Source organism: Dipodomys spectabilis, unplaced genomic scaffold (assembly GCF_019054845.1).
Source record: "Dipodomys spectabilis isolate Male_0828 unplaced genomic scaffold, ASM1905484v1 ptg000108l, whole genome shotgun sequence".
Classification (NCBI taxonomy): domain Eukaryota; kingdom Metazoa; phylum Chordata; class Mammalia; order Rodentia; family Heteromyidae; genus Dipodomys; species Dipodomys spectabilis.
In genome coordinates, this window is record NW_024870785.1 from 19,000,442 (window position 1) to 19,140,159 (window position 139,718).

The window sequence follows — 139,718 nt, forward strand, 5'->3', positions numbered from 1 at the left end:
ACCAAAAGGTTGGAAGTGGATCTGTGGCTCAAGTGATAGAGTACCAGCCTTGAGCAAATAAAGCTAAGTGACAATGCCCAAGCGTTGAGTTCAAGCCTCAGGATTGGCATAAAAAATAACCAAGCCCTATTAAAAGAAATAAAGTTGGGGGTGGGGGGCATGGGGAAGGTGGCTCAGTGGTAGAGTGCTTACCTGGCATGCATGAAGCCCTGGATCCGATTCCTCAGTACCAAATACGCAGAAAAAGGCCAGAAGTGGTGCTGTGGCTCAAGTGGTAGAGTGGTAGCCTTGAGCAAAAGAAACTCAGGGACAGTGCCCAGGCCCTGAGTTCAAGCCCCAGGACTGGCAAAAAAGAAAGAAAGAAAGAATGAAGGAAAGAAAGAAGGAAAGAAAGAAAGAAAGAAAGAAAGAAAGAAGCAAGTGAAGCATTGCAGTATACTTAGCATAAAGTTGTAGTAGAAAAAAGGAGATTCTGAGATTGCTGCCTTCCATTTTTTTTTTGTTTTCAAGTGGTTCTTCCTGGGCTGGGTGCAATGCCTCACTCATATAATACCAGCTACTAGAAGATAGAGATCTGGAGAATCACAGTTCAAGGCCAACCTGGGGAAAAAGTTAAGGAGATGACCTCAATAAATTAGCCAGGTGTGGTATTGTGCATTTACTCAGGAGGCAGAAGTAGGAGGTTCTGTTTCAGGCCAGCCTTGGGCAAAGACACAAGTTTCTTTCTTTCTTTTTTTTTTTTTTTTTGGGGGGGGGGGGTGTCTGTCCAGTCATGGGGCCTGAACTCTGGGCCTGGGCGCTGTCCTTCAGCTCTTCTGCTCTGCTCAAGGCTAGCACTCTACCACTTGAGCCACAGCGCCACCTCCGGCTTTTTTCTTTTTGCTTATGTGGTGCTGAGGAGTCGAACCCAGGGCCTCAGGCATGCAAGGCAAGTGCTCTACCACTGAGCCACCTTCCCAGCCCCAAAGACACAAGTTTCTATCCCCAAAATAAAGCATCCAGGTGCTCACGCCTGTAATCCTAGCTACTCAGGAGACTGATACCTGAACATCACGGTTGCCCAGGCAGGAATGTCCATGGGACTTCTATCTCCAGTTAACCAGCAAAAAGCCAGAAGTAGAGTTGTGGCCCAAGTGGTAGAGCACTAACCTTGAATGGAAGAAGCTAAGGGACAGAGCTCCAGGCCCTGAATTCAAGCCCCAGGACCAACACACACCCACACAAACATGTTTACAGTAGTAAGCCAGCCTCTGTTTCGGATCTTTACATTTCTTAATCTTGGGAACACCTGGGTTGAGTGGCACAAAGGGTGCCCTATGGTGGACGCCGTCCAGAGGCTCAGCCCCGCCCACTCACACCCTCCCCCTCCCTGTCCTCTGTCCCAGTTCGGGATGAACGCTCTTCTCCTGTCCGCCTGGTTTGGCCACCTGCCGGTCCTGCAGGTCCTCGTCAACGCTGGGGCCAAGATCCACTGTGAGAACAAGGTAACCAGGGGCTGGGCCCCCCTCCCCTGCCCCCTCCCCTGCCCCAGCCTCTCCAGAACCTTCTGAAAAGCCCTGATGAGCTAAGCTGAGTTCAGGGAAGCTTCTATCTGGCTGCCTTCCTGCCTCTGGGAAAGGGAGGGTGTGTGTGTGAGGGAAATGGGGGTTGGGGTGGGGATGGGTGGGTACCCCCAGTTCATCATACACAGCACAGCCCCTCTGAGAACACTCTTGAGCCCTCCCGCCAGTGGCCTTCTTACAGAGAGAACCCCAGCAGGCGCCCCAAAGGGCAGTTAGGAAGACTGGAAAGGTCTGTATGGTTAGGCCAGCTTCCGTTTACCCACCCAGTAAACTGTTCTAGGCTTGGGAGCTGACCCCTGATGAGCTCGTGTGTGTGTGTGTGTGTGTGTGTGTGTGTGTGTGTGTGTGTGTGTGTGTGTGTGTGTGTGTGTGTGTGTGTGTGTGTGCAGGGAGGAGGCCCAGAAAGTCATAATGCCTGGATTTATTTATTATTTATTATTGTCTTTTCAGGGGGTCAATGGTCTCTCTCTCTCTCTCTCTCTGTCTCTGTCTCTCTGTCTCTGTCTCTCTCTCTCTGCCAGACCTGGGGCTTGAACTCAGGGCCTGGGCACTGTCTCTGAGCTTCTCTTGTTCAAGGCTAACACTACTACTTGAGCCACAGTGCCACTTGTGGCTTTTTCTGTGTATGTGATACTGAGGAATGGAACCCAAGGCTTCATGCATGCTAGGCAAGCGCTCTACCATTAAGCCATGTTCCTAGCCAGGTCGATAGTCTTTTAGGAAAGGCCAGCATTTCCAGGCCAAATCCCTTCCAGAAGGTGTTTTCAACCTGGGTACTGGGAAAGAATTCAGGGCACCAATGAACTTGGATTTTTTAAACCAGCATATTTATTTATTTACTTATTTATTTTACTAAGTTCTACTTGAAAATTTTCATTTCTTTCTTTTTTATTTTAATTTTATTTATTTATTTTTGCCAGTCGTGGGGCTTGAACTCTGGGCCTGGGCGCTGTCCCTCAGCTCTTCAGCTCAAGGCTAGCACTCTACCACTTGAGCCACAGTGCTACTTCTGGCTTTTTCTGCTTATGCGGTGCTGAGGAATCGAACCCAGGGCCTCATGCATGCAAGGCAAGCGCTCTACCACTGAGCCGCCTTCCCAGCCCTCTTTCTTTTAAATCAGTTATGTGTGGGGCTGGAACTCAGGGCCCGGATGCTGTCCCTGAGCTATTTTTGCTCAAAGCTAGCACTCTACCATTCGAGCCACAGCTCCACTTCCAGTTTTTTGGTGGTTAATTGGAGATAAGAATCTCACAGAGGGCTGGGAAGGTGGCTCAGTGGTAGAGCGCTTGCCTTGCAAGCCTGAGGTCCTGGGTTCGATTCCTCAGCACCACATGAACAGAAAAGGCCAGAAGTGGTGCTGTGGCTCAAGTGGTAGAGTGCTAGCCTGGAGCTGGAAAGCTGAGGGACAGCGCCCAGGCCCAGAGTTCAAGCCCCATGACACACCAAAAAAAAAAAAAAAAAAAGTTTCACAGACTTTCCTGCCAGGTTGGCTCTGAACCGCGATCCTCGGCTCTCAGCCTCCTGAGTAACTAGGATTACAGGTGTGAGTCACCAGTACCCAGAAAAATTTTGCATTTCTTTCAGTGATAAATATAATAAATATCAATACCTACATCTTGTGTCAGCTATTTGCATCTCACATTAAAAATTTTGCATTTGGGGGCTTGTTTCCATTTCCTGGAGTTCATTTCAATTAATGTTTTTTTATATGATCAGAGGTACTTAGGCCTTGCGCCTTTGTGTTCCTCTCCTAAGAGTGCCCTCCTTTGGTCTCACTGTGTGTGAATGCCTAGAGTCTTGTATAATTTGTCGTATCTCTGTGTATTTTAGCTTCCACATATGAGAGAAAATCTGAGCTTGGCTTACCTCAGTTAACATGATTATTCTAGGTTCATCTGTTTCCTTGCAAATGACATAATATTATTCTTTCTAATGGCTGTGTAAAATTCCCTTGTGTATAGCTACCACATTTTCTTTCTATTTTTTTTTTTTTTTTGCCAGTCCTGGGGCTTGAACTCAGGGCCTGGGCTCTGTCCCTGAGCCTCTCTGTGCTGAAGGCCAGCATTCTACCACTTGAGCCACAGTGCCACTTTCTACTTTTTCTGTGTCTGTGCTACTGAGGAATTGAACCCAGGGCTTCATGCATGCTAGGCAAACACTCTACCACTAAGTCACATTCCCAGCCCATATTGAGGTCCTTGATCCACTTTGAGTTGATATTTAAGGGAGTCAGAGGTTTTCTTCTTTTTTTTGGGTGGTCAGGGGGCTTGAACTCTGGGCTTGTCCCTCTGGCGCTGTCCCTCAGCTTTTCAGCTCAAGGCTAGCGCTCTACCACTTGAGCCACAGCGCCACTTCCAGTTTTCTGCTGATTAATCGGATATAAATGTCACGGACTTTTCTGCCTGGGCTGGCTTTGAACTGTGATCCTCAGATCTCAGCCTCCTGAATAGATAGGATTACAGGCATGAGTCACCAGTGCCCAGCTGGGAGTCAGGTTTTATGATCCTGATTTGTGCAAATGCTCAGCCAGGTAGAGAGGCAGTTGGCCCAGGACTGGGAGCTGATGGGTGCAGACCCGGCCTTTGACTTCTGGGATGGTGACTCCTGGAGGTGTGTAGACCTCCCCCAGCCCCTTGGTCATGCGCAGTGTGGTTCCTGCGGGGAGCTGTGCCTGGGATCTGACAGTGGATGGGCAAGCCTCCCTTCATAGAGCACAGGGCCTACCCTGGGCTTGTTTCCAGGATGGCCTGACTTTACTGCACTGTGCAGCCCAGAGAGGTCACGTGCCTGTGCTGGTGTTCATAATGGAAGACCTGGAAGATGTGGCCCTGGACCAGGCAGATAAGGTGAGAGCCCTGCGAAGCTATGCGTTCCTCCCATTGATGGAAGTCCAGGTCTTAAAACCAAGAGCCAGTCCTGGGACTTGAACTCAGGGCTTGGTTGCTATCCCTTAGCTTTTGTGCTCAAGGCTAGCGCTCTAACACTTTGAGCCACAGCTCCACGTCTGACTTTTTTGCTGGCTGTTTGGAGATGAGAATCTCAAGGACTTTCTTACCCGGGCTGCCTTCAAACTGTGATCCTCAGATCTCAGCCTCCCGAGCAGCTAGGATTACAGGCGTGAGCACCAGTGCCCCTGCTTGAAGCCTCTTTTGGTCATTGGGCAGACTGGATTCCACCTGGAGGGAGCACTCGGGCAGATGGCAGGATGTAGAGGCAAACATGGCCAGTTGCCTCTGGGAGGCACTGATCAAGGGCTTGATGTGTTAGAAAAGGAAGCATTGGAGGGCTGGGAAAGTGGCTCAGTGGTAGAGCGCTTGCCTTGCATGCCTGAGGCCCTGGGTTCGATTCCTCAGCACCACATAAGCAAAAAGAAAAAAGCCGGAAGTGGTGCTGTGGCTCAAGTGGTAGAGCGCTAGCCTTGAGCTGAAGAGCTGAGGGACAGCGCCCAGGCCCAGAGTTCAGGCCCCACGACCGGACCCCAAAAAAAAAAAAGAAAAGAAAAGGAAGCATTGGAGCCTGGCATGTCAATGGCTCATGTCTATAACCTACTGCTCAGGTATCTGAAATCTGAGGACTGTGGTTCAAAGCCAGCCGAGGCAGCAAATGTCTATGAGACTCTTATCTACTTTAATCATCAAAAGGCCAGAAGTAGAACTGTGGCTCAAGTGGTAGAGCATCAGCCTTAAATGAAACGAGCTTAGGGACAGCACCTAGGCCCTGAGTTCAAGCCCCAGGACTGGCATAGAAAAGAAAGAAAAAGCTGGGTAACAGTGGCTCACGCCGGTAATCCTAGCTACTCAGGAGGCTGAGATCTGAGGATCACGGTTCAAAGCCAGCCTAGGCAGGAAAGTTGTGAGACTCTTCAATAAAAAACCATCAGAAAACTGGAAGTGGGCTCAAGTGGTAGAACACTTGTCTTGAGCTGAAGAGCTGAGGGACTGTACCCAGGCCCAGAGTTCAAGCCCCATGACTGACCAAAAAAAAAAAAAAGAAAATAAGGGGCTGGGAAGGTGGCTCAGTGGTAGAGCGCTTGCCTTGCATGCATAAGGCCCTGGGTTCGATTCCTCAGCACCACATAAGCAAAAAGAAAAAAGCCGGAAGTGGCGATGTGGCTCAAGTGGTAGAGCGCTAACCTTGAGCTCAAGAGCTGAGGTACAGCGCCCAGGCCCAGAGTTCAAGCCCTACCACCAGCAAAAAAGAAAAAAGGAGTGCTGCATTCTGCTTCCTGGAGGAGGTGGCCCTTGGTGCCTTGGGGGTAATGTTGGAAAGAGGATGCTCTGGGAGCTTCAGAGGCGGAAAGGGTCCCTAGTAGGTGGGTTCAGGTGGACTGGAGTCTTGGCCAGAAGGCCAGCGAGGTCTAGGGGCCTCTGGGGGGAGATCTTGCCTTTCAATAGGCAGCCGGGGAGCTACCAAAGGATGGCAGCGAGAGGGGACCCCCAACAGACTGCTCTTGTGGGGTTGAGTCTGGCCTTTCCAGGCAGGTGTGGGCAGTGAGGACTTTTACAGAGAATATCTGGGGTAAGAGAGGCCAAGTGTGGTCGGAGGCAGAGGCCGGGAGGACCGGGCGAGGAGGCTCACTGACCTCTCCTGGCCAGCTGGGAAGGACGGCATTTCACAGAGCTGCTGAGCACGGACAGCTGGACGCGCTGGACTTCCTTGTGGGCTCCGGCTGTGATCACACTGTCAAGGATAAGGTACTGTGACCACAAGGGCTCAGGCCCCATCCACCCTTCCCTGTGGGTACCTCCAAGGGCAGAACCTGGGGCTTCAAACCCAGGATGATCGAGGCCTTCTGCTGGCTCCACCCCTGCCCCCTGAGCCCCATGGTACCCTCACTGTGTCCTTCCTGTCTGTATTTTGGCTGAGCCACTGCGCATGTGGCCGTGGACTATGGGAGGATTGGAACAAAGCTGCAGAGGAGGGATTTTAAGGGTATTTGTATAAGCCAGGCGCTGGTAGCTCAAGCTTGTAATCCTAGCTACTCAAGAGGCTGAGATCTGAGGATTGGGGTTTGAAGTCAGCCTAAGCAAACAAACCGAGAGACTCTTTATCTCCAGGGTGCCAGCAAAAAGCCAGAAATGGATCTGTGGCAAAGTGCCAGCCTTGAGTGGTAAGGGAGAATACAAAGCCCTGAATTCAAGTCCCTGCTCCCTCCCGCAAGTATCAGTATAACACACTGCTGATCCAAAGGGTAATTTGAATATTTTATCGTTAGCCTTCTAAGAAGTCCATAACTGCACCAGCCAAGTGGCTCACGTGCTAGAGTGTGCACCAAACAGGTTCTAGGCCCTCAGTTCAAACCCTGCTACCACCAAAATAAGGAGGAGAAAAAAAAAAGCAAAGGTAGCTGAAATTTGAGGATTTCACTTAAAAGCCAGGCAAGAAAGTCCATGATAGGTCGGGATGTGGCTCAGTGGTAGAGTGCTTGCCTAGCATGCATGAAGCCCCACATTGGATTCCTCACTACCACATACACAGAAAAAGCCGGAAGTGGTGCTGTGGCTCAAATGGCAGAATGCTAGCCTTGAGCAAAAGAAGCTCAGGGACGGTGCCCAGGCCTTGAGGTTCAAGCCCTAGGACTGGGGGGGGGGGGGAAGGGGGGGGAGCAAAGTCTGTGAGATTCATTTCCAACCCCCCAGAACACCAAAAGTAGAACTGTGGCTCAAAGTGGTAGATCACTAGCCTTGAGCACAGAAGCTCAGGGACAATACCCAGGCCCTGAGTTCAATTGGGGGGGGGGGGGGGGTAAGAGGGGGAAAGGTAGAGAGGAGGAAGAGTTCAGGGACGGTACAAAAAGAAAAGAAAAAAAAGCTATAGCTGTTTTGTGTGTGCTATGTATGTGTGAATCTGTCATTTAAGGGGATGGGATATTAACATTCTTTAGTGCTTTTATTTTGCTAGTGCTGGGGCTTGAACTCAGGGCCTGGGCACTGTCCCTGAGCTTCTTTTGCTCAAGGCTAGCACTCTACCACCACTTGAGCCACAGCGCCACTTCTGGCTTTTTCCGTATATGTGATACTGAGGAATCGAACCCAGGGCTTCATGCATGCTATTGCAAGCATGCTACCACTAAGCCACCTTCCCAGCCCCAAGCTACATTTAACATATTTTTTTATTGATTAACAAATAATTTTCACATTGTTCTTATACAGGTGATGCACAGAGAGGTTGCAGTTACATACTTCACATAAAGAGTTCATTTCTTTTTGCACAAGGTCACCCCTTCCCTCGCTCTCTCCGTTTTTCCCTCCCATCGCCACCCCCAAGTTGTCTAGCTCATTTGCAACCTAGTGTCTAGTGAGTACCACTACTGCATTTGCTCACCCCTTGTCCCTCCATTTCTGTACCCTGCTTACCCTCCCAAAGACAGATAAACGAACTAACAAGATGCAAAAAAGAAAAACAGCAGCAAAGAGAAAAAAAACCTCTCTCATTTCTACTTCCTGGTACTCAGTTCAGTATATATTGGTTTTTTGTTTTGTTTTTTGGTGTCCGTGGGGCTTGAACTCTGGGCCTGGGCGCTGTCCCTCAGCTCTTCAGCTCAAGGCGAGCGCTCTACCACTTGAGCCACAGCACCACTTCTGGTTTTTCTGGTGGTTTATTGGAGATAGGAGTCTCACGGTCTCTCCTGCCCCGGCTGGCTTTGAACCGAGATCCTCAGATCTCAGCCTCCTGAGTAGCTAGGATTACAGGCGTGAGCCACCAGCGCCCGGCTCAGTATATATTGTTTTGTATGATCAGAGACGCTTTACACAATTTCAACACTGAATCAGGAGTGGAATATGTCTCGTCTTCAGTGGACTCTAAGCAAACCCCTGTGTGGAATGCGGGTGGCTAGATTCTTCCTTTAGGAAGTGGCTGAGATGGAGGGAGGGGACAGCTTGAAGGGGAGTTGTGAAGAACAGGCAAAGCTGGATCTTCCTTTCTAGATGCTTCCTGTGGACTGTTGGGGGGGTCTCTGCTCCCCTGTGCTTCGTCTTTAGGACATACCTTTCTCTGATCAGCTACTTCCAGCTGCTCCCCTTTTACAGAGGTCCTGTTACCGCCCTAACCCCCCCACACCAGGTGTCCTCTGAGTAAGACCCCCTTGCAGGAGAAAATGAGGGAGGGTAACGCTGTTCAAAAACAAATTCATTACCTGACTTGTGTGACCGTAACCCTTCTGTACATCACCTTTGCAAGCAAAAAGAGACCCACCCCAAAGCTGGCTTCTAAGATCCTCTTCCTCATTTTACTCCTCCTCCTCCTCCTCCTTCTCTTCCTCCTCCTCCTCCTCCTCCTCTCTTTTGGGTAGGCATTTGCCATGTGGCCCAGCTGGCCTCAAATTCTTGGACTCAAGTGATGATCTTCCTCCCTATGCTTGTTTATTATTACTGTTATTATTATTATTATTTTGCTGGTTCAGGGTTTGAATTAAGGGCTTTGCATTTGCTCCACTTGGTTAGCTGAAGCTCACAGACTTTCCTACCTAGGCTGGCCTTGAACAGCGATCCTCTTGATCACAGTCTTCTAAGGAGCTAGGATGACAGGTGTGAACCACTAGTACCCAGCTTTGTTTTATTTATTTTTGCCAGTCCTGGGGCTTGAACTCTGGGCCTGGGCGCTGTCCCTCAGCTCTTCAGCTCAAGGCTAGCGCTCTACCACTTGAGCCACAGCACCACTTCCAGCTTTTTTCTTTTTGCTTATGCGGTGCTGAGGAATCGAACCCAGGGCCTCGAGCATGCAAGGCAAACGCTCTACCACTGAGCCACCTTCCCAGCCCTTTTGTTTTCTTTTTAAAGCCCTATATCTACCTTGCCTGTGAGTGGCGTGGACTTGAACTCAGGGCCTCGTGTTCTTACTTGGCATGCTTGCTCACAGCTGGCACTTCACCACTGAGCCAGGCCGCCAGTCCAATGAGTGTCTTGAAGTATAAGAAGGAGAAACTAAGGCTTGATTCTGTACGGCCTTCATGGTTTGTCCCTGTGGCTTTGGACCTGTGGTCTCTGGGCTTCAGCTACTGTGTCTGTAAGATGGGGGGGGGGGGGGGGGGGAAATGTGTTTGCAGATCCCAGCCGAGTCCCATGGGACTGTGTGATTCTGGGGCTCCCTGTGCCCGCCCCTCAGGTACCCTCTCCCGCAGGAGGGGAACACAGCCCTTCACCTGGCCGCCGGGCAGGGCCATGCAGCTGTGGTGCAGCGGCTTGTGGACATCGGGCTGGACTTGGAGGAGCAGAATGTGGTAAGGCATGGTGCCATCCCGTCCTCCCTTGGTAGAGGCCCTGTCTTCCCTTTGTCAACTGCCTGGGGGGGGGACAAAAACCCAGCCACAGCCCAGAACTCGGGGTGAGAGGGTGCCGGGCAGGTTGGGGGGGGACTCAGGATGTGTCCGGGGTGTTCAGGGAAGGCTTCCTGGAGGAGGCGGAACAGAAGATGAGCGGAGATACAGGGATGGGATTGTGCTGCTATGATGTCACCCAGGAGGAAGGGCAGCTCAGAGGCCGCTGGTCCCCAGCCACAGGCCTGGCCCTCACCCCCCTTGCCCTGCGCTTCAGGAAGGCCTCACGGCCCTGCACTCGGCTGCTGAAGGAATCCACTCCGACTGTGTGCAAGTCCTCCTCAGAGCCGGGAGCCGCGTGAACGCCCTCACCCAGGTGGCCGGGCCCTGGGTGGTTTTGAACTCTAAGCCCACAGACAAAGCTACGGCATTTCCTGAACGTTTCATGGTGTGAATGCAGAGGCAGCACACCCAGGTTCTGGTCTTGGTGCCTCTTCCTTCCCCCCCCAAGCTCTGTGAGCTTGGGCACCTTGCTTACCCTCTCTGAGCCCTGTTTGCCATCTAGCATCTATGTTAAGCTGGGCACCAGTGGCTCACACCTATAATCCTAGCGCGTCAGGAGGATTGAGGTTGGAGGCCAGCCAGGGCAGAAAAGTCTACAAGAATCCCATCGCCAAAACAACAAGCAAAAAGCAGGTGCTGGAGGTGTGGCTCAAGTGGTAGAGCGCCAGCTGAGCAAAGTAAGCTGAGCATGCGCAAAACACTGGGGTCAAAATCCTGCAATTTGCATATCTCAGGGTCTCCCCAGCCTGGCACACTGGAACAGTTTGGGTACTGAAGTTGGGCCTGCCTGCTGTGTTTCCCATCATGGGTCTAGCTCTCCCTGCTGACTGCAGGAACCCAGGGAGTCTCCTACAGACTCGCTCAGACATGAGGGCATCAACTGCAGCCGGCCAGCACGTGCCGCTGTGGCCTCTGCCCGTGGCACTGGCCAGACTGGCTTGTCCTCATTTATGAAGTCATCTTCTCAAAGTCAATCATCTGTGTGTCTTGGCTGGCATGCTTTGGTCTGTGTGCCAGAGCTTATGACAGGAATGACAGGCAGGTTGAGAACACAATAGTCTCCTCTTTTTTTTGAAATCATGGGTTTTTTGTTTTGTTTTGCCTCAAGGTTTGGGCACTGTCTCTGAGCCGTTTTTTGCTCAAGGTTAGTGCTCTACCACTTGAGCCACAGTGCCACTTCTGCTTGTCTGGTAGTTAATTGGAGATAAGAGTCTCATGGACTCAGCTGGGAATGTGGCTTAGTGGTAGAGTGCTTGCCTAGCATGCATGAAGCCCTGGGTTCGATTCCTCAGTGCTACATAAAAAGAGAAAGCCAGAATTGGTCCTGTCACTCAAGTGGTAGAGTGTTAGCCTTGAGCAAAAGAAGCTCAGGGACAGTGCCCAGGCCCTGAGCCCAAGCCCCAGGACTGGCAAAAACAACAACAACAATAACAACACCTCAGCCGGGCACTGGTGGCTCAGGCCTGTAATCCTAGCTACTCAGGAGGCTGAGATCTGAGGATCACGGTTCAAAGCCAGCCTGGGCAGGAAAGACCGTGAGACTATCTCCAATTGACCACCAGAAAACGACAAGTGGTACAGTGGCTCAAGTGGTAGAGCGCTTGCCTTGTGTTGAAGAGCTGAGGGACAGCGCCCAAGCCCAGAGTTCAAGCCCAACGATCGACAAAACAAAAACAAAAACCCTCTTATGGACTTTCCTGCCCAGGCTGGCTTTGAACTTCAATCTTCAAGTCTCAGCCTCCTGAGTGGCTAGGATTACAAATGTGAACCAGCAGTGCCGGGCCACCATAGTCCCCTTGTAACAAGTCAGCGGGTCTGGGCAAGTCACTGAATTCCCAGATGGAATACGCCTGCCACAGTGTCCCCATTAGGAGACGTCCTGCTGGCACTGACAGCTGTTTCCTTCTAGAAAAAGCGGAGCTGCCTTCACTACGCGGCCCTCAGTGGTTCTGAGGACGTGTCCCGCGCCCTCGTTAGGGCAGGAGGCTGCGTTAATGTGGCTGATCATGTAAGTTTGGGGGCCTGGGTTGAGGGGTCCCCATTGTGAAACATAGAGGAGAGAAATAGCACTTTGGATTGGGGTGGGGCCCGGACCTGAGGAGCTAGCTGCATGGAAGACTCAGAACAGTCCTGTGGATAGACCAGGCACTCTACCACTTGAACCACAGCTCCAGTTTGGGCTTTTTGTTGGTTTTTTTTTTTTTTTTTTTTGGAGATAAGCATTTCTTGGATGTTTGCTTGGGCTGTTTTATTTTTTGTTTGTTTTGGTTGGTCGTGGGGCTTGAACTCTGGGCCTGGGCGCTGTCCCTCAGCTCTTCAGCTCAAGGCTAGCGCTCTACCACTTGAGCCACTGTACCACTTGCAGTTTTCTGGTGGTTTATTGGAGATAAGAGTCTCAAAGACTTTCCTGCCCAGGCTGGCTTTGAACCATGATTCTCAGATCTCAGCCTCCTGAGTAGCTAGGATTACAGGCGTGAGCCACCAAAGCCTGGCTTTGGGCTAGTTTTGAACCTCTATCCTCAGATCCAAGCCTCTGAGGAGCTAGGATTCCAAGAGTGAGCCACAAACACCCAGTTTCTGCAACCTTCACAATAGGCGTAGATCGCTCACATGACTTTTGCTGGCTCAGTACTATTCCACAGTATGCGTGTCATCTGCGGGAGTGCTGTGGCGCTAGCTCTACTTTGTCATTTGTCAAGGGCCTGAGGGGACTCCTGGGGCTGGTACTCCCAGCCTTGAAAGAGGCCTGGCAAGTTAAGTGTGGAATGGGGTTTTCTGGCTCTGGCTGGCTTTATCTGGTCACCAATCATAGGCACCTGCCTAGGTCTTCCTGACGGCAGCCCCTGGCCCCCAGGCCCAATGAGGCACTGGGAAGATCCGGAGGGATCCACACTGACTTGGTTCTCCCTCCGCAGCGGGGCGCCTCACCCCTGCACCTTGCCACCAGCCGCAATTTCCCTGCTGTGGTGCAACTGCTCATTGCCGCCCACAGTGATCTGGATGCCGTGGACAGCGTAAGTGGGGACAGGGGCCTCCAGCCTACTTGTTCAGAACAAAGGGACCCCCCCCCCCCCCCGTTCAGCTCTTAAAACTTGTTTGAGCCGGCTGCCAGTGGTGTCTGACTCTTGTCATCTTCGCTACTTAGGAGGCTGAGCTCTGAGGATTGTGGTTCAAAGCCAGCCCAAGCAGGAAAGTCCCTGAGACTCTTTCTTAGCTCTCCAGGTAACCAGCAAAAAGCCAGAAGTGGAGCTGTGGCCCAAGTGGTAGTGAACTAGCTTTGAGCAAAAAAATGTTCAGACAGGCTCTGAGTTCAAGCCCCAGGCCAGGTACAAAAAGAAAAAGAGAAAGAAAAACCTCATTTCGGGGCTGGGAAGGTGGCTCAGTGGTAGAGCGCTTGCCTTGCATGCCTGAGGCCCTGGGTTCGATTCCTCAGCACCACATAAGCAAAAAAGAAAAAAAGCCGGAAGTGGCGCTGTGGCTCAAGTGGTAGAGCACTAGCCTTGAGCTGAAGAGCTGAGGGACAGCGCCCAGGCCTAGAGTTCAGGCCCCACGACCGAACCCCCCCCCCAAAAATAAAAAAAAAAACAACCTCATTTGAATGTTTATTGAAGGTGATTTTTTTTGGTTGTTTCTACATTTTGGCCATGGTAGGCATAATACTGCAGTAAGCATCTCCTACCTTTAACCTTTTCTTTCTTTGACTTTATTTTTTGTTGTTGTTGGTCATGGGGCTTCAACTCTGGGCCTAGGCACTGTCCCTGAGCTCTTCAGCTTAAGGCAGGCGCTCTACCACTTGAGCCACAGCACCACTTCCTAACTTTCTGGTAGTTAAGTGGAGATAAAAGTCTCACGGGGACTTTCCTGCCTAGGCTGGCTTTGAACTACGATCCTCAGATCTCAGCCTCCTGAGTAGCTAGGATGACAGGCGTGAGCCACTGGCTTCTGGCAAATCTGTGAGCTGCTCACCTGTCTTCACCAGAGGCAGCAGACGCCCCTCCACCTGGCCGCGGAGCACGCCTTCCAGGATGTAGCGGAGATGCTCCTGGTCGCTGGGGTTGACCTCAATCTGAAAGATAAGGTATTTCCCCCTCAGCCACCTCCTGGGGCTCCCTCCTCACCAGAGACCCTGCCACAAATGCAAGAACCCCCGCATTGCCGGGCACTGCTCACACCTGTAATCCTAGCCACTCAGGAGGCTGAGATCCGAGGGTCACAGTTCAAAGCCAGCCTGAGCAAAAAAGTCTGTGAGACTCTTATCTCCAATTGACTACCAGAAAACTGAAAGTGGAGCTGTGACTCAAGTGGTAGAGCAGTTAGTAGTGAGAAAAAAGCTCAGGAACAGCGCCCAGGCCTGAGTTCAAGTCCTAGGACTGGCACGCATGCGCACACACACACACACACACACTCCCCAAACTCTAATGTATCAAAGTCCTAAGAAACATGGAAGTAATAAGTAATGATTCCTGGCTACTGTTTTATTCTACCCGTGACCCCCGCACCCGAGTCCTACAGCCAGAAAACCCTTCTGCTCCCCACCCTTTCTTGGGCAAGAGGGTTTGTGGTCAGTCCAGAAGCTTCCCTGAAGCCCCCTGGGGAAACTTCCCTTCTGGCTCTTCCTCGCAGCAAGGAAAAACCGCCCTGGCAGTGGCCGCCCGCAGCAACCACGTGGGCTTGGTGGACATGATCATAAAAGCCGACCGTTTCTACAGATGGGAGAAGGTACGGAGGCCCGATCGCCACCAGTCTCTGCACTGCTTCAGCCCCAGGGCAGAGCTAGCTTTGAGTCCCAGGCCTTCTCCCAATGGTGAGAACCCCACCCCGTGTACCACCAAGCTTGTATCTGAGGATCGAGAGATGGGCGAGTTCCACCAGTACTGCACGAGGCCAGCTCAGGTTCATGGTGGCATGGACCTGCCATGGTCACTGCTCCGACTTCTGCCTGAGGGACACAGGTGTGGCAAAGTAGGGACAAGTTGGCTCCATTCCACCTCCAGCTCCCAGTGACAGCTGCCTTGGAGCACTGTGTTTGAGTAACTTTCAGAACTCAGAAAGCATGTGGCTATTGATTAGTGATGTCTGCTCTGGACTTGGGGGAGAGAAAGAGGCAGAATGGAAGCGATGTTTTTTGTTTTTTGTTTTGGTATGCTTGACGGTGTTTCTGTTTTCTTTCTCTTTCTTTCTTTCTTTTTTTTTTTTTTTTTTTGAGACAAGGTGTCTCTATGTAGCTCTCTGACTTCAAACTTGTGATCCTCCTACCACATCCTCCTGAGTGCTAGGATGATAGGCATATAATCCATCATGCCTGACCTAAGGTGTTTTTATACACAGTATATTTTGCACTACAATAATAATTTCCTGGGCTGGGAAGGTGGCTCAGTGGTAGAGTGCTTGTCTTGCATGCATGAGGCCCTGGGTTCGATTCCTCAGCACCACATAAGCAGCAGAAAAAAAAAAAAGCTGGAAGTGGCACTGTGGCTCAAGTGGTAGAGTGCTAGCCTTAAGCTGAAGAGCTGAGGGACAGCGCCCAGGCCCAGAGTTCAGGCCCCACGACCGGACCCAAAAAATATTAATAATAATTTCCCAAAAATTATCATTAGACTTGGAATGTGGCTTAGTGGTAGATGCTTGGCTAGCACGCATGAAGCCCTGGGTTTGATTCTTTAGTGCCACATAAACAGAAAAAGTCGTAAGTAGCACTGTGGCTCAAGTGGTAGAGTGCTAGCGTTGAGCAAAACTTAGAGACAGTGCCCAGGCCCTGAATTCAAGCCCTAGGACTGGAGCGGGGGGGGGGGGGGGGGGGAGGGAGGGGAGGAGAAGGGGGGGAGAAGGGGGGAAGGGAAGAATCTTAGCTTGGCTTTGAACCTTATTTTTTTTTGGTCCGGTCATGGGGCCTGAACTCTGGGCCTGGGCGCTGTCCCTCAGCTCTTCAGCTCAAGGCTAGTGCTCTACCACTTGAGCCACAGCACCACTTCCGGCTTTTTTCTTTTTGCTTATGTGGTGCTGAGGAATCAAACCCAGGGCCTCAGGCATGCAAGGCAAGCGCTCTACCACTGAGCCAACTTCCCAGCCCCTGGCTTTGAACCTTGATCCTCAGATCTCAGCTTCCTGAGTAGCTAGGATTACAGGTGTGAGCCACCAGTGCCTGGCTCAAAAGTTAATATTTTCTTTTTTTTGCTGATAGAGAGGTTTGACTAGGGCCTTGTGTTCTTGCTTGGCTTGCTTGCTCATGGCTGTTACTCTACCACCTGAGCCATACTTCCATCCCAGATTTTGACTGGCATCTAGAGATAGAATCTTATAGACTTTCCTGCCTAGGCTGGCCTCAAACTGTAGTCCTCTAGATTTTAGCCTCCTGAGTAGTAGGATTAGAGGCATGAGCCACTGTTGCCCCTTACCTTTGATGTTGTAACAATTAGAGTCCCATATTCATTCCTGTAGAGGAGCTTGGGCTTGTGTGGGCTTCATTTATGCCTGTGTGATCCGTCATGTTCGCACTTGCTTTGCCTACAAAGAACTTTACAATCCCCCCTTCTCTACTTGCTGGGATTCAGCAAGCCTGGTACTTAACCTACCTGGTATTGGCCACAATTTCTCAGTGGTCCTACCAAGCCCCGTGCTAGAAGAACACAGAGGCTGGCCATGTAGCTCAGCTGTCAGATACCTGCCTAGCACGCAGGAGGTCCAGGGTTTGATCCTAAGCACAGCCAAAACAAAGACATACAAACAGCTCCTCAACCATGAGAAATCTGGGCGGGCTTCCTGGAGGCGGCAGCACAGGAATGATCTTTTCACTATACCCGTGGGGTTAAGGGTCAGGCAGGCGAATAACAGAGCCTGTGGGAGGACAGTGCCAGCAGTTTGGGTTCCAGAAGCTGAGGCAAGGCTCAGAGTCAGAAGCCAATCTGGCCAGGTGCTGGTGACTCTCGCCTGTAATCCTAGCTTCTCAGGAGGCTGAGAGCGGAGGATCGCAGTTCAGAGGCAGCCCAGGCAGGAAAGCCCAGAGATTCTTATCTCTAGGGAGCTACCAGAAAACCGGAAGTGGCAGTTGTGGCTCAAGGGGTAGAGCACTCACCTTGTGCAAAAGAAGCTCAAAGATGGCACCTAGATCTTGAGTTCAAGCCTCGGCCCAAACCAAACGGAAACAGTCTGATGTACATTAAGTGGCAGGCTGACTCAGTTTCTCAGGCTGCCCAGCTCAGGTGGGTAATGGGCTCTATATCACCCCTGTCCAAGGTCACGGGGGAGGGGGAGAGGAAGGGGGGACCTGCACTGGCAGGGAGCCCCCACAGACAGCTGTGTATGGTGGGATCTGCTCCCCAGGATCACCTCTCCTGCAGGGACCCCAGCCAGCCCCCCAGGAAGAACGTGACCTTCAAGCAGGACCACCGGCCCGAAACGCAGCCGCTCCGCACTCTGCTTTGGAACCTCGCCTCCAATTGCCTGCGGCCCCACGAGTGGAAGAGGCTGGCGGATTCCTGGCGCTTCACCGAGGCCCACGTCTCCGCCATTGAGCAACAGTGGACAGGTACCGCCTGGCCCCCACCCCACCCAGGGCAACCCGCAGCCCAGAGCCCGCACAGCCTCCACCTCTTCCTGTGCTGCCCCAATCCTCCAGGCCTGAGTCCTCCCCGCAGTGACCCAGGAAAGCCACAGACACCCTCAGAATTACCCCAGCTGTACCCACCTACCACCTCTGCATCGAAAGCCATCCCTAGTGGAAAGAAAAGGCCCTATGTCATCACTGTTATTTGATATCTATTTGGAAATTTCAACCTTTGTACTAAGGCATGAAATAGGGTAAAAAGCCACATGCTGGTAACTCACACCTGTCATCCTAGCTACTCAGGAGGCTGAGATCTGAGGATCGTAGTTCAAAGCCATCCTGGGCAGGAAAGTCCATGAGACTCTTATCTCCAATAAACCACCAGAAAACCAGAAGTGGCGCTGTGGCTCAAGTGGCAGAGCACTAGCCTAGAGCTGAAGAGCTGAGGGACAGCGTTCCAGGCCCAGAGTTCAAGCCCCATGACAGACAAATAAAACAAAAAAAACAAAGGGGGGGGGGTACATTAACCCCTACCATGCAGAGTTATATTCCAAACATGGCTGTCTATTCAGCTAGGAAGCTTGAGACCTTCCCGCTGCCAGGCCACACCCAACCCCGTCACAGAGTCCAGCAGGCCCCAGGGGACAGTAAGTTTCCAGTTTGCCTTCCAGGTTATTACCCAAGAGCAGCTGGGGCTGTGGACCGGGGTGCAGGGGGGTGAGCGAGGCCAGCTGCCTCTCATTCTGTTGTCTGCTCGTTTGTAACACAGCCATGAACAGGCAGCCCCCCCACTCCCCCCCCAGTGTGTGTGCATCTGCTACCCCAGGATAGATGCCAACCCCCCCCCCCCCCGCAGAGAATGTAGTGGATGCCCAGAAAAATGCCCGGGGCTGAGGAAACAGGAAGGTTCCCAGGATCATCTGACCCCCAAGATCCCAACCCCACTTCCCAGTCCTTGGGCTTGAACTCAGGGCCTGGGTGCTCTACCACTTGAGCCACTTCTGGCTTTTTAGTGGTTCATTGGACATAAGACTCTCATGGACTTTCCTGCCCGGGCTGGCTTTGAACCACAATCCCCTGATCTCAGCCTCTTGAGTAGCTAGGATTACAGGCGTGAGCCTGTGGCACGGCCCATGCCCACTTTTGTCAGAGAACTGCTCCTCCCTTTGCCCTGGCCATCCCTGAGCAAGGTCCAGGGAGGCCTTTGGCCTCCTGCAGCAGGGAGTGCCCAGCGGGGCCAAGGGTGGCATGGATGTGGGCTCCAGAGGGGTGCCAGATCAGCTCTTGACTGGCTAATCACCTGCAGGACCCCGGAGCTACCAGGAGCACGGCCACCGCATGCTGCTGATCTGGCTGCACGGCGTGGCCATGGCGGGAGAGGATCCCAGCAAAGCCCTGTTTGAGGGCCTGGCGGCTATTGGCAAGAGGGACCTGGCCGGTAAGCGCTCCCCCTGCTGGGCACCCGTGGGAATGACAGGGCCCCGCCGCATGGTGTACAGGGCTGCCAGGCGCCAGTGTTGTGTGTGACCTTTCTCTGGACCTTCCAGCTGCCTGGTCTTTGCTCTGCTGCCAGGCAGAACCTGGACAAACCACAGGGCCTCTTGGCTGGCCCTGTTTCCCAGGTGATCCCTTTGACCTTCACACCACCAAAGCCATGAAGACTATCATTTTATTTTTCTAATTTGAAACAGTAAATATGGCATATTTCCTAGTATGAGTTGTACCAGCCAGATATGATAAACTTCCAGGTCATCATCCGCTAGGTCAGTCCCAAAAATCCTGGTGTGAGCCTGACTCAGCTAATCCTGGGAACCTTCAGTAGAGCAGGATAAAGGCTGATTACCGATCCCATGTTAAAAGCAAAGTTGGAGCCAGGCACTGGTGGCTCATGCCTGTAATCCTAGCTACTCCGGAGGCTGAGATCTGGAGGGTTAAGGTTCAAAGCCAGTCCAGGCAGGAAAGTCTACAAGACTCTCATCTTCAATTAACCAGCAAAAAGCTGGAAGTGGAGCTGTGGTTCAAATGGTAGAACACCAGTCTAGATCGAAAAAGCTAAGGGACAAAGCCCAGTTCCTGAGTTCAAGTCTCACTACTGGTATGCATGCTTGCATGTGCGCGGGCACACACACACACACACACATACACACATGCTCTGGTCTTATAGTTGTTTTCCCGTCTAGCATAGGGTCTGGCAGGAAATTCACAGCTAAAGTAGTCCTGGCTGGCAGAGGCAGTAGGGTTCTTGTGTTTTGCAGAGAGCATCAGGAAGAAAAGAGATGCCCAGCCCAGGAGCTGCACGGCCATGTGAGCCCATGAGACCCTAGCGAGGTGTCACCTGATCAGAAGATGACCACCAGTCAAGGGTGTCACCTGACCGGAAGATGACCATCAACTAAGGGCTTTAGAAACAAGTCACTGTTACCAGATCTTCCATGCTTTGGAAATGCTGAGCCACGTCAAGACCGGCAGGCAGATATCTATAACCTTTTTTATAAGGATAGGGTCAGGGGGCTCTTTATAGATCATTACATCATCTGTATATCCAGTGTCTTGGGGTCTCGGGCTGCTAAGCCCTGGGGTGCAAAGGACCTCTTTACAGACACAAAACGTAGGCCCAGAAGAGAAGCAGTTTGCTCAGCTTATGCCACTAATGAAGTGTTGGGGTTAGGTGTTCAAAGCCAGTATTCCCACCCTGATCAGAAGGCAGGCTCCATCCATCATTTTGTATGGGGGGGGAGGGCGCGGTGGGGTTCTAGGACTTGAACTCAGAGCCTGGATGCTATCCCTGAGCTTGATTTTGCTCAAGGTTGGCGCTCTACCACTTGAGCCACAGTTCTACTTTTGGTTTCATTTTTTTTTTTTTTTTGCTTGTTAATTGGAGATCAAAGTCTCATGGACTTTCCTACTTGGGCTGGTTTTGAATTATGATCCTCAGATCTCAGCCTCCTGAGTAGCTAGGATGACAGGTGTGAGCCACCAGTTCCTGGCTTATTATTATTATTAAGAGTCTTGAGTTCAGTCCTCAACACTAGCAATACCACACACATTCATGCATGCGTGTTGCACACCCCCCCTAAATTGTCCTAACATCAACCGTGCAGTTTGGTTAGTAATTTATTAATATTGGTTCATCAGTTGTAATGAATATGTAAGATGCTACTAGGGGACACTAGTGGAGAAGGAACTATGAAATTCTCATGCCTTCTGTGCATCTTTTGTTTGGCAGTGGTGGGGCCTGAACTCTGGGCCGGGGCACTATCCCTCAGCTCTTCAGCTCAAGGCTAGAGCCCTATCACTTGAGCCACAGCGCCACTTACGGCTTTTTTCTGCTTATGTGGTGCTGAGGAATCGAACCCAGGGCCTCAGGCATGTGAAGCAAGCACTCTACCACTGAGCCACCTTCCCAGCCCCTCTGTGAATCTTTTTAAAGAACAAAAATCTATAAAAACAAAACACCTCAAATAAGAAAATGAATAAAAGGCGGGAAGGCAGGCATGGTAGTGCACACCTGTAGTCCCATCTACTCAGGAAGCTGAGCCCAGGTGCTACAGTTTGAATCTCCATTCCAGTATCTTCCAAGGCGCATTTGTGGAAGGCTTGGCCCCAGCTGAGGGCAGTTTTGGGAGGCGGTGGGGGCTCAGGAGGTGGGCTCAGGAAGTCGGGCCTTGGGGGCGTGGCCCTGAACACCATTCAAGGACCCAGGGGCTCTTCCTCTCCCAGTCTGTCTCCTGGCCACACGCTTTAGGCTGCGCAAGCCTTCAGTGCTGCGGACCATGGACTGAATGGCTGAAATGGGTAAGCCAAAAGAAATCTCCACTTCCTCCTCTGTTTCTTCTTTTCTATTTTCTTTTTTGTTGGTTGTGGGGCTTGAACTCTGGGCCTGGGCGCTGTCCCAGAGCTCTTCAGCTCAAGGCAAGCGTCTACCACTTGAGCCACAGCACTTCTGGTTTTCTGGTGGTTTACTGGAGATTAGAGTATCACGGACTTTCCTGCCCGGGCTGGCTTTGAGCCGCAGTCCTAGACAGATCTCAGCCGCCTGAGTAGCTAGGATTACAGGTGTGAGCCACTGGTGCCTGGCTTTTTTTATTATGTTTTTTAAGTCCTATTACCATATGTTTTACAAAGGGGGAGCTACTATTGTGACATTTCTTTTTTTTTTTTTCTTTTTGCTTATGTGGTGCTGAGGAATCGAACCCAGGGCCTCAGGCATGCAAGGCAAGCGCTCTACCACTGAGCCACCTTCCCAGCCCATGGTTGTGTTTTCAAACATGCAAATAAGCCTCGTGAATCTTCTTCACCCTCCTTCTCAACAGCAAGCCCATAGAGGGCTGCTTGACTTTCCTGTCCTTTGTTCTCTTTTTAAGTGTGTATTAATGACACCAAGGGGTCTCACCGTGGTTGCAGACATTTTCTGTTTCACTCAGAGTGCCCCTCAGCTGCTTTCTCTGCCCCAACACCCTAGGATTAGTGCGCAGATTCTCACACAGCTGCAATGCATTTAGAAATTATCCCCCCTCTTTGTTTTGCCCTTTCTCCTTCCCCCTCAGTTCTATGTACATGTGCATAAAGGTGCATACATATCTACCTAGTTATCTATCTCTTTTAGATCTAACATCCACCTATGAGTGAAAACATTTGACTTCTTTTTTTTTATTGGTCATGGGGCTTGAACTCTGGGCCTGGGCGCTGTCCCTCAGCTCTTCAACTCAAGGCTAGCGCTCTACCACTTGAGCTACAGCGCCACTTCCAGTTTTCTGTGTGGTTTATTAGAGATCAGAGTTTCACCAAGTTTCCTGCCCAGGCTGGTTTTGAACTGTGATCCTCAGATCTCAGCCTCCTGAGTAGCTAGGATTACAGGTGTGAGCTACTGGCACCTAGTTAACATTTGACTTTTTAAAGTTTTTTTTTAGCTTGTATTATTTGGCTTTTTGAGCTTGGATTACTTACTCAACATGATCTTCTGTAGTTTCATCTATTTTCCTGCAAATGATGTGATTTGTTTCCTTCATGACTGTATAATATTCCATGGTATATATGCACGGTATTTAGCCTTTCATCTGTTGGTTGAGCCGATTCCACCGCTTTTCCTTATATAAGTGACTAGCTTACACATTTTGTCACAGTGATGGAAAGCTGACATACCAGATATTTAAGGCCAGTCTGGGCAACACAGCCAGACCCAATCACAGGCAGAAAAACAAGGGCTGAAGCTGTGGTTCAAATGGTAGAGTGCTTGTCTAGCAAATGTGAAGTCCTGAGTTCAAAACCTCAGTACCAAGCTCCCCACTTCCTGTCCCAACCAACCATCAGGATTGGTAGAAAACAGTGGCTGAGACATGGGGGTCACTCGAGTCCAGGAGTTCGAGGCCAGCTTAGGTGACAGCAAGACCCCATTTCAAACCAACCCGTCTTCTACTTGGGAAAGGGGTTTCCTAACATGGTGAGCTTAGATTCATGTATCTGCATCAGTTTTATAAAAGGAATTTTGTATTTTTTCAGTGATTAAAAAAAACAAGCTGCTAAATAAAATTGAAATGTTCAAATATTGCAGGTTCAGTACTCTTTTCTTATATTCAGGGAATCTAGGACAAAATATCCAGGCAGGTCCATTGCCAGACTGGCCCTGTGCAGTAAACCGGTATGGAGCTAGCAACTTCTGTTTGAACTTAGAGCCTTATGCTTACCCTAACCATTTTTTGCTTTAGTTAGGTCTCACTTTTTCTATTTTTTTTTTTTTTTTTTTTTTTTTATTGTAAAGCTACTATACAGAGGGTCACAGTTACATGAGTGAGGTTATGAGTACACTTCCTCTTGAACATTGTTACCCCCTCCATTGTTTTCCCCCTACCATCCCCTCCCTCCCTCCCTTCCCCGAGGTTCTTTTTTTTTTTTTTTTTTTTTGATTGTGATTAAATGATTACATAATTTCAAAGTCACAAGTTCATTCTAACTTCCCTGGAGCAAATTGTCTACCACAGTCTGTAATATATAACAGTGTTCACATGTTATATACCATATTTGTGATCAGCAGCATGAGGATATTTAGTAGTGGTTCAACCAGATGAGCGGGAGTTCTTTGTTTCTTAAGTCCTGTTAGTTTTGTCGTATCACTAACCTTTTGGATTTAGCATCCACTTATGAGGGAGACCATGTACCGTTTGTCTCTTCGTTCTTGGCTTACCTCGCTCAACATGATTCCTTCTAGCTCCATCCATTTCCCTGCAAATGCCATTATTTTGTCATTTCTAATGGCTGCATAATATTCCATTGTGTATAGATACCACAATTTTTGGATCCATTCATCTGTGGTGGGGCACCTAGGTTGTTTCCATATCCTAGCTATTGCGAACAGTGCTGCAATAAACATGGAGGTGCACGTGTCCTTGTATATTGGTTCCTGTTGTTCAGGGTAGATGCCTAGAAGTGGTATGACTGGGTCGTAAGGGAGGTCAATCTTTAGCTTTCTAAGGACCCTCCAGACTGCTTTCCAAAGTGGTTGTATAAGTGTACATTCCCACCAGCAGTGTAATAGGGTTCCTCTTTCTCCACATCCCCTCCAGCATTTGTCGTTGGCTGATTTGTGGATGTGGGACATTCTGACTGGGGTAAGGTGGTATCTCAGGGTTGTCTTTATTTGCATTTCCTTCACCACCAGGGATGATGAACATTTCCTCATGTGTTTCTTTGCCATTTTTATTTCTTCATTTGAGAAGTCCCTCTTTAGTTCCCTTGCCCATTTAGTAATTGGTTTGTTAGGTTTGGGAGGGATTAGTTTCTTGAGTTCCCTGTATATACAGGATGTTAACCCCTTGTCTGATATATTGCTGGTAAATATTTTTTCCCAATTAGTTGGTTGTCTTTCTAGCTTAGTTGCGATAGATTTAGCTGTGCAGAAGCTTTTTATTTTAAGGTAGTCCCATTTGTCGAGTCTCTCTCCAACTTGTTGTGACCCTGGGACTCTGTTCAGGAAGTTCCTTCCTGTGCCTATTAGTTCAAGTGTCTCTCCTACTCTGTCCTGCAGTAGTTTCAGAGATTCAGGTTTAATGTTAAGGTCTTTAATCCATTTTGAGTTGATGTTGGTGCATGGTGATAGGCTGGGGTCCACTTTTAGTTTTCTGCATGTGGCTGCCCAGTTTTCCCAGCACCAGCGGTTGAAGAGGCTGTGTTTCTTCCATTGTATGTCTTTGGCTCCTTTGTCGAATATCAGCTGGCTGTAGGCCTGTGGATTTATATCTGGATCTTCTATTCTGTTCCATTGGTCTTCGGGTCTGTTTTTGTGCCAGTACCATGCTGTCTTTGTGATTATAGCTCTGTAGTAGAGTTTGAAGTTCGGCATGGATAGCCCTCCCATATTGTCTTTATCCCCTAGAATTGTTTTGGCTATTCTAGGTCTTTTGTTGTTCCATATAAATTTTTGGACTGTTTTCTGTATTTCAGTGATGTACGTCATTGGGATTTTAATAGGAATTGCATTGAATTTGTATATTAATTTTGGAAGTATCACCATCTTTACTATATTAAGTCGGCCTATCCAGGAGCATGGGAGGTCTTTCCATTTCCTAGTGTCTTCTGCAATTTCTTTCTTTAACTTTTTATAGTTCTCATTAAATAGTTCTTTTACATCTTTGGTTAGGTTAATTCCTAAATATTTTATTTTTTGGGAGGTTATTGTGAATGGGGTTGCTCCCTTTATTTCCCTCTCTTCCTGTGCGTTATCAGTGTATAGGAAGGCAACTGATTTTTGTGGGTTTATTTTGTATCCTGCTATTTTGCCGAAGTGACTTATGATTTCTAAAAGTTTGGGGATGGAGTTTTTGGGATCGTGGAGGTATAGTATCATGTCGTCTGCAAAAAGGGATAGTTTCACTTCTTCTTTCCCTATGCGGATCCCTTTAATGTCTTTTTCTTGCCTTATTGCCCTGGCTAAGGGTTCTAGGACTATGTTGAAGAGGAGTGGAGACAGTGGACATCCTTGCCTTGTTCCTGTTTTTAGGAGGATTGGTTGTAGCTTTTCCCCATTAAGTATAATATTGGCTATTGGTCTGTCATAAATGGCTTTTATTGTTTTTAGAAATGTTCCTTCTATTCCTATTTTCTCCAGAGCTTTTAGCATGAATGAATGTTGAATTTTATCAAAGGCCTTTTCTGCATCTGTGGCGATAATCATGTGATTCTTGACCTTGGCTCTGTTGATATGCTGGATTACATTTATTGACTTACGTATGTTAAACCATCCCTGTGTCTCTGGGATGAAGCCTACCTGATCATAGTGTATTATTTTTTTTATGTGTTTCTGGATTCTGTTAGCTAGAATCTTGTTAAGGATCTTTGCATCTGTGTTCATCAAGGAGATTGGCCTGTAATTCTCCTTTTTGGTTGGGTCTTTGCCTGGTTTGGGGATGAGTGTGATATTGGCTTCGTAGAATGAGTTTGGGATAGCTCCCTCCTTCTCTGTTTCTCTGAAGAGCTTGAGGAGTATGGGTATTAGTTCTTCTTTAAAGGTCTTATAGAATTCTGCTGTGAATCCATCTGGTCCTGGGCTTTTTTTTGTTGGAAGACTTTTGATAGCTTCCTGTATCTCATTATAGGATATTGGCTTATTTAATTGGTTAACTTCTTCTTTGCTCAGTTTGGGTAACTTGTATTTCTCTAAAAATGCATCCATTTCCGCCAGATTTTCTTCCTTTAGAGAGTATAGCTTTTGAAAGTAGTCTGTTAGAATTGTTTGGATATCTTGGGTACGTGTTGTGATGTTTCCCGTGGCATCCCTAATCCTATTAATATGGGTTTCCTCTCTTCTTTTTTTAATTAATCTTGCCAACGGGCCATCAATTTTGTTTATTTTTTCAAAGAACCAGCTTTTTGTTTGGTTTATTTTGGTTATGGTTTTCTGATTTTCTAATTGGTTAATCTCTGCTCTCAATTTGGTTATCTGGCTTCGTCTAGTAGCTTTAGGTCCCATTTTTTCTTGTTTTTCTAGCTGTTTTAGTTGCAACATGAGATTATTTACTTGGTCTGTCTCCATTCTCTTGATGTGGGCACTGAGGGCAATAAATTTGCCCCTCAGGACTGCTTTTGCTGTGTCCCACAAGTTTCTTTGTGAGGTGTTTTCATTTTCATTGAGTTCTAGGAAATGCTTTATTTCTTCTCTGATCTCTTCTGTTACCCAGGCCTTGTTAAGGAGTGTGCTGTTCAATTTCCATGTATTAGAGAAATTTCTGCGGTATGCTTTGTTATTGAGAGCTAACTTGATTCCACTGTGGTCAGATAGGATACAGGGGATTATGTCGATCCCTTTGTATTTGCTTAAGTTCCTTGAATGAACTATGATATGGTCTATTTTGGAGAAAGTTCCATGAGCTGCTGAGAAGAATGTGTACTGTGTTGTTTTAGGGTGAAATACTCGGTAGATGTCAGTTAATTCCGCTTGAAGTATGGCCTCACTTAATTCGGTAGCTTCTTTGCCAATCCTCTGGTTGGTAGACCTGTCCTTTGGTGAGAGTGGCGTGTTAAAGTCTCCTAGTATTATCGTATTGGGATCTATTTTATTCTGTAAGTTTGAGAGCATTTGTTTAACATATCTGGGTGCACCGATATTTGGGGCATATAAGTTGATGATGGTTATATCCTCCTCTTGGATTGTTCCCTTTATTAATATGTAATGTCCGTCCTTGTCTTTCTGTACTGATTTTAATGAAAAGTTTATTTTGTCAGATATCAGGATAGCTACACCTGCTTTCTTATTGGGGGAATTTGATTGGTAGATCCTTTTCCACCCCTTCACTCTGAGTTTGTTTGTATGTTTGGCTGAGAGGTGGGTCTCCTGAAGGCAACAGATGGATGGGTCTTGTTTTCTGATCCAGTCCTCAGTTCGTTTTCTTTTAATTGGCGAATTCAGCCCATTTATATTAAGAGAAAGTATAGAGAGATGCATTGTTGTCCCTGCCATTCCGTTTTCCTAAGTTTTTCTTCTTTCCTTTCCTCCTGTGCTTGCTCAGTTAGACTTTGAGTAATGCCTGTTTGGGGCAGGTCCCAGTTCCTGGTTGCTTTCTTCAGGTTGTGTCCCCCCTCTTAGAATTCTTTGTAATGCTGGCTTAATGTTTATGTATTCATTTAGTTTTTCTTTGCTATTAAAAGTTTTCAGTTCTCCATCGAATGTGAATGCTAGCTTTGCCGGGTATATCAGTCTGGGTTGGCAGTTATTGGCTCTCAGGGTTCGTATGGTGCTTTCCCAGGCTTTTCTTGCATTCATTGTTTGTGTGGAGAGATCTGCAGTGATTCTAATTTTTTTCCCGTTGTAGTATAGCTCCTTCTTCATTTTTGCTGCATGCAGGATTGTTTCCTTATTATTCAGATCCATCATTGTTACTATTATGTGCCTAGAAGTGTTTCTCCTGGGATCTTGCTTGTTGGGTGTTCGATAAGCTTTTGTGATGTAGTTAAGATGGTCGTTTTTGAGGTGGGGAAAATTTTCATTGACTATCTTGTTAAATAGGTGTTGCATTCCCTTGCTCTGGAATTCCTCACCTTCGTCCACTCCGATTATGCGAAGGTTAAATTTTTTAGCATTATCTGCTTGCTCTTGAATTTCCCTTTGGTTTAATTTGAGTGATTTTTCCATATCTGTCACTTTTTGGTCCAGTTGGTGTATTCTGTCTTCTGTATCTGACACTCTACCTTCCATTTCATTCACTCTGTTGACCGTGGCTTCTATTGTGGTTTGCATGATGGAAATGGATCCCTTTATGGATTCAATGTTGGTTCTCAGAGTACTGATCTCACCTCTCAATGAGGTGATATCAGTATGCATTACCTCTAATTTGGCGTTTATCTCACTTCTTACTGAGGTTTGTGCAGCTTCTATTTTTGCATCCAATTTTTGTTTGATATCCTGTATATCTTTTGATAGTTCATCCTTGTGCTCTTTCAATTTCTGATCCATTTCTCGCTTTATTTCTTGAGTCATTGCCTCCAGCAACCCTTGGATGTAGTTTTTGTCTTCCATTCCTGCTTTGCTCCCACTGGGGCTCTCCCCTGCGTGGCTGCTGGCTTTTGAGGTGAGCTTGCTGTCCTGGGTAGTGGTAAACCTTGTGATTTTTCTCTGTGATTTTCGCATGGGGGTTCAGGAGACTGCTCTTCAATCTTGTTTTGGTGTGTCTGTCTTTGCTTGGTTGCTGATTCTCTATTGGTAGAGAGAGTCTGTGTCTGATCTGGATTCTGTTGGGAGCCTATTTCCAGCTGCTATTCACTTAGGATTCTCAGCTCTCTGCTGTAGCAATTCCCGCCTTTGGAAGGGTTGAGCAGCCTAGACTGCTTGTGTTTGCTCCTGCGGGTGCTCTTGGGAAGATCAGATGCTCTGGATGCACTCTCCCAAATACTGGAGTCTGCTATGGGCTCCTGATGTGTTTTTGTTTGTTTTGGGCTGGTTGTGGGCTTGAACTCTAGGTTTGGGTGCTGTCCCTCAGCTCTTCAGCTCAGGGCTGGCACCCTACCATTTGAGCCACAGCCCCACTTCTGACCCTTTTTGCTTTGTTCAGGCGCCGGTCCCCTGGCCTGGTTCCGGCCCCAGCCTGGAGCGCGCTCGTTAGGCCTGTGCTAATGTGTATACCACCTTGGTTATGCAGCCTGGAGGACACAGTTCAAATTTCTTCTACTGTTGGTAGTCTTGACCCAGGGGCACTGTTCCTGGCTTGAGCATTTAAGCTCCCTTCCCGGGGCGCTCTTGCTCTGGCCTGGCCAGCAGAGTGTGCTCCACCGGCTGGTGGGGCTCTCGAACAGTTCCCAGTTTTAGTGGGTCCTGTGGTCCGGGTGTTGGGGTAGGGAGTCTAGGTCAGGGTCTGGGGATTCCCTCCAGCTCTGGTCTCCCTTGATGGATTCCCTGTCCCCTGATGGGTACTCACCCTGTAGGTCGTCAGTTGTTGTTGCAGTCCGTCAGTTGTTGTTGCAGTCCGAGTTCAGTTGGGGTGGTTGCGGGCTGGGTTGGGCGGCCCCCCGCCGGGTCGTTGCGATCGCCACAGGTCCCTTTGTGGCGCTGCTGGTGCCGGGCGGCTTTGGCGGGATGGAGCCTCTCCGCTCCGGTGGAGAGTGATGGGTGGGGTGGGATCCTCCTGGAGACTCCCGGCTGGTAGGTTTCTCTGTTCCTGGCGATCCGCTGTTCTGCAATCCGGTACCTGGTGATCTGCAAGCAGCCCCCTGTGTCTCTGTGGCTCCGGCAGCCCCTGCCGGGCCGGCTCGCCGGCGGCTTGGCGCACTGCCGCGCGGCCAGTAAAGGTTGGGGGAGGGGTCTTCGCTCTTCTCTGTTCTGAAATTCTTCTTTTCCTCTCTTTCTTTTTTTGTTATTTTCCACCTCTGGTTTTTCTCTGAGTGTTCGTCTTTTTGTTGTTGTCGGTCTCTTGGGGAGATTAAAGGTTGGAACTCGAACTCTCTTTTTGGTTGGAGAGAGCTGTGGCGTTTCCCTACTGCCCCGTCGCCATCTTGAGAACTCTTTTCTTTTCTATTTTTTTTTAAAAAAAGATTTTTCTAGCTGAGCTGTAGTGACTCATGCCTGTAATCCTAGCTATTCAGGATCTGAGGATCCAGGTTCAAAGCCAGCCCTGGCAGAAAAGTCCATGAAACGCTGTATCTCCAATTAAGGGCTAGGAATGTGACTTGGTAGTAGGGTGTCTGCCTAGCGTGCAGGAAGCTATGGGTTCGATTCCTCAGTACCACATAAACAGAAAAGGCTGGAAGTGTTCAAATGGTAGAGTGCTAGCCTTGGACAAAAAAGCAGCTCAGGGACAGTGCCCAGGCCCTGAGTTCAAGTCCCAGGACTAGCTAAAAACAAAAAATTCAATTAGGCAGCAAATGCTAGACTGGAAGTATGGCTCAATTGGTAGAATGCCAGCCTTAAATGAAAAAACTCATCAAGATCTTGAGGCTCCGAGTTCAAGCCCCAGTACTGGCACATACACCCAAAAAAGATTATCAATAGTTACATAGTAGTTGTACAAGGGATGGGGCTTCATTTAGACATTTCTATGCATGCATCCAATGTATGCCCATTATCCTAATGGGTTCAATCTCGTGGGTTCATTTCTACCAACAGTGCATAGGGTGAGATGAAATCTTAGTTCAGTATGTGTGTGTGTGTGTGTGTGCGTGCGTGCGTGCACACACACACGTATGCACCGGTCCTGGGACTTGAACTCAGAGCCTGGGTGCTGTCCCTGAGCTTTTGTACTCAAGACTAACACTCTACCACTTGAGCCACAGCTCCACTTTTGGCTTTTTGCTGGTTAATTGAAGATCAGAATTTCATAGGCCGTACAGCCTCAAATCTCAGCCTCCTGAGTAATTAGGATTACAGGTGTGAGCCACCAGCACCTGTTTTCATGTCAGTTTTTGTGCTGTTAGTCTTCATGCTGTTTTTGTTACTCTCACTCTGTTGTGTGATTTGAAGTCTGGTATTGTGATTCTTGCCATGTTGCTCTTTTTGTAAACTGCTTTTGCCATTCAGGGTCTTTTATGCTTCCATATGAATTTCTGGATTGATTTTCTGTTTGTTTTGTCGGTTGTGGGGCTTGAACTCTGGGCTTGGGTACTGTCCCTGCACTCTTCGGCTCAAAGTGAGCGCTTTACTGCTTGAGCCACAGCACCACTTCCGGTTTTCTGGTGGTTTATTGGAGATAAGAGTCTCATGGACTTTCCTGCCCAGGCTGGCTTTGAACCATGATGCTCAGATACCAGCCTCTTGAGTAGCTAGGATTACAGGTGTGAGCCACCAGCTCCCAGCTGATTTTCTGTTTCTATAAAGAATGGCGTTGGGATTTTGATGAGGACTACACTGAATCAGTAGGTGGCTTTGGGTACAATGTCCATTTGTACAATAATTGCCCAGTGCATGAGCATAGAAGGCCTTTCCATCTTCTAGTGCCATCTAAAATTTCATTTTTCCAAGTCTCATAGTATTATCTTCTGGAGATCTTCTATCTCTCCTTGGCTAAGTTTATACCTAAGTCACTGATTTTATTTTCAAAGTCATTATGAATGGAATTGAGGTCCTGACTTCAATCTGTTTTTTCAGTGCTGGTATACAGAAAAGCTTACGTGCGTGTGTGCACACGTGCATGCGCACACATACAACCCCAGCACTGGAACTTACAAACTCAAGGTTTAGTGTTCTTACTTAGCTTTTTCACTCGAGGCTGGTACTCTACCACTTAAGCCATACCTCCACTTCCAGCTTTTTGCTGGAGACTCATGGACTTTCCTGCCCCAGCTGGTGTTGAACTGTGTTATTCACATTTCAGCCTCCTGAGTCATTAGGATTACAGATGTAGGCCTCCAGCACACAGCTAAACTATGAATTTTTGAGTTTTTATTTTTTGGTCACTTGTGGGGCTTGAACTCTGGACCTGGGTACTGTCCCTCAGCTCTTCAGCTCAAGGCTAGCGCTCTACCACTTGAGCCACAGCGCCACTTCCGGCTTTTTGCTTATGTGGTGCTGAGGAATCGAACCCAGGGCCTCATGCATTACAAACCAAGCGCTCTACCACTGAGCCACCTTCCCAGCCCCGAGTATTGATTTTTTTATATTCTGCTGTAATGCCTAAACTATTCCTTAGATCTCAGAGCTTTTTAGTGGACTCTCTCTCTTTTTTTTTTTTTTGTCGGTCATCGGGCTTGAACTCTGGGTTTGGGCGCTGTCCCTGTGCTCTTCAGCTCAAGGCTAGTGCTCTACCGCTTAAGCCACAGTGCCACTTCTGGTTTTCTGGTGGTTTACTGGAGATAAGAGTCTCAGGGACTTTCCTGTGCTGGCTAGGTTTGAACTGTGATCCTCAGATCTCAGCCCTGGCTTTATTTATTTGGGATTGGCATTGCGACTTGAACTTTGGCCTGGGCACTTCTCTTAGCTTTTTTTTTTTTTGCCAGTCCTGGGGCTTGAACTCGGGTCCTGGGCTCTGTCTCTGAGCTTCTTTTGCTCAAGGTTAGCACTCTACCACTTGAGCCACAGTGCTACTTCTGGCTTTTTCTGTTTATATGGTACTGAGGAATCAAACCCAGGTCTTCCTGCATGCTAGGCAAGCACTCTACCAGTAACCCACATTCCCAGAAGTCTAGGTTTTTTGCACAAGGATGGCATTTTGCCAGTTGAGCCACAGCTCCCCTTCTGTTTTTTTTTTTGGTCGGTTACGGGGCTTGAACTCCGGGCTTGGGCACTGGCCCTGAGCTCTTTAGCTCAAGGCAAGCGCTGTACCACTTGAGCCACAGTGCCACTTCCAGCTTTCTTGAACCGTGATCCTCAGATCTCAGCCTCTTGAGTAGCTAGGATTACAGGCATGAGGCACCGGTATCCAGGAAGATATATCTTCTTTAATAATTGTGGTCATGGCTGGGAATGTGGCTTAGTGGTAGAGTGCTTGCCTAGCATGCAGGAAGCCCTGGGTTCAATTCCTCAGTACCACATACACAGAACAGAAGTGGCGCTGTGGCTCAAGTGGTAGAGTGCTAGCCTTGAGCTGAAGAGCTGAGGGACAGCGCCCAGGCCCAGAGTTCAGGCCCACAACCGGACCCAAAAATAAAAACTCCTTCCTTTGTCCTGTATTAATTTTTTTGGTCAGTCATGAGGCTTGAACCAAGAGCCTGGGCGCTATCCCTAAGCTCTTTTTTTTTTTTTTTTTTTGCTCAAGGCTAGTGCTCTACCACTTTGAGCCACAGCTCCACTTCTGGGTTTTGAGTGGTTAATAGGAGATAGAGTCTCATGGGGCTTTTCTGCCTGGATTGTCTTGGAACCATGATCCTCAGATCTCAGCCTCCTGTATAGCTATGATTACAGGCCTGAGCCACCAGCGCCCAGCTTGTCCTGTATTTTTCAGTTTGATAGCAAGTCATAGTGGGCTGGGGAGGTGGCTCAGTGGTAGATTACTTGCCTTGCATGCACAACGCCCTGGGTTCGATTCCTCAGTCCCACATAAGCAGAAAAAGCAGGAATGGTAGAGTGGTAGCCTTGAGCTGAAGAGCTGAGGGGCAGCGCCCAGGCCCAGAGTTCAGGCTCCGCGACTGACAAAAAAACAAAAAACAAAGACGTAGTGGAGATCTTTCCTGATCATGCCTACTTGGGAGTTTTTAAGCCTCTTATACCTACACGTCACTGTCTTTCCCCAAATTATGATGTTCTGTATTTCCTTGAGTAGACACTCTTGCCTCTTTAACCTTTCCTTCTTTCAGATTATGTATGCTGATGAGGTAGACAATGGATCTTTTAATGTTGTTCCAATGAGTTTGAATACTATCTGTATTTAGTTTTTGGTTTTGTTTTTTTTCTTTCCAAATGTGATATTTCAAAGGACCTATTTCCAGTTTTTTTTTTTTGTTTACCATGGCTTTTATCCTATTTTATGCAGTTATTCTATAAAGTAGAATAATTGTTTCTAGAAATGTAGTACTAGATAGGACATTTTTTATTTTATGATAGAATTTGAAGTCTGTCTCGGTAAAAAATTCTAGAATGAACTATATTTGCTAGTTGTTTTCATTGAAAAGAGAGAACCACTAGTTAAGCAGGAGAGAGCCTATAGTTAAAATGGCTTAGATTTTAACATGTTAATATTTTAAGATAAAGTTAGTTTGTAAAGAATAGTTTTATTTTGTGCTGGTAGTGATACTTGAACTCAGGGCCTGGACGCTGTCTGAGCTTTTTCACTCAAGGCTAATGCTCTACCACTTAGGCCCCATCTCCACTACTGGCTTTTTGATGGAGATAAGGGTCTCATGGACTTTGCTGGCTAGGTTGGCTTCAAGCTTTTCCTCAGATCTCAGCCTCCTGAGTAGCGAGGATTATAAGCATGAGCCACTGGTGCTCAGCTAATTTTATTTTAGTAGAAAAACTACAGCTGTATTTCATCTGTACTTCATGGAATTTAAAGGCATAAGAACGTGGGCTGCTTATAAGGGAATCCTTTCCATTCTGCCTCCTGGATCCACTGTCCTCCCAGGAGAAGCGGCCCCAGGGTCCCTCTACCTGCCTCCATCTTTCAGGTGATCCCCAAGAGCGTCTGTATTTATGTATGCATGTATAAATGTATGTATGTATTTATTTATTCGTCTGAACGAATGTGGGGCCTGTACTCTGGGCCTGGGAACTCCTGTATTTAGACCACCAGATCCCAAATATCCAAATGCACCCAAACAGTCTTAGAAGTCATTGCTGGACAGTTTTTGTTGGGCTTTTTTTTGTGGGTCGTGGGGCTTGAACTCTGGGCCTGGGTGCTATCCCTCAGCTCTTCAGCTCAAGGCTAGTACTCTACCACGTGAGCCACAGCGCCACTTCCAGTTTCCTAGTGGTTTATTGGAGATAGGAGTCTCACAGTCTTTCCTGCCCCGGCTGGCTTTGAACCGTGATCCTCAGATCTCAGCCTCCTGAGTAGCTAGGATTATAGCCGTGAGCCACCAGCGCCCGGCCTGTTTCAAGTTTTGAGTTCAAGAACTCAGGGCCTGAGCACTGCCCCCTGAGCTTTTTTGGCTGACGGGTAATACTCTACCACTTGAGCTACAGCTCCACTTCCAGCTTTTTGTGGTTAATTGGAGATAAGAGTCTCATTTCCTGCCCAGACTGACTTTGAACCACAATCCTCAGATCCTCCTGAGTAGCTAGGATTACAGGCATGAGACACCAGTGCCTTTGAACTCTTTTTTTTTTAATGCTGGTACTGAGACTTAAAACACTCTGCTTGGCTTTTTCAGTCAAGCTGGCCTTCAACCACCTGAGCCACACCTCCACTTCCAACCTTTTTTGTTGTTGTTGGTCATGGGCTTGAACTCTGGGCCTGGGCGCTGTCCCTCAGCTCTTCAGCTCAAGGCTAGTGCTCTACCACTTGAGCCATAGCACCACTTCCAGTTTTCTTTTTTTTTTTTTTTTTTTCCACTTCCAGTTTTCTGAGTGGTTTATTGGAGATAAGAGTCTCAAGGCCTTGCCTGCCCAAACTGGCTTTAAACCACAATCCTGAGATCTCAGCCTCCTGAGTAGCTAGGATTACAGGCGTGAGCCACTTGGTGCCCAGCTTTTCACTTCCAACTTTTTGGTGGTTAATTGGAGGTTTAGGGATTTGGCCAGGCTACTCAGGAGGCTGAGATCTGAGGATCTCGGTTCAAAGCCAGCCCGGGCAGGAAAGACTGTGAGACTCCTATCTCCAATAAACCACTAGAAAACTGGAAGTGGTGCTGTAGCTCAAGTGGTAGAGCGCTCGCCTTGAGCTGAAGAGCTGAGGGACAGCGCCCAGGCCCAGAGTTCAAGCCCCATGACTGACCAAAAAAAAAAAAAGAATTTTAGGGATTTGTCTGCCCAGGTTGCCTTCAACTCTTGATTGGATCTCAGCCTGCTGAATAATAAGGTGTATAGGTGTGAGTCACCGACACCTGGCATTGATTTGCATTTTCCTTATGGCTAAAAATATTGGACATTTCTTCATGTATTTGTACTTCTGAAAACTATTGAAATAACTTGCCTATTCAGTAATTATTTCTTCTTTTACTGTTTAACTTCTGAGCACTTTGTATATTCTGGACATTCTCTGTTGAGTAGCTGATAAAGATTTTCTCCATTCCTTGGGCTGTCTCCTGATTCTGGTGATTGTTTCTTTTGCTGTACAGAAACCTGTTTAGCTTATGCCAGCTTATTTATAAATTCTTGCCTTTATTTTCTGGGCAGTTGGAGCCATATTCAGAACATAATTTCCTGTGCCTACAACATAGTTTTCTCTACATTTTCCTGTTGTTGTTATAGTTTTAGATCTTAGATTTTTTTTTTTTTGCCAGTCCTGGGGCTTGAACACAGAGCCTGGGCACTGTCCCTGACCTTCCTTTGTTCAAGGCTAGCACTCTACCACTTGAGCCACAGTGCTACTTCTGGCTTTTTCTGTGTATGTGGTACTGAGGAATTGAACCCAGGGTTTGATGCATATAAGCACTCTCCCACTGAGCCACCTCCCAGCCTTATTTAGATATTTGATCTTTTAAAAGTTGGTTTAAATTTTTTTTTCTTGTCTGGTACTGGTCTTTGACTCATGGGTTTCAAACTTGTTCAGCTTGTGCTTCACTACTTGAGTCATACCTCCAGCCCAGATTTTTTTTTTTTGTCAGTCGTGGGGCCTGAACTCTGGGTCTGGGCGCTGTCCCTCAGCTCTTCATCTCAAGGCTAGCACTCTACCACTTGAGCCTCAGCCCCACTTTGGGCTTTTTCTGCTTATGTGGTGCTGAGGAATCAAACCGAGGGCCTCATGCATGCAAGGCAAGCACTCTACCACTGAGCCACCTTCCCAGCTCCGTAGCCCAGATTTTTAAAAAATTATTTTTATTATACAAGTGATATACAGAGGAGTTCCATTTACATGAGTCAGGTCATGAGTGCATTTCCTTTGGTACATTGTCATCTGTTCCTTTATTCTCTCCCATTCCTCCCTCCCATCTCCACCCATGAGTTGTATAGTTCACGTCCATCAATGTCCAGTGCGCCCCACTGCTACACTTTGCCACCCTTTTTTTCTCCCCCTGAAGATATACGTGTGAATATACTGTATATAAGGTAAGGAAGATAGAATCATTAAAAAACCCTAAAAACGGGCTGGGAAGGTGGCTCAGTGGTAGAGCGCTTGCCTTGCATGCCTGAGGCCCTGGGTTCGATTCCTCAGCACCACGTAAGCAAAAAGAAAAAAGCCGGAAGTGGCGCTGTGGCTCAGGTGGTAGAGCGCTAGCCTTGAGCTGAAGAGCTGAGGGACAGCGCCCAGGCCCAGAGTTCAGGCCCCACGACCGGACCCCCCCCCCCAAAAAAAAAAACAAACCCTAAAAACTAACAAAGCCTTTTGTTTCCATACCTTAGGAGTTCATTTCAGTATGTATTATTATTTTGTATAAATATGAAGAGGTGCTTAGGCATGGCACCATTGTGATTCTCTCCTAAAACTCTCCTCTTTTTGGTCTTTATGTAGCTAGAATCCTATGTAATTTGTCATATCCCAGTGATTTTATTTCATTTTTTTACATTTTATTTTAATGTAAAGATGCTGTACAGAGGGGTTACAGTTACATGAGTAAGGCAATGAGTACATGTCGATCATTGTTACCCCCCGCTTCCCTTGTTGTTAGTCCACTACCCTTTCCTTCCCCCACCTCCCTCCCTCCTCCCTACCCCCCTCGCCGGCCCCAAGTTGTGAAGTTCATTTCCAATATACTGTCCTGTGGGCATCATTGTTGCAATGGGTCCTTAGTGATTTTGGATGTGACTTCTGCATATAAGAGAGAACGTGTGCCATTTCTCTCTCTGATCTTGGCTTACTTCCCTCAACATGATTTGTTCTAGTTTGGTTCATTTCCCTGCAAATGACATTTAGTCTTTCTAATGGGTGGGTAAAATTCCATTGTATATAGGTAGCACATGGTTTGGATGCATTTGTCTATTGTGGGGCATCTGTGCTGTTTTCATACCTTGGCTACTGGGAAGGGTGTGGCAATGAACATGGATGTGCAGGTGTCCTTATCATGTCCTGGCTCATGATGCTCAGGGTAGATGCCTAGGAGTGGTATGGCTGGGTTGTAGGAAAGGTCTATGTTTAGTTTTTTTTTTTTTTGGGTCCGGTTGTGGGGCCTGAACTCTGGGCCTGGGCGCTGTCCCTCAGCTCTTCAGCTCAAGGCTAGCGCTCTACCACTTGAGCCACTGTGCCACTTCCGGCTTTTTTTCTTTTTGCTTATGTGGTGCTGAGGAATCGAACCCAGGGCCTCATGCATGCAAGGCAAGCACTCTACCACTGAGCCACCTTCCCAGCCCCTATGTTTAGTTTTTTGAGGAATCTCCAGACTGCTTTCCAGAGTGGTTGTACTAGCTTACATTCTCACCAGCAATGCAGTAGGATCCTTTTTCCCCACATCCCCACCAACATTTGTTGTCTAAATTCAAAATGCTGGCCAATCTAACTGGGGTGAGATGGAATCTCAGCATTGTTTCTATTTGCAGTTCCTTTATGGCCAGGGATGATGAGCATTTCCTCATGTTTCTTTGCCATTCGTACCTCTTCTTCTGAGAAGTCTCTCTTTAGCTCCTGTGCCCACTTAGGGATTTTTATTAAGTATGGAGGAGTGAGTTTGTTCAGCTCCTTGTATATATTGGATATTAGACCTTTGTTTGAGGTATTGCTGGTAGAGATCTTTTCCCAGTTGGCTGGCTGTCCTTCTAGTTTAGTAACTACGTCCTTAGTTGTACAGAAACTTTTTATTTTGATGTAATCCTTTCTACCTGTTGAGTCTCTCTCCTATCTGTTGGGTCCCTAGCACTCTATTCAAGAAGTTTCTTTCTATACCTGTAAGTTCTAATGCTTCTCCTACTCTCTCACAATGGTTTCAGTTTTGAGTCTGATGTTGAAGTCTTTGATCCACTTTGAATTGATGTTAGTGTATGGTAACAAGTAGGGATCCACTTTTAATTTTCCTTGTCGGTGGTGGGGCCTGAACTCTGGGCCTGGGGCACTGTCCCTCAGCTCTTCAGCTCAAAGCTAGTGCTCTAACACTTTGAGCTACAGTACTACTTCTGCTTTTTCTGCTTATGTGGTGCTGAGGAATTGAACCCAGGGCTTCGTGCATGCAAGGCAAGCACTCTACCACTGAGCCACCTTCCATAGTAGGCCACATGCATATGGTTGCCCAACACCAATTGTTGAAGAGGCTGTTTTTTTCACTGTATGTCTACTTTATCAAATATCAGATGACTGTAAGTGTATGGTTTTATTTCTGGGTCTTCTATCCCATTAACATTCAGGTCTGTTTTATGTGTGTGTGTGGGTTTGGGGCTTGAACTCTGGGTCTGGACACTGTCCCTGAGCTTTTCAGCTCAAGGTGAGTGCTCTACTTGAGCCACTTCCGTGGTTAACTGGTTAAGTCTCACACACTTTCCTGCCTGGGCTGGCTTTGAACCGAGATCCTCAGATCTGAGCCTCCCAAATAGCTAGGATTATAGGCATGAGCCGCTGGTGCCCAACTCAGGTCTATTTTTGTGCTAATACCAAGCTGTTTTTGTTATTATGGCTCTGTAATAGATTTTGAAGGCTAGTATTGTGATATTATCTAATTATTATTATTAATTTTTTTTTGCCTAGAATTGTTTTGGCTATTCTAGGTCTTTTGTTGTTCCATATGAATTTTTGGATTGCTTTTTCTCAGTATTGAATGTCATTGGGATTTTGATGGAGATTGCATTGAATCTGTATATAATTTTTGGCAGTATGGCCATTTCACAATATTGATTCTACCTTTCCATAAACATGGAAGCCTTTTCCATTTCCTGGTATCCTCTTGATTTCTTTTAGATTTTTATAGTTTTTGCTATAAATGCCTTTTATACTTTTGATTAGGTTAATTCCTAGGTTTTTTTTCTTTGAGGCTACAGAAAATGGAATTGTTTTCATGATTTCCCTTTCTGTTTGTATATTGTTTACATACAGACCAGCTAAGCTTTTTGCTGGTTATTTTGGAGATAGTGTTTCAAGACCTATCTTCCCAGGCTGGCTTTGTTTTGTGGCCTAGTATGGTCTGTTCTAGAAAATGTTCTATGCACTAAAGAATATATATTCTGTAACTATTAGAGTGCACTGTAAATGTTGAGTTCATTTAATCTATAGTGTCGTTTGTCTGTTGCTTGTTTGTTGATGGTTTTGGGTGGTTGTTTGGATGATCCATTGGTCCATATGTGGTATTAAGATTCGTAACCGGGAAGTGGCACTCACTGTGGCTCAAAGTTGTAGAGCACTAGCGCTAGCTCAGGGACAGCTCTCAGGTTCTGAGTTCAAGCCCCATGACTAACCCATAAAGAAAAAGATTCATAACCAGTGTTTGTCATATCAACACTTGGGTGTTCCATTAAAAGGTACATAGAGATTTATAACAATCAAATCTTGATGAACTTATTTTTATTTCTTTGCTGATTGTGGGGCTTGAACTCTGGGCTTACGCTCTGTCCCTGAGCTTCTTTTGCTCAAAGCTGGTGCTCTACCACTTAAGCCACAGTGCTACTTGTGGCTTTTTTGAGTAGCTTATTGGAGATAAGCATCTCATCCTCCCCAGGCTGGTTTGGAACTGTGATCCTCAGATCTCAGCCTCCTGAGTAGTTAGGATACAGGAGTGAGCCACTGGTGCCCAGCATGAATTTACTTTTTTTTTTTTTTTTGTCAGTCACGGGGTTTGAACTCTGGGCCTGGGCGCTGTCCCTCAGCAATTCAGCTCAAGGCTAGTGCTCTACCACTTGAGCTACAGCGCCACTTCCTGAATTTACTTCTTGTTTAAACAGTGTACTGATACTTTACCTGGTTCCAATGAGTTTGGTTGGCATACACACGTGCGCGCGCACACACACACACACACACATTTATGTTTCTGAGCTGTTATTGGGGTTCAGTGCCTCACATTCTCACTTGGCTTTTTTGCTAAAGGCTAGCACTCTTACCACTTGAACCTTATTTCTACTTCTGGCTTTTTGGTGGTTTAACTATAGATAAGAATTCCCTAGGCCTGACTTGAACCATGATCCTCAGATCTCAGCCTCTTGAGTGGCTAGCATTACAGGTGTGAGCCACTGCCGCTTTTGCTCGATCTCTTACTGCATACTCTGCATTGTCATTGTAATTTTGTCTTTCTTTTGGAGCTTTCAAAATTCTCAGTGGCTTCTTTGTATACCTACTTCTGTGTCTTTTGGCCATCTGTGGACTCTTACTACAGAGATCAGGAGGTGCCCTGTTTTTCCGTGTTTACATTTGTTCTGTTTCTCTGTTGACTCTGCCTTTGGTATCTCTATCCCTTCTAAAAGATGGCATTCTTTGTGAGAAAGCATTATCTTAGTTTTCTTCTAAAATAGGTCTTGATTTATTGTTATGTATTATTTTTAACTTTGTACTTTTGTGTCAGCTCCCTGTAGCTCCTTTGGTTGTGATGAGTGAGTCTGGGCTTGGTTCCTAATGGAGTTGAAGAGACCCACCGGGTGTAGCTGGTACAAGAGTGGATTTGCTAGTGGTACAGGCAGCAGTGTGTGCACCCCGTGTGGTCAGTCTTGTGAGTGCTGGATTCCAGTGGTAGTAGGGGCTTCTTTAGGTACTTTTTTTCCGTCGGTAGTGGGGCTTGAATTCAGGGCCTGGGTACTGTCCCTGAGCATTTCTGCTCAATGCTAGTGCTCTGCCACTTTGAGCCACAGCTCCACTTCTGGTTTTCTGGTGGTTAATTGGAGATAAGCATCTCATAGACTTTCTTGACTGGGCTGGCTTGAACTGTGATCCTCAGACCCCAGCCTCCTGACTACTTTTATAGGTGTGAGCCACTGGTGCCTGATTCCTCAGGCACTTTTGATGCTTGGATTATCTGAATGTGAGTCTGGTGCTGGCTGCTCTAGTAGTGCTGGGGGCCTGAAGTTCTTTTCCTCTGGTGAAGACACTGGTGTCCAAGGAGCTTTGTGCATGAGGTGGGTCAGGAATTGCAGCTGCACTTCGCTCATCTGGTCTTGTCTACAGTGTGTGGTTGGACAAGGTGCGGGACCTCACGCCCCCTTCCCCACTGTGCACGCCTAAGGATGGGTGTTGGCCTAGAGCTTACACTTCCTCCCAAATCCTTTCATTTGCAGTGCCCACCAGGGATGGAGTCAGGGACTTGGATTCAGTTGCTCAGTTGCGTCGCTCACAGGAGGGACTGTGGAACGTGGTTGAGACTGCGTTGGGGACTATAGTGGCATGGCTTGCATCTGTCCCCACATACCTCTGCGGGCTTTAAGAGCTCCTCCACCTGCTAGCAACAGCTCTCTGTGCCCAGGGGTGTTGAAGAGGTGGTGGTGACTCCACAGGCAACAGCCCCTAGACCTGGCACCACGTTCTGGTCCTCTGGCTCCTTCCACATCACCAGTCCTCACTCCATCCTTTCTCGAGAAGGCTCCTGGCTCCAGCGCTGGGGGTGCTGGGAGCTGAAGTGAATGCCTTTTCCAGAGCTGGACTGTGCAGACATCAGCTGGTAAGGGGTGTGATCTGTGCCACCGCCAGCAGCACCAGTATCTGCACCATGGAGTTGGCTGGGTCTCCTCTCCTCTTTATGAGTGGCTCTGCAGTCTGGTGGCAGCAGATTTTTCCTCTTGCTGTGGATGCTGTCCCAAGATGCTTGAGTTTTACAGGATCTCTGGTTGTCAACTGTTTAATTCCACCCAGGGTTGTACAGTCAGTCACCTTGCTGTGTAGCTCTACCCCTGTCGCTTGCGGAGGAGCTAGTGCATGCGGGATGCCTTTCTGTTCAGCCATCTTGTCTTTTCATGATCAGATAATTTCACTCAGTTGTACCAAGTTATTTTTCTTTTTAAAATGGCTACTATTTTCTTGTGTGTGCACTGGTATGGGGACTTGACCTCTTGCTCTTACAGCTAGCACGGCACTCTACTACTTGAGCTACAGGATTTGTCTGCCTGGGCTGGCTTTGGATCAACAACTTTCAGCCACCTTAAGAGTTAGAACAGGTATGAGGTGCTGGCACCAGGTCAACTAGTTTCTAAATAACTCTTTTCTCTTTTGGTACACATAGGCAAGTGATGGTATAAGAAATGGCTATAACATAAGCCAGCTATAAATGTGGAAGAATGGGCAGCTTGAGAGATAAAAAAAACTTCAATTCATAGCCAAGTCTAAAGTTTAGGGATACAATTGTACTATTTTCTATTTGTGTTTAAAACGTTTCACTCGCCAGCTGCCAGTGGCTCACGCCTGTCATCCTAGCTACTCAGGAGGCTGAGATCTGAGGATCCCAGGTCAAAGCCAACCAGGGTAGGAAAGTCCATGAGACTCTTACCTCTAATTAGCCTCCAGAAAACCGGAAGTGATGCTGTGGCTTAAGTGGTAGAGCATTCGCCTTGAGCTGAGGGACAGTCCCCAGGCCCAGAGTTCAAGTCCCATGACCGACAAAAAGTTTTCACTCAAAAAAAAAAACGGTAAGAAAAGGACCTGCCACATAGTAGCTTTTCATTTGTGTATACCTATTCTGGGACTGAATTCTGGATGCTGTCCCTGAACTTTTTCATCCAAGCTAGTACTCTACCACAAGTCATAGTGCCACTTCTGGCTTTTTGCTGGTTAGAGGTAGGATGTCTCATAGTCCTTCCTTCCTGGACTGGCTTGGAACTGGGACCCTCAATTTAGCACGAGCAACCTGTGCTTTATGTAGAAGTGACTTACCAATCCATGGAGCCCAAGTCAGCAGCAAAAGAATCACAGCACCACTCCCTGAAATTGACTTTTTAATTCCAAATACTGTACTGTCTTAGACAAGGGCTAGCACTGAGAACAGTGTGCTTCATGGGAAATGAGTGGGTGGTGGCCTCAGCCTGACTGCTGTGTGGCCTTGCTGCACCCAACACAAAAGAAAGATGATAGAAAAGAGAAGGAACCCTAAACTCCCGAAATTAATTCACCTAGGAACAGTAGCGAAGACTTTTGTAGCAAAATTTTCATGATTTTTAAAGTGACAGTCTTCAAAAGTACTTTTCTCAAATTTAAAAGCTAAAAAAAAACTGAAGAGGGGACAGTCGCACTGGCTCAGAAGAGCTGCACCTGTTGCCAAGGTGACACTCAGTCCTCCTTCCGAAACGCAGTGGGGCTGGCACCTCCCGAAGAGGCTGGCTGGAGGTACTGATCAGGGAAGCCGAGCGCACGTCACGCACGGCGTGCATCACTAACCGTGAGGCCCACAGCTACTGCTCCTCCTGGCTTGTGCTCAGGTTGCCTTTCTGTACCTCAAGCTCCTCGGCGCTGACCATGGATGGATCGATGGCGGCGTATTTGGTTCCGTGGAACTGCAGCAAATGGATCTGTGCAAACACAGGGCGGTGGGGCTGGGATGGAGGCTCAGCTGCCTTGATCGCTATACCACGCACGCAAAAAGGTTTTACTCTAAAGTTTGACTAATGGGAGAAATCTTGGTAGACACAGAAGACTCAAAAGCTGTTGAGACCAGGTCTTTACTATGTGACCCAAGCTAGCCTCTAACTCCTGATTCTCCTGTCCCAGCCTCCCAAGTGCTGGGATTATAGATGTGCGCCAGCATATCCTACTAGTGCACATTTTAGGAGACCTAGTTAGGAGGCTGAGACTTGTAGGGTCACGGATCAAAGCCAGCCTGGGCAGCAGGCACTCTACTATTTGAACTATGTATTCACCAGCCCTTTTTGCTTTAGTTATTTTTCCGATCTCTCATTTCCCCCCCCCCCAGGACAGCATCAGATCAAATCCTATCTCCCTCATAGCTGGGATGACAGACATACACCACTATGTGTGGCTTGTTTGAGATGAGGTGTCACTAAATATCTCCTAAGCTGGCCTTGACTCTCAGGTCCTCCCTATCTCTACATCTAAGTAAGTAGCGGGGATTAAAACTGAGCCACAACACCCAGCTAGGTACCATTTCCTATGTTTTCAGATCCTCTCGCTGGTTCTACTTGTACAAGTGGGATAAAAGGATCCAGGAACGTGACTTTCTCCATAAAGCTCCTGGTATCAGCTAAATTGCCAAGGAAGTCACTTGTCACTTCCATTCTAGTAGCCCTTTAGGTAGAGAATGAAGAAGCGTTTTAGTTGGTAGTGGTTTTTTCTCTCCTTTACTACAATAAGATTATACATCTCCAGCTCATGTCTACAAATCCCAGCTACCTGGTAGGCAGAGATTGGAAGAACCATAGCTAGAGGCCAGCTGAGACCCCTCATCTCAATAAATAAGTTAGGTGTGGTGGTGCGTGCCTGTAATATCCAGATAGGAGACAGAGGTAACAACTGAAGAAAACGAGCTGTGTGTGACTCAGTGGTAGGGCACCTGCGAGGCACGTGGAGTTCAGACCCCAGAACCACCAAAAATAGCATAAAAAGTCAGGTCCTGGTGGCTCATGCCTGCAATACTAGCTGAGATCTGAGGATTGTGGTTTGAAGCCAGCTCAGGTAGGCAATTGTGACATTATCTCCAATAATGACCAAAAACCCGGAGGGTAGCTATCGCTCATGTGGTAGAATGCTAGCCTTGAGAAAAAGAATCTAACAGACAGCACCCAGGCCCTGAGTTCAAGCCATAGGACTGGCATCAAAACAACAACAAAAAAACCCACTTCATGAGGCTCATTTAAGCCTGGTGTATGGAGCAGGCCTGCTATCCTAGAAAAAGGGATAGTAAGCAGAGTATTCCGGGTCTCTAAACACACTGGAGTCCATTTCATCAAGTTAGTGGCCCATTCCTACACAAGCTTCTGCCATTTCTCGCTTAATCCACTCTCCAAATCGTGCTGGGAAGTCCCACTGGCTCCAGACTCTAGGTGACCTACCTGTACATAGAGATTCACCTCTGCGCTTCTGCACAGGTAAGGGAAGTTGCCTCCCGTTTTGAGGTGAGCTCGCCGGGCATTTGGGTACAGTTTGTACATTTCTTCCTTGGCTTCGGTTGACAGTGCGCTCTGGTCAAACACCTGAGGAACACAGGGCAGAGACGAACTGGATTTCACACATTCTTTCCTAACAGACGAACATGCCTCTGCCCAGAGTGGTCCCCGGCTTACACCTATCATGCTAGTTATTTGGGAGGTTGAAGATCACATTTCAGAGTCACCTTAGGCAGACAAACCCTTAAGCCTCTCATCTCCAACTAACCAACAAAAAGTGGAGATGTGTTGGGGCTGGGAAGGTGGCTCAGTGGTAGAGCGCTTATCTTGTATGCATGAGGCCCTGGGCTTGATTCCTCAGTACCACATAAGCAGAAAAAGCCAGAAGTGGCGCTGTGGCTCAAGTGGTAGAGCACTAGCTTTGAGCTGAAGAGCTGAGGGACAGTGCCCAGGCCCCATGACTGACCAAAAATAAAATGGAGATGTGGTTCAAGGGTAGAGGACTAGGCAAGGAGTGGGAAAAAAAAAAGGCTGAATGGAAGGCCCTGTGTTCAAGCCCCAGCAGTGTCACACACATGCATAAGCAAGTCAGGGCTGTAGGTCACTGGTACAGTGCAGTTAGAAGCCCTGGGTTCCATCCCAGCATTAACAAAAGTCACCAGAGTGAGACACCACCTCATACCCATTAGGATGGCCATTATTTAAAAAAAAAAAAAATCAGGAAATAACTCTTGTTCGGACTATGGAGAAATCAGAACCTTATGCACTGCCAAGGGGGATGTAAAGTATTGCAGCCACATGGAAACATTGGGGTAGTTCAGTCCTCAAAGTTAAGGCAGCGACCTCTCTTGCAGGCACACACCCACAATAAGGAAAAGCAGGACTCAACAGGTACCTTCATCCCGGTATTCACAGAAGCTTTCATTAGTCACAAGGGCCAGAGTGGACAAACAACCTGGGTGTCCACTGACCCAGGCATGGATGGGTAGATTGTTACTCAGCCTTAAAGGCACAATATTTGAACATGTTATAGCATCAATGCATCTTTTTTGTTGGTCATGGGGCCCGAACCCTGGCCCAGGTGTTGTCCCTCAGCTCTTCAGCTCAAGGCTAGTGCTCTGCCACTTGAGCCACAGCGCCACTTCCAGCTTTTTCTGCTTATGTGGTGCAGAGGAATTGAACCCAGGGCCTCCTGCATACAAGGCAAGCGGTCTACCACTGAGCCATCTTCCCCGTTCACATTTTTTTTTTTAAATGGTACTGGGGTCTGAACATGGGATCTTGTATTTATTAGGCAAGTGCTCTGCCACTTAGTCAATGCCCTCAACCTCAAAAATCCTCAAAGCATTGTGCTAAGTGAAAAAAAGCAAGGCACAAGAATCTGAGAGGGTAGGCAACAGAGACACAGATGTGGACTTTTGGTTGCCAGGGACCAGAGAGGAAAAGAAGGAACAACAGTTATTGTTCAAGTGAATGGCGGGGTCGGGGTGGGGGGAGAGGAAGTGGTATGGAGTAGAGGATGATAAAACAAAGTTCCGAGCTGGACATTGGTGGCTCATGCCTGTAATCTTAGCTACTCAGGAGGCTGAGATTTGAGGATCACGGTTCAAAGCCAGCCCAGGCAGGAAAGTCCGTGAGACTCTTATCTCAAATAAACCAACAGAAAACTGGAAGTGTTGCTAGCTCAAGCGGCAGAGTTCTCCTCTTGAGCTGCAAAGTGCAGGGATAGCACCCAAGCCCAGAGTTAAAGCCCCATGAATGACAAAAAAAAAAAAGTTCTGGTGGGCTTCTGTCTAAATCCAGCTGCATAGGAGGATCACTGTATGAAGCCAGCTAGGCAAAATGTCTGAAAAATCTCCATCTCAACAGAAAAACTGGCTACTACAATAGCAAATATAAATAGGAGGTCTGGGCTGGTTTGGGCAAAACAAAGATCCTGCCTGCCTAGTGAGCTCGAAGCCCCAAATTCAAATCCCAGTACCACACACAAACTTCTGGGATGGAATAGTGCTAACGTTTGTACAACATTGACAATGTACTCGGTCCCCAAACCATTTAAAAAACTAGCCTGGTCAATTATGATATATTAAAACAGAAAAGAACAGGTTAGGGTTGTAGCTCAGTTGTAAAGCACTTGTCCAGCAAGCACAAAGCCTTGGGTTTGATCCCTAGCACAAAAATTAAAAAAAAAAAATTTTTAATGTACCCAGGGGGCTGGGAAGGTGGCTCAGTGGTAGAGCGCTTGCCTTGTATGCATGAGGCCCGGGGTTTGATTCCTCAGCACCACATAAGCAGAAAAAGCTGGAAGTGGTGCTGTCATTCAAGTGGTAGAGCGCTCGCCTTGAGCTGAAGAGATGAGGGACAGTGCCCAGGCCCAGAGTTCAGGCCCCATGACTGGCAAAAGAAAAAAAAAAAGCACCCAGATGGGTAAAGTCTAAGCAGGCTGTGTAAGTCTATGTTGTTCTTGCCAGGGGAAAAAAAATCCAGGAAGTGAGAAAAACTAAAAGCAAGGCAGCCTTTGCAATAGCTCATCGGAAATGATCTGACATGGCAGGGGGGAGGGGGAGGGGAGCAGAGCTTACATCCATGATGGTTACTGGAATGTCCCGAATTTTATGAGGTTCCACATAAGAGTTCTGACAATTCAGGGTGAGTCTTGAAGCCAGTTCGCTCTGCCCCAAACTTTCCAGCTGCAGAAAGAAACACTGGTAAGGTTTCTGAAATAATTCTAGATATTTATGTCAAAGTCTACAGATGTTTATGGTTCCACAGCCCTCAACCAGGTGTCCACGGGCAGAGCAAGCCAATCTGTGCCCCTCAACATTGAAGGGATCTTTGACCCGGAAGAGATCTCACCAATCACCTGTCCATTAGCTCCTAAATGGAAGCCTGCAGACCTGGTTCATCACATTTACCTGAGCAGGAGAGGGTAAAATAAAATTGCAGATCCCAGCTAAGTGTAGTGTAGAGGCTCCCACTTGTAATCCCAGCACTTGGAGGCAAAAATGATTCCCAGCCTAAACTAAAGAGTTGCAACTCTGTCTCAAAGCACTGAAGAGAAAAAAAAAAAAGGAAAATATCCCAGGTTTCCAGATTCCAGGTGGATTGTCTCATGTGAAGCCTTAGTATCTGTTTCCAAGATGGGAGTCTTACTATGTTGCCCAGGCTGGCTTTGAACTCTCAATCTTCCTGCTTTAGTCTCATGAGTTCTGGGATTACAGGAATAAGCTAACCATACGCAGGTTTGAATAAAAAAAAATCATTTTGGGGCTGGGAAGGTGGCTCAGTGGTAGAGCGCTTGCCTTGCATGCATGAGGCCCTGGGTTTAATTCCTCAGCACCACATAAGCAAAAAGAAAAAAGCCAGAAGTGGCGCTGTGGCTCAAGTGGTAGAGCGCTAGCCTTGAGCTGAAGAGCTGAGGGACAGCGCCCAGGCCCAGAGTTCAGGCCCCACGACCGGACTAAAAAAAAAAAATATTGTACATACTAATAGGATAACACAGTTGGTAATGTTTAAGTCAGGTTGAACACACTTTAAACATTTATCATTTGTTTAGGTAAAAACCTTTCAAAACCTTTCCTTCTAGAGTTCTGCAGTTTAATACATTACTGTTCTATTGGAGGGGAGGCAGGTTTTGAACTTGCTAAGCAGGCATTCAGCTCCCACTTGGAATCTAGCATCTAGATGCTCCCCAGGGGATGTGGATGAAGAACCATGGGAAGCACTCACGTAGCCAGGCCTTACGAGTGGGAATAAAGCATTAAATGTTGGGGTCAATGAGAAGGATGGATCTCCCTCGAGGTCACTGTGGAAATCCCCAGTCCAAGGTGTCCCCACGCCCCAGCCACGAGCCTCACCCTGTCCACCATGAAGTCAATGGCATCGGCCATCACGGGGTCCACCGGGCCAGACGAAAAGTTTCCGAGAACTATTTTTTTGAGCATAAAGGAGGGCATCAGCCAAAAGCTGGAAAATAAAGAGTGGCAGGCATGACTTTGGTGCTTCCTGGCACTTCAGTGCCACTCAGTGATGGCAGTACTGCTGCTTCACCTCCTTACCTGCTGGCTTTTGCAATGCCCCTCCCCTCCTCCCCCAGTGCTGCACACACACTGAAGTCAGAGGTGAGGATTTCTTAAGAAGTTCTGGAATGGGAGCTCTCTTCTATTAATGCACTGTACATAATTTACCTTACTGAGATGCAAAGCATCAGTGAGGAGGAGGGATACTGGAAAGAGGAAGACTAGAGTTTGCAGAGGGTGGAAAAGGAAATCTAGTCAGGTGCAGAAAGAAAAGCCCACACAGGACACAGCTTTTCCAAGAGGAACCCTGGGTAAAAATGGATAGTGAGGAACACGCTGTTTTCCTGGTGGACATAGGTGTTATGTACGTGGTACTAATACTACACTAGCACATAAGCTATATGGACTACTACTCTGTAATGAGGGTCCATGTAAGATGCTATATGGACTACTGGTCCATGTAAAATGCTATATGGACTACTACTCTGTAATGAGGGTCCAGGTAAAATGCAAGACCACTCCTTTTGCCACCTTTGCAGAGCCATCTTGTGCTCTCATCCTGAAGCACAGATTTATTTTTGTTGGTGGTCGTGGAGCCTGAACTCTGAGCCTGGGCACTGTCCTGCAGCTCTTCAGCTCAAGGCCAGTGCTCCACCACTTGAGCCACAGCACCCCTTCTGGCTTTTTTTGCTTATGTAGTGCTGAGGAGTCAAACCCAGGGCCTCATGCATGCAAGGCAAGCACTCTACCACTGAGCCACCTTCCCAGCCCCCGAAGCACAGCTTTTTTTGTGCATCCCAAAGTAAGGAAACAAATGAGGGCTCAGATGTATGAGCTGGTAATCCCTATCCTCTCCCCTATGGCTGTACAGAGAAGTAGTCCTCTTGCATGCCTGACAGACCCTCCCCTGTTTGACCAGAGCACTGGGCTTAGCTTTATAACAAAATGTTGCCTCAGTATGGTCTATCCTGCTTGGATTCCTTCTCAATTTGCTTTTTAGCTCTAGACTTACTGGGTGTATTTGCTGCGCTAGAAGTGGGAGCAAATCTTTTCCTAGAAACCATCTGGGAAGGGCCTTTAAGGGCAGTACACTAAATGGGAATGGGGCCAATCCCCATAGGAAACAGATGGGCTGGCCTATCTCAGTCCTGTAATCCTAGCTACTCAGGAGGGTGAGATCTGAGGCTCGTGTTTCAAAACCAGCCTAGGCAGGAAAATATGCGAGACCCTTATCTCCAACTACTCACAAAGTGGTAGAGTGCCTGCCTTGAGTACAAAAGCTCAGGGACAGCACCCAAGCCCTGAGTTCAAGCCTGAGGACTGGTACAACACAAAGGAGGAGGGGTTTGGTTGTCCCTTCAAGAATAAAGAAATGCTGACTTACGTTTGGCCTGGAGTTAAAACTCCAATGCAAAGCAGCCCTTGATACATGGCAAAGGGCTGGTTTTGTTGGGATGAAACAGAAAATTATACCATACAGTTATACATCCTGAGACTAGCACTATAGCAAGAATAACCAATGCAAGCCAAGATTCCTGACCCCAGGGGAAGTGGATGGAGGCAACCAGAGAGGTCAGACAGGTCACAGCCTCTTGTCTTACATGACTATGGACGGGAGAACTTAGCTGCATGGGACTGTCCTTCAGCACACAGCCTGATCACTGAAACTAGCAAAGCAAACCCACAAGCTTAGATGCAACTAGAGTTCCTCAGTCCTCACTATAAAAGGAGCTAAGATTCAGATTAAGATGGTCTTTTTGGACCCTGGTCTGTCATTTTTATCTTGGTCCTGTGAAGCTTACCTAATCAACCATTCCTTAAGCTAACAACTTGTCCTCTGATCCCTTTTCAGCCTGGAAGTAAACAGACTTGAGTCACTTTCTAATAGGCTAATGAAAGAAGCATACAGCAAGCCAGTTTTAAGATCTTCGGGCCAGGAATAATGGTATATTCCTCCTATAATCCCCAGCTACTTGAGAAGTAGAGACAAGAGGGATTATGGTCCAACGTCAACTTGGGCAAAAGCACAAGACCCTATTTGGAAAACAAACTACAAACAAAAAAGGAGTGGAGGTGTGACTCAAATAGAGTTCTTGCAAACTAATTACAATACTAAAGTCAATGAAGGGATGGCTCGAAGGAAACAGGACCCACACTGGTTGCCCCAATGTCCTAGGGGGCATTTGTCAACATTTCCATCTTTCTGAAGCACAGAACATCTTCTGATGAACCACACATGTGTTCTAGTCTTTTCAACTTGGTAATAGTGCAGAAAGTGAAGGAAATCAAGTCTGTGTCACACTAAAACATGCCAAACACCTCAGCCAATCTATACACAACTACCCACACAGTCAGTGCAAGTGCAAGTTACTGTAGAGCAATGCAGACAAACTATACACGTATCTGAACAGACAGTAACCAACTGAGTAATGGAAAGAACTGGACATAGAGTTCATTCTTTTCTTTTTTCTTTTGTTGCTGGTCCTAGGTTTTATGTCAGAGCCTGGACAAAACTCCCTCTAAGCTTTTTCACTCAAGGCTAGCACTCTACCACTTGAGCCAGAGCTCTAATTCTGATTTATTGGTGGTAAATCGGAGATGAGTCTCACAGACTTTCCTGCCTGGGCTGGCTTTGAACCACAATCCTCAGATCGCAGCCTCCTGTGTGGCTAGGATTACAGGTGTGAGCCACAAATGCTCAGCTCAACCCTTCTCTTTTACAAAGGTGACCACTCCAATTTTAAAAGCCAGAGAAGTTGCAGAATTCAGAAACAGATACAAATCTTTCTTCCCCACTGCACGCGCACACACACCTCAAGCCAACACTCCAGAACATTCTGACCAGCTGTTTATGTCTACCTGTTTGCAGTCCACGTCTGGTTGAAGATGGAGGTGTCGCTGAAGGCATTGCAGAGAATGAGGGAATGGACTCTAGGAGATTTGTGAGTGTACTCGGCAAATTTCTGAGCCAGAAAGCCTCCCAAAGAAGCCCCAAATAGATGGACCTAATTATAAACAAACATAAGGCAGGGCCCAGAACGCTGATCATTCCCAACAGGAGTATAAAAAAAAAAAATTACTTCGGTTATCACTAATCCTAGAATACAATGTCATCACAATTCAATAGTCTGATCGATACCGTAGCTAGAAATGTAAGAAACACTATATTTAAATGAAGTTTACACACCACATCAAGAAAACAACACAACTGTGCCTTCAAATTACGTATACCAGTTAAAAATAGTACCCAAAGATTACATTAGAAAAATGAGACTACTGCCAGGCACTGGTGGCTCACACCTGTAAGCCTAGCTACATAGGAGGCTGAGATCTGCAGATCATGGTTCAAAGCCAGTCCAGGCAGGAAAGTCCATGAGATTCATTCCCAATTAACCACCAGAAAATGCTGCTGTGGTTTAAAGTGGTAAGAGTGCTAGCCTTGAGCCTAAGAGCTCAGAGACAGCCCCAGGCCCAGAGTTGAAGCCTCACAACCTGCAAGATGAGACCACTGCCCAAGCCTGGAGAGGCCCCGCTCGGGAGGCCCAGGCAGGAGGATGGAGAGTTTTGAGGTCAGCCTGGGCTATATACTGAGACCCTGTCTCAAAAACAAAACAAAGCCAGGCACTGGTGGCTCACACTTGTAATCCTAGCTACTCAGGAGGCTGAGATCTGAGGCAAGCCTGGGCAAGAAAGTCCAATAAACTACTCAGAAAAAGCTGGAAGTGGAGCTGTGGCTCAAGTGGTAGAGCGCTAGCCTTGATCCAAAGAAACTCAAGGACAGCGCCCCGGCCCAGAATTCAAGCCCCAAGACCGGTAAAAAACAAAAATCCAGCAAACCAATTCCACTTCAGTTTCTGTTTACAGGAACTCTGAGGCACAGCACTGGCCTGTCAGGTGCATGGTCCGGTTTAATCAGTGCCACTGACAAAATGGTAAGCAGAGGGTCACAGCGGCATTATTCGTTAGACACAATGTGAGAAAAACCCCAGACATGCTATGTTCATCTAATTTAACCCTAAAGAGAAATAAAACACATAAAGGAAGTCCGGAGTGAGCATTCAACTGAACGGACCTATTCCATGAAATGCCCAAAACCTAAAGTGCTTGAGGGCATAATACTCAGAAAAAATTGCAACATTTCAAATTTCAGTTTTACATATTAGGGATGAGATGTATAAAGAGTATGAAAATGATGATCAAGTATATAAAAAGATTCCCAAATCTGAAATATTTTTATTTTTTGTCACTCACCCCTGGGTGACTGAACTCAGGGCCTCCTTCTCTCACGCTACACAAGCATACTTGTACCATGCCCCAAGCCATTTAGTTTATTTATTTGGGGGGGGGGGGGGGGAACTGGAGGAGTGTTAGGAGTTTGAACTGAGAGCTCTGAACTACTGCTCAGCTTTTTCCACTCATTACCAGTGTTCACCAGTCTGGCATTTTGCTGGTTAATTGGAGAAAGAGTCTCAGACTTTTCTGCCTGGGCTAGCTTTGAACCTAGATCCTCAGATTTCAGCTTCCTGAGTAGCTAGGATTAATGGCATGAGTTAATAGTGTCTGGCTGTAGTTTTTATTTATTTTTTGTCAGTTATGGGGCTTGAACTCAGGGCCTAGGCACTGTTCCTGAGCCTCTTTGTGCTCAAGGCAGCATTCTACCATTTGAGCCACAGCGCCATTCCCGGTGGTTAATTGGAGATAAGAGTTTCAGTCTTTCCTGCCAGGGCTGGCTTTGAACTCTGATCCTCAGATCTCTGCCTCCTGAGTAGCTAGGATTACAGGAGTGAGCCACCAGTGCCCTGAAGTTTTTTATTTTTTGAGCTAGGGTCTCAATAAGTGCCTTGGCTGACCTTGAGTTCTCAGTCCCCCTGCTTCAACTTCCTAAGTGGCCAGGATTACAGGTGTGTGCTACCTCATTCATCCAAAACCTTAAACACTTCTGATCTTGAGCATTTCAGATGAGGGATACTCAAGCTGAACTAACTCATGCTATGAGACAACTTCAGAAATGTTGCAAAAGACCAAACAGCATATGATCACATTATGTAAAATAACCAGAAAAGACAAATCACAGAAACAGAAAACAGATCAGGCTGCAGAGCTAGGAAAGAAGATGGGGAATCAAAGCTGATCAATCTGGGACTTTTTTTTGGGGGGGTCAGTCACGGGGCCTAAACTCAGAGCCTGGGCACTGCCCCTGAGCTCTTTTGCTCAAGGCTAGAGCTCTATCAATTGAGCCACAGAGTCACTTCTAGTTTTCTGGTGGTTACTGAAGAATCTTATGAGCTTTCCTGCCTAGGCTAGCTTTGATCTGCTATCCTCAGATTTTAGCCTCCTCATTAGCCAGGATGACAGACATAAGCCACTGGCACCAGGCTTTTTTCTTTTTTAAATAAAAGTTGATATAGTGTTTCACTATGTAATTCAGGCTGGCTTAAAACTTGAGCTCCTCCCTGGCTCAGCCTCCTGAATGCTGGGATTATAGGTATGTACCATCACACCTGGCTTGGAGTTTCTTTGTGGGAAAATTCCCCACCCCCCACCCCCCCCCAAAAAAAAATTAATGGTGGTGATAGCTGCAGGCATTTGGGAGTTTACTAAAAAATATTTAATTGTATAAAAGGTAAATTATGTGATATGTGAATTATATCGCAGTAAGGCTATCATTAAAAGAAAGAAAAACCCAGGCATGGTGGCTCACACCTATAATCCTAGTTACTCAGGAGTCTGAGATTGGGAGGTTTGAGATCAAAAGCTAGAGGTAGCAGGGTGTGCCTGTCATCCCAGCTATCAGGGAAGCATTAATAGGAGGATCGCAGGCCAGGAAAAAAGCACGAACCCTTTTGGAAATTAACAAATGCAAAAAGGGAATAGGGGTGTCAGTCAAGTGGTAGAGCACCTAAGGCCCTGAGTTCAAATCCCAGTCCCCCCCCCCTAAAAAAAGGACAACTCCAAGCTTTACAAGATAAATGTTACATTAAAAACGCATGTAGTAAATTAGTTCCAGGGTACTCACTTTATCCAATTGTAAATGGTCTAAAAGTTTTCTGAACCCATCACAGAATTCAAGATGATCCCAATAAACTGGATACTGCAGCTGAAACGACAATTTCAGTTTAAAAAACCATGGGAGTAAAAATGCAACTCATTTGAGGGGAAAAAAAAAAAAAAAAGAACCTTACATAATAGCATTTCTCATTTGCTCAAGCTTTGCCTCTTAAAATATATAAAAGCTTTCACTTTCTTCTAAACTTAACATATTTTACCTAAAGACCAAAATTTCAAGAGAATAAAAAGTGAACATACTCTAGGGATATATGTGAATAACAACTTTAACTCACATCAACTGCCAAATTAGCTAAGTGTGAGGTTGAAGGGAGAGTAGATCAGAACGGACCCAAGGAAAGACATGGTGTTGTCTGGATGGGAGGATGGCTCAGTGGCAGAGGCCGGCACCTAGCAAGCACAGGGTCTTGAGTTCAAACCCTGGGAGTTGGGGAGAGAAAGATGCTGATTGCCACTGGCTCATACCAAGAAGCCAGTGGCTTCTTGGGAGGCTGAGAGGGAGGATCGTGGTTTGAGGCCAACGCTGGGGAGAAAATTTTTTAACCTATAACTAGGCCCCATGATGATGGGAAACAAGGTAGGTGGAATGCGGCTCAGACACTTGGTTGGATAGGAAGTCCTAAAAGTTAGGAACAAATAGGGCTCGATGGTACCTCACCAGCCTAGCAAGGGCCGGGTACTGAGGCAATACTGTTTAAGCCCAATTGCCTTGTGAATGGAGGATATGATGTTCAAAGAGCTCAAGAGAACTGGAAATAACATTTGTTCTGAGGAGGGATCCCTCTATTCCGTATTATTTCCTTAAGGAGCAATCAATAAGATGGTTCTTTTGGATTGTCTTATTTTATCTGGTCTCTTGTACTTTATTACACTGAAAAGAGTATGGCACTTGGCCCTTTAATACTGGTGATGAGGAGAACAACAAAGCATAAACTCATCTCTAGAGGATTCAGGCTTGTCTCCTAAGAATTTCCCTGTTTTTATTATATTAATATGTATTTTTTTGGTTGGTTGTAGGGCTTGAAGTTGGGGCTTGGGCACTGTCTCTGAGCTCTTCAGCTCAAGGCTAGTGCTCTACCACTATGAGCCATAGCTGTACTCCTGGTTTTCTGGTAGTTAATTGGAGATAAGAGTCTCATGGACTTTTTTGCCTGAGTAGCCACCAGTGCTAGCTTCCTCTGTTGTTATATACATAAAACCCATCTGACAGGCTTGTTGTTTAAGTACTTATATTTATTCTGCTAAAGGAAAACAAAGGAATACATACCATCATGTATATTAGAGGATAATTTTTGATTTGATATATTGCTTTAATTATTAAAATTCGGTTTGTGTAGCCAGGCACTGGTGGCTCATGCCTGTAATCCTAGCTACTCAGGAGGCAGAGATCTGAGGATTGAGGTTCAAAGCCAGCCCCAGCAGGAAAGTCTGTGAGACTCTAATCTCTCTTATAAACCACCAGAAAACCAGAAGTGGAGCTGTGGCTCAAAGTGACAGAGTGTTAGACTTGAACAAAAGAGCTTAGGGACAGCTTCCAGGCCCTGAGTTCAAGCCCCATGAATGACCAAAAAAAAAAAAGTCTCCATTATGCAAAAGAAATTAATCTGAATTTTAATACTGATACAGCAATACTTACAGCTATCACCCGGTAACCCCATCCAGTCAACGCCAAAATCTGCTGGAAAAATACATCTGCAGTTCCGCTGACAGGGGGAAGAAATATGAGAGGGCACCTGATACTTCTGGGGCCGGCATCATAGAGTGACCATATCTTACTGTCATCGTCATCGACAATAATCTGCAGAGAAAGTGACAAGTCAAAAACAAGAACTCTTACATCTGGTTTCGATGCATAGTTTCAAAGACAATTTAATACTGCCTTGACCTGGGGGGGGGTCATAGACGATTCAGTGCACACAACAAACTGCTCTGATTTCCTTTTCTTTTCTCGGATTCCACGGAGTTGGGTTGCTTTTTTGGTCTTGTTTTGAATTTTCCTGTCCATAATAACAGGAAGAAGCTTGATTTAACATCAGATCTAACATCAAACAGTAAACTCTGGGCATGGCATCTTTTGCCCCCCCCCCCCTTTCCCTGCTTGTGGCTCTGTGTATGTTTGTGTGTGCATGCGCATGTGTGTACAAGAAGCAAGCTGGCAGTCAGTTTCCCATGCTGAGATCCGCAGGCCACCACAGAGATCAGTACCCTAGGCCTCTGTGGTGAAGCAGGTAGGGATGGCTCCAGCTGAGGAGAGATGCTTCGGACCTGGTCTAGACCAAGCCTGAGGGGTGGGAAGTGACTCCAGAGGAAGGCTGAATGGCTGCCATGTGACCCTGGCCTAGTAGGAAGGGCAAAGCAGGTGTACATGAGGAGTCTGGGAGATGCCTCAGGCCATACTGTAGGGGTGGGCAGTGGGCACCGGGAGAAAACAGGCTCTTCTGGGAGAGGAGGGAGGAGGGGTCATCAGAAGCCAGCTTGATTTAGTGGTCATTAACCAGGCAAGAGGGAGGGAGGAGAATGAAAGGGGCTGAGGTCATTCAAGCACTCTGCAGCTAAGTGTGACTATTATAATTCATTGCACAAGCATTTGCCAGTTCAAATCAATATAGGCTCTACTTTTAGGCTGGAAAACCTCAGGGCCCCTAAATGCTTCTGTCTGAGCCTCCTAGCTGGCTCTCCACAGTCACTCAGGACAGCAGCACACTGACCTGAGGTTACTGCATCACAGGGAGCCAATTCACAGGGCAAGGCCAAGTCTACAGAGACTGAGGAATGTCCCGGATTTCCCAATGTCACACAGGAATGTCTTCACCTTTGTATTTTGCCACTCACAGTTTTGTTTTACTTTCCTGGTTTCTTGTGGTTTAAAATACAAGCAAACAAGCTAGCTGCCCAGTGGCTCACACCTGTAATCCTAGCTACTTAGGGGATCTGAGGATCCAAGTTCAAAGCCAGCCCAGGCAGTCAAGTCCTTGAGACAAATAAATTACCAAAACAAAGGAAGAAAAAGAAAAAAAGGGAAGCTGTGGCTCAAGTGGTAGAGTACTAGCCTTGAGCAAAAGAAGCTTAAGCATACTGCCCAGGCCCTGAGTTGAAGCAGAGGAATGGAAAACAAAACCTTTTAAGAACCTTTGACAATGCATACCCACAAATCCCAATCTTACAGTAATAAAGTCATGCAAGACAAACACATCTTTTAGGGAATTATCCAAATAATTTAATTTGTAAGAAAAGGAACATGGATAACATGTCCTTAAAAGTGACAAGAGACCACAGCTATAATTACATATGCTAGTTATTTCGACTTTCTCAAGAGTTTTGTAATTGGTCATTTTGTCAAAATTCCTATAGAAAAATAACAGTTACCTGTTTGATAATTTGAAGACAAGCACCACAAAATTTAAAGCAAACTTACGCTTTATGGACTAAACTGATAATTGGAAATTTTTAATCCATAAAACTACACCCTAGCTGGGCGTCGGTGGCTCATGCCTATAATCCTAGCTACTCAGGAGGCTGAGATCTGAGGATTGTGGTTCAAAGCCAGCCCAGGCAGGAAAGGCCATGAGACTCTTATCTCCAATAAACAACTCAAAACCAGGAGTGGCACTGTGGCTCAAGTGGCAGAGCACCGGCCTTGAACTGAAGAGCTGAGGAACAGCACCCAGGCCCAGAGTTCAAGCCCCACAACTGACCAAAAAAAAAAAAAAAGCCCCACAAAAACTATGTCCAGCAATGACTTCTAAGACTGTTTGGGTGCATTTGGATATTTGGGATCTGGTGGTCTAAATACAGGAGCTCTTGGGGATCACCTGAAAGACGGAGGCAGGTAGAGGGACCCTGGGGCCGCTTCTCCTGGGAGGACAGTGGATCCAGGAGGCAGAACGGAAAGGATTCCCTTATAAGCAGCCCACGTTCTTATGCCTTTAAATTCCATGAAGTACAGATGAAATACAGCTGTAGTTTTTCTACTAAAATAAAATTAGCTGAGCACTAGTGGCTCATGCTTATAATCCTCGCTACTCAGGAGGCTGAGATCTGAGGAAAAGCTTGAAGCCAACCTAGCCAGCAAAGTCCATGAGACCCTTATCTCCATCAAAAAGCCAGTAGTGGAGATGGGGCCTAAGTGGTAGAGCATTAGCCTTGAGTGAAAAAGCTCAGACAGCGTCCAGGCCCTGAATTCAAGTATCACTACCAGCACAAAATAAAACTATTCTTTACAAACTAACTTTATCTTAAAATATTAACATGTTAAAATCTCTCCTGCTTAACTAGTGGTTCTCTCTTTTCAATGAAAACAACTAGCAAATATAGTTCATTCTAGAATTTTTTACCGAGACAGACTTCAAATTCTATCATAAAATAAAAAATGTCCTATCTAGCACTACATTTCTAGAAACAATTACTCTACTTTATAGAGTAACTGCATAAAATAGGATAAAAACCATGGTAAACAAAAAAAAAATTTTTTTGGTCAGTAGTAGGACTTGAACTCAGGGCCTGGGCACTGTCCCTGAGCTCTTATGCTCAAAGCTAGTACTCTACCACTTGAGCCACAAGCTCTACTACCAGTTTTTGAGTAGTTAATTGGAAATAAGAGTCTCATGGGGACGTTTCTGCTCAGGCTGGCTTTGAACCATGATCCTCAGATCTCAGCCTCCCGAGTAGCTAGGATTACAAGTGTGAACCGCCAGCGACTGGCTCAAAATTTTAATAGATTTATATAAAATATCATTGTACTCTAATTCCAATCCCTGTACTCCTGGGCTGTGTGTGCTATAATGTCAGGTAACCACGAGCCTCCTTCCCATCTGTGAACATACACTCCACACCAACTTGTCAAACTGTTCACAGAAACTAGATACATGACTTCCCCCAACAGTACCAGGCATATAGTAGGTATCTTGTCTACAGGTGGAGAACTGAATACATACGTCTACAGAGAAAGACTTTTTTGAGCAGTACTGTATCTGAACTCAAGGCCTGCACTTGTTATGTTCCCAGGCCTTTCGGCTTCAGTTATTTTTGCAGATAGTATATTGGGCTTTTTGCCCAGAGTTAGTCTTGAACCTTCACCTTTCTACATCTTACATAGTGGGGGACCACAGAGACATGTATCACCATACCCAGTTTGTCTGAGGTAGGATATAGTCTCAGTGCAGAGGGGTTAGAGTTACATGAATAGGGTAATGAGTACATTTCCTATCGGGCATTGTTACCCCCTCCTTTGATTTTCCCCACCTCACATCCCTCCCCACCTCCCACTCCTTACATTGTAAAGTTTGTTTTCAACAGTATCCTGTATATCTCATCGTCACAATGGGTCAACCTGCATCCCCATTTAAGCATTCCGTTACACCCCTTCCCCTCCCCAAATTACAAAAATGTATATATACAAGATGCAGAACACGGGAATCAAATACAGTGAAAATGGGTTATACCGTGGGGGAAGAAGGACAAAAGGAATGAAAGAATCATATAGTGCATTATAAGTACATTAAAAACAATAGCAGGAAAGATAAAATGCCTTTTGTCCCTGTCTTGGGGTACTTTTTGCTTAACATGAGATAGTCTAAGTTTATTTTTGTTTTTTTTTTGTTGGCCCGTGGGGCTTGAACTCTGGGCCTGGGCGCTGTCCCTCATATCTTCAGCTCAAGGCGAGCACTCTACCACTTGAGCCACAGCGCCACTTCTGGTTTTCTGGTGGTTTATTGGAGATAGGAGTCTCACGGTCTCTCCTGCCCGGGCTGGCTTTGAACCGCTATCCTCAGATCTCCACCTCCTGAGTAGGTAGGATTACAGGCGTGAGCCACCAGCGCTCGGCTGAGATAGTCTAAGTTTTTACCTAAGCTGGATCCAAATGCATTTTCCTGATCTCCTCCCAGGACTACAGGTATGAGCCACTGCACCTGGCCCAGTTGTTATTAACTGTAGCTTCTGTAACTCTTCTGGCAAGTGGGGAGAGGCAAGAATTCTGTCTACACTGACAGAATCTAACAGAGACCATAAACATGTTATCACAGGATTCTAACACTGGCACAAGGGACTCAAAAGAGTTTATTTTTTGTCACCTGTGGGGCCTGAACTCTGGGCCTGGGAGCTGCCCCTCAGCTCTTCAGCTCAAGGCTAGCACTCTACCGCTTGAGCCACAGCACCACTTCCAGCTTTTTCTGCTTATGTGGTGCTGATGAAACCAATCCAGGGCCTCATGCATGCAAGGCAAGCACTCTGCCACTGAGCCACCTTCCCAGCCCTCAACAGAGTTTTATTCTGTGATGGGAATACCCTTGATCTGGGATCTCCAAATGTTTAGGATTACCTTGAGGCTCAGAGTCAATAGTCGAACTCTAAGTATTTACTAAGAGTTTACTAATATCCTAAGTACACAGGTTTCTGGAAAACAACTATGCAGAGGAAGTTCATCATGGCAGAGACGGTAATGTGATCTATTGTAAATCTGAAGTCTGAGGAACAGAAATACAATCTGACTATCTGAGATAGAGCGCCAGCTGTGAGCAGAAAAGCCAAGCGAGAGCACAAAGTCTTGAGTTCAAGTTCCAGTATTGGCGCATGCATGTGCACACCACATACACACACACACACACACACACACACACACACACACAATCAAGCATATTGCTTTTGCTCGTGTCTCAAACACTGACTGCATGTGACACAGGCGAACTTTGTGCTCTATTAACCCCAAGGCATGATAACAAGCAATAATCTCTACTCACACACTATTGAGACTCAGCATCTAAATCACACATAAAAACTGTACAAGAGTTTGTAAAGAGGTATAGCAACTCCATACATACCTTTTTAAGGGGAACTGTACTTCTAAACCAGTTATAATCAGGAGAGATTTTAATCTCTCCCATGATCAGCCAGAATGGAGGTTAACCCTGAAATAAAAGCATGCTTACATCAGAAGTGAACATAAAAGTCTGGTGTCACTAAATCAACAATACTTTAAAACCATGGAAATGGGCTATTTTACCTTCTCAGTATCCACTTCAACAACAGAAAACAATTTGGTGTAATCACAGAGCAGAGAGATTGTCATTTCAACCCATTAGTTCTTCTAGACTAGAAAATGGACATGACTTATTAAGAAAATATGGCTGCCACAGAGATCAGGCAGAGCAGGCCTTCTGACACCCCATGGCAAGCCCTAGTTCCACATTCTGAACTGAGTCCCCTTGATTGCCTGTCCACACTGCCTCAGGAATCCACTGTAATACAGTTCCTCCTGTCTGATGACAGGGAACCAGTCCTTCTAGAGAAAGGAGTTACAGTGAGCCTGTTGCTTCATGAAGTCTTGAGCAAGAGATGGCATTAACCTGAGTTCAGAAATTCCACACAGAATTCAGGCAAGCCTGCCATTCTCAAGGATGTGTTTCAAAGATACATAAAAGACTCAAAGAAAATGATAGCAACAGTGTCTTCAGAGAGATATTTCTAGCTTTTTTTTCTTTTTTGCCAACCCTGGGGCTTGAACTCAGGGCCTGAGCACTGTCCCTGAGCTTCTTTTGCTCACAGCTAGCACTCTACCACTTGAGCCACAATGCCACTTCTGGCTTTTTCTGTTTATGTGGTACTGAAGAATCAAACCCTTTTTGTTTGGGCCTCTGTGTTGCATCATAACAAGAGCATGAAATTATAGATCCTGCTGCAGATTCTTATTGCCAACTGAGGAATTTCCACCCATCCGTTTGGAGCCACATCTTGTTACATCATGAACAAGGTAACCTAGTAGGGGTTTAACTCCTGGTCTGAAATTTCAAAGAAAGTTCAAGACTGTCACACGGAGCAGGGTTCTCTAAACTCAGTGAAGCTCTTCCTCATTCCTTGACCCTCCAGATCCGCTCCCAGAGACACACAAAGGTTCCCCATTGTCCCTACCTCTAAAAGCTATTGAACAAAAGTCCCCAGAGACAGTAAACATAGGCATTCCAATATTAAACCAGACTCAATACTCTTGAGATTGTAATAATGACCTTATTTCAGAGCTAAGATGGTACTTTCAGAGAAGTTTGTTAAAATCCTCAGTTATTTAAAAATACCTGTTATTTAAAAATACCAAGTCAGTGGTCTTATGCTGAAAATCTGAGTGCTTAAACACAGCTATTCTTTATACAAAAAATCCTCTAAAACATCAACTTTGTCTTGCAGATTAACATGCTAAAATAAGCCATTCTAAGCTCTCATAACTGATTATTACGGTTCAATAAAGCAACTAGTACAGTTACTTCTCCAAGACCTTATAATTGGGCAGATTTTAAATACTCCTATACCACCTAAATACTTTCTACATTTAATAGTATCTTTTCAGAAGCAAGTACTTTACTCTATATATAAATATAAAAAACAGGTTATGGAGCTGGGAAGGTGGCCCAGTGGTAGAGTGCTTGCATGCATGAGGCCCTGGGTTTGAGTCCTCAGCACTACATAAGCAGAAAAAGCCAGAAGAGGAGCTGTGGCTCAAGTAGCAGAGCACCAACTTTGAGCAATAAAGCTAACGAATGGTGACTGAACCTAAGTTTAAGCTCCAATGCCAGTGCGCACATACACACATATACATACACATATGCACACAAACCAACAGATGTAGAAGCTATCTTCCTAATCAAAACCAGGACTGTTTGCTTCTAGAAGCAACAAACATAAAAATTTAAAGTTATTTATAGTTTTAGAATCAATTGCAACACACAAACCAAAATACCACGTCAACTCACGGCCACGCAAGTTCAGTCAGCCACCTCTTTCCACAGCAGAAAGCAGAAAGATACTCCTCACCCACCGTCCTCAAGATAATTCCCAGCCACCTGAAATGCATTACAACTAATCTTGCAGGACAAACAGATTCCACTCAGCTGTGACTACATTTTTGCAGGAACAAGTGATTTGAACACTTGTGCTAGTTTGGCAGTAATGAAAGGTGAGATTGGTACCAAATGTTGCATCTGACCAGCTGATGTTCATGAGAAGGAAGAAAAAAAAAAGCCCCTGCTGCAAACAGAAAGCAGCTGGAAGGGGATTAAAAGGCAAGTTTGTTTGCGCTCTCTTTCATCCACTAATGCCCTGTGTTTTGCAAGTCACAAGAGAAACATTCTGTGCCCCGTAATAGGTTAGCTGAGATTGTGATCAAACTGGTCAGGATTCAATAAGGTGGACATAGTGAGCTCCATGTGATTTGATCTCATGTGAACTGGCCCTTCACGAAAACAAAGGCACCTGTTCATGCTAATGGGAAAGGGCCACTAGGGATCAACCTTTTGGTGATTAAGGAAGCCCCACCCAGTGGGGGGGGAAAGGGGGTGGGGGGGGAGGGCAGGACTCCAGGACACCAGGCTTCTCTTACCCTTATGCTAGTGGGTGATAAAGCTGGCAGTTAAGAATGTACAGCTGAGCTGGGAGCCGATGGCTCAAGCCTGTAATCCTAGCTACTCAGGAGGTTGAGATCTGAGGATCGAGGTTCAAAGCCAGCCCAGGCAGGAAAGTTGGTGAGACTCTTATCTCCAACAAACTACTAGAAAACTGAAAGTGGCGCTGTGGCTCAAGCGGTAGAGCGCTTGCCTTGAGCGGAAGAGCACAGGGACAGTGCCCAAGCCCAGAGTTCAAGCCCCATGACCAAACCAAAAAAAAAAGAAAAAAGAAAGTACATCTGTCCAGGATTCCAGCAGAATAGCCAAGGAAATTGCTTGACAAATGTTCAAGTCACTAGTCATAAGTTTCTGATCCTTTACCTCAAGTTAGCTCATTTTCATATGGACAATCAGTGATTAATTCTGGAAAAAACAAAGTATTAGCTCCTGAGAATTAGCTAAATGACAGGATTATGGTTGGCTGTTTCCTTTTGTTTGGTGCTGGGGACTGAATTCTGAGTCTTAACCATGCTAAGCATGAACTTTTCCCACTGAGCTACACCTCCAGCCCAGCAATGGCTTTTTAATGTCAGTATCCATCCCTATACATCAGTGTAGCGCTGTCCTTTTAGAAGTGTTTAGAGAATGTCTCTCCCTCTTTTCTCCAGCAACACATCCCATTATCTCTAAACTTCACCCAAGGTTAAAGCTGCCTACTTGACATCTCTTCCCTGTCTTCCAGAGCCCTTGGTGTAAAAGCTTTTGGAAATCTGGACGCAGCGACTGAGTTACTCCTTAGTCTGTTCAGGATCTCTGTACCAACTCACTGCAGGTAGGGGACAAGGCAGTTGCAAAAGCGTGTAACTCCCCAGAAAGGGACAAATCAGACACATCAACCTTGCGACTTTCCTCTTCCTGCATTCAATTCACAAGCCTCGCACCTGGCCTGTACTCAGCCACGACCCAGGCCTTTGTCACAATCTCCAGAAACAACTTGCCTGTACTCATGGTTCTTACAAGTTTACTGAAATGAAATGCTCCTGGGCCATGGAACCACGGCCCAGGATGATTAAAACAGGAGGCCGCTTTAAAGCTTCTGCCCTCCACCTGGGCTTTCCCATCCCTTCATCAGTCACATGGGGTGTGTGGGGGGGGGTAGGCGGCCACACAAAGGCGGGGTCGCAGGCACACCAAGCAGAAGGACCCAGACACCCAGACTGGACGTAGACACCCAGGAATGCAATCACGTGCACAGTCACATGGGCACGTCCACTCGTGGGCTACACTCACAAAGTCACACCCAGTCCCAGCAGCCGCGCATGCGCCGTACACACCCACCTACACCTCTCCACACACACACACACACGGCGCTCCCCGAGGCCTCTCCCACCCCTTACCGGCCCAGGCCGCCCCTACTTCCCTTCCCCTAGCGCCTGAGGCGGCTCTTACCTCCAGCCCAGTTTGGCGGTGGTAGCGGTCGTGTGGGTCGGGAGCCGCTGCGGCCCGGCGGGACCCGCAGGCGCGGAGGGCGCGGTGGAGGCCGGCCTCCGAGGGCGGGGCGCGCGGCCGAGCGAGCTCGGGCCGCCTCCCTCCTCCGCAGCCGTCCGTCTCTCCAGCTCGTCTCTCCCGCTTCCGGGTTTGGAGGGGGGCGGGGCCACGTCGCAGGGAAGGGGCGTGCCCACGTCGTGAGCGATGTGTCGTAATGAACGGGCGTGGTCTCCCGTGAGAAGGGGCGGGGACATCTCCCGGGGGTGGGAAGGGGCGGTGCGAACACTGCGCGGGCCGTCACTATGGTGACGGGGTGGGATGGGGGATGCAGGTGGAAAACTGGTGCTGCCGGTGCTGCTGCCGGGAGGCCTCGGTAAAAACCTTAACGGAAGCGGCGACGCTCAGGACCAGACCGGCGACGCCTCTGGGTCAACGCTAGGAGCCTGGCAGAAGAAAGGGGCGCTGGGTCCCTGCTGTGCAAAGCTTTGGGGGTGGGAGGATGTCTTTGGGTTCCAGGCTTTGGTGAACAGGGCCTGATATCCTCACTTTGGTCCTCCATAGTTCTTGACTCTGGGAACAGACTCTGTTGCTCCAGACACACATCCCCATCCCCTGGGCATAGCACATAAATGTCTATAATCCTGCCAGACATTATGACTGCCTTTTTCAGGGTGCTGAAATAGTGGATAAAGCCAAATTATACCACAGAAACCTTGCCTGATGTTCTTGAGAAATCCTGCAACAAGGTCCTATTGAACCTCTCGGATGTTCAGGCAGAGCTTGATATCTTGTTAAAGGGCCCTGGAAAGTTGGGGAGGGAGGCAGTAGTTCACCCCTACTTAGGATCTCAGGAGGCTGAGATCTGAGGTTCAGTCAGCCTGGGCAGGAAAGTCTGAGAAACACTCATCTGGTAATATATCTAGAAGTGTTTTGTAGGAGTGTTTTCAATTAATGCTACCCTGCCAGAAGATGGATGAAGAGGGACAGAGCTAGTGATGGCTGTTTATGCTGCTTCAGCAAACCCTAGCCAGGACAGCTGCAGATTCTTCTAGCACCATGGGCCACCTGCTCGGAAGTCTGCCGCCTGTACTTGTGCATGGTAAGACAGCTGGCTTTCACAGACATTAAAAGTTCCTTAGGGGGGGACAGGAAGCAACATGTACTTGCCATGTGTTGTTTTGGGAACAGCTGAGGATACAAATGTGACCACAGGGTCCTTTCCTAAAAGAAATACTATCTTCTCCCCCTCTCCCCCCAGTTCCCACGCACACACTGGCACTTAAACTCAGGAAATGTGGGGTGGGGAAAATCTGCACTTTTGTCACTATGTGTGGGGAGAAAAACTTAACTCTAAAGCCTGGAAAAACTTAAGTTGCAGACTCTACCATTCTAGTGATAATTTTAGGCAATTTACTTAGTTTCTTTTTTTGCTAAGTGTTACTAAAACTGGAGTGCTAAGACATCCCTATGTTATTGGAATTTGTCCAAGTTCGATACTAGAAGCTGAGGCTTTTGGGGGAACACAGGTCACGCAAGACTAAGGATGTGGTTAACTGCTATTAATCCTATATACACTGAGGCCTAGGCTTTTTTATGCTGCTACTGTGGCTTGAACTCAGGACCTGGACTATGTCCCTTAGGATTTCTTGTTTTTTGTTTTGCCAATCCTGGGGTTTGAATTCAGGGCCTGGGCACTGTCCTTGAGCTGCTTTTCTTCCCCCCAAGCTTCTTTTGTTCAAGGCTAGCACTGTACCACTTGACACAGCACCATTTCTGGCCTTTTCTGTTTATGTGGTACTGAGGAATGGAACCCAGGGCTTCATGCATGCTAGGCAAGCACTTTCCCACTAAGCCACATTCCCAGCCCTGACTGCAGTTTGATCTACAAATTCTAAGATCAAAACTGAATGTTTCCACGTGCTGGTGGCTCATGCCTATAATCCTAGCGACTCAGGAGGCTGAGATCTGAGGATCACAGTTCAAAGCAGTAGAGGCAGGAAAGTCTGTAAGACTTATAATCTTCAATAAACTACCAGAAAACTGGAAGTGGCACTGTGGCTCAAGTGGTAGAGAACTTGCCTTGTGCTGAAGAGCTGAGGGACAGTACCTAGGCCCAGAGTTCAAGCCCCATGACCGACAAACAAAATCAAACCTGAATGTTGTTTCCTTCTAGCCAGATCAAGTCTGTGGCACACTGTACTGGAATAGTGGCATTGGGTCCAGGGTGGATATTCAGAAAAGAAAAGATACTAATGTCTACAGTCTGTGACTATAGGCCTCAACTAATGTAAGTTTTTCATGATTTGTCTGTGATGACTGATTTGTTGATTAACATTTGGAAGTGAAGAAACCTCAATTCTGTCCTTGGATAAGACATTTCCTGTGTTTGCCTTCTTGTCTGTTCAAATTTGGACTAAACTTTTTTATTTTTTCTTTTGGGTCCGGTCGTGGGGCCTGAACTCTGGACCTGGGCACTGTCGCTCAGCTCTTCAGCTCAAGGCTAGCGCTCTACCATTTGAGCCATAGCGCCACTTCCGGCTTTTTTCTTTTTGCTTATGTAGTGCTGGGGAATCGAACCCAGGGCCTCAGGCTTGCAAGGCAAGCACTCTACCACTGAGCCACCTTCCCAGCCCCTGGACTAAACTTCTAAGTGCTTTCCAATTCTAAGACTTTTAGTCTATTAAATTCTATAATATACAAAGAGCTTACACTGTCCCAAAAGAAATGTATTCTTGGGCTAGGAGGGTGGCTCAGTGGTAGAGTGCTTGCCTTACACGCATGAGGCCTTGGGTTTGATTCCTTAGCACCACATAAACAGAAAAAACTGGAAGTAGCACTGTGGCTCGAGTGAATGGTAGAGCGCTAGCTTTGAGCTGAAGAGCTGAGGGACAGCACCCAGGCTCAAAGTTCAGGCCCACAACTGAAAAAAAAAAAAAAGATAAGAAAAAAGAAATGTATTCTTTACCTGATTTAGGTAACTGTTACCCTTTCGTATATCACCTTCATAATAATAATAAAAGAAATGTCTACAGTATTCTACAAAATTAGATTCTTTCATTTAAGATTCTATAAATAAAAAACCACTTAAGGTAGCTGTTGTAAATGTAAAGAATATTTTTAGCCAGGTGCCGGTGGCTCATGCCTCTAATCCTGGCTTCTCAGGAGGCTGACATCTGAGGATCGCAGTTCAACTGGGGCAGGAAAGTTTGTGTGACTCTTCAATTAACCTTCAGAAAAACCAGAAGTGGCGCTTTGGCTCAAGTGGGTGAGTGCTTGCCTTGAGCTGAAGACCTGAGGGACAGCGCCCAGGCCCAGAGTTCAAGCCCCATGACTGGGGGAAAAAAAAAAAAAGAGTATTTTTAGTCAGGCACTGGTGGCTCACACCTGTAATCTTAATCCTAGCTACTCAGGAGGCTGACATTTGAGGACTACAGTTTAAAGCCAGCCTGTGGAGACAAACCTAAGACTCTTGTCTCCAAATAGCAAAAAGGAAGATGTGAAGGTGTAGCTCAAGTAGTGGAGCACCAACCTGGAGAGAAGCTAAACAAGAGCAAGAGATCCTGAGTTCTAATACCAACAACACACACACTCACATACACACACATACAGAGCTAGACTGCTAACTTGAAGAGGGTACTTCAATACCTAGTATCCATCCTGAATCCAGGGTGGATGGGAAACTGCATTCTATTTGATGGGTATTACCTCAAGATTCCAGATGTAGCCTAAAGTAGCTCAACCATGACCTACTCTTGCGGTGCACTCCTCAGCACTGAGCTGTTTCATGAGGGGTGAAATTACTGGACTGTTGTTGGGCACTGCCTCATCAAATGGACAAGGACTAGACGTAGTCTAACCTAAAAGGCCCTACCCAAAGGGCAATGGTAATTGAGAAATCACGTAAGACTCACTCAAAATATAGGCTGGTGGGCCCAAGACCACAGACTGATAGGCATTAAGAGACTGGAACGGCTGAACAGAGCACACAAGCCATCATGGAAACAGGAAGGAGGTACAGAGGATGCAAAGCCAAACCTCAGAGCTATCAGGCTCTGCATGCCTTTCCCGGGTCTGTCCATTCACACTCCCAATGTGACCTTTCCTCTCTTAAAGGTCTTCCAAGTCATGTGCTTTGCACCTCAGCCTAACTTCATACTCAAAACTAAATCAAATTCAACCAGAGAACCTCCCTTCATAATACACACATACCAATGGATTGTCCTCGCTGTTTGGGAAAGATATAAACTCCTTGAGTTGGACAATATAAATACAAATTTTATTTAAGCTTCCTTTGTTATTCCTGGGGGGCAGGGAAGATAAAAACAGCTTCTTACTCCCATTCACAAAGGAACGGAGAGGGAGGCCGGTGTCTTCATGATGGTAATTCCCTCTTCCAGTGTCCCCTCCTCTCAAAGCCTGGCTGTTCCCTGTGAATAAGGTTTTTTAATAAATTACACACCATGTAGGTTCTTGTCCCATCTGTCTCCTTCCTATTTAGTGTACTGTTGCACAGCAACGAGTTCTTTTTTTCCGCTTCTCGGTCGGGAGTCTGAGTGTGTGAAATCTGCACTGGCGTGCTTCAGCTGGGGAGCCTTTCTGATGCCACTGGTGCAAGTATCCATTGTGGAAGTCAGCAGCTGTGAGTGCTTTCTTAAGCATCACTGATCGGACACCAATCCAGCCATCCTAAAGGAAAAGGACCACAGTGATCAGGCAGAGGTGGAAAAATTGGACAACTCGGAAATATTTAAGCTTATATTTTTTGCGGGGGGACAGAAGTGGGGCTTGAACTCAGGGCCCTCCGGCCTTAACAGCTAATATTCTATCCATTTGAGCCAAATACCTCTCCTTCTGATGTTTTGGTAGTTCATTGGAAATGTGCATCTCGCTGACTTTTCTATCTAGGCTGGCTTTGCACTGAGTTTCCTATTTCAGCCTCCAGAGTAGCTAGGATTACAGGTGTAAGTCACTGGTGCCTGGCTAGTTTACAGTACAGTGTGTGTGTGTGTGTGTGTGTGTGTGTGTGTGTGTGTGTGGTCACTGGAGCCTGGCTAGTTTACAGTACAGTGTGTGTGTGTGTGTGTGTGTGTGCCATTATTTAGGGCCTAGGCACTGGTCCATTAGCTTTTTTTGCTCAAATCTAGTGCTCTATACCAAATGAGCTATGCTCTACTTCCAGCTTTTTGGTGGTTATTTGGAGATAAGAGTCTCACAGACTTTCATGACCAGACTGGCTTTGAACCATGGTCCTCATAAATTTCGATCATAGAAACAAATCCTCACTAAATTCCTACCTGCAAATATCACTTACCTTAACACATAATTTCCTTGATTTGGAACTTTTTATTACGAAGGAGAAATAAATGTGTAGACCTATACCTATTTTAACACACAGGGAGTAGAATGGAAATTTACCTGGTAACTAATACTATCCTTATTTTAGTAAACTGATGCCCAGGCTCATGGGTGATTTTTTTTTGTTTTCCAGTTTATCAGACCCAAATTTACATGTTCCAATAGCCTAGTTGCTTCTGCAACTGATAGCCACAGATGCCAACCAAGATACATGCACCTAACACCATTCTAGACCAGGCTGGAGCTCATGATCTAGTCTGTGAAGGTTGATCACACTATTACACACTCAACCCCCCACTTTCCAATACATAGCACCTTACACAAACATCCTGTGACAGAAAACACCCAGGACGTGGAAAGAATGTGGGACACCTCTAAGGATTTGTCATCGTCAACACAAAAACATCATCATAAATCATTCTGAAATATAACTACTGAGCAGAAAAACCAATTATACTACATGCTCTCTAGCTAGTAGGCTAGCCAGACACTTTGATAGACTGTTTTTAAGTTACCAAGCACAAGAGGTTGTTATTGAAATTACCAAAAATAAATCTTCTCTTGAGAAAGCTATGTAATCTTTCACTGAGTAGGAATAATGTCTCAGTAAAATACTATTTGCAAATAAATTATGTCTGGTTACTGGTAGCTCACACCTACAAATAAATTATGTCTGAATCCTAGCTTCTGAGATCTGAGGATTATGGTTAGAAGATAAGCTGGGCAAGAAAGTCTTTGAGACTTTCTTGTAACCACCAAAAAATCAAAAACACCTGGAAGCAGAGTTGTGGCTCAAGTTCTAGAGCATGAGCTTTGAGTAAAAAAAGCTAAGGGGGTCTGCACCCTAAGTTTTAAGTCCCCACACACAAAAAAGCTAGAGATGCTGCCATTTCTTTTTCTTTTTTTTGGTTAGTCATGCACTTAAACTCTGGGCCTGGGAGCTATCCCTGAGCTCAAGGCAAGTGTTCTACCACTTGAGCTACAGTGCCACTTCTGGTTTTGTAGTGGTTAATTAGAGATAAGAGTCTCACAGACTTTCCTGCCTGGGTGGGCTTTGAACCCTGATCCTCAGATCTCAGTCTCCTAAGTACCTAGGATTACAGGCGTGAGCCACTGGCGCCTGGCAGATGCCACGTTTTTTTTTTTTTGGTTGGTCATGGGGCTTGAACTCTGGGCTTGGGCGCTGTTCCTGCGCTCTTTAGCTCAAGGCCAGTGCTCTACTGCTTGAGCCACAGCACCACTTCCCATTTGCTAGTGGCTTATTGGAGATAAGAGTCTCACGGACTTTCCTGTCCAGGCTGGCTTTGAACTGCGACCCTCAGATCTCAGCCTCCGGAGTAGCTAGGATTACAGGCATGAGCCACTGGTGCTTGGCGTCACCATTTCTTAAGAACACTAAGTGGTCTGTTGGCTAAGAGCCAAGAACTGTTGGCTCATGCCTACAATCTAGCTACACGTAGGAAGCTTATATCTATAAGATCCCAGTTTTAAGCCAGCCTGGGTAGAAAACTCTGGAAGACTATCTCCAATTCACCAGTAAAATGCTGAAGTAGAAGCATAGCTCAAATGGCCAAGCATTAACTAAGTGTGACAGGCTCTGAGTTCAAATCCTGGAACCAACACAGACAGATAGACACAGACAGACAGACAGACACACACACACACACACACACACACACACACACACACACACACAAAGATGATATATGATATAAACTCAATAAAACAAAGATGATAACTTGAAACTAAAGGAGGATGTACCTTGCAGTAAACCAGCAGTACCTGAGACCGTTTGTGGTAAACCACTGAACCTGGAATAACAGCATGTTCTGTTAATTTTGGATCTGAAGGGAAAACAAAAAAAGGTTTGAGTAACAGAGAATTATTCAGTATCAAGGTACTTCTTAGAATTAAAAAAAAAAAAAAAGCAGAGCTGGGTGCTGGTGGCACAGGACTGTAATTCTAACCACTTAGAAGGCTAAGATCTGAGGATCATGGTTTAATGCCCGCTCAGGCAAGCAAATCTATGAGATTCTTTTCTCTAATTAATCACCAAAAAGCCAAAAGTGGAGGTGTGGCTCAAGTGGTATAGCACCAGCCTTGAGCCAAAGGACAATGCCTATGTGTCTCTGATCATATAAATAATATTCATCAAAAAGAACTCTAGGAAGCTGGGCGCCGGTGGCTCATGCCTGTAATCCTAGCTACTGAGGAGCTGAGATCTGAGGATCACGGTTCAAAGCCAGCCTGGGCAGAAAAGTCCGTGAGACTCTTATCTCCAATAGACCACCAGAAAACAGGAAGTGGTGCTGTGGTTCAAGCGTAGAGAGCTCGCCTTGAGCTGAAGAGCGCAGGAACAGCGCCCAAGCCCAGAAAAAAGAACTCCAGGAAATGGAAAGAAGAGGGTTTTTTGCTTTGCCGTTTTTAGTTTCTTTTTGTCTTATTTACCTTTCTTTGGAAAGATAAGGGGATGCACAGAAATGGAGGGACAAAGGGTGAACAAATGCAGCTGTAGTACTCATTAGACACTGCTGAAAATGAACCATACAAGCCAGGTGCCAGTGGCTCACATCTGTAATCCTAGCTACTCAGGAGGCTGAGATCCGATGACGGTTAGAAGCCAGCCAGAACAGGAAAGTGGATGAGAACTCAGCTCCAATTAACCACCAGAAAACCAGAAGTGGGACTCCAAGTGGTACAGCACTAGCCTTGAGTGAAAAAAAAGCTCAGGGACAGCGCCCAGGCCTTGAGTTCAAGCCCCACAACTGACAAAAAAAAAAAAAAGAAGAAGAAAAAAGAAAATGAACGATACAATTTATGAGTAAGGATGGAAAGGGGAATTGGGAGAGAACAAAGGAAGGGGAGACATTGCCCAAAAAGAAATGTACTCTTCGCCTGACGTTTGTACCTGTTACCCCTCTGTACATAACCTGTATAATAACAATTTACAAAATTTTACCCATGCCCCCACCCCAAAAAAAAAAGGTTAAGAGACAGCACCCAGGCCCTGAGTTTAAGCCTTAGTACCAACCTACACACACACACAAAAGCAAGAGTAGGTGTGGCTCGAGTGATACAGTGCCAGCTATAAGCAAAATAAGAGCGTGAGGCTGAGTTCAAACCTTAGTTCTGGCACAAATGAACAAGAAAATTAAAACAAGCTGGGCACCAATGGTCAAACCTGTAATCCTAGCTACTCAGGAAGCTGAGATCTAAGCCAGCCAGAGCAGGAAAGTTACCGAAATTCTTTTCTTTTCTTTTCTTTTAATACATTTTTTATTGTAAAAATACTGTACAGAGGGGTTAGAGTTACATGAGCAAGGTAATGAGTACATTTCCTATCAAGCACTGTTGCCTCCTCCTTTTTGTTTTTCCCCTACCATCCCTTCCCTCCCACCTCTACAATTACACTCCCCCCTCCCCCCTAAATTGTAAAGTTTGTTTTTCAACATAGTGTCTTGTACATCTCATTGTTACAATGGGTCAACCTGTATCCCTATTTAAGCATTTTGTTTTTTCCTTTCCCCTCCCCAAATTAAAGAAGTGTGTGTATATATATATATATATGATGCAAGGCACTGACAAAAAATACAGTGAAAATGGGGTTATACTGTGGGGGAGGAACATACAAAGAAAAAAAATCACATGGTACATTATAAATATGTTAGAATCAATAGCAAGAAAGAAAAAACCCTATCTTGGGGTTCATTTTGCTTAACATCATCCTATCTGGTCATATGTACCTAGCTTTTGACCTTTTCTGCTTGTCCCAGACATATACTAGTTATTGCAAATAAGGGAAACCATGGGACCTATGTTTCTTTGGGCCTGGCTTACTTCACTTAATATAATTTTTTCTAAGTCTGAGGGGCATCTGGGTTGGTTCCATATCTTAGCTATGGTAAATAAACCGCAATAAACATAGTTGTGCTGGTAGCTTTAGTGTGGTCTTGTTTGTGATCATTTGGATAAATGCCCCAAAGTGGGATTGCTGGGTCATTTGGGAGCTCTATGTGGAATCTTTTGAGGAACCGCCATACTGCTTTCTAAAGTGGTTGAACAAGTTTACACTCCCACCAACAATGCAGTAAGGTTCCCTTCTGGCCATATCCCCTCCAGCATCTGTTGTTATTAGGGTTCTTGATTATAGCCATTCTAACTGGGGTGAGGTGGAATCTCAATGTTGTTTTGGTCTGCATTTCTTTTACAGCTAGAGAGGTTGAGCATTTCTTCATATGTTCTACTGGCCATTCTTATTTCCTCTTCAGAGAAGTTTCTCTTTAAGTCTTTAGCCCACTTATTTACTGGGCAGTTGTTTCTTTGAGGATTTGTTGTTGTGGGATCTAATTTTTTGAGTTCCAGGTATATTTTAGATATGTCCATTGTATGGCTAGTGAAAATCTCCCAATCTGTAGGCTTTCTACTGATCTTGCTAGCTATGTCCTTTGCCATTGAGATTCTTTTTTTTTTTTGGGTCCAGTCGTGGGGCCTGAACTCTGGGCCTGGGCGCTGTCCTTCAACTCTTCAGCTCAAGGCTAGCGCTCTACCACTTGAGCCACAGCGCCACTTCTGGCTTTTTTCTTTTTCCTTATGTGGTGCTGAGGAATCGAACCCAGGGCCTCAGGCATGCAAGGCAAGCGCTCTACCACTGAGCCACCTTCCCAGCCCCTCCATTAAGATTCTTATCTCTAACTAACTACCAAAGAAGCTGGAAGTAGAGCTATGACTCAAGTGTTAGAGCGGAAAAGGTCAGATAATGTGATGTTAGGAAAATGAACCCTTAGATATGTATTTTAATGTTTTTTTCTTTCATGCATTTGTTTCTAACGCATTTAGAAGATTATCTCTTTGTTGCTTTGTATGTCCCTCCCCCACAGTATAACCCCGGCTTTCACTATATTTGATGTCAGTATAACTTGTGGAGGAGATGGGGGAAAAACAAGTCGTTTAAGGATACAGGTGGACCTGTTGCAACAATGAGAAGTACAAGTTGTCATGTCGAAAATGAGCTTTACAACGTTGGTGGGAGGGGGGAGGATTGGGGGGGGAGGCTGGGAAGGGATGTGAAGGGTAAACAAAGGAGGAGGCTGCAATGCTTGATAAGAAATGTACGCACTATCCTGCCCATGCAATTGTAACCCCTCTGTACAGTATGTTCACAAAAAATAAAATTAAATTGAATTAAAAAAAAAAAGTGTTAGAGCACTAGCCTTGAGCACCAAAACTCCCTGAGTTCAAGCCCCAAGACCCATGCATGTGTGCATGCCCATGCACACAATACTGAGAGGCCATGTTTTCTTTCCTTTTTGTCCTTTAGCTTTTGCTCAAGGCTGATGTGCTATCACTTGAGCCACAGCTTCACTTCTGGCTTTTTGATGGTTAACTGGACATACGAGTCTCATGGACTTTCCTGATTGGCCTGGCTTTGAACAGCAATCTTTTTGTTTATTTTATTTTTATTTTTTGGGTCTGGTTGTGGGGCCTGAACTCTTGGCCTGGGTGCTGTCCCTCAGCTCTTCAGCTCAAGGCTAGCACTCTACCACTTGAGCCACAGCACCACTTCCAGCTTTTTTCTTTTTTGCTTATGTGGTGCTGAGGAATCGAACCCAGGGACTCCTGCATGCAAGGCAAGGGCTCTACCACTGAGCCACCTTCCCAGCCCCTGAACTGCAATCTTTATGTCTCAGCCTTCTGAGATTATAGGACTGTAGGTGTGAGCCACTGGTGCCCAGCTAAGACATTTTTGTAATAGACTATAGGGAAAACATCTTCCACAGCAACTATTCAGAAATTAGTACCTTTAAGGACTGAGTTGTTAACTTCCACCAAATCCAGAAGTTTGATGGTCTTCTTCATCCAGAGAGTCTGCAACGGAGTCTGCAGTTGAGAAGAAAAAGGAGTCACAAAGGGAGGCGCTTGCCCCAAACCTTTTCCATGTATTGTTCTGTGCTCTTCTAGTCTGTCTTGTCTTGCATGTACAGAGGAACTGGGATCTTGGTTGTTAAAATTATAGAGTCCATGAGACTCTTCTCTTCAATAAACTACTAGGGAAAAAAAAAAGTTGGAAGTGGAGCTGTAGCTTAGTGGCAGAGCACTAACCTTGAGCAAAAGGAGCTTGGGGACAGTACGTAGACCCTAAGTTCTAAGCCCTAAGTTCTAACCCCAGGACTAGTACCCCCCCCCAAAAAAAAAAGAAAAAAAAGAAAAAAAAAACCCAAAACTTTAAAGAACATTTTAAAAGTAAATGTCTAAAAAATAAAAAGGAGAAAAATGAGGTTTAGTTTGTTCGTTTGTTTTTGGGTCCGGTTGTGGGGCCTGAACTCTGGGTCTGGGCGCTGTCCCTCAGCTCTTCAGCTCAAGGCTAGCACTCTACCACTTGAGCCACAGCGCCACTTCCGGCTTTTTTCTCTTTGCTTATGTGGTGCTGAGGAATCGAACCCAGGGCCTCATGCATGCAAGGCAAGCACTCTACTGCTGAGCCACCTTCCCAGCCCCTGAGGTTTAGTTTATAACATCATTTCTAAATCAAAATACTCAGCAAATTACGTACCCTCATAAAGGAATAATCATTAGGTAAAGCTGACTTTCCAACTTACTTACTATATTTCCAATGGCACGATAAAGCCTGAGTATCTGCTCCGATGTCTGTTCCTCCCACTTTATACAGCTGGTAGCTGTGGAAATCTTAGGGGCTACAAGACAAAGCCAAGAACAAGAATGAGCATAGGTTCCATATGCACAAGCTGATGTAAGTACGAGAGAATATGCACTGTAATATTCTCTCTGCTTCTGTCTATGTCCAAAATGTTCCACAATAGGAAGTAAAAAAGAAATAACCCCAGCCAGACACTGGTGGCTCACGCCTGTAATCCTAGCTACTCAGGAAGCTGAGATCTGAAAATAGTGGTTTGAAGCCAGCCCAGGAAGGAAAATCTGTGAGACTCTGATCTCCAATAAACTACCCAGAAAAAGTTGGAAAGGGCGTTGTGACTCAAGTGGTAGAGCACAAGACTTGAACACAAAACGGCTCTGAGCTAGAGCCCAGGCACTGAGTTCAAGCCTCAAGACTGGCAAAAACTGAAATAACCCCAAAAAGTACCACAAGAAAACATGAGTGACTTGCTTTATAAGTGACCTTTCTACTCTGAACGTAGAAAATGCTCATAGTTAAAGATGGCTAAGGTTACACCATGCAGAAAAATGAGACAAAAAGTCAAGGGCTGGTGGCTCACACTTGTAATCCTTAGGAGGCTGAGGTCTGAGGAAACCAGTCTAGACAGCAAAGTCTATAGAGACTCATATCCAACAAACAACTCAGGTAAAACTGGAAGTGGCACTGAAGCTCAAGGGGCAGAGCACACCTTGAACACAAAGAAGCTGAGACAGAGCCAGGCAGGGCGATAGTTCAAAATCTCAGGACTGGCAAAAAAACCCAAAAAAAAACAAAACCCAAAATGTTATTAAATTACAAATTTTAGGGCTGGGAAGGTGGCTCAGTGGTAGAGGGCTTGCCTTGCATGCATGAGGCCCTGGGTTCGATTCCTCAGCACCACATAAACAGAAAAAGCCGGAAATGGCGCTGTGGCTCAAGCGGTAGAGTGCTAACCTTGAGCTGAAGAACTGAGGGTCAGCGCCCAGACCCAGAGTTCAGGCCTCATGACCGGACTCCCCCCCCAAAAAAAAAAAATTAAAAAATTAAAATTAAATTACAAATTTTAAAGTGATGAACTGAAAGAATTTGCACAGTAACTCACATATGAAATATTCCTAAAAACTAAAGAAGGAAATACTACAGCCAGGTGCCAGTGGCTTACTCCTATAATCCTACTCACGAGGCTGAGATCTCAGGATCATAGTTCAAAGCTAGCCTGTGGAAAGTCCATGAGAACCTACCCAGAAAAATAGCCAGAAGTGGAGCTGTGGATCAAGTGGCAGAGCATTATTAGCTTTGAGCAAAAAAAGCCCAGGGATAGTACCCAGGATCTGAGTTCAAGCCCCAGGATTAAAAAAGAAAAGAAAAGAAAAAAAAAGAAAAAAGACCAGAATCATTAATAGAAAAATGGACCCATGGCATAATATATCCCAGGAAAAGCACATGACAAATAGTCCTTAAACACACAAAAATATCTTCACCACCTCTCACAGGAATAAGATACACTAAAGATACATTATTTTGTTTTGTTATCTGGCTCTTTTTTTTTGTTGGTCGTGGGGCTTGAACTCTGGGCCTGGACACTGTCCCTCAGCTCTTCAGCTCAAGGCTAGTGCTCTACCACTTGAGCCACAGCACCACTTCCTATTTTGTTTTGTTTTGAGATATAGTCTTCTTGTCTCAACAGGTGCCAGTGTGTACTTAAGATTTACGTTTTTTGTCCATCATGGGGCTTGAACTCAGGGCCTGGGTACTGTCCCTGAGCTTTTTCAAAGTAGTAGGCTACTGCTCTACTATTTTGAGCCATTGCACTATTTCCAGTTTCCTGGTGGTTAATTGGAGATAACAGTCTCATGGCCTTTCCTTCCAAGATTGGCTTTGAATCACGATCCTCAGATTTCAGACTCCTGAGTAGTTGCAATTACAGGCATGAGCCACCAGCACCAGGTTTTATTTAGATTTTAAACTAAGTTTTTCCACTGGGGGCCAGTGGCTCACAGCTATAATCCTAGCTACTCAGGAGGCTGAGATCTGAGGATCACAGTTCAAAGCCAGCCTGGGCAAGAAAAGTTCGTGAGACTCTTATCTCCAATAACCACTCAGAAAACCGGAAGTGGCACAGTGGCTCAAGTGGTAGAGTGCTAGCCTTGAGCTGAAGAGCTGAGGGACAGAGCCCAGGCCCAGAGTTCAAGACCCGCAACTGATCAAAAAAACAAACAAACAAAAAACTAAATTTTTCCTAAAGCCAAAAACTATATATTAGGTATTTAATTCAAATTATAAACAATTTTAACATTAATAGTATGCAGAATAAAAATCTTTAATTTCTCAAAGAAAATATGGACAAACATTAATAGTTTCAGATTTGGGAAAACTGAAGTTCATTACTTATCTTTCAATTAAGTAATTTTCAAAATAAAAGGTTGTTGAGCTGGGCACTGGTGGCTCACCCCTGTAATCCCAGCTACTCAGGCTACTCCAAGCAGATTGTGTCATTGGAAATATAGTAAATATGGAAGTCAGGCCTTTAGTCAGTGGAAAAAGACATAAAGTGGGAACCAAATCTTTATTTATTTTTTTTGGCCAGTTCTGGGGCTGGGGCACTGACTCAGAGCTTCTTTTTGCTGAAGGATATAGCACTTGAGCCACAGTACCACTTCTGTGGTTTTCTGTTAATGTGGTGCTGAGGAATTGAACCCAGGGCTTCATGCACGCTAGGCAAGCACTCTACCACTAAGCCCCACTCCCAGCTCAGGAACTCAATCTTATGAAAATTAAATTAAGAAAAATGCTGGGCCCTGGTGGCTCATGCCTGTCATCCCTAGCTACTCAGGCTACTCAGAGCAGATTGTGCCATTGGAAGCTGGGAAGTCAATCTTTTAGTCCTCTGGAAAAGGACATAAAGTGGGAACTCCGGGGCTGGGAAGGTGGCTCAGTGGTAGAGCACTTGCCTTGCATGCATGAGGCCCTGGGTTCAATTCCTTAGCACCACATAAGCAAAAAGAAAAAAAGCCGGAAGTGGCGCTGTGGCTGAAGTGGTAGAGCGCTAGCCTTGAGCTGAAGAGCTGAGGGACAGCGCTCAGGCCCAGAGTTCAGGCCCCACGACTGGACCCCCAAAAATAAAATAAAATAAAATAAAGTGGGAACTCAATCTTATGAAAATTAAGGAAAAGTTCCGGGACTTGATGATTCACACCTGTCATCCTAGTTACTCAGGAAACTGAGATTCAAATGATCTTGGTTTAAGGTCATTTGAGCAAAAAAAAAAGTCTCAGAATCCATCTCCAAAATAAGCAAAAAGCCAGGATGAATGGAAACAGGAGGTTTTTCTTTGGTGCTGTTTTTGTTTTCTTTCCCTTTTATCTTGTTTATGTATGTCTATGGGCGGGTAAGAGGGGGTGTACAGAAATGGAGGACAAAGGGTGAACCACTGCAGCAGTGGTACTCACTGGACACTATGTTGAAAATGAACTATACAACTTCTAGGTGGACACAGGAAGGAAAAACTGGGAGAGAGTAAGGGAAAGGGTGACATCCAAAAAGAAATGTACTCTACCTGACTTATGTGAACTATAATAACAATAAAAAAAATTAAAGTTAAAAAAGCCAGGCTGAGCCAAGTGCTGGTGACTCACACCTATAATCCTAGCTACTCAGAGGGCTGAGATCTGGGGATCGAGGTTCAAAGCCAGTCCGGGCAGGAAAGTCCGTGAGACTCTTATCTCCAATAAACCATCAGAAAACCAGAAATGGTACTGTGGTTCAAGTGGTAGAGCACTCTTCTTGAGCTGAAGAGCTGACGGACAGCGCCCAGGCCCAGAGTTCAAGTCCCATGACTGACAAAAAAAAAAAAAATACAAAGCCAGGCTGGAGGTTTGGCTCAAGTGACAGAGCACCAGCTGAGCAAACAGGCCAAGTGAATATAAGGCCCTGAGTTCAAACCCTGAATTGTCTATAAACAGATAATAATAAATAAATAATTGTAAAGTACAATGAAGACACTATCATGTTCAGCACCATCATGATAAGTGAAACCTCACTCGACATGAAATCTCTGCGGCCTTCCCTCACCGTAAGTCACTCCCTCAGTTGGCTGCTGTCTTCCGTTGCTCAGATTTTCAGGTAAGTTTTTCAAAACTGAAATAAGCTACAGAGAGAGAAAGAGAGAAAGCACATGATATACTTGAGATGAACAAAGCAAACATACATTACAGTTCGGTAACCATGAAAATGAGCCAGGTACAGAGTAAGGAGGAAATTGGACTCAACTATGCAATTAGCACTAACAGGAGTGTGAAAGCAATGCTCTGTGCAGGGGACAGCTGCTACTTTGCTCCAGAATGCTGGGCCTGGCCTGCCAGTGCAGGCTGTCAGCATGAGGCCCTCCTGTCCTCAGCTAGCCACTCTCATCCTATAGGAGGAAGAAGGTAGAGAGCCACATAGAGGAGAGGGTACTCTGAGTCACAGGGCTCTGGGTTCAAATCCCACTTCATTACCTCCTATCTGTTGCATGGAAAAGTTATTTAACTTGTTTGTGGCCTTCAACACCATCATCTATGAAACAACTGTCAGTAACGACAAAACAGAAAACAAAACCCTCATGGAGTATCAGAACCTCACAAGCCAGGTACCACTGGTTCACACCTGTAATTAACTCAGGAGGCTGATCTTGGAGGATCTTCAAAGGCAGCCAGAGCAGAAAAGTCAATTGGAGATACTCTTATATCCAGTTAACCATCAAAAACCTAATAGTGTTGGGGCTGGGAAGTTGGCTCAGTGGTGGTAGAGCGCTTGCCTTGCATGCCTGAGGTCCTGGGTTTGATTCCTCCAGCACCACATAAGCAAAAAGAAAAAAGTCAGAAGTGGTTCTGTGGCTCAAGTGGTAGAGCGCTAGCCTTGAGCTGAAGAGCTGAGGGACAGCGCCCAGGCTCAGAGTTCAGGCCCCAGGACCGGACCCAAAAAACAAAAACAAAACAAAATCCAGAAGTGGAGCTGTGGCTGAAGTGACAGAGCTCTAGCCCCAGTACTAGCACAAAGAAAAAAATAAAGGAGTACAGTTTTGGTACATGAGCTAATCTTCAATCCATGGCCATCACCATTATAAATACGATCACTTCTTTTTTTTTTTTTTTTTTTTTGGGTCCAGTCGTGGGGCCTGAACTCTGGGCCTGGGCACTGTCCCTCAGCTCTTCAGCTCAAGGCTAGCGCTCTACCACTTGAGCCACAGCGCCACTTCCGGCTTTTTCTTTTTGCTTATGTGGTGCTGAGGAATCAAACCCAGGGCCTCATGCATGCAAGGCAAGTGCTCTACCACTGAGCCACCTTCCTAGCCCAATAAATACGATCACTTCTAAGGCAACACCAGAATGAAAAGACCCAGTCATGTGGTAGTTGGTTTTCGACTACATAAAAATCAATTAGTTCCTATGAAAACTGTGAACAGAGTCTGTAAGATTCACCCAGGCTACACTGCTGCAGAGGAATGAGATGTGCAAAGCCACATGGAGAAGATCGTATGTGGGTGGGCAGAATCCCAGAGCCCATGATACTAATGACCAGAAGTGGTGGGCCACCCAGGGACTGGCTATGGAAGCCAGGATGGGGTGTGGGCGCTAAAGGAGCTTTCTATGGGATACAGGGGATCACAGGTGCAAACCCTCAAAGATCACAAATGCCAGGGAGAGAAGCCACTCTTCAAAAAAAACAAATGTTAAAGTTTAAAAGTACAAATGATAAAATCACGATTTTCCTCATGAGCCCTCCCCATCCTACGTGAGTGGGAAGGTAGAATGGAGAACGGTACCATGCTGGCACCCAGTCGCGACAGCAGCACTTCCAATTCCTTTGAGGTGGTCTTTGGTGGCACCGGGACTGTTTCTTGCTTGAGAATTGGGCCGACATCAAACCTAGGAAAAATACCAAAAGGACTTGTGGGATGCTAGTGGTTCACACCTGTAATCCTAGCTACTCAATAGACTTGAGATCTGAGGATTGTGGTTCAAAGTCAGCCTGGGCAGTAAAGTCCCTGAGACTCTTATCTCCAACTAACCACTAGGACACAGGAAGTAGGGCTATGGTAGAGAGCTAGCCTTGAGTAAAAGAAGTTTAGGGACAGAGCCCTAGCCCTGAGTTCAAGCCCCAGGACTGGGACCAAAAAAACAAAAAACAAAAGGCAGATAACGAGTACTGGTTTTTGTTTGTGTACATGCTGGTAGTCACTGGAACTTAGCACCTCTCATACTCTCTTAGCTCAAGGCTGATGGACTACCATTTGAACCACAAGTCTACCTCTGGCTTTTTGCTGGTTTACTAGAGATAAGAAGAATCTTGCCAGATGTCCATGGCTCACACCTAGCTACTAAAGAGGCTGAGATCTGAGGATTGCAGTTCAAAGCCAACTTGGGCAGGCGAGTCCTCAAGACTCTTATCTCCAATAAACCACTCAGAAAACCAGAAGTGACACTGTGGCTCAAGTGGTAGAGTGCTCACCTTGAGTTGAAGAGCTAGGGATAAGGCCCAGGCCCAGAGTTCAAGCCCCATGACCGACAACAACAACAAAAAAATCTTTTGGATTTGTTTGTAAACTCTGTCCATCTTACTGCACCTCCAAAGTGGACCATTATCAACATTTAAATTCACACACATTTCAAGCAAAGGAAAAAAACAATCAGTTCTACCTTTTAGGTCTGATTTGCATAATTGTTACTCCGGTCACTGTGTCTCCGTGAAGCACCGTGTGGATGATGGGAGCCGGGCCTCGCCAGCGGGGCAGGCAGCTCGGGTGGACATTGAGTACCCCACTGAGACAGAAAATGCAGATTAGTAGAAAACCTTTACTGACTGCCACCTAAGCTACTACATGACTTGATCACTCAAGTGCGGTTATGTACTTCATGAAGCTGGGCAATGGTGGTTCACACCTCTAATCCTGGCTAGTAAGGAAGCTGAGATCTGAGGGTGAAGGTTTGATGCCAGCTTGGGCAGACAAATGCCTTCATGACTCTTTTTTTTTTTTTTTTTGTCGATTATGGGGCTTGAACTCTGGGCCTGGGTGCTAGCCCTCAGTTCAAGGCGTGCGCGCTACTGCTTGAGCCACAGCGCCACTTCCGGTCTTCTAGTGGTTTATTGGAGAAAAGAGTCTCACGGACTTTCCTGCCTGGGCTGGCTTTGAACCGTGATCCTCAGATCTCAGCCTCTTGAGTAGCTAGGATTACAGGCGTGAGCCACTGGTGCCCAGCTCCTTCATGACTCTTATCTCCAATTAACCAGTAAAAAGCTAGAAGGAGAGCTGTAGCCCAAGTGGTAGAGTGCCAGTCTTGAGAAAAAAAAGGCAAGTTCGAGCCATGGGAAGGCTGCAAGTTCAATCTCCAGTACCCGAACTAAAAACATACAAAGCAAACTCTATGTATAATTTAGCCATAATTGCTTCTTTTATTTTTAGCTGTTCCTGGGGGTTGAACTTGGGGCCTGGGCACTGTCCCTGAGCCTCTCTGTGCTCAAGGCTGGTGCTCTACCACTTGAGCCACATCGCCACTTCCGGTTTTCTGTGGTTTATTGGAGATAAGAGTCTCACGGACTTTTCTGCCTGGGCTGGCTTTGAACCTCGATCCTCAGATCTCAGCCTCCTGAGTAGCTAGGATTACAGGTATGAGCCACCAGCGCTCAGCTAATAAAATCTTATTTTGAAAGAAAACTAACGACCACAACCACTACAACTGTATTTCCTTAGGAATAAAACTTACTAGGGAAATTTAAGAATAAGAGTCTCACTCAAAAGACGGCCAAAGGAAGCCACTACCCCGACATCGAAGTCTCCTGATCCCACGTGTGGCCACTCATGTACTTGAAGCTGGGACTCCACGGCATACTGCTTCACAGGCAGGCCTTTCAAGGATGGAGAAGGTACTGTCACCACCTCCAGTTTCTCAATTAACTCTTCCTCTTTGTTTTCTCTAAGTAGAAAAAATGAGAGAAAAAAAAAATGTAACTGCATCAGAGTGATGGCCTGGGTACTGTCCCTGAGCTTTTTGCTCAAGGCTAGTACTCTACCACACCGAGTCACAGCGCTAGTTTTCTAATTGGAGATAAGAGTCTCATAGACTTTCCTGCCTGGGCTGGCTTTAAACTGCAATCCTCAGATATCAGCTTCCTAAGTAGCTAGGATTACTGGTGTGAGCCACCAGTGTCAAGCCAGTAAAAGTATTTTTATGATTAAACTCTTGAATTATTTAGTTGTTTTCTTTTTTGATTTTTGGTGCCAGTTCTGACACTTCAGCTTAGCGCAGCTTGGCTATTTCACTCAAGGTTGGTGCTTTACCATCTGAGCCAAAGCTCCATTTCCAGCTGTTTGGTGGTTAACTGGCATTTAGAGCGCCATAGACTTCCTGCCCAGGCTGGTTTCAAACTGCAATCGTTAGATCTCAGACTCCTGAGTAGCTAGGATCTAGTGTGAGCCACTAGAGCCTGGTTAAGTTTTTAACTTTTATTTAATTTTAATTATTTGAAATGTATAGGGCCGTATGTGGCTACTATTTGGATAACATTGATCTAGAGATTTCCTGTGTATATGAATCCATTATTTTACACAATTGTCATAGCACAATACTCTTCTGCTTTTTATTATTCTAAATATATGCTATTATGAGTCTTAAAAAGAAACAGCTGGTCTGTGGCACATACTTGTAATTCTAGCTACTGAAGGAGGCTGAGATTTGGAGCATTGTGATTCCAAGTCAGTTGGGGGTAAGAAAACTCCACAAGATGGGCTGGGAAGGTGGCTCAGTGGTAGAGCGCTTGCCTTGCATGCATGAGGCCCTGGGTTCGATTCCTCAGCACCATATAAGCAAAAAGAAAAAATCCAGAAGTGACGCTGTGGCTCAAGTGGTAGAGCGCTAGCCTTGAGCTGAAGAGCTGAGGGACAGTGCCCAGGCCCAGAGTTCAGGCCCCACGAATGACAAAAAAAAAAAAAAAAGAAAAGAAAGAAAAAAGAAAACTCCACAAGACTCCACCATTTCCAATTAACCAGTAAAAAGCAGGGCTGGAGTTGTGGCTCACGCGGTAGAGCACCAACCTAGCAAGCAGAGTGAGATGCCTTGATTTTAAGCCCAAGTACCCCCATAAAAAGGGGCTGAGAAACTGTATTTGTAGAAGATGGCAGAAATGAGAATGGTAGAGAGAGTGGGAATCAGGAAAAAAAGGAGTGGGGAAAATAAGAAAGCTAAGTTGGGGAGGAGGGAGCAGTAGCTCTATGATTGCCACCAATTTATCATGAATTTTCATGACAGGTTGGATTTCACATCACTTTTTCTGCAGTAAACAAGATGTGCTAAGTGGCAGACACACTCCTTGTAATCCTAAGAAGTCAGCTTTATGAATCTATTAATGTGCAAACAGTTCTTTTGCAGGGGGGAGAATTATATCCTGGTGTCAACCTTAGAAAACCGAGCCCCGCTGTGTAGTAAGAGACCCCCGAGTGTGCAGAGAACGTATCACCAGCTGAGACCAGACCCAGCCTAGATGGCTGGGAAGGCAGAGGGAAGATCCGGACCCGGATCTGTCTCCCTCGGCTCGACTCAACCTTTCTGATTCTACCCTTCCTCCCAAGCAAAAACAGGCCGGGGGGCGGGAGACCCGAGGAGCGACAGGCTGGGCGGCAATGAGGGGACACGAGGGTCAGCACCGGGCTCCCCCAATCTAGACCCCAAGGGCGGCATCTTCCGGGTTTGCAGACATGCTCGATCGGAGGCTGGGCTGCGACGGGGCGTCCGGAGCACTCGGGACTGGAGGGCGGACTCCCGGCCCCGGCCCCGGCCCCGGCCCCCGGCCCCCGGCCCCCGGGCCCCGGGCCCCGGCCCTCAGCCCCGGCCTCACCCCCGGCCCCCGGCCTCACCCCAGGCCCCGGCCTCACCCCAGGCCCCGGCCCTCAGCCCCGGCCCCGCCCTCGTCCCGGCCCCGCCCTCGCCCCGGCCCCGCCCTCGTCCCGGCCCCGCCCTCGCCCCAGGCCCCGCCCAACCCCGGCCCCAGCCCTCATCCCAGGCCCCGCCCTCGCCCTCGCCCCAGGCCTCGCCCTCGCCCCGGCCCCGCCCTCGCCCCGGCCCCGCCCAACCCCGACCCCAGCCCTCATCCCAGGCCCCGCCCTCGCCCCAGGCCCCGCCCTCGCCCCAGGCCCCGCCCAACCCCGGCCCCAGCCCTCACCCGGGTTCCGCCCCCGCCCCGGGCCGCTTCCGGCTCTGGCCCCGCCCCGCTACCTGGCGGCGTGCAGCGCTCGCAGCGTCTCCCGGGCGAATTGGTCGGTGCCGAAGAAAAGCACCCGCCAGGGCGGCTTCTTGCGAACCTGAGCATCTCGGGAGTTCTCCTGGCCGGAGGCCCCGCCGAGCCCGACGAGCGCCCGCCACTGGCAGCTCGGCCACCCGCGCACGACGATGCGGGACAGCCGGGGCCCCCAGCACCGCCGCGCCGGAACCCTCATCGCCCAGGCCGCCCGCGGCCCACATCGCGCATGCGCGGAGGGGGCGGGGCCAAGTAGGAGCGTGAAGGCGGGACTTAAGTAATAGGGGCGTGGTCTGGCAGTCCTGGGGGCGGGGCCTGACTGAGTCGGGTTCCGGAAGTGCACAGTTTAGCAACCCTCCTGGAATTGTTTCGGTAACAAATGATAACATACTTTGGAGAGGAGCCATATTCATACGATGCAGTATCATTTTCTCATTTATTGTGCTATTATGTAATATTTACCAAACACTGTGTGGCAAGATCTAGCTATGTACTTGATGTCCATTAGTACAATTAACCCTCTCGTTCATTATCTGAGATAGGTATCATTGCAGTCATTTCACTGAAGAGAACCGAAGCTCGTAGGAAGTGAGAAGTTCTGTGCAAACAGCAGAGCAGAAGTGGGATTGGGCTTGTGCAGGGGGATCTAAGGTGGTGATAGTGTTCATATATACGTTGAGCAGGCAGTGTGCCATCTGAGCATGACTCCAGCCCTGGACTTCAACTCCTGAACCTGAGATCCTAACCACTCAGCCCTCAGGTAATCTTGAGTTATTTATCCATATTGCTAAGTCAAAAGCGCCATTCTGGCCCACACACCCTTGGGTACCCTCATACCCAGGGATACCATGAAGGTAAACAGGGAAAGTTGTCCCAGAAGACCTCGCATTTCACATCCCCAAGGCCTATACAGTGGTCTGCTTTCCTGAACATGTACTAGCTCTGTCTATGAAGCGCCACCAGGTTCTAGTCTAGCCTTATCACCAGTTTCCCATCATGCTGTCTTAAACCCAATGATGCTGGGACCAGTCTTTTGCTGCACAGCCTTGCCCCAGTACCTTTGCACAAATCATGCTTCCTAGATTGAGCTCTCATATATCCATCTCTCTAAATGGTACCCATTCCTCAGTGGCAAGCTCAGCCATGCCCTCCTCACTGCCTGGACCTGAGCTTGGTGTCATTGACTCAACTTTTCTAATGTGTGCAGTCCTTGTCAACTTTACCTGTATGTTGACTAGGAAAGAGAGAAGCAGTGGGTGCTGGCAGTTCACGCCTGTAATCCTAGCTACTCAGAAGGCTGAGATCTGAGGATCCCTGTTCAAAGCCAGCCCTAGCAGGAAAGTCCGTTAGACTCTTATCTCCAATAAACCACCAGAAAACTGGAAGTGGTGTTGTGGCTCAAGTGGTCGAATGCTTGCCTTGAACTGAAGAGCTGAGGGACAGTGCCCAGGCCCAGAGTTCAAGTTCCCACCACTGACTAGAAAGAGAGAGAAAGAGAGAGAGAGAGAGAGAGGCGCACAAAAGCAGGAATTCCAATTCTCCTGCTAATCTGAGATGAGTCCCTAAGGCTCCCCTTTTTAAGAAAAAATCAAGTTCTGTCCTGATCTAGTTTGCGTGTGTGTGTGTGTGTGTGTGTGTGTGTGTGGTTTTTTTTTGGGAGGGGGGATTTAGTGCCAGTACTGGGGCTTTAACTCAGGGCCTGCCCCCTTGGCTGTCTCTCTACCACCGGAGCTACAGCTCCACTTTCAGCTTTATGGTGATTAGAGATAAGAGCATCATGGGCTTTCCTGCCTGGACTGGCTTCAACTTGTGATTGTCAGATTCATCCTCCTGAGTGGCTAGAATTATAGGCATGAGCCACGGTGTCAGGCTTAGCAATATTTAATTTTCAACAGCCTAGTTCTCCTGTGCAGCTCTGCCTCTTCCAACTATCTCAAACGCTTCACAGCGTCTTCAGATCATGCCCTGCCTCTGGTCAGGTTGACAGGTTGACAATAACCTGCTTTCCATTTCCTACATAACTGCTTTCTACCATTGGCATCTAACATTGTAATCAACGGTCTTTCTATTTGCACCAAATTTCTTTAAAAAAGCTAAATATAGCCAAGTTCAGATGGCTCACACTTGTAAACCTAGCTTTTTAGGAGGCTGAGATCTGAAGGATCCAGGTTCAAAGTCAGCTCAGGCATAAAATCCTATGAGACTCCATCTCTAACCAGTAAAAAGATAGACTGGGGGCATGGTTCAAGTGGTAGAGTACCAGCCATGAGCAAGCAAATAAAGCAAACATCAGGCCCTGAATTCAAATCCTAGTACCACATAAAAGCTAAGCATGATTATATTGTAATGGCTGGAGTTTCTCTAGAATATTAAAGATGAAACTATCTAAGAGCTGGGTGCTGGTGGCTCACGCCTGTAATCCTAGCTACTCAGAGATCTGAGGATTGCGGTTCAAAGCCAGCCCAGGCAGGAAAGTCCATGAGACTCTTATCTCCAATTAACCAGCAGAAAATAGAAAGTAGCATTGTAGCTCAAGTGGTAGAGTGCTTGCCTTGAGCTGAAGAGTTCAGGGACAGTGCCCAGGCCCAGAGTTCAAACCCCACAACTGACAAGAAAGAAAGAAAGAAACCTAAACCTCTTCCTTGTGAAGCACTGGTGATTCACACCTGTAATCCTAGCAACTCGGGAGGCTGAGATCTAAGGATGGTGGTTTGAAGCCAGTCCAGGCTGGAAAATCTGTGAAACTCTTACCTCCAATGAACCAGCAGAGAGCTGGAACTGGAGTTGTGGCTGAAGTTGGGTGAAAAAGGAAAGGGAAAGTCTCTAGACCCTGAGTTCAAACCCCAGAACTGATACCAAAAAAAAAAAAAAAAAAAAAGGCAGAGCAAAAATTAGGGGTCTTGGGAAAACAGCCAGAGCCCTGGAGAAGGCGAAGCAGGAGCAGGAGGAAGATGGTTGGAGCTCTGATTGGTAAAGTGTCCCAGGCCTGAGGTCACAAAGACTGCTTCTAGCATGGGTAACAATGCCACAGGCGGCCAGGGGAAGATCTGCCACACATCTGCCCAGTGCCAGGAGCAGGAACAGAACCCAAGGATACAGCTGCAGCCTTTGGAAAAGCAGTTCTCTTAAGTCAGACTGCTAAACTGCAGTATCTTCCCTGTAGATGCACTAGAAATCCACAAGGGGGCCCCTGTTCACCAATCTTTCCCGGATGAGAGGGTGGCAAGTAAATTCTGACTGAGCTGTTTCTGCCTTGTATGATCTCAGCAGAAGTATCTGTCTAGTTTGCCCAGTGACTTTGAAAACCAGGGCTACAAGGACACACCCACTCACCTCCCACACCATTCTCCCATTCCCCAACTTTTATCAGAAATTACACAAATACTAAGTGATAATAGATTCCCCCAGTAGGAGACATCTTGGGGACCCACAAGGCTAGGTGTCCTTTAAAAGAAAGGATTTAGGAAGTAAAAATTAGGCTGGGAAGGTGGCTTAGTGGTAGAGCGCTTGCCTAGCATGCAGGAAGCCCTGGGTTCGATTCCTCAGTACCACATAAAACAGAAAAAGCCAGAAGTGGCGCTGTGGCTCAAGTGGTAGAGTGCTAGTCTGGAGTAAAGAAGCTCAGGGACAGTGCCCAGGCCCTGAGTTCAAGCCCCAGGACTGGCAAAAAGAAAAAAAAAAAAGAAGAAGCCGAAAGACATTTGAGGGATAACGGATATGAAATTGACATGAAATTGAAATTACAGACAAAATCTTTGTAATGATGATGGTGCTCATTCATACTTCTTGTGCCTTGTGCATAGTACATGCCTCTGCTTGGGGGGGAGGTTCATGCTGGGGAACCCCTTGTACTTAAATTATACTGTGATATGTAACAATTCAGCAGTGGGACCTATCTATTGGTATAAAAAAATAGCTCAGGGACAGTGTCCAGGCCCAGTGTTCAAGCCCATGACCAACAACAACAACAAAAATTAGTGAAAAAAAAAATAAAAAACTTTGACAAACTCAAATGCCACAGCTGAATTGCCTGGAACATTTTCCCAAGCCCTGGGGCCTACTGTACACCCCACAGAAACATTCTGAGATTGTTTCCTTGTTTGTGGACCATGAGACCCATGAAGTGCTGATGATCACTTAACACAGCACCCAACCTCACCAGATACTGAGCACAGCATTACGTGAATCATCTTCATCCCTGGCTAAGTCAAGAGTGTTGTGTTTGAGAATGATTAAACTTTAGCAATGTCATAGAGCCCGGGAAGGGGGGGGGGGAGGGGGAGGAGACAAGTTGTCTCTATTCTACTTTTGGACTCTGAGTTTAGCCTGGCCCTAAAGAAGATACTCATTACACTTTAACCAGCATTAAGGGGTCAAAGTCATAAAAATGAGGATGATAAATTGGGGTCAATGGCCTGGGAAGTCTCAATACTAAGATAAAATGAAAGGGATGGAGGAGGAGCGTTCGGAGAGTGGAGAGTGGGGAAAGTACGTACTCGGGTTTATTAACATCACCCCTAGTTCTGAACTTCCTGCACTTGGCAAATATTTCTAAAATGCTTCTAGCAGAATAAGATAGATAGATAGATAGACACACAGACAGATGGATAGACACTATCTATCTATCTATCTATGTATCTACCTATATCTATGGAAATAGTGATTTGTAAACTGAGATCATTGCCCTTCAGTGTAAAGATGGCTTCCTTTTGGACACCCACCACACCTCTCCACCACCCTACTGCAGATAAATGCATCAATTTAGAGCTCTGGCTCCTACCTGTAATCCCATTTACTCTAGAGGTGAAGATCCAGAGAGTCACAGCTCCAGGCTAGCCCAGACTTGAAAAAAAAAAAAAAATCACAAGATCCCATCTCAGTGGAAGAAGCTGCATGTGGTGGTGGTGTGTGTCTGTCATGCGAGTTATGGCAGGAAGCATAAACAGGAGGATTGTGTTACAGGCCAGCCCTACCCCCAACATCCCCTTCCCCCCCAAAAAAAATCTCAAAAATAACCAGCAGGGAGAGGGGTTCAAGCAAGGGACGTGCGCCCAGCAAGCATAAAGTCCTGAGTTCAAACCTCAGTATCACAACATTTAAAAAAGGAATCAGGTAAGGAATGAATCTTCAACTATTTTAGGTTTAATTTTACCTTTTGGAAAATTTTCCTTAAGTTCCACTACTTGGTTTTCCCCCAATTTGGACTTTGCTTTGCTTTTTGGGGGTGCTGGGGTTTCCACTCAGGAACTTGAGCTTGCTAAGCAAGTGTTACACCGCTTGAACCACAACCCCATTCTTCCTCTAGGTTTCACACAAAAATGAATTCTTCCGCTGGGCGCCAGTGACTCACACCTGTAATCCTAGCTACTCAGGAGGCTGAGATCTGAGGATCTCAGTTTAAAGCCATTCTGCACAGGAAAGTCCCTGAGACTCTTATCTACAGTTATTCACTAAAAAGCCAGAAGTAGAGCTGTGGTTCAAGTAATACAATGCCAGCCTTGAGGGAAAAAACTAAGGGTACTGGGGGCCAGTGGCTCACACCTATCATCCTAGCTACTCAGGAGGCTGAGATCTGAGGATTATGGTTCAAAGCCAGCCCAGGCAGGGAAAGTCTTATCTCCAATTAAGCACCAGGGATGCCTGAAGAAGGAACACTGGGGGCCATATACCTTCCCTTCAGCTCTTAGTTGGTTGGGCAGGGGAATTCCTTATCTAGGCTGCCAGACCTCATCTCTAGGCAAGCCAACCGTTGGAAGATACCCTCCCTTCCACAGGCCAGGCTGCATTCTGGCTGACCTACCCTGAGATGCTTGGAGAGTTTTTGCCGTGACCTCTACCTGTCAATGCCTTTTCAACAACCTGCCAAGGACCAGCTCTTCCCTCAGTGGGGATCAAATAGCTCCTCTATTAGGAGAGACCAGTTGGGACAACTTCCTGAGGAGCAGAAAAAAACCAACACACCAATGACATGCCCCCCCCCCCCAAACCTAAGTTAGTGAGACTATCTCAACAAAAGCAGTTGGGTGTGGTGGCTCATACCTGTCATCCCAGTTATGAGGGAAGGATAGGTGGGCGGATTGTGGTACAGAACAGTCTAGGACAACAATGTGAGGTTCTATCTAAAGAATAACCTCAAGCCAAAGAGACTTGAGGACACAGCAAATGGTACAGTACCTGCCTTGCCAGCGTGAGGCCCTGAGTTCAAATCCCACTAGCACCCAAAATGAAAAAGGAAGGAAGGGAGGGAGAGAGGGAAGGAGGGAAAGAGGAATGAAGAAGGAGGGAGGGAAGGAAGGAAGAAAAAGAAAGAAGGAAGCCAATTAATCAGCCAGCCAGTCTGGGACCGAGAGACTATCAGAATTGGGTGGGGCCAGCCTGGTAAGGGAGTACCTCAGTTCCAGTTCCTCCCTGGGGATTCCACCTGGGTTCCTTCCCCCTCCCACTCCACGTCCCCCCCACCCCCCCTGCAGATCAGATTTTATAGTTCTTTCAAGTCATTCACATGACACCGCCATGACCTTCCTGATGAGAATGCACCGACAATAAAAGGCCAACCTTGGCTCCAGCCTTGTGGTTAAACATTGATCACCCTGAAGGATTCACACATCCTGGAGCTGCCCTTAACCCCATGAACATGGAGCACCCTATATCCCCACCCCCCCAGTGTTTCCACCCATGTAGCATCTGAGGTCACTCAGTCAAGAGGTCAGTCACCCACAGGGGCAGCACAAGCCTGGGCGTGGATGAAGGTAAAGCTTCTAGATGGATCGGCAGCCACAGCTTCTACAAGCAGCCCCAGGTGACAGCTGTGCCTTCCAGGGAGAAGACAGGTCCAGACTCCCGTGCTCCGGTGACCATCGATCCACGGAGCATCCACGAGCCCAGGATCAAGGTGAGTGTTCCCAGCCTGTCTCAGGAATGCCTCCCCCAAGGGTTTTCATTATGACCTGTTTAAAATGTAAGATGTACCTGGGCGCTGGTGGCTCACGCCTATAATTCTAGCTACTCAGGAGACTGAGGATCATGGTTTGAAGGCAGCAGAGGCAAGAAAGTCCATGAGACTCTTATCTCCAGCTAAGGACCAGAAAACTGGAAGTGGGGCTGTGGCTCAAAGTGGTAGAATGCTAGATTTGAGAGAAAATGCTCAGAAGTGGTAGCATGCTAGCCTTGATCATAAAAGCTCAGGCACAGTGCCCAGGACTGAGTTCAAGCCCCAGGACCACACACACACAGACACACAGACACACACACACACACACACACACACAAGATATATGTTTGTCAAAAGAATTTGTCCTTCCCTCTCCTCCCTTCCTTACTTGCTTTTGTTGTTGTTGTTGTTTGTTTGTTTGTTTTTGGTTATGGGGCTTGAACTCAGGGCCTGGGCACTGTCCCTCAGCTCTTCAGCTCAAGGCCAGCGCTCTACCACTTGAGCCACAGTGCCACTTTCCGTTTTCTGGTGATTAATTGGAGATAAGAGTCTCAAGGACTTTTCTGCCTGGCTGGCTTTGAACTGTGATCCTCAGATCCCATTCTCCTGAGTAGCTAGGATTACAGGCATGAGCCACCAGCGCCTGTCCTTGTTTTTGTGAGTGTGTGTGTGTGTGTGTGTGTGTGTGTGTGTGAGAGGGAGAGAGAGAGAGAAAGTACATGCAGGTACTAGGGCTGTTCACCCAAGAACATAGGAAAGAGCTCTCTGCAGCAAGCTTGTCTTTTCTTCTACCCATCTTTGAGTATATATCAGGAGGAAGACTGTGATAGGCCCAGCCTTGTCACATGGGAGGAGGTAGTTGCCTGTGATTGGCCAAGGCATTGGGTAGGATAATTTGCTAGAAATCAGGCTGAGTGTGGTGGCTTGTACAGGTGGGATGGGGTTGATGGACAGCCTAGGAACAGAAATGTCCTTTGCAAGGATCCCACAGCCTGTCACTGACTCAATCCTCGACACGTGCCCCTCCTTACCCCTGTGATGACTTTTAATCAACATCAGAGCTTTAAACCACAAGCTGGGTGCAACAGTTCATGCTTATCATCCTAGCTACTCGGGAGGCTGAGATCTGAGAATCAAGATTGGAAACCAGTGCAGGCAGGAAAGTCCATGAGAATCTTACCTTTAATTAAGTGTCAGAAAGCCAGAAATGGAAATGTAGCTCAAATGGTAGAGTGCCAGCCTTGAGAAAACAGGGACAATGCCCAGACCCTGAGTTCAAGCCCTAGAACTGGCTGGCACACACACACACACACACACACACACACACACACACACACACACACACACACACACACGAGTTATTCCCATGTCTCTCCAGGCCTTAAAACCTTGGACTAGAAAATACATGGGTTTGGTGGGAGCAGAAGGGGAGCTGAAATTGAAGCGCTGTATCAGATCATGTTCCCTTCCCTTTGCTTGCAGGGCTCTTCCAGGCTTGTCTGCTCTGTGGCTGGGACCTAGCAGGGGAGGCCGGCAGCTGGGGTGAAGGGACCAAAGATTTGGTGCCAGCAACATACCTCAAGCAGGATCAGGGACATGGAGCCCAGAGAGGAGGCCGTGGCAGCCCCAGATGGCCCTGCGGTGCCCCAGGATCTGCTGGAAGAAATGGTTTGGTTTTTCCGTGTAGAAGATGGTAAGTGGTTGGGGATTGGTGGTGGGGGGGAAGGGACGGGATCTCGCGATAGATGCTGGACACAAAAGACAACGTGAATGACATCTCTTCTATTATATAGGACATTGTTAGGAAGACAGACAGACTCAGGCTACGCATATAACTACTCGCAGGGGCTGGGCTGAACCCTTCCCTCATTTTCTCAGGCTGTGGCCCTGGTTTATGCAGCCATCCAATCATCGTGACTATTTATTAAACTCCAGCTGAATGCCAGGGTCTGTTCTCAGCACTGCCTGCAGAGAAGTAAAAACACAAACCTCTGCCCTTGTGACTTCGACTTGGATCTTTGTTGTTGGTGGTCGTGGAGCTTGAACTCTGGGCCTGGGCGCTGTCCCTCAGCTCTTCAGCTCAAGGCTAGCGCTCTACCACTTGAGCCACAGCGCCACTTCTGGCTTTTTCTGCTTATGTGGTGCTGAGGAATCAAACCTAGGGCCTCATGCATGCAAGGCCAAGTACTCTCCCACTGAGCCACCTTCCCAGCCTCTCAATTTGGATCTTGTTTTTATTTTTCTCAGAGCTGACTCACTACCTACTTGAGCTCCAGTGAAGCATTTTGCTGGTTAACTGGAACTGCAGTCTGGCAGACCTTTCTACCCAGGCTAGCTTCAAACTTGAATCCTGAAACCTCAGCCTCCTGAGTAGCCAGGACTGCAGGCATGAGCCACTGGTTCCTGGATTTTTTCCCACACTTACATTCAACGACAGTGCAGTGTTCTCTGTGACAGGTGTATCTCACACCTCCTGCTGGTTAGACTGGAAGTTCCCCCATCACAAGGGGCTCAGTTTTGCCTTGCTAAGGGGCTCACTGGCCAGGGATAGTTAGATCTGTGAGCTAGGATCCAAGCGAGGCCCTAACAGTGAGGTTCCTGGCCTCTCCTCATGGCCCTGTCTCTTGTTCCTCTTCAGCATCTCCTTGGAACTATTCCATGCTTGTCTTGGCAGTCTTGGTGGTAGTGATTAGCATGTACCTCCTGGCAAGGAACATCCGGGCCAACAGGTAAGAATCTGGGCTGGGTGGGTCTCTGAAGGGAAGGGATCTCCAGAAGGAAATCTGGGATGAGCTCATTTAGGGCCTTTGACTGTCTACATTTCGGAACAGCAAGTTGAAGTCTTACAAGTCTGAAGTGGCGCTGTGGTTCAAGTGGTAGAGCGCTCGCCTTGAGCTGAAGAGTTCAGGGACAGCGCCCAGGCCCAGAGTTCAAGCCCCACAACTAACAAAAAAAACAAAAACAAAAAAAAGTTGAGCTCTGGTTTAAGTGGTAGAGAGGTAGAGCACTAGCCTGGAGCAAAAAGAAGCTTTTAGAACAGCACCCTGACAGTTTATGTCCCAGAACTGGGGGAAAAATATCTTAGAAAGCCAAAGCTGTGAAAACAAACAAACAACAAAACAGCAACTGCCCCCAGATTATTGCCCTCTGGCCTGGCCAACAAGCCAGAATGACACAGGAATGACAATGTAGCTATTAAGCATATGGTCTTACTGGGTAATAGTGACTCACACCTATCATGTCAGCTATTAAGGAGGCTGAGATCTGAGGATTGCAGTTGGAAGCCAGCCTCCTTGGGAAAGGCTGTGACATTCTTATTTCCAGTTACCCATCCAAAAGTTGTAAGTGGAACTGTGGCTCAAGTGATAGAGTGCTAACCTTGAGCAAAAAAAACCTCAGGGACAGCACCCTGATTCTGAGTAAAAACCTCAGGACCAGCACACGCACAAACAAGAAGATGGTCTAGGCAGGGCGTGGGGTGTGGCTCATGCATATAATCCCAGCTCAGTTACTGAGGAGGTAGAGATCGTAAGGACTGAGGTTTGAGATCAGCTAGGGCAAAAAACAGTTGTCAAGACTTTATCTCCACAAAGAAGCTGGGATCTGTGGCATTAACCTGTGATTCCAGCTACACAGGAGCCAGTGGGTAAAAGGATTGTTGTGGTCCAGGGTGGCCCTGGGCAAAAATTCAAGATCTTATCTGAAATAGAACTAAAGCAAAACACAAAAGGAGATGGAGGCATGGCTCAGGTGGTAGAGCACCTTTCTAGCAAGCATGAGACCCTGAGTTCAACCCCCAGTACTGTTTTAAAAAAATGGGGGAGTGCCTTGCTTCTCCCTTGTCTTGGTCTCCTGCATGGTCCTCCTAGAGAGCAGGTATCTCTCTGTGGGAACAACAGACATTGTCCTGCGCACACAGGTTCTCTGCAAATTCAGGTCTTATTTTTTAGCGTTGTTGTTTGTTGTTTGCGCTGGGGCTTGAACTCAGGGCCTAGGCCCTGCCCCTGAGCTTTTGCACTCAAGGCTGGCCTAGCTCCACAGCGCCACTTCTGCTTTCCTGGTGGTTAATTGGAAATAAGAGCCTCCTGGACTTTCCTGCCAGGGCTGGCTTCGAACCTTGATCCTCAGATCTCAGCCTCCTGAATCGTTAGGATGACAGATGTGAGTCACCAGCAGCGTCTGGCTCTATAGGGGCTTTAACAACTCCCAGACTACACATGAGTGCTCCCCCACCACACCCCTAACTCTCTCCACCACTGGGGATGGCCCAGTGATACAGTTCCTCCCAACCCCACTTCCTCCCTTGCAGACAAAACAAGATGCAGCCCCAAGAAAAAGAAACACCGGAAGGCCTACAGTTGGAAGATTCTGGAGCCAAACCAAGCAGCAGCCTCAAAGACCTCAGAGAGACCTTGATCTCAGGAAAGCCAAACTTGGTCCAGGTGGGAACGTTCGAAACAGAAAAGACTGATGTCTGTCAGGCGTTCCTTCCAGACGCAACAGGAAGTGAGAGCTAGGGAGTGCTAGGAGCATGCGCAGCACACCAGCCGCACGTGACCAAGGCCTGAGCTCAGCTAAAAGCCCTTAGGGGTGATGGTCACCCCTAGCTGCCTGGAGCTTTCATTGGCTGCAATCGAATGCAATCGAATGACAGTTTTGTTATTATTTTTTAAGTGCTTTTATTAAAATGCTTCTGGAAGTGAGTGGCTGGAATTGGATAGTTTGTTCAAAGGGTTTGGTACACACACACACACACACACACACACACACACACACACACACACACACACACACCCATAGCCGGCCTGTGGCATTTGCCAGGTCCTCTCAGCATTGTGTGTGTGTGTGTGTGTGTGTGTGTGTGTGTGTAGGTAGGTAGGTAGGTACTAGGGCTTGAATTCAGGACCTAGGTGCTGTCCCTGAGCTTTTTTTTCCCCTCAAAGCTAATGCTCTGCTACTTACAACCCCACTTCCGGCTTTTTGCTGGTTAATTGGAGAAATGACTTATGGACTTCCTTTCCTGGATGGGCCTTGAACCTCGATCCTCAGATCTCAGCTTCCTTGGTAGCTAGGATTACAGGAATGAGCCACTGGTGCCTGGTAGCATGGGTTTTTGAGCAGTCCATAGCCTCCCTCAGACCCCGGCTACTCCATCTGAGGAGGAGCTAAGCACTGGGTTAGAGGTGTTTTCAGTCCAAGCTCCTGGGACTGGAGATGGGAAGAGAAGGGGCAGAATCCAGGAATAGAATCCCCTTTCTGGTTCCTTGGCCCACCAGAGTCCTTCTCTGTAATCTCTTGAGGGTTTGTAGTAAACAGAAAATGATTGCATCCCTGCCTCTGACAGCCTCTCTTGCTAACAGTGAGACCCCAAGAAAGTATCCTGATCCTGATCTAGATATGGTGTGGTGTTGCAACTGGCCGCGTGCTTCTTAATGTGCTGCAATCGTGAGCAATGCAATACGGGAGACTGGACTGTGGAACTGAGATTTGGGGTACCAGAGGACCTGTAGCCTTCCGCCAGCCACAGACCCCAAGATTCCATTAACCAAGGTTTTTTTTATTGGTCTTGTGCAAAGAAGCAAGACACAAACTTCAACAGGTGACAATATTTTGTATAGAGATGGTAGGTGACCTTCTTATTCTAGGAAGGAGAGCAAATAGATAACAGCCTACAATTTGCATAAACCTAAGAATACCCTTAGGCTCCCACACAGTTTTAGGGTGGAATCTGAGTTCCCGTTAAGCCAGGATCTTTCAGGAAAACTCGCAGTGTTCTAAGAGTATACTGGGCGAAGGAAATTCAAACTCTCAATCCTTTCAGGGTCTCACAGTTTGGATTTTGGGGCTCTCACAGTGTGGAATAAGAAATGCTAACTAAGTTATACAAAAATGCTTTATTACCCTCTGATGCTTTAGATTCTGTCTTACAAAAGTAGGTTTGAAGCTGGGCACTGGTAGCTCACGCCTGTAATCCTAGCTACTCAGGAGGCTGAGCTCTAAGGATTGTGGTTTGAAGCCAGCCCAGGCAGGAAAGTCTGTGAGACTTCTTTTATCTTCACTTAACCACCAAAAAGTCAGAAGTGGAGCTGTGGCTCAAATGGTAGAGTACCTACCCTGAGCAAAAAAAAAAAAAAAAAAAAGCTCAAGGACAGCACCCAGACCCTGAGTTTAAGCCCCAGGACTGGCACACATACAAAAATATATTGGGAAGTGGCTCAAGTGGTAGAGCACTAGCCTTGAGCAAAAGAAGCCAAGCTAGAGTGCAATACTCTGAGTTCAAGCCCCAGTACCGGTGCAAAAAATAAAAACCAAATAAAAAAATAAAAAGTGGGCTTTGAACACCCAGACTCATTACTGAGGATCTGGGTCTGGCCAAAGCAGACCTAACTACCGTAGGGCAGGTCATCAGTGTCTACCAGAGGGAGCGTGATTCTGCCAGCTGTGTGCCTGCTGCAATTGTCACTGCACAGAATGGCTTCATTCTGCAGCCTTGGTCATTAAATTTGAAGAGGTGGGTCCTGGGGGCATCCATGGACAAAGTCCTTAACAAAATACCTCCCTAAATTAGACAATTCACAACTCCCTCCCTCCCTCTCTTGTCCCCTCATTGAGAGGCAAAGGACCTTGGACCTCTTTGCCCCATCTAGACTTTTCCTGTAGGATTATTAGACATTTTCCTTGGATAAACTGTAGGGTTTGCTCTCTCGGACAGGATCCAGGCTCCTGTCTCTGGATCAGCCACCATGCGTGTACTGTCCACCAGGTGGCGCTGTGGCCCCAGGACCATCGGTCCTAACAAGCTGTTCTCTAAGACAGATGTCAGAACTGTCCATCAAGAGATGCCACTAGGGGCTGCTGCTGTAGATGAAGCAGACAGGGGCCAAGGCAGCAGATTCTTCCTACATAAGCATGACCCCTGATCTCTGGGCTATGTAGCAGTGGGTATTTTCCTCCAGGGTCATGGATGTAGCAGTGACCACAGAGATCAAGGCCTGTGGCTTGAACAGTGAATTGAATGGACAACCAATGCTTGGTGCTGGACTTAAAAGTCATCTGTCCACCAGAGGTCAAAGACTGTTGGTCCATCAGAGGGGGTCCACATCCCAGTGGCTGAACCCCGGATTCCTATAACAGCGGGGGGGGGGGAGGCCCTCAGAAGATCTTAAAGCCCTTTAGTAGGGTCAGGGTGGGCGCCTTGCGTTTGCTCTGGGCACGGGATGACTTCACAGTGACCAGCTTGGCCTGGGCCACAGTGGGCATCTCCTTTAGGTTGGCAGTGGAGAGAGTGTTAAAGGTACAGCTGGCTAGCCCATGGCGGGCAGTGAATGGGATCTGGTGGGTCAGGGCCCTGTCTTCGGAGATGAAGAGGGGCCGGGCCAGAGGACTCTTCTCTAGTTCCCTCCGGGCTTCCCGCACAGCCTCATGGAAGACGTGCTGCACGTGTTCAAAGTCCAGGCAAGCAGAGACCTCGAAAAACAGGCATCCGAACCTGCCAGCCAATGCTGCACCCTCGGCCTTGGTGACTTGCCTGCGAGAAAAGCAGGGCGAGGTGGTGAGTCATCAGGGAAGTTCTCCTAGGCCGCCAGAACCAGGCCTGTATCCAGCTCCCCACCTTCTGCCTGGGGGGCCCTGAGTCTCAAGTTTCCCCTCTGGACCTTGGGGTGTTGACCTCAGCCACTCAGGAGTGTTAAAAGCTGGAAAGATGAGCCAGGTACCAGTTGTTCATGCCTGTAATCCTAGCTACTCAGGAGGCTGAGATCTAAGGATCATGGTTCAAAGCCAGCCAGGGCAGGAAAGTCCGTGAGACTCTTCTCTCCAATAAACCACCAGAAAACTGGAAGTGGCGCTGTGGCTCAAGTGGAAGAGCGCTAGCCTTAAGCTGGAGAGCTGAGGGACAGTGTTCAGACCAAAAACAAAAACAAAATAAAACCAAAACTGGGAAAGATGATTTGTGTTCGGTGCCTAGCCCGCAGAACTGGGGCTCAGTTTAAAAAATGGTGGCTAGTGAGGCACCTGTGGGTCACACCTGTAATCCTAGCTACACAGGAGGCTGAGATCTGAGGATCATAGTTAGAAGCCAGCCCAGGAAAGAAAGTCTGTGAGACTCTCATCTCCAAAGAAATACCAAAAAAAAGCCAGAAGTGTTGCTGTGGCTCAAGGGGCAGAGCACCTCCAGCCTTGAGCACAAAAGTTCAGGGTCCTGAGCTTCAAACCCCAGGACCAGTAGCCTGCCTCCCCGCCCCCCACGCGCACGCTTGCGTGTACACGCGCACACACACACACACACACACACACACACACACAAATGGTGTCTGATGTCACCAAAGTCGGAATTCAGGATGGAAGGAAAAGGTAAGAGATAAGTTGGTATAAAGTTCCCCTAGCCAGACCTGCATATGACCAGAGTAAGAAGGCCAGATGCAGTCTGCTCTCTCCTCTTCCCTTCTGTCAGGAAGTTAGCCTCCCTCTGCCCTGGCTTGTGAAACCAGTGCTAAATAAAAGCAAGAAGTCTGTGGCTGGCAGTTCTCAGGACTCATGGGCTTTTATCAGCCTGTCCAGGAGAGGGCAGCAGAGAGCAGAAGAAAAGCACTTTTCCTGGTGTACAGGGGGAAAAGAAGGAAAAGCACCTTTTCCAGTCTGGTCCCATACTATCTCCTGGAATGACAGGATAAAGTGCTTACAACGGGGAAGATTCTGGAAACTTCTGACCTTCAAGTCAGGACCTGTTGGGTAGGTTAGCTGTCCAGAAGAGGAGACATCAGTAGGTGGCTCACATCTATAATCCTAGCAACTCAGGAGGCTGATACCTATGGATCCTGGTTCAAAGCCAGCCAAGGCAGGAAAGTCTGTGAGACTCTTACCTCCAATTAACCACTAAAAAAAGCTAGAAGTGGAGCTATGTCTCAAGTGTAGAGCTCTACCCTTGAGCAAAAAAAAGCTCAGGGACAGTACCTCGGCCCTGGGTTCAAGCCTACTACCATAAGACAGAGACAGATAAAGACACACACACACACACACACACACACATACACACACACACACCAGTGAGCAGATGACAGCCACGTCATTATTATTCTGTTGCCGTCTAGGGAACATTTTTGTTGGTGGCATATGAGTTCTAGCCCATATTTTTGTCTTTGGTGGTAGTAGGGCTTGAACTCAGGGCCTGGGCACTGAGTTTTTTGTTCAAGGCTACTCTACCACTTTGAGCCACAGTGCCACTTTGGGTTTTCTAACAGACTTTCTTGCCCAGGCTGGCTTTGAATCATTGTCTTTAAATCTCAGCCTCCTGAGTAGTTAGGATTACAGGCGTGAGCCATCAGTGTCTGGCAAACACATTTTAATCTTTTAGTGACAAGACAAGCATGGAAGACACTGGCTAATACTTGGCTGGTTTCTTTCTTTCTCTCTTTCTCTCTTTCTTTTCTTTCCTTCCTTCCTTCCTTTCTTTCTTTGTTTCTTTGTTTCTTTCTTTCTTTCTGTTGGTCGTGGGGCTTGAACTCTGGGCCTGGGCGCTGTCCCTCAGCTCTTCAGCTCAAGGCTAACACTCTACCACTTGTGCCACAGCACCACTTCCGGTTTTCTGTGGTTTATTGGAGATAAGAGTCTCACAGACTTTCCTACATGGGCTGGCTTTGAACCACGATCATCAAATCTCAGCCTCTTAAGTAGCTAGGATTACGGGCATGAACCACCGGTGCCCACTTTTTTTCTTTTCTTTTTCTAGTTCCAGGACTGAGGTGTCAACTCTAGACTTTGTGCTTTCTTTCTTTTTTTTTTTTTTTGCTCCAGGTTGGCGCTCTACCACTTGAGCCAGCCTCTACTTTAGCTTTTTGCTGATTAACTGAAGATAATCCTTGGATTAGCCTGCCAGGCTGATTTTGAACTCGGCTGTCTGAGTAGCTAGGATGAAAGGAATGAGCCACTGGTGCTCAGCATAAATCCAGTCTTCTGAATTCCTTAAGCATTCCCTGCATCCACTTTAACATGTAACAACGTGCCTTGCTCCCCAAGAATTGACTTGCTCGCCAAGAAGGGAGTCTCAGACTCCTGTGTCAGCCTCTTTATTGTGCCCGCCCCCCCCCAACTCCATAATTCCCTTCCCTCACTACACATCGGACTTATTCTAAACAAAGGACCCCTCTTTCCTGACACCTGTTCACTGGATCTTTGGGGCGTGGGAAATCAGGAGCCAGCTGCCAAGAGCAGATAGTGTCACACCAACAAAAGCTCAGAAAGTTACTCATCAGGTCCAGGCAGCAACCACAACAGGGGCTCTGGGGCCTACCAGGATAATGTGGAGGGTTGGGGTCGGGGTCATTTGGAAAAAGCAGGCCCCACCTCAAAGTATTCCAATTCCAGGTTTTAAAAGCCCAATATCAGCCAAGCCAAATACAGAGGCAGTGTTCTGTAGCAATCTAGCCTCTGGCCCAGTCTGTGACCTCTGGTTCAAGTCCAAGCCTTTCTGAAAGGGCCTGCCCTGAAGCAGCCAACTGTGGCAGTGAGCCCGAGGGCCTGGCTTGGGAAAGGCTAGAGCTGATTGGGCTACAGAAGACATGTGACCCAATGAGCCAATCACAGCCTCTCAGTGCATCTGGAAGGGGGCACTGAATGACTAACCAGCTGGCTAACTGGCTACTGGGAATGGGCGCAGAAGGTCATCAAGTAGTCTTAAGCAAGAAAGGGTGAGGCCGAAAGACCACAGAGACCCAGGAGAATGGGAGTGGCTTTGCTGCTTCTTCTTCCGTGTGTGTGTGTGTGTGTGTGTGTGTGTGTGTGTGTGTCCATACTGGGGCTTGAACTCAGGGCCTTTTGCTCTTGCTTGGCATTGTTTGCTCAGGGCTACCACTTGAGCCACGCTTCCATGTCTGGCTTTTTGCAGGTTAACTGGAAATATGAATCTCATTGATTTATCAGCTCAGGATTGGCAGAGTTCAAGCTCCCGAGTAGCTGGGATTACAGGCGTGAGCCACCCTGCATGCACACAGCTTGGCTTTGCTTTTGACTTCTGGGATCCAGCATCTACAGGGTCCAGATACTTGTTCTCAGTACCCCCTGTTCCTTTCCTACACAATCCTGTTCCCTAGATTCCAAGTGATGACTGCTCTTGACAGCTAAGTAATCCTGCTTCTGCCAATGTAGAGCATGAACTTGGAGATGAGCACCAAGGGGCGGGGCCGGGGAGGGGAGGGGGCGGTGCTGGGCACTCACCTATACTGAGCCATATCCAGCTTGTTGCCTAGCAACAGAGCAGGGTAGCCACGCTGAGTCTCCTTGGCGTGCAGGGCCAGCAGCTCCAGGTAGCTGCTGCTGCCTTCGAAGCTCTGGCGGCTGTCCACGCTGTACACCACCAGGAAGGCATGGGCCCAATTCAGGTAGCGTTCGCAGTTCCTGGGGGTGTCCTGGGGTGAGGGAGGGAGGAGATGGGGTAAAGGCTCTTACCTGGCCGCCTCCATCATTCTGTGATAGCAGTCTTTTGTTTATTGTCTCTCCCCACACACACATAAACACACAGGCCTTTTCAAAGGGGCACTTGAGTGTGGATTTGGCCTGGTGTGAAAGGAGACATTGTCTCCTGACCTCTCTCCGGCCATCCAGAGAGCCTTGAAGACCTTGGGCCCCTGGGCCCAGAGCCAGGAACTCTCCAATAGCCCTTTAGGGGACCTGGTACCCTAGAGCACTCTAGGTTTGGGATCAATTTCATGCTGCCTTTATTTATTTATTTATTTAGGTGCCAGTTCTGGGGCTTGAACTCAGGGCTTGGGCCACTGTCCTTGAGCTTTTGTGCTCAAGGATAGAGGTCTTAAGCCATTGTACCACTTCTGGCTTTTTTGGTGATTTCTTGGAAATAGGAGTTTCACGGACTTTCCCTGCCTGGCTTCAAGCCACGATCCTCAGATCTCAGCCTCCTGAGTAGCTAGGATGACAGGCGTGAGTCCCAGGTGCCCAGCTCAAGCTGCTTCTGAATCATCAGCGTGCTCCAGGGAAGGATCGTCACCAGCTTTCGAATTTTGGCAATGTAAGACTCAGGCCCAGAAACTGCAGTACTTCACTCAAGGTTGCACAGCACACTGGAGCTTCAGAGGAGTAGAAATTCCCAACCGAGGCCATGTGCGGATTCTCAGGGCCCACACCCCCTCCCTGCCCTTGTGCATGGGTAAGGGGGTGGCGGTAATTTACCAGGTCTGCGGTGTCCATGACCCTCAGGTGGACAAGCTGGTGGTCCACAGTCTCCTCAGAGCTGTAAGTATCCTCTGAAACACAGATGATCCCTTAGATCAGAGGCAGGCAGGCCACAAACCCAGCCTGTGTCCAGCTTTCCTCTCTGGGTAGACGAGTATTGGGGCTTGAATGACTGCAGCTCATTTCACTCATCTGGCCCTCTACCACTTCAGCCATACCTCACTTCCAGTTTGGATGTGTGTGTTTGTGTGTGTGTGTGTGTGTGTGTGTGTGTGCGCGTGTGCATGCCAGTGCTGGGGCTTGAACTCAGGGCCTGGGCACTGTCCCTGAGCTTTTGTGCTCAAAGCTAGCACTCTACCTCTTGAGCCACACCTCCACTTCTGTTTTGTGGTGGTTAGTTGGAGATAAAAGTCTCACAGACTTTCCTGCTTGAGCGGGCTTCAAAATGTGATCCTCAGATCTCAGCCTCCTGAGTAGGTAGGATTATAGGCATGAGTCACTGGTGCCTGGTAAATTGTTGTTGGTTTTGGTCATGGGACTTGAACTCTGAGCCTGCGTGCTGTCACTGAGCTCTTCAGCTCAAGGTGAACACTCTACCCCTGGAGCCACAGCACCACTTCCAGTTTCCTGGTGGTTTATTGGAGATAAGAGTCTCACGGACTTTCCTGCCCGGGCTGGCTTTGAACCAAGATCCTCAGATCTCAGCTTCCTGAGTAGCTAGGATTATTGGCGTGAGCCACTGGCAATCAACTTTTTCTATTCTTAATAACCTCCAACCTAAGAAATCAGCAAGTAGCAGTGGTCAGACATGCAAAGAAGATGTCACCCCCAGGGTTCCCCCCCCCCCAACATTTGCACACATACAAGAACGCACTTGGGCTGGGAAGATGGCTGGGCTGGGAAGGTGGCTCAGTGGTAGAGTGCTTGCCTTGCATGCATGAGGCCCTGGATTCGATTCCTCAGCACCACATAAGCAGAAAAAGCCAGGAGAGGCGCTGTGGCTCAAGTGGTAGAGCGCTAGCCTTGAGCTGAAGAGCTGAGGGACAGTGCCCAGGCCCAGAGTTCAAGCCCCATGACTGACCAAAAACAAAAATGTACTCAGTCCTCACTTTCCCCTTCTATCCCCCTTGGATTGTGCCCCCCACCCCCAACAAGACCTCTCCAGGCAGAATTGGGGTCCTCTCTGCCTCCTGGCAGCAACCACTGTGAGAACAGCACCCCGGGCCTGATGGATGCAGAGGCACACACTGCTCTGGGGCCGCTGGCAGGCATGCGGGCCTGGACACACGCCAGGTCCACTCGCATCCAGCATGAATCACAGACAGCTCCTCGTCGCCAGCCTGCTTGCAGGACTTGGATAAATAGCTGCTCTTATGCAAAGACCAAAAAAAAAAAATTGAATGGAAAATATGTCCAAAATGCTTAACTATATTTGAACCCACCCAAAGAGCTGTCTCTGGATGCCAACATTTTGTTGAGATTTGTCTTTATTTTCTTTTTTTTTTGCCAGTCATGGGGCCTGAACTCTGGGCCTGGGTGCTGTCCCTCAGCTCTTCAGCTCAAGGCTAGCGCTCTACCACTTGAGCCACAGTGCTACTTCTGGCTTTTTTCTTTCTGCTTATGTGGTGCTGAGGAATCGAACCCAGGGCCTCATGCATGCAAGGCAAGCGCTCTACCACTGAGCCACCTTCCCAGCCCCAAGATTTGTCTTTATTTTCTAACCAAAGTCATCTGGAGTACCCTTCCAAATAGGCAGAGAATCCTGGAAAAGGTGTCAGATCTCCTTGTGTCCCCTTACTCCCAACTGCCTTTTTTTTTTCTTTTGGTCAGTCCTGGAGCTTGAACTCAGGACCTGGGAGCTGTCCCCGAGCTCTTTTGCTCAAGGCTAGCTCTCTACCTCTTTGAGCCACAGCACCATTTCCAGTTTTCTGGTGGTTCATTGGAGATAAGAGTTTCACAGAGGGGCTGGGAAGGTGGCTCAGTTGTAGAGCACTTGCCTTGCATGCCTGAGGCCCTGGGTTCGATTCCTCAGCACCACATAAGCAAAAAGAAAAAAGCCGGAAGTGGTGCTGTGGCTCAAGTGGTAGAGTGCTAGCCTTGAGCTGAAGAGCTGAGGGACAGTGCCCAGGCCCAGAGTTCAGGCTCCACAACTGGGCCCCCTCCCCCCCACAAAAAAAAAAAACTTTCACAGACTTTCCTGCCCTGTTCTGGCTTTGAACCTGGAGTTTCAGACCTCAGCCTCCTAATTGTGTGTGTGTGTGTGTGTGTGTGTACACATGCTGGTACTGGGGCTTGAACTCAGGACCTGGGTGTTGTCCCTTAGCTTTTACACTCAAGGATGGTACTCTATCACTGAAGCCACATCTCCACTTCTGGCTTTTTTTTTTTTTTTGTCGGTCGTGGGGCTTGAACTCTGGGCCTGGGCGCTGTCCCTCAGTTCTTCAGTTCAAGGCTAGCGCTCTACCACTTGAGCCACAGCACCACTTCCGGTTTTCTAGTGGTTTATTGGAGATAGGAGTCTCACGGTCTTTCCTGCCCGGGCTGGCTTTGAGCCACGATTCTCAGATCTCAGCCTCCTGAGTAGCTAGGATGACAGGCGTGAGCCACCGGTGCCTGGCCACTTCTGGCTTTTTGGTGGTGCATTGTGGATTAAAAAAAAGAGTCTCACAGACTGGCTTTAAACCTGGATCCTCAGATCTCAGCCTCCTGAGTAGCTAGGATTACAGGCGTGAGCCACAGGTGCCGTGCTAGAGTAATAAAAGGAACGCATTTCTGGGCAGAGTGTCTGTAGTGAGAGAAAGCTCCAGAGATGGAGCTCGTCTGAGTCCTTGTTAGAGCAGGATGAAGAGGAGAGGGGCTGAGTGTGGTAAGCAGTTGCAGCCTTTCTGTGAGAGGAGGACATTCTCGAAGCCTTTCCCTGGGCTCAGCACCAGCAAAGCCCTCCCACAAGCAGCCTCCCTAACAGCCTCCACAGTCACAGCCCACGACAAAGCCCAGCTCACATACACATCTAGATGGGGAAAGTGAGGCCCAGAGAGCAGAACTTCATCTTCTTCCTTTGCTTTAGGGACTCCTGGATCTTAGGCAGATCTTCCGATCTGCTTCTATTTCTCCACCGATTAAACGTGTGTGTGTGTGTGTGTGTGTGTGTGTGTGTGTGTGTGTGAGATAATGATTTTTGAAAGAGAACCCTAAAAGCCCCAAATCCAACTTCATGGTATAAGAGCGTCTAGCTCTGTATACCTGCTGGAACTGGGGGGTGAATCTCCATCTCAAGGGGACCCCAGATGGTCAGGCTCTTGGGAGATGCTAGAAAAGTCTAAAGAACTGTTGTGCTAACATCTGCCTGAAGCCCATCTACTGAAAGTCCAGAAATTGCTTCACAGGATCTTCTGGCTGCTGCTCTTCTTGGAGGTAGGACAGGGCCTCTGAGCAATGGTGCTGTTCCCTAGAATGTCCTGGTAGAGAGGGCCTGGCATTGTCTTCACCCACAGGCTGGAGTGACATTTGATTAACTACTGTGTGGTGGCTGTACCCTGTCCCAGTCAGGCTGACCACAACTTGGAAATTACTCAATCAAGATCCACTGCTGGCAGCTCACGCTTGTAATCCCAGCTACTCAGATGGCTGAGATCTGAGGATCGTACTTTGAGGCTGAGTTGGCAGGAAAGTCTAGGAGACTCTTTATCTCCAATTAAAAAGAAAAAGAAAAAAAAAACTGGGAGAGGAGCGATGGCTCAAATGGTTAGAGCAGCAATGTCTAGGGATAGTGCTTAGGCTCTGAGTTCAAGTCCTAGGACCAGTACAAATAAAGACATAAATACATAGATAAATCCATTTCAGAAACACAGATCTGATCAAGTCTGAGGGGATCTCAGGCACTGTGTATGGAAAGCCACTTGAGGAGAAAGTAAAAGTGAAGAAGCATTCAGAGTCTCTTCTGGGTCAAGTTATGTCCTTAATTCTCACAGCAGCTCTCTGAGAGAGATGGTTTATAATCATGTTTACAGATGAGAAAACTGTTGCTCAGAGTGGTTAAGTGACTGTCTCCAAGTTGCACAGCCAGCAAATAAATGTCAGAGTCTTGATTCAAACCCACATCTGACAGGCACCCAAACACCCACACTGTTCCCATGGTACAGCTGAAGCTAATAAAATAACCTAAGAAGCCAGGTGCCAGTGGTTCACACATGCTGGTAAGCCTAGCTATTTAGGAGGCTGAGACCTGAGGATCATGATTCAAAACCAGACTAAGCGGGAAAGCTTGTGAAACTCTTATTTCCACTTAACCACCAGAAAACCAGAAGTGGCTCTGTGGCTCAAAAATGGAAGAGTGCTAACCTTGAGCAAAAGAACTCAGGGAAAGGGCTCAGGCTCTGAGTTCAAACCCCATGACCATCTCCCCCCCCCCCCCCCCATTTTGTTTTATTTTGTTTTGTTTTTCTCATGGGATTGCAAGTCTGGCTCAGAAAGCAGCCGTCTTGGAGAAAGTTTCTCAAAGGTCTGTTTTCTGGAAAAGAACACCAAGAGACCATCTTGAAAACAACATGTCTTTGCCTGTGAATATCTTGCTTCCTTTGGCTTTTTGATCTTCATTCTTTGGAAGTCTCCTCATACCTTCTATTTTAGGGCAAACGAGTCCGGTCTGTGTTCTCTGAGCTGAGCCAACTCCCCAGCTCCCTGAAGGTGGGCTGTGGCACGGGTATTTGTGCCACTTGAACCAACCTCTCTAAAACCAAATGATCCTGCAGCCTCCACCCGGAGGCCCCAAGTGGGGGGGAACCCAGGAGGGTCCCAGGGGAGCAGAGGTCAGAGGGAAACACTTTTCTTACCCAAGTTGGGGTCATATTCGCTGATAAACCTCTTGGTCAGAAACTTCACCGTGAGGGCTGCAAGAGACAGAAGGAGGGTGGGTTCAATCTCTGCGGCAGTAGCTTCTCCCTGTGCGCATGCGTGCTTTTGTGTGTGTGTGTGTGTGTGTGTGTGTGTGTGTGTGTGTGTGTGTGTGTGTGTGTGTGTGTGTGTGTTTATCCGGACTGTGGTTAGAAGCCCAAGAGACAGAGAACAGAGTTGACCCCTGAGCCATTCCTCCAAGGGAATGAGCCCCAAGATCCTGGGAGTTCATGAGGTCCAAGCCAAACCATGACTCCCAAGGAAACAAGGTTCCAGCCCTGCTTCCCCCCCGCCCCAACCTTCATCTTGGGCTTTGGCTCTGTCAGGGCCTCTACCTCACATGGGCATTTCTGAAGTGTGGAAAACTCTAGAATGAAGACTTCCCTTCTAGACTTCATCCTCAGAACTGATTTTAACCATCTAAAGCAAGAGTTAGCCAACTATTACACTGTATTATTTCCTTCCTTCCTCCCTCCCTCCCTCCCTCCCTTCCTTCCTTCCTCTTTTTTTTTCTCTTTCTTTCCTTTCTTCCTCCTTCCCTCACCTCCTCTTCCTCCTCCCCTTCCTCTTCCTTTTTGTGCTATTACTGGGGCTTGAAGTCAGGGCTTCACACTCTTGTTTAGCTTTTTTTGCTCAAGGCTGGTACTTTACAACTTGAGCCATAGTTTCATTTCTTGCTTTTGGGTGGTGAACTGGAATTAAGAGTCTTTTGGATTTGTCTGTCCTGATTGGCTTCAAATATGAGTTTCAGGCTGGGAAGGTGGCTCAGTGGTAGAGTGCTTGCCTAGCATGCATGAGGCCCTGGGTTCCATTCCTCAGCACCACATACACAGAAAAAGTTGGAAGTGGCGCTGTGGCTCAAGTGGTAGAGTGCTAGCTTTGAGCTGAAGAGCTGAGGGACAGCGCCCAGGCCAAGAGTTCAGGCCCCATGACTGACCAAAAAAAAAGTGTAAGCCTCAAATCTCAACCTCCTGAGTAGCTAGGATTATAAGTGTAAGCTACCACATTTGGCTATGTTAGATGGTTTAAAAGATGTGATCTTGCCAAGGAAAAATCCTTATAATTTCTTTTATAGGATTCCTCACAGTATCCATTTACAAATTAATACCCAGGGAATACATATTTTAAAAGTGAAATTCCTCAGTCACGTAGCCACTGGCCACACCTTCTCAGAGGTGCAGGTCACAAGCTAATACTCAAAGAGACAAGAGCTAAACTTCTCTGTGTAAAAACCAGATTCTTTGTCCCCTTTCTGAGCCCTGGGGAGGTTGGCTTCAAAATAAAAATGGAGGTGAAATGCTGGTGGCTCACACCTGTAAACCTAGCTACTCAAAATGCTGAGATCTGAGGATCACAGTTCGAAGCCAGCCTAGGCAGACAAATCTGAGAGACTCTGATCTTCAGAGAGGGGAGAAAAAGCAGAAGAGGTGTGGCTCAAGTGTTAGGGTGCCAGCCTCGAAAGAAAAAAAACTAAGCAAAAGGTGAGTTCCTCCCCCCCAGTACTGACATAGAAAGAGAAAAAGAAAGAAAGAAAGGGAAGGAGGGAAGGAAGGAAGGAAGGAGGGAAGGAAGGAAGGAAGGAAGAAAGGAAGAAAGAAAGAAAGGAAGGAAGACAAGCTAGTTTTGTTGTTTTAAAATCAGAGACTAGGTCCCAAAGATGTCAAAGAATACCCCTATTCCCTCAGTTGCTCACATCTGTCATCCTAGCTACTCAAGAGGCTGAGAGCTGAGGACTGAGATTAGAAGCCAACCCTAGGCAGGAAAGTCCCTGAGATTTTTCCTTTCAATTAATCACCAAAAAACCAAAGTGGAGCTGTGGCTCAAGTGGTAGCATGCTAGCCTTGAGCACAAAAGCTCAGACAGCACCTACGTCCTGAATTCAAGCCCCAGGATAGAACAGGGGTGCACGCATGCACGCAATCACACACACACACACACACACACACACACACACACACACACACACACACACACACACACAAGGAAACCCACAACTTAGCAGAGGCTGGGCTGAGCACTTCTGTGGAGAAGCCCCCTTCCCCCTTCCCTCCCCCTTTCGGCTGCTTGGGACTTGTGGGGAGCACGTGGTGTCCGGGGGTCTCTGCTTGCGGTGGTGGCAGAGTTCAGCTTGGCAGAAATGCCCTCAGTGGCAGTCCCCCATCTTGCTTCATCTAGGACAAGTCCCTGGCACCTGGGCCCACAGTCAAATGTGTTTCTAGAAAGTCCAGAGAGGTCAGGCTTGAAAGAAATCCCTCTGATAAGGAAACACAGCCTGTCAGAATCCCAAGGAGAAGGAGGGGGTGGGGGCTGTCTTTAAGGAGGATGGGGGGGTGTCTGTCCCCAAGAATACAACAGCCGGGGACTTTACCCTCTCCTGTCTATGAGGGGCTGAGGCGGGCTGGCAGGGCATAAGCCATATTGAAAATGAAGTATACAACTTGTGGGTGGGGACGGGAGGGGAACACTGGGAGAGAGCGAGGGAAGGGGTGACATTGTCTAAAAAGAAAGGTACTCATCGCCTGACTTCCGTGACGAACCCCTCTGCCCATCGCCTTGAGAATAACCACTTAAAAAGTTTAAAATGAGGGCTGGGAAGGTGGCTCAGTGGTAGAGCGCTTGCCTTGCATGCCTGAGGCCCTGGGTTCGATTCCTCAGCACCACATAAGCAAAAAGAAAAAAGCCAGAAGTGGCGCTGTGGCTCAAGTGGTAGAGTGCTAGCCTTGAGCTGAAGAGCTGAGGGACAGCGCCCAGGCCCAGAGTTCTGGCTCCACGACCAGACCCCCCCCCCAAAAAAAGTTTAAAATGAAAACCACCACCACCACCTCCACCACCACCACCACCCAGCCAGTTGTAAAGCTGGCCAAATTCAAAGAGGGGGGTGGAGGTGGCCAGGTTGGAGATGCAGACCTTCCTTGTCTGGAGACAAGGACTGAGGGATGAGGGCTGGGCTGGGTGGGGGGCCCAGCTGTTAATCCGGGACCTAGAGGATTGAGATGGACAGACAGATGGACGGACGGATGGACTGACAAAGAACCAGATGAAAGAGCTGGAGAGACTGAGAACCAGCCTCAGAGAAACTGAGGCAGATCACACCACTCTAGGCTCTCCACATCCCCCTGGGAAAGGAACCCCACTCCTGACCACCTACTCCCCCCTACTCCAAGCGGTAGGAGGGAAGGTCCCACCAAGGGGAGGGGGTGTCCCCACCCTTCACACACCCACATGCACCCACATGCACACATGCACACACACATGCACACACACATGCACACATGCACACACACACATGCACACACACACCACTCACCGGACTTGCCCGCCCCGCGGCGCCCCAGGATGGCCAGGTTGACCTCCAGGGGTGCGCTGTGCACCCCGCTGCTGCCCGTGCGGGGCTTCCCGAACACCGAGGCCATGGTGCAGCCGGCGGCGCCCGCAGCCCGCCGGGCCCGGGCCAGCGACCAGCGCGCCCGCCGCCGGGGGAGGGGCCCCGGGCCGGAGGGCGGGGCCGCCCCGCGCCCAGCGCCTTTTAAGGCCTGCAGGATCCGCCCCCCCTCCCCGTGGATAGCCTGCACCCCGCCCCCGGAGCACCCCGGGAGCGCAGGCCATCCCTGATCCTCTTCCCCTACTCCCCCAAGCGTCCCCAGGAGACTATCGGGGTGGGGGGCCAGGGTCGATCGGAAGGGCCTTTCTAGCCTCCTCCGGGTCTCTGCCCATCCACACAAACATCACCCCATCCTTGGTGGCCACCAAGGCCCCCACGCCTCCTCCTCCAGGCAGCCACTGGGATAGACCCCCGGGGAGGGGGGTTGGGGGGGGCCTGGCCAGTATGGGCTCAACTCCATGAAACCCAACTCAATCCTGGATTACTGTTTCTCCTCCATAGGAACGAACCCGGTTGTTGTTTGTGGCTGCCTGTGTAAATGGGGTGTTTGTTTTAAAATCTGGCTCACACACACACATCTCTTGTGTACAGCAGATCAGAGATTAATGATGAAGCTTGGGGAGGGGCCGGTCTCCCCCTTATTTTTTAATTCTCTTTGAGAAACTTGGTCATCGGGGTCAGGGTTCTTGGGGTTTGTGTCCTCCTGGTCTATAAATATTTCCACCTCAGTCTCCTGAGTGCTGGGATTACAGGTGTGTGCCACCATTCTGAGTGTTAGTTCCTGTGTCTAAACTACTGGTAAGATCAGCAGCTTGGTCTGGGGATGGTCTCAAGAGAGAGCTCAGCTGAATAATGATTTAAGACAGTTTCCACATTTCTATGGCCTCATCTCATTCGTTAGGCTGTTTTACAACGGTCTTTAATAGCTCACTTTGTTTCCAAGTCACATTTCCCTGTAGTTTTGCATCTTGTTCTATGGGCAGGTGTTTGCCTTGAACTCCTGCTCTTGCTTGGCTTTTTTTTTTTTTTTTCCAGTCCTGGGGCTTGAACTCAGGGCCTGGGCACTGTCCCTGAGCCACTCTGTGCTCAAGGCTAGCCCTCTACCATTTGAGCCACAGCACTACTTCTGGCCTTTTCTCTTTATGTGGTACTAAGGAATCGAACCCAAGGCTTCATGCAAGCGAGGCAAGCACTCTACCACTAAGCCCCCTTCCCAGCCCTTGCTTGGGTTTTTAACTCAAGGTTGGTGCTCTATTACTTGAGCCACACTTGCACATCTTGCTTTTTGGTGGTTAACTGGAGATAAGAGTCTCAGGACTGTTTCTGCTCAAGCTAACTTTGAACCTCAATCCTCAGATCTCAGCCTCCCTGAGTAGCCAGGCTTACAGGTGTGAGCACAGCTCCCTTTCTGACAAATGCAGTTGCTTTTTCTTAAAACCCAGACTAACCAGATGGCAGCAGCAAGGAGACAGAGGTGGATTCTAAGCCTGGGGACTGCCCTTGGATGACCTTGATGTTCTGCTGACCTTGATGGAAGCTAAGGGGGGGAGGGGCAGGCCACCATGTTTCACAGGATGGGACAAGATGACCCTTAGTTCCCTTCTAATCCAGACATGATTTGATCTGGTGACTTGCTGTTACTCAGATCTTCAACAATCACAGCTGAAGGCTCCATCCGGCCATTGTTAAAGTCTCAGGCTTGGAGAGTTCACCTGCACTTTCTTCAGGCTATTGTTCATCCCTCAACCCCAAATTGATCGTTGTAGCTTAAAGGGTCTTTACTGTGGGACACAGAAACAAGCTACTCACGCTTCTGGGTCACAATTCTTCATCATTCTGTGTGTGCTAGTATCAGGATTCGAACACAGGATCTCAACATTGTCTCTTGGCTTTTTCTGCTCAAGGCTGATGCTCTACCACTTGAGCCACAGCTCCACTTTTGGCTTTTTGCTGGTTAATTGGGAATTTGAGAGCCTCATGGAATTTCGATCAAGCTCTTCAGATCTCAGCCTCCTGAGTAGCTGGGATTACAGGCGTGAGCCAACACACCCAGCATTCCTCATCTTTAGAACAGGGAGAATAGAAGATTTATATCGATGATGTGGAAGAGTCCCATCCAGAGCCACTCCATAACCCAGAGAAGCACCTTCTAGTCCCTCCTAATTCCTTCCACTTTAACTCAAGCAAGGGTTATGTTAGGACAAATAATCCATCTTCCTCAATAAAGGCCCTGGTAAAGGACCCTCAAGCAACCAAAATATGGAAGCTATACCAGTGAGCCCAGCAGCAGGCATACAGCAAGTGCTTAATAGATGTCTCTGGAGTGAACATTGAGGCATAGCCAGAAATGGCATACAGTAGCATCTTTCTTTGGTGCTTGTACTGGGACTTGAACTCAGGGCTTGAGTGATGTTCCTGAGCTTTTTTCTTTGCTCAAGGCTGGTGTTTTAGCACTTGAGCCACAGCTTCACTTCTGGCAGGTAACTGGAGATAAGAGTCTCAAAGGACTCTTCTGACCTGGCTAGCATTGAACTGTGATCCTGAGATCTCAGCCTCCTGAGTAGCTAGAATGACAGGCGTGAGCCACTGGCACCCAGCAGCGATGGTATGGGCTTTTGATCCTGGGCTCCTAACTTGTAGGAATCCCCAGAATACTGGAAGGGAAGGAAACCCAGCCTCTTTCCCAGGACAATCTCCAGTCACATACCCTTTGTCCAGAAGGATCCCCAACTCCAGTTGATGAAGAAGGCCTGGCCTTTACCACCCATGTGGACCTGTGAGGCTTTCCTGATACCCGATGGTTCTAGGGCTCCAAGCCCCCTAGGAACCACACTAGGCATAAGGCTCTCCTTTGGGACCCCTCAGTGATGATACTGCTTTCTGGAGTCATACCATGACAAACTTCCCTGACATCAAAGCTGAGCAGAGCTTTACATCATGCTGGAGGGGGAGGGGATCTGTCTCTCATCTCCTAGGAGAGGCGCTGTGTCTAAAGGCCTAGAGTCTGACCCAGACTTCTGCCTGGGGTGGGGGTGGGAACCCCCACCTTGCACAGTATGTGGGGGGAGGGGGCAAAGTGGAGAGGGAGGTTGGTTGGTTGGGAGGGATGGGGGTCAGGCAGGGCCTGGGAACTCCGTGGGCTGCCCACAAGCCAGGACTGCGCCTTGTCCTCTCCAAATCCCAGGGGACCCCCCTCAGTGTCTGCGAGGAGGAAATTCTCCCCGCCCTGAGGCAGGCCACACCCACTGGCGCCCGAAGGGGGCGGGCCCCGAGGGCGGAGCTTCAGAACCAAGGCCTCCTATTGGGTGACTCCCTTCCTTACTGCTTGGCCGCTGAAGAAACTGGGTGTGTGCTGGAGTCTCTACCCACACAGTAGAGGGGCTGGGACTGGGGGAGATCAAAAAGCAAGCAGAGAGCAAAGTCTGGCCAGGAAGCCTTTGGGCTCCTTCCACTACCTCCTGCTCTCAGGAGGGCACGGTGGCTCCATTTGGTCGTGTCTGGCAGTTATTAAGTGTTAGGGAACAGAAGCGAACCATGACCCCAGGCTTGGGGCTGTGATTAGTCAGCCCTGCCTTCTCTCCCTGGGTCTCCCAGAAGCAGCAAGCTAGTGGGGGTGGAGAGGCGCCGCCAGACTGGGCTGGAAAGCAGGTCTGAGGTCAGCAGACAGGGTCCAGTTCAATCCCACGCCATCGTTCAATGCCAGCTGCCCCTCTCCTCTCTCAGACCACCTTCTTCTAGGAGGTGGGAATGGCCAGGGAACTCATTCTACGCTCAGGGGCTGGCACTGCAGAGCACACTTGTGGTACCTGCTGCCTGGACCTTCCAGGCCTTCTCAGGCAATGTTTTGGCCTCAGAGAAGGCAAGAAGCTGGCAAGAAGACCTGGAATAGGACTCATGGGATTCTTGTCCCCACCCAACCCCCATCTCCTTCTCCTCTTCCTGCCTGGTCCCAAGGGCACAGCATTTGAGATATTTCTGGCAGCTCTCCTGCAGGCCGCTGGCTTCCCAGGCTCACACAAGTGGTCCCCACATCCCAGACTCTTTTTTGATGAGGTGAACTGTTGTAAGAGTTTCCTAGTTGGGGGTGGAGGGAGCATTCTGATGTTTGCAAATGTATCTATAAAAGTCTATCCATTAGGCTGGGAATGTGGCATAGTGGTAGAGTGCTTGGCTAGCATGCATGAAGCCCTGGGTTTGATTCCTCAGTACCACACACACAGAGAAAAAGCTGGAAGTGGTGCTGTGGCTCAAGTGGTAGAGTGCTAGCCTGGAGCAAAAGAAGCTCAGGGACAGTGCCCAAGCCTTGAGTTCAGGCTCTAGGACTGGCAAAAAAAGAAAAGAAAAGGCTACGTAGACATGTTCCTTAAGGCAGAGGGAAAGTTCATCTGCTCTCCTCCCACTTTCTGTCTGGTTATCAAGCTTCCAGAACAAGGCAGAGCTGGGAGCTGATGCCACACATGTGGCTGAGATCTGAGGATCACAGTTTGAAGCAGCCTGGGTAAGAAAGTCTGTGAGACTCTTATCTCGGTGATTTTATACACACACACACACACACACACACACACACACACACACACACAATATACTAGAGAGAGGGGGGTGGGAAGGGAGAGAGAGAGTGGGTCCTTGGTCTTCAGCTCTATATTTGCCTTTTTCCCCCTCAAGGCTGGCACTCTACCACTTGTGCTACAGCTCCGCTTCCAGTTTTTTGCTGATTTACTGGAGTCTCAGGGGCTCTTCTGCATGAGATGGCTTACAGGTGGGAGCCACTAGCGCCTGGCAATTTTGAACAAATCTTGACATTGAAATTGAACCACTGGGTCCAGGGGCAGAGCCTCAGCCCAGCCTCAGAACTGAGCCTCCATTTGGATGACCCCCTACTACCTGGCTGATGAAGGAAGGTGGAATCTGGGTGTGCAAGGGTCATTATTAAAAGAAGCCCTTCTCATCCACAGGCATGTGATCACCTGAGGACCCCCCCATCCCCCGCCACACACACATTTTTATTCTCCCAAGATCCAAAGCCACACCGCAGCAGAGTGGTCAGGTCCAGGTTCCTTTTCCCAACCTATGTCAAAAATTGCTTCCACATGCTTATTGGATACTCACCTGCAGGTAGAGCTGTGACTCTTCCCATTTTCCCCAAAAGGAAACTGAGGCAGGAGCCTGGTTTTGCTCCCTGGTTTCACTTCCCTCCAACCCCTGTCTGTCCCACCCTTCTGAGCTGATGGGTGACTTCTTCCTTAGAAAGATCCAGGTCAAGTCACCTGAGCCTCCTGGAGAACGCGAAGATAGTGTCCCAGCTCTCTGACTGGTTCCATTTTTCAAGAGGAGGAAAGCAGGATTCAAGTCAGGGACTTTGGAGTCCTTGCATTCATGGTGACACGGCTGGAAGGGAGCAAGTGACCCCGTCTGGCTTGACCAGTAGCCCATGCAGAGCCCAACAACAGGCAGTAGTTGGTGACCAGTAGATGGTCGCTCTATGATCTGTGTCTTACAGGTGTCCAGAGGTCCTCTGGGCCCGTGGCCATCCACCCTGCGGGCTGTCAGATCACATGAGCTGGTCCTATCTTTAGCTAGGGAAGTATTTATATCCCCTAGGGAAGTTTATTTTCCCCCCCACTGTGTGTGTGTGTGTGTATGTGTGTGTGTGTGTGTAAGGGGGGGAGGCCCCCGAGTTCATAGCCAGGCAGATCCTGGAGGTGTTCCTTCCCCCCAGCCCCCACACACCCCTACTCCCAGCCGTGGCCTCCTCCCCTTCTGATTCACCATGCCTCGGGACCCGGGGGTCGCGGTGCAGGTGTGGGTGGACGGCCAGCTCTTCCAGGCCGATCGGGCCCTGTTGGTGGAGCACTGCGATTTCTTCCGCGGTCTGTTCCGCTCGGGCATGCGGGAGGCGCGCGCCGCCGAGGTGCACCTGGGCGCGCTGAGCGCGGGCGGCTTCGGCACGGCGCTGCGGGTGCTGCGCGGGGAGCGGCCGGCGCTGGCGGCCGACGACGAGCTGCTGCAGGCCGTGGAGTGCGCCGCCTTCCTGCAGGCCCCGGCGCTGGCGCGTTTCCTGGAGCACAGCGTCACGTCGGACAACTGCGTGCTGCTGTGCGAGGCGGCCGCCGCCTTCGGCCTGCGCGACGTGTTCCACGGGGCCGCGCTGTGCATCCGCGACGGCGCGCGCGAGCTGCAGGCCCAGCTGGCTCTCCCCGAGGCCCGCGACTACGTGGCCACCCTGAGACCCAGCTGTTACGTGGCCCTGACCACGCACACGCCCGCGCCGGGCTTCCTGGAAGACGCCTCCCGCACCATGTGCTACCTGGACGAGGAAGGGGACGCGTGGCGCACGCTGGCCGCGCTGCCCCTGGAGGCCAGCACCATGCTGGCGGGCGTGGCCACGCTGGGCAACAAGCTGTACATCGTGGGCGGCGTGCGGGGCGCCAGCAAGGAGGTGGTGGAGCTGGGTTTCTGCTACGATCCGGAGGGCGACACGTGGCGCCAGTTCCCCAGCCCGCACCAGCCGCGCTACGACCTGTCGCTGGCGGGTTTCGACGGCCGCCTGTACGCCATCGGCGGCGAGTTCAACCGGACCCCGGTGAGCTCCGTGGAACGCTACGATCCGATCGCCGGCGGCTGGAGTTTCGTAGCCGATCTCCCCCAACCCGCCACCGCCGTGCCCTGCGCGCAGGCCCGCGGCCGCCTCTTCGTGTGTCTCTGGCGACCCGCCGACACCACGGCCGTGCTGGAATACGCCGCGCGCGCCGACGCCTGGCTGCCCGTGGCCGAGATGCGGCGTCCGCAGAGCTACGGCCACTGCATGGTGGCGCACCGCGACAGCCTCTACGTGGTGCGCAACGGCCCCTCCGACGACTTCCTGCACTGCGCCATCGACTGCCTCAACCTGGCCACCGGCCAGTGGACGTCGCTGCCCGGCCAGTTCGTCAACAGCAAGGGCGCGCTGTTCACCGCCGTGGTGCGCGGCGACACGGTCTACACCGTCAACCGCGTGTCCACGCTGCTCTACGCCATCGAGGGCGGCATGTGGCGGCTGCAGCGGGAGAAGATCGGCTTTCCCCGGCCTGGATCCCTGCAGACTTTCCTCCTGCGGCTGCCCCCCGGCGCTCCGGGACCTGTGGCCACCCCTTTGCCAGAACTGTGATCCTCCTACTTTTTACAGGACGACCTCTTGAGTTTTCTTGAGTCTCGGGGCCTTGGTGGCGGCTGGAAATGCCTTTATCTTCTCCCTCTTGTGGAGACACTCTGTGTGGAAATCTGTCGAAGCAGCTCAGGGAGCAACGATGGTACTGAGCCCTTCCATCACAGTGGGCTTTGTGGAGAGCTGGTGGGTAAGGGAGAGTACTTTGGGAAAGGGGCAGGGGGCGGGGAGGTTAGGATTTGAACAACCCCAGGCTTTGTGTATGAATGGGCCAGTAATCAAACACAGCTAGGTGTGGGTGTAGTGAAGGTGCTAACCAAAACTCTCAGTCAGTACAAATTAAGCACTTAGTGTGAGCCGGAGACAATGCTAGACCAAAGGAGAGTTGTAGTGGCCACATGGAGTAGATCAAGCTTAGAGTCTAGCCCAGAAAGACTCAATGCTAACCTAACAGGGAATGACAAAGAGGTTTCCAGTGCTGCTGGGTACAGTGGCTCACGCCTGTAATCCTAGCTACTTGGGAGACAAACATCAGGGGATCTTGATTCAGATCCAGCTTGGTTATAAAAGCTCTCAAGACTCCATCTCAACAAATGATAGGTGCACATGTCATCCCAAATTACAGGGAAAGCACAAGGGCTGGGTGCAGTGACTTGGGTGCCTGGCATCCTAGCAACAGAAGGAAGTACAAATAGGAGGATCGAAGTCCAAGCTGGCCCAGACATATAATAAGATTCATCTTAAAAATAACCAGCACAAAAGGGGCTGGTGGAGTGGCTTAAGTGGTAGCACACCTACCTAGCAAGGCCCTGAGTTTTAATCTCAGCACTGCCAAAAAGGAAAAAAAAAGAGAGATTTGCATATGCTCCATCCACAAAGGGTCACAAACAATATGCTGCCTTTAAAAAAAAAAACAAACTCACCCACCAAAGAAACTACTAAAGTAACCAGCAGAGTAATGGCAAAGGGGGAAAGAGGAAAGGTAAAGAAGATTATAAGGAAGAGGATTATAAAGAGTGAGGAGAAGAGACAGGTAGGATAAGTCTGGAAGAGGAGGTACAGATCATGGAATGTAAGAGGTCAGAGAGGAAAGATGGAGGAAGGCTGTAGCAGATGGCAATGGGTCTGCTTTAAGAAAGAGCTTCTACAGCAGATAAGGGCATTTACAGAGGGGAAAGGATGGTTGCACTTGCAGCAGACAAAATTGAGCTAAGCCTGAAGTAGGGCCTATGGGACAGAGAAAAGGTCCCCTACAGCCCCACTGGGGACATCAAATGTTGGTAGAGAACCCTGGTGTAAGCCTGTAATCCATGCCATCACACAGCTTGGTGGACTGTTCATTTGACTTCAGGTTACTCAAGATTTAAGCTCAGTCCTGTATATCTCCTCAGTTGATTCCTTCCTCAATAGTCTCCAGGTTCTGTCTCCAATAGAGATGGGACTTAAGTCTCTGCTCCTGCCATTCCTTGAGCCTGGAATGCCTTTCCTCTTCCTGTCTCTCTCTCTCTCTGTGAGCTCTATACCCATCTCTCTACAGGACTGGCTGATCCCTTGGCTGCCTGAATTGCTCATTGGTTCCCTGACTGTGATGTCATTCTGTGTTGTATATATATATATATAGCATACACATCTGCGGATAGTAAGGGCAGAGGTTCTGTGCTGAGTTGGGCACTTCACTACCTGCGGAATAAACTGATGAGCTCTTGGAAGAATCAGGCCTTCAGAGCCATGAGTTAGGGAGCTGTTGTGGACCTTCAATGTGAGACTCTTGTCCTGTCTTGTGAACAGATGTCTGCCTAACCCTTGGGCAGACATTTCCATATGGTGCTGGTCTCCATCCTCCAAGACCTGAGGCTTTGGGGAAGAATATCATCAGCATAGCATGTACAGCCTCATCTCCTGACCCATGTCCCAACCCTGGAGTCTGCTGCCCCTCAGAACCCCAGGAAGCTTTTTTTTTTTGTCGGTCGTGGGGCTTGAACTCTGCGCCTGGGTGCTGTCCCTCAGCTCTTCATCTCAAGGTGAGCTCTCTACCACTTGAGCCACATCGCCACTTCTGGTTTTCTGAGTGATTTATTGGAGATAAGAGTCTCATGGACTTTCCTGCCCAGGCTGGCTTTGAACCTCTATCCTCAGATCTCAGCCTCCTGGGTAGCTAGGATTATAGGTATGAGCCACCTGGCTCCCAGGAAGCTTTTAACCCTGTGGTAGTCTAGTCTGATGAGTCTCAACAAGACTTTGACTTAGAGTTTGACTTGACTTTGACAGAGACTTTGAGTATTGAGTTAATACATTAACAGATCTCTTCTCTGGACCCATCATAGTCTTGCAAGAGATGAGGGCCTCCTCTATGTGTCAGATGAGGTATGGAAATCAAAAGCTGCCTGGCCAAAAGCCACACAGCCCAGCAGAATCCCTCACCTGTGCATTTGTCAATATATAATTTATACATATATATATTTATATATATACAATTATATATATATATATATATATATATAATTGTCAATGTTAAATGATTTATTTGGCTCATTGATAAGGGAACCAGAATACCAAACTGGTTGCAAAGAGCTTTGGAGAGACAGGAGATGTATGTATTTAGTGAAAAAAGAAATGCTGGAATAAGTTTGCTACATTAAAGATGAAGCTGGTTACTGTCTTATTGGGTCAATAAAACCATCTTTGTGGGTCTTTCCTAGAAAAAAATTCTTTACTTTTTTATACACATGTACATACACACTACTTGTGCATGCCCCACGAGTTAGCATAGGAGGTCAAAATGGCTAGGAACTAATCCATAGTAAATTTTTTTTGTGTGTGTACTGGTACTGGGGCTTGAACTCATGACCTCATGCTTTCATTTGGCTTTTTTTGAGCCAACATTTTGCGCTCTACTATTTGAGCCACATCTCCACTTCTTACTTTTTGCTGGTTAATTCTAGATGAGTATCTACAATTACATATCTCTGCTTGGATTTGTCTGCCCAGGCTGGCTTCAAACTGGGATCCTCAGATCTCAGCCTTCCAAACAGCCACTGGTACCTGGATAATAGTAAATTGTTAAAACAAAAGAAGGCACATGGCCCTTAATAACTCTTCGCTGTTCAACTCTGCCCCAGAGTTGAAGGCATGCAGTCCTCCTCTGGCCTTAACTTACACACACACACACCCTCACACACACACTTCACTTTCTCTCCTTCCCTCCTCCCACTCTCTCTCATTCCTTCCTTCCTTCCTCCCTCCCTCCCTCCCTCCCTCCCTTCCTTCTTTCCTTCCTTCCTTCCTTCCAGACATGAGGCTTGAACACAGAGACAGGGCGCTATCGCTGAGCTTTTTCACTGAAGGCTAGCATTCTAGCACTTTGAGCACCACTTACAGTTTTCCAGTGATTAATTGGAGAGAAGAGTCTCATGGACTTTCTTACCTGGGCTGGCTTTGAACTACAATCCTCAGATCTCAGCCTCCTGAGTAGCTAGGATGACAGGTGTGAGCTACCAGTGCCTGGCACACACACACATTTTTCTTTTTTCTGGCTCTCCACTCTGAGACTTCTGTTGAATATTGCAGGAGTCTTGTGATTTTAAGATTCATCTACCCCCAAGCTCTCAATCTACTGAACTCTGTTCCACTGTACTTTTGCCTGCTCAGATGGGCCTGCTAGATTCCTGCACCTTAACCCAGAGCAGCAATTTCTTAGATGTCTTTTTTTTTTTTTGGCCAGTCCTGGGGCTTGAACTCTGGGGCTGGATGCTGTCCCTGAGCTTCATTTTTTTTTTGGGGGGGGGGGGTCCGGTCGTGGGGCCTGAACTCTGGGCCTGAGCACTGTCCCTCAGCTCTTCAGCTCAAGGCTAGCACTCTACCACTTGAGCCACAGCGCCACTTCCGGCTTTTTTTTTTCTTTTTGCTTATGTGGTACTGAGGAATTGAACCCAGGGCCTCAGGCATGCAAGGCAAGCGCACTACCACTGAGCTACCTTCCCAGCCCTCCCTGAGCTTCTTTTACTCAAGGTGAGCACTCTATCACTTGAGTCACATCACTACTTCTGGCTTTTGTTGAGTACTTTATTGGAGGTAAGAGTCTGGCTTTGAACCGTGATCCTCAGATCTGCCTCTTGATTATAGGCATCAGCCACCAGTTACCTGGCTTGAGATGTCTTTTTTTTTTTTGGTCCGGTTGTGGGCCTGAACTCTGGGCCTGGGTGCTATCCCTCAGCTCTTCAGCTCAAGGCTAGCGCTCTACCACTTGAGCCACAGCGCCACTTCCGGCTTTTTTTTTCTGCTTATGTGGTGCTGAGGAATCGAACCCAGGGCCTCATGCATGCAAAGCAAGCGCTCTACCACTGAGCCAACTTCCCAGCCCTTGAGATGTCTTTTGTGCGTAGTAATGATGCCATAGAAGTTTCCTATTGCTGACTTATTTGAATTTTGAGACTTATTAAGTCTATAAAGTCTCAAAGCTTGAGACTTTAGTTTATAACACCATGGCTTCCTACTTTAAAAAAAAATTAGCCAGGTGCCAGCGTCTCACACTTATCATCCTAGTGACTCAGGAGGCTGGGATCTGAGGATCATGGTTCAAAGCCAACCTAAGCAGGAAAGTGTGTGAGACTCCTATCTCCAATTAATCACCAAAATCTGGAAATGGAGTTGTGGCTCAAGTGGTAGATCGTTAGCTGTGAGCAAAAATGCTCAGGGACAATGCCCAGGCCCTCAGTTTAAGCCCTAAGACCAGTACAGATAGCAAACAGACAGACAGACAGACAGACAGACAGACACACAAACTCTGTCCCAACCCAGAGGCTGCCTATTAAGTCCATCCCTACACCCCCACTACCCAGCCTTCTACAAATGTTCTCCTTGACCCTGACTCCATGGCCGGACACCCCATGCTCTTTTTCCCCTGGAAATTACCTGCTCCCTTCCCTGTCTTCTCTGAGTCTGTTGGTGGGACAGAGAGAGCCATCCTAACCGGAAGCTGAGCAGACTCACTGCACCTCCACAGTGACCTGTCAGGCAACTCCTTACCCGCTCCAGTGAAAGCCCAAGGTGCCTTCAGGACCCTCCTGGCCCATTTCCTTCCGGATATCCTTTTATCTCTCCTCTCTGGTCTCTGCTAGTCTTCAAACAACAGGCACACTCCCAGCTCTAGGTCATTGGGCAGTGTTCCTCTACCAGACACGCCAGCCTCCTGCAGCCACCAGGCTCACTCCCCACACCCGAAGCCCTTGGCCCCGATGGGGCCTTCATTCTGATTCCTTTTCTGTCTTCTCTTCTAAAATCTATCTACTTCCCCTCTCTGCTTTCTTCCACCCTTTTCTCATTTCTATTTCTCCCTAGCAGTGCCCATCATCCTCCGCATCTTTCTTCCCTCCTAGGAACATTTGAGGTCTAGGCTGGGCACCTGTAATCTCAACTACTCAGGAGACTGAGAGCCAAGGATTAGGGTTTGAAGCCAGCCTAGGCAGAAAAGCCCATAGGACTTTACTCTCCAGATAATCTGGAAATGGGGCTGTGGCTCAAATGGTAACATGCCAGCCTTGAGCTAAAAGCCAAGTGAACATGTAAGACCCTGAGTTCAAGTCCCAATACTAGTGTGACACACAGACACACAGACACACACACACACACAGACACAGACACACACACACACACACACACACACACATTATGATCTAGGAGAACAAAGTCTATAGTTTTGTTTTTCATTTCTGAAGACGGAACCCAAGAACTGGAGCATGCTAAGCAAGCACTGTGTCACACACAAAAGAGTAGGGGATTAAGTATTGTAGAATGAATGAGTGAACGGCGTTAAATGACATCTATTGGAAGAACAGATGAGTGAATCAATGAAGAACCCCTCAGAAAGGCATACACTCAGAGTTACCCAGGCACCCTGCGGTTTACACCTGTAATCCCAGCTACTCAGGTGACTTGAGATCTGAGGATCAGTTAGAAGCCAGCCGGGACAGGAAACTCCATGAGACTCTTACCTCCAATGAACCACCAAAGAACCAGAAGTAGAGCTGTGGTTCAATGGTAGAGTGCTAGCCTGGAGAAAAAAGAAAAAAAAAAAAGTTCAGGGGCAGTACCTAAGTCCTGAGTTCAAACCCCAGGACAAGCGAAAAAGAATGAACAGTGTGCATTTCAGGCAGGGCTGTGGTTGGGAGGAAGCCAGAGATCAGCCCTATGGCATCCCCTCACCCCCTGGGAAGGGCAGGCTGAGAACTTCAGACCTCACTTCCCTTCCTTTCCTGGGAATGCTAATCACCCCATGAAGAATTGCTCCTCTTGGCTGTGGAGTACACACAGGACCGTCTGTTTATTTTCCTTTGGCCCCAAGCAGCTGGGCCTCTTTTTCATCCTAATTGCTTGGCTTCAACTTGCTGTCACATCTCAGGAACAAGGGCAGATTCGCTGTGCTGGTGGGAGACAGCGCTGTAAGAAGCCCGGCCGCTCTGAGCGCCCATTAGGGCCACAGGGCCATGGGACCTGGTGGAAGTCTCATCCTAGCAGTGACTCTGCAGCCCCAGTGGGAGTGGGAGTGGGGGTGGGGACACAAAAAGAGAGAACCCCTCTCTCTGGCATCTCAGCAACTGAGGAAGAGCCTCTTGGGGGGCTCAAAGCAGCAGGGTGCAAGATGTTAGCACCTACTCCAAGCCCTCACTCCAGCTACACAGTAGACCATCCTCTGCTGAATCCTGTGTGTGTGTGTGTGTATGCATGTGTACCTACGCTGTTCCTGGGGCTTGAACTCAGGGCCTGGGCACTCTCCCTGAACTTATTTTCCCTCAAGGCTAGTATTCTACTACTTAAGCCACATAGCTCCACTTCTAGCTTTTTGGTGGTTAATCGGAGATAAGAGTCTTATGGCCTTTCCTGCCCCAGGATCCCCAGAACTCAGCCTTCCTGAGTAGCTGGGACTATAGGCATGAGCCACAGGCACCTGGATGGGTCTTGAGGTATGAGTTGGCAAACAGAGGTGTTTGGCACCCTTCCTGTGGGACAATCTTACACTGATTCTTTCTTCTCCTGATGGGTCAGGTGGCCTTTTCCTCTCAGGCTCCAGGCCTGAGAGTTTCCTCTAGTGACCCGATTCGAGTGTGCCACATCTCTCTTGGCAGGGCCTTCTTGGATGTGTGCCCTTTCCCCTCTGGCCCTCAGGACTCTCTGGGTGATGTCCCTGGGTGTCCAGGCTTGGGCACAGTAAAAGGATCCTGGCAAATGTCCATCGGTGCATGGCTGGATTACAGTACTGGGAATCAGAGGGTGCCTTCCGGGCAGGGGCGGTGCCTCTGTGACCGGAAGTGCCTCCCAGACCACTGGAACTGGAGGGGAAAGTACTGACCTTTAACCACTCTCTGTGGTTAAGGGAAACAGAAGCAGCTGTGTGAGCTCCAAGCTGGCAGTGTCTGCTAGGTGCAGGCCAAGGACACAGGCAGGCCTCCAACTAGGGTCAGATTCGTTACCAAGTTCAACAGAGGGGTCTGCATGAGCCTAAGCTCAAAGGCCTGTGAAATAGGACATGGAAAAAGTGCTAGAAGTTGGGCACCAGTGCTCACACCTGTAATCCTAGCTATTCAGGAGGCTGAGATGTGAAGACTGCGGTTCAAAGCCAGCCTGGATAGAAAAGTCCATGAGACTGTCTCTTATCTCCAACTCACCGCCAAAAGGTCAGAAGTGGAGCTGTGTGGCTAAAGTGGTAGAGTACCAGCCCTGAGCAGAAAAAGCTAAGGGAGAACTCTCAGGCCCTGAGTTCAAGCTCGAATACCAGGCATGTATATACAAAAAAGAAAGTGCCAGAATAAGACACCTTCTTTATTCTCCCCCGAATAAACAGCACAGCAGAGCAGCAATGGGTCTGGACACAACTAAGGTGTTTCATTACTACCTAGCCTGGGGGGCCCAGGGTTTTGGGGGGCTTTTGGCCTCTGAAGGGTCCTCACCATTGGGCATTGTCTTCAGAATATAACTCCTGATCTCTGTTGGGGACAAAGGACAGTTTGCCCTGCTGTGGGGAGAAAGGAGCACACTGTCCTCAGCTGGGATGTGTGGTGACCCCCCCTCCTCCATGCTACAGCTTTATATGCTCATCCTCATAACTTGGGGCTCTCCATTGCTATCCCCAAGGGCCCTGGGTCTCTAGGGAGCTCAAAGCTTGTATCAGACTCAGCCTCCCTCCCCCCCAGGAATGGCCTCCACCCCCAACAGCTCTGGACATGCCCCTGCCATCTCCCTGGCTACTACCCCCAAGGGGCAGAGTTGACAGAGGGAACTGGAACAAACCTTCTCATCATGGGGAGTGAGAGATGATTCCAGCGGTGCGCATCTCTCTCTCCTCGAAGCTCAGGCCTTCGAATGCTCAGTGCTTCTGATCTGCCCAGGGACGGGATGTTGGTCTGGCTTGTCTCTGCTCAGTACTGCTGCCATTGCAACTCGATCACGAGCTTCCCAAAGGAGTCTGGGATAGTGAGGAGTCCTCCAGCAGAACCTACACCACGGCCTGCCCAGCGGCCAAAGCCTTCCTCCTCCTCATTGTCTTCCTGCTCTTCCCTCTTTCTCCTCCTCCTCTTCTTCCTTCCTCCTCCTCTTTCCTCTTCTCCCTGCTCCTCCTCCTCCTTCCTTCTTCCTCCTCCTTCCTCTTTCTCATCTTTTCTTTTTTTTTCCAGTTGAACAGTACTACTATTTTTAACTATTGTTGCTGGGAGAGAGTAAGGAAAGGGGTAACCCTGTCCAAAAAGAAAGGTACTCTCAGCTGGGTGCTGGTGGCTCACACCTGTAATCCTAGCTACTCAGGAGGCTGAGATCTGAGGATTGCAGTTCCAAGCCAGCCTGGACAGGAAAGTCCATGAGACTCGTATTTCCAATTAGCCATCAGAAAACCAGAAGTGGTCCGTGGCTCATAGTCGAACACTAGCCATGAGCAAAAGAGCTCAGGGACAGTGCTCAAACCCTGAGTTCAAGCCCCATGACTGGAAAAAAAAAAAGAGAGAGAGAAAGAAGTACACACTTTACCTGACTTATGTAACTGTAACCCTCTGTATATCGCCTTTATAATAACAATTTCTAAACTGTATTATTATTTTTATAAATTAATTGTGCAAAGGGGTTTCACTGTGGTAGTTACAGACATGCAAATACTTCAATCACCTTAGGATATATATATATATATATATATATATATATATATATATATATATTATATCCACATACATATCCTATATATCCTATATAGGATATATATATATGCACGTATACTTCAAATTCACCCTACCTTCTTCCCTCCAACCCCAGTCACCTGGTCCCCAGACTTGGAGTACTGGCTACTATGTGGGTGCCAGCCACCATCTCCCTGGTGGTATCATCTCAAGAGCCCAGAGCTCCTAGTCACCCAGGGCGGGCAGAGGGTCCTCCCCTAGTTGTCACTTACTGAAAGCTATATGGAAAGCAGGCTCCCACTCACTGGAAGGCTGGAGGGGTGACTTCCCTAGGATCCTCTCCTTCCCTCCCCTTGCCTCCTCCTTCCCTTCCCCCTGTCTCCCCCTCCCCCTCTTTCTCCCCCTCCTCCTCCTCCTCCTCCCTCTTCCTTTTTGCCAGTCATGGGGCTTGAACTCTGGACCTGAGCACTGTCCCTGAGCTCTTTGGTTTAAAGCAAGCACTCTACCATTTGAGCCACTTCCAGTTTTCTGATGGTTAATCATGGACTTTCCTGCCTGGGCTGGCTTTGAACCATGATCCTCAGATCTCAGCCTCCTGAGTAGCTAGGATTACAGGTGTGAGCCACCGGCACTGAGCCTGGGTCTCTTTCTTTTCACGCACTTTTTCTATTTGGCAAACTTTTTTTTTTTTTTTTTTTTTTTGTGCCTATTCTGGGGCTTGAATCGGGGCCTGGGTGCTGACTCTGAGATTTTTATTTTACTTTTTTTTTGGGGGGGTCCGGTCATGGGGCCTGAACTCTGGGCCTGGGCGCTGTCCCTCAGCTCTTCAGCTCAAGGCTAGCGCTCTACCACTTGAGCCACAGCACCACTTCCGGCTTTTTTCTTTTTGCTTATGTGGTGCTGAGGAATCGAACCCAGGACCTCAGGCATGCAAGGCAAGCGCTCTACCACTGAGCCACCTTCCCAGCCCCTCTGAGATTTTTAGATCAAGGCTGTCACTCTATCACTTGAGCTGCAGCTCCACTTCCGGCTTTTTGGTGGTTCATTGGAAATAGAGAGTTTCACAGACTTCCTGCCTGGGTTGGCTCCCAGTGATGATCCTCAGGTCTCAGTCTCCACTGGTGCCAGGCTGAGGGCTCCTGAAGACATAAAGTTCCAATGGTGTAAGCCAGAATCCACTAGCCCGGAGGTGACAAGTGTCTATCCCGGTCACCAGAGGACAGGGCACCTTGAGAGAGCACACTAAGAGGCCTTCCAAGCACACTGGGGCTGCTGACTGTCTTGAAATCCTTTGGCTGCCAGAAGTAAGGGATCTAAGGTTTAGCTAGGTCCAAGGACTGGCCTGTCCTGAGTCCCTGGCTCTCTGTTCAACCTGGAGACATGTTCTTAACAACAAAATAAATAAGTCAATAAAATCAGAGGTTAAAAATCTTGAGCGGTGAACCAACAGATGACGTTGCGTGGGCAGCTGCCCAGAGGACAGAGTGCCAGTCTCCTGAGCTGGTGGCCTTATAAGGACAGGTTAAGGAAGAGACATGACAAGAGGGAGGAGCCACTGTCAGGAGGCTGAGGTGGTGCCCACTGCTAGGCTGTGTATGGAGCAGCAAGAATGCCTGCCTAGAACCCTGCTTCCCAGCGCCTGATGACAAATGCAATCTCCAGGGCGCCTTGTGACCTGAAGCTTGCTTGCCCTGGGTTCTCTGCCATGCCCCCCAGCACAGTGCTGCCCCACTGGAGGCCATTGGAGAAGCCCCAATGGAGAGGCCATTTCCTTTGTTTTTTTTTTTTTTTTTTGGGGGGGGGGACACTTGATCTCTGGGCCTGTGCACTGTCCCTGAGCTGCTTTTTTGCTCAAGGCTAGTGCTCAACCACTTGAGCCACAGATCCACTTCCAGCTTTTACTGTGATTAAGTGTAAAAGTCTCATGAACTTTTCTGCCTGGGCTGGCTTTGAACCATGATCATCAGATCTCAGCCTCCTAGTTAGCTAGGATTACAGGCATGAGCCACCAGCACCAGGTACCATTTCCGATTTTTACTCCAACTCCCTTACCCATGTGCCCATCAAGTCTGCTGATGATAAAAAGGTCAAGGAAGCTAGGTGCTGGTAGCTCCCTCGTGTAATCCTAACTACTCAGGAGGCTAAGATCTGAGGATCACAGTTCAAAGGCAGCTGGGTACAAAAGTCCCTGAGACTCTTATCTCCAATAAACTACTTCCAAAAGAGCTGGAGCTGTGGCTCAAGTAGTAGAGCAGTAGCCTTGAGCAAAAGAAGCTCAGGGAAAGTGTACAGGCTCTGAGTTCAAGCCACACACACACAGATACAAATGAGCAAAGGCTCATGAAGGAAAGGTACCGGGGAATGAATGGTTGTTTGGTGTCTGTTTTGGCTCCTTAACTGGGTGTAGCTCCCAGAGCCAGGGTGGCATCTTCTCAGAGGGACCAATGCAGGGCTGAGAAGGGGCTTACAAAGGGACCTGGTAGCTAGCTGAGTGGGCCAGCTGTGAGGAGAGGTAAGACCAGTCTTCCTTCTCAGGACTAACTTTATACCAACATGAAGACATGCCCCAAACCTCCTCGAAGTATAGTCTGTGGCAGAATGTGATTCCCTCCAAGGAGTGTGTGTGTGAGTGTTTGTGTGTGTGTGTGTGTGTAAGAAAGACAGGAGGGGCTGGGAAGGTGGCTCATGGTAAAGTGTTTGCCCTGGGTTCGATTCCTCAGCACCACACAAACAAAAAAAAAAAAAAAAAAGAAAGGAGACACACAGGACAAGAGAGACAGCAGGATGACAGAGACAGAGAGAGAGAGAGAGAGACAGAAAGAGACAGAGACAGAGACAGAGAGAAGGGGGGGAAATGTCAATGTTTCTGGGAGAGTCTTAATGGCTCAGGGCTTTTCTGACCCCAGCATGTGTAGGAACAAAGAGCTACCTCTGGGACGAGGAGAGGCTGGAAGCCTTGCCCAGTTATTATTAGGAAAGACTATTCCCTGAAGCGCTGAGCCCTACTCAAAATGCATCTTACGCAGAGGCAGAGAGATGCTCAAGTAGTTCAGTGCGGTGGCTCTTACCTGTAATTTCAGCTATGTAGGAAGGCAGCGATCAGGAGGGTCATAGTTCCAAGCCAGCCTGGATAAAAAGATAGTGGGACTCTATCTGAACCAAAAAGCCAAGCATGATGATATGTGTCTGTGATCCCTGCTACTTGGGAGCATGTGGGTAGAAGGATTATAGTCAAAGGCTAGTCCTGGGTGGGGGAGAGGGTGGGAATATGAGACTCTGAAAGTTTTGATTTTGGCAGCAAGCACATGGCCAACTTTGTGTCATCTTGCCAATTTTCCCCAAATGGTTTTGCATTGCCTACCAGTTACTCAAAGCAAGTTTGAAGGCCAAAGAATATTTGTGCTGCAATTTCAAGCTGGAAGGCATTGAGGCTTGATGGCAAGCACCTAGGAACTGTAAGGACTCAGGAGACCTGGGCTCTAGTTCCAAACTTGTCAAGTTGGCCGGGAAGAATCCCAGTTACACATTCAAACAAGATATCTGGGGTAGAAGCCTTGAGAAATGCAGATGCTTTTGTTAGGTGTTGGCTATTCAAAGGTCCAGTCCTGGGGGTATTTCTTGTGTGGGGGGGGGGTAAGAGGGGTGGGACTGAGAGGTTTGGACTCTTGTGACTGTATTGGCTGCTGGGAATGGCAGAACCACCAGTAACTTAGCCTCCAACCTCTGATCACCTGAGTCCTGGACCATTCCAACAACTGGCCCTCTCAACTGATGGGGGTCTCTAAAGGACACAGGCCTGGGGTAACTGAGGATAAGGCTGGTCCCAACTTCCTCACTCCACAAATGAGGAAAGATGGACCTAGGATCCTATATTGTCTGCTCTGGCTGGTCTGGAGGGTCACACACAATGGTCATGGGCCCACTGCACTGTAAAGAATCTCCAGAAAACTGACTGCTGCTGGTTCATGCCTGTTAATCCTAGCTACTCATGAGGCTGGGATCTGAAGATCATGGTTCAAAGCCAGCCCAGGCAGAAAAGTTTGTGAGATTCTTATCTCCAATTCACCACTCCAAAGTCAGAAGTGGAGCTGTGGTTCAAGTGGTAGACTATCAACCTTGGATGAAAGAGCCAAGCCAGAACATGAGGCCCTGAGTTGAAGTCCCAGTGCAACCCCCCCCCCCACTCTCTCTCATACACAAATCTCCAGTGAGCTTCTTACATAGAACAAAGCTGGGCTCAGAGGCAAGTAGCCCCTGTGGTCCCAGATGTTTGGGAAGCTGAGGCAGGAGGATCCTGTGAGCTTACAAGTTTGAGGCTAGCCTGGGCAACATAGTAAAACCTATGTCAAAAAACAAAACAAAAGCTGGGTGCCAGTGGCTCACACCTGTAATCCTAGCTACTCAACAGGCTGAAATCCATCATAGTTCAAAGCTAGTCCCAGCAGGAAAGTCTGTGAAACTCTTTGCTCCAATGAACCACCAGAAAACAGGGAGTGGAGCTGTGGCTAAAAAAGTGGTAGAGCACTAGCCTTGAGCAAAAGAGTTCAGGGACAGCACCCAGGCCCTAAGTTCAAGTCCCGTGATTGGCAAGAGAAAAAAACAAAAGGCCAAGAATGGTGCCCAGGCTCTGAGTTCAAGCTCTAGGACAAGCACAAAACAAACAAACAAACAAACAAACAACAACAACACACTCACACACAAATATCAAGCTTCCAGAAGGCTGCCACATAGAATATCTGGGACTCCCCAGAAATACTTATGGCAAGTAGTCATTCTCCTTTCCCTTCTGGACCTTTCCCTTCCCTCCTCTCCCTCCTTCTACCCCTTTTCTTTACTAGCTTTTTGTCTAGGCTGGACTCAAACTCCTGATCTCTACCTCCTGGTGTAACTGGGATTACAGGCATAAATCACCACTCCCAGTCAAATCTTTCTACTTCCATGGAAAACTGAAGTTCAATGAGGCCTTGAGTCAGACATTTTTTTTTTTTTTTTTGTCGGTCGTGGGGCTTGAACTCTGGGCCTGAGCGCTGTCCCTCAGCTCTTCAGCTCAAGGCGAGCGCTCTACCACTTGAGCTACAGCGCCACTTCCGGTTTTCTGGTGGTTTATTGGAGATAGGAGTCTCACGGTCTCTCCTGCCCGGGCTGGCTTTGAACCGTGATCCTCAGATCTCAGCCTCCTGAGTAGCTAGGATTACAGGCGTGAGCCACCAGCGCCCGGCAAAGTTTTTATTTTTTATTTTTGTGGGTCTGGTCATGGGGCCTGAACTGTGGGCCTGGGCGCTGTCCCTTAGCTCTTCAGCTCAAGGCTAGCGCTCTACTACTTGAGCCACAGCACCACTTCCGGCTTTTTTCTTTTTGCTTATGTGGTGCTGAGGAATCAAACCCAGGGCCTCAGGCATGCAAGGCAAGCGCTCTACCACTGAGCCACCTTCCCAGCCCTTGAGTCAGACATTTAACAGGACCCAAATCAGAACTCAGGGCATCTGACCCTTTCTACACCAAGACCAAGAGCCTGTAGGAGTTAAAAGAGAAGAACTTCCCACCGTTTATTTACTTTTCTCAGAATCAAAATGATGAATGCACACCGTTTAAAGAGTCAGCTGCAGGTGCTTTTCTAGGCTTGTATGAAAATGCACCGTTCTTGCCAGACCCAAGGCAATGCCTTCAACTCTTCCAGCTGAGTTGGTTGGTATACACTTCCCCCACTTCCCAGCATGTACTGCTTCACTAGTCTTGTTTGGTTTGAATTAATACCAGGATGGACTGCCAGGTCTGGCACTGGCCTGGTGGCCCAGGCATTGCAGATTCTTCATCGGTCACTGAGCACAGGCCACTAGCTCCTCCAGGGCTTGCTCACGACGGTTACCGTGGACCAGAAGCACCTCCTTGATCCGCTGCTGCTGGAAGCCCATGTCACTGAACTGTTCCCAGAGGCGCAAGAACTCCCCTGCCTATGGAAGAAGAGGCAGAGAGGATGCTGGGAGCTCCCTCCCTAGGCCCAGTGGATTCACTCTGTGCCAGAGAGCCATGGGCCCCTCAGGACCCGTGAGCCTGATCCTGGGTAGTACCCGCCATGTTCTGATCCCTCTCTTACTCTGCTTAGGCCCCCAAGCTGGCCTTACCTGCATGCTCCTGCTCATTCCCTGTGTTTGGGTGCTGATGCAGGATGAGGAAGGCTGCCATTGGCATCAGAAACACACACAGCCAGAGCCCAGGGGTGCTGGCCATGTCCTGACAAGCCAGGTTTTTCCCTTCTCCACTGGCTCCTGGCCAGAAACTGTGCCTGCTCCTCCTCCTGCTCCTCAGCATCCAGCTCCATCCCACAGTCTCTACCAATTGTTGCTCTTCTGGCTGTGGGCAAGTGGTATTCCCTGGGCACAGAGGGTTTTCGGTAGGGCTTGCTGCTGCCTGCATTTTGTGTAGGCAGTACATTCTCGGGTTTGTGCATCTCTGTATGGCTCCTAGGAGTCGGCTTCCAAGAATGTTGGATCTGGGTGACAGTGGCTAATCCTAGCTACTCAGAAGGCTGAGATCTGAGGATCGTGGTTCAAAGCCATCCCAGGCAGAAATGTCTGCGTGAGACTCTTATCTCCAATGAACCACTCAAAAACCAGAAGTGGCGCTGTGGCTTATGTGATAGAGCACTAGCTCTTGAGCACAAAGAGGCTCAGAGACAGCCGTGAGTTCAAGTACCACAACCAAAAAAAAAAAAATAAAAAGAATACTACAGAGAGCGCGGGACGTCTGGCTTCAGAGATGTTATCCTTCTTGTGATAGCGAGGAAAGAGCAAATTGAAAATGGGTGATGTTGAGAAAGGCAAGATTTTTGTTCAGAAGTGTGCCCCGTGCCACACCGTTGAAAACGGAGGCAAGCACAAGCCTGGGCCTAATCTCCATGGTCTGTTTGGTCGGAAGATTGGTCAAACAGCTGGATTCATTTACACAGATGCCAACAAGAACAAAGGCATCACCTGGAGAGAGGATACACTGATGGA

At 48.0% G+C, this 139,718-nt stretch overlaps 7 protein-coding genes across 8 annotated transcripts in view; 3 read left to right on the forward strand and 4 right to left on the reverse strand.

Annotated features, from left to right (window-relative positions):
• The window catches only part of Ankdd1a (ankyrin repeat and death domain containing 1A), a 23,569-nt gene extending 3,755 nt beyond the window's left edge, over nt 1-19,814 (forward strand). Inside the window, exons 4-15 of the mRNA XM_042687610.1 lie at nt 1,386-1,484; nt 4,304-4,408; nt 6,158-6,256; nt 9,685-9,783; nt 10,097-10,195; nt 11,792-11,890; nt 12,798-12,896; nt 13,862-13,960; nt 14,506-14,601; nt 17,203-17,407; nt 18,732-18,863; nt 19,681-19,814. Of these exons, the coding sequence (XP_042543544.1) occupies nt 1,386-1,484; nt 4,304-4,408; nt 6,158-6,256; nt 9,685-9,783; nt 10,097-10,195; nt 11,792-11,890; nt 12,798-12,896; nt 13,862-13,960; nt 14,506-14,601; nt 17,203-17,407; nt 18,732-18,863; nt 19,681-19,733 (1,284 nt within the window). The 3' untranslated portion in view covers nt 19,734-19,814. The remainder of the gene's footprint in view (nt 1-1,385; nt 1,485-4,303; nt 4,409-6,157; nt 6,257-9,684; nt 9,784-10,096; nt 10,196-11,791; nt 11,891-12,797; nt 12,897-13,861; nt 13,961-14,505; nt 14,602-17,202; nt 17,408-18,731; nt 18,864-19,680) is intronic.
• A 23,870-nt stretch (nt 19,815-43,684) lies between these two features.
• Spg21 (SPG21 abhydrolase domain containing, maspardin) lies at nt 43,685-66,823 on the reverse strand. Its single transcript, XM_042687978.1, has 9 exons — nt 66,721-66,823; nt 62,722-62,808; nt 57,540-57,701; nt 55,854-55,934; nt 52,697-52,842; nt 49,676-49,784; nt 48,401-48,508; nt 45,765-45,905; nt 43,685-44,267 (listed from the first exon to the last, which is right to left on the reverse strand). The coding sequence occupies exons 2-9, from the start codon at nt 62,782-62,784 to the stop codon at nt 44,151-44,153; spliced, it is 927 nt and encodes a 308-aa protein (XP_042543912.1). The 5' UTR covers nt 62,785-62,808; nt 66,721-66,823; the 3' UTR covers nt 43,685-44,150.
• Nucleotides 66,824-71,237: 4,414 nt separating this feature from the next.
• On the reverse strand, nt 71,238-89,245 carry Mtfmt (mitochondrial methionyl-tRNA formyltransferase). Of its 2 annotated transcripts, none has more exons than XM_042687722.1 (9): nt 89,014-89,245; nt 86,509-86,718; nt 85,444-85,566; nt 84,570-84,672; nt 82,838-82,913; nt 78,715-78,806; nt 77,913-77,991; nt 73,876-73,925; nt 71,238-71,445 (listed from the first exon to the last, which is right to left on the reverse strand). In XM_042687722.1, exons 1-9 carry the CDS (start codon nt 89,232-89,234, stop codon nt 71,254-71,256), a joined length of 1,146 nt encoding a protein of 381 aa, XP_042543656.1. In that variant the 5' UTR covers nt 89,235-89,245; the 3' UTR covers nt 71,238-71,253. The 2 variants fall into 2 exon arrangements, with proteins under 2 accessions (XP_042543656.1, XP_042543655.1); XM_042687721.1 differs by having other exon boundaries at nt 73,876-73,958.
• A 6,432-nt stretch (nt 89,246-95,677) lies between these two features.
• Nucleotides 95,678-100,775, forward strand: Slc51b (solute carrier family 51 subunit beta). The gene is made up of 4 exons (XM_042687828.1): nt 95,678-95,927; nt 97,449-97,659; nt 98,605-98,695; nt 100,276-100,775. Exons 2-4 carry the CDS (start codon nt 97,563-97,565, stop codon nt 100,481-100,483), a joined length of 396 nt encoding a protein of 131 aa, XP_042543762.1. The 5' UTR covers nt 95,678-95,927; nt 97,449-97,562; the 3' UTR covers nt 100,484-100,775.
• A 1,463-nt stretch (nt 100,776-102,238) lies between these two features.
• Rasl12 (RAS like family 12) lies at nt 102,239-116,472 on the reverse strand. The gene is made up of 5 exons (XM_042687678.1): nt 116,350-116,472; nt 112,982-113,038; nt 108,147-108,220; nt 107,178-107,368; nt 102,239-103,494 (listed from the first exon to the last, which is right to left on the reverse strand). Exons 1-5 carry the CDS (start codon nt 116,453-116,455, stop codon nt 103,119-103,121), a joined length of 804 nt encoding a protein of 267 aa, XP_042543612.1. The 5' UTR covers nt 116,456-116,472; the 3' UTR covers nt 102,239-103,118.
• A 5,722-nt stretch (nt 116,473-122,194) lies between these two features.
• On the forward strand, nt 122,195-123,571 carry Kbtbd13 (kelch repeat and BTB domain containing 13). Its single transcript, XM_042687676.1, has one exon. It carries the CDS (start codon nt 122,195-122,197, stop codon nt 123,569-123,571), a length of 1,377 nt encoding a protein of 458 aa, XP_042543610.1.
• Nucleotides 123,572-138,271: 14,700 nt separating this feature from the next.
• Nucleotides 138,272-139,718, reverse strand: part of Ubap1l (ubiquitin associated protein 1 like) — a 12,069-nt gene continuing 10,622 nt past the window's right edge. The window contains exon 5 of the mRNA XM_042687677.1: nt 138,272-138,674. Coding sequence (XP_042543611.1) covers nt 138,540-138,674 — 135 coding nt within the window. The 3' untranslated portion in view covers nt 138,272-138,539. The remainder of the gene's footprint in view (nt 138,675-139,718) is intronic.

Coding starts and splice junctions, on each gene's coding strand:
- Spg21 (XM_042687978.1), bottom strand. CDS start 62,784: ATGGGAGAGATTAAAATCTCTCCTGATTATAACTGGTTTAGAAGTACA. Junction 49,785..52,696: donor CAGACGTGGACTGCAAACAG/GTAGACATAAAC, acceptor TTTATTTTCCAG/CTTTTGGCTGATGCCCTCCT. Junction 44,268..45,764: donor AGGTGAATCTCTATGTACAG/GTAGGTCACCTA, acceptor GTGTTTGCACAG/ATCCATTTGCTGCAGTTCCA.
- Mtfmt (XM_042687721.1), bottom strand. CDS start 89,234: ATGAGGGTTCCGGCGCGGCGGTGCTGGGGGCCCCGGCTGTCCCGCATC. Junction 82,914..84,569: donor CGCGACTGGGTGCCAGCATG/GTACCGTTCTCC, acceptor CTCTCTCTGTAG/CTTATTTCAGTTTTGAAAAA. Junction 73,959..77,912: donor TAACAACTCAGTCCTTAAAG/GTACTAATTTCT, acceptor TTTTCCCTTCAG/ATCCAAAATTAACAGAACAT.
- Slc51b (XM_042687828.1), top strand. CDS start 97,563: ATGGAGCCCAGAGAGGAGGCCGTGGCAGCCCCAGATGGCCCTGCGGTG. Junction 97,660..98,604: donor GTTTTTCCGTGTAGAAGATG/GTAAGTGGTTGG, acceptor GTTCCTCTTCAG/CATCTCCTTGGAACTATTCC. Junction 98,696..100,275: donor AGGAACATCCGGGCCAACAG/GTAAGAATCTGG, acceptor CCTCCCTTGCAG/ACAAAACAAGATGCAGCCCC.
- Rasl12 (XM_042687678.1), bottom strand. CDS start 116,455: ATGGCCTCGGTGTTCGGGAAGCCCCGCACGGGCAGCAGCGGGGTGCAC. Junction 108,221..112,981: donor CGAATATGACCCCAACTTGG/GTAAGAAAAGTG, acceptor TCTGTGTTTCAG/AGGATACTTACAGCTCTGAG. Junction 107,369..108,146: donor TCATGGACACCGCAGACCTG/GTAAATTACCGC, acceptor CCCTCACCCCAG/GACACCCCCAGGAACTGCGA.
- Kbtbd13 (XM_042687676.1), top strand. CDS start 122,195: ATGCCTCGGGACCCGGGGGTCGCGGTGCAGGTGTGGGTGGACGGCCAG.